Raw genomic sequence first — 144,179 nt, 5'->3', positions numbered from 1 at the left:
TGAATGTCATTCACACCTTTTCTTCTCTGATAGGGTTACCATATTTACCCTAAGAAAGAAGAGGACATAAAATATCACCTCCGCCACCCCCGTCACACCCCACCCTACCCCCTGTCACTTTGACCCCCTCCCAAGAAAGCCAGATTCCCTCTCTCTCCCTCCATGTATATCCCCTCCCCAATTTTCCAGCCTCCCTCCACTCATATGACTCCATTCACTACCCCTCCCCTCCTGAACCTTATTATTGTGCCCTGGGGGTCTAGTGGCCTCTTCGGGGCAAGAAAGAGCCCCGAGTTCAAGCAGTGACCTTGCAAGGCTTCTGCGGAAGTCTCGAAAGGCCACCGCTTGAACTCTCGGCAGCCATTTTGAAGCGGTGCCGGGAGCAAGACAGGTCAGCAGCTGCAATGGGCAGAAAAGATGAGGCAACTTTCCTGCCCCAAAGAGGCCACTACACCACCAGGGCAGAATAATAAGAAAAAGGAGGGGAGGATAGGACGCCCTGAGTTCCGCCTGCCCGTCTGCCCACCAGCCTGCTCGTTCGTCCGCAAACCTGGACAAATGGGCAGGCTGGCAAAAAACCAGACATATAGAGAGGCATAATCGAACGGTGCCGGCCATCTCCATGGCCAGCCATCTCCGGGGCCGGCTCCGCAATTGGGCGGAACCAACCGTATTTTCATAAAAGATGGCCAGCCAAATGTCAGAGATGGCCGGGTCTGAGATGGCCGGCATCGGTTTTTGCCCATAATGGAAACCGAAGCTGGCCATCTCAAACCCAGCCAAATCCAAGGCATTTGGTCGTGGGAGGGGCCAGGATTCGTAGTGCACTGGTCCCCCTCACATGCCAGGACACCAACCGGACACCCTAGGGGGCACTTCTAAAAAAAAAATTTAAATAGCTCCCAGGTGCATAGCTCCCTTACCTTGGGTGCTGAGCCCTCCAACCCCCCCCCCCCAAAAAAACCCACTACCCACAGCTATACACCACTATCATAGCCGTAAGGGGTGAAGGGGGGCACTTACATGTGGGTACAGTGGGTTTTGGGGGGGTTTGGAGGGCTTAACATTTACCACCACAAGTGTAACAGGTAGGGGGGGGATGGGCCTGGGTCCGCCTTCCTGAAGTGCACTGCACCCACTAAAACTGCTCCAGGGACCTATATACTGCTGTGATGGACCTGAGTATGATATTTGAGGCTGGCACAAAATATTTTTAAAGTTGTTTTTTTTTAGGGTGGGAGGGGGTTAGTGACCACTGAGGGAGTCAAGGGAGGTGATCCCCGATTCCCTCCGGTGGTCATCTGGTCAGTTCAGGCACTTTTTTGGGACTTAGACCTGGAAATAAAGGGACCAAGTGAAGCCGGCGAAATGCTCATCAAGGCTGCCTTTCTTTTTTCCATTACCTGGCAAAGTCGGCCATCTCAACACACGCCCTCATCCCGCCCCTGTCCTGCCACCATGCTGACACGCCCCCTTGAACTTTCACCGGCCCTGTGACAGAACGCAGTTGAAGCCGGCCAAAATCGGCTTTCGATTATACCAATTTGGCCGATTTCAGGAGATCGCCGGCCATCTTCCGATTTGTGTCGGAAGATGGCCGGCCATCTCTTTCGAAAATAAGCTGGATGGTAACCTTATTCTCTGATGTTCCAGGCCAGTTGCTGTTCTAATTCCTTTTGTGGTTTGTTTGGTTTTTTTTTCATTCATTTACACACTCCTGGAGAGAAATAGTTGCTCAGACAGCCTCTGTTTGGTTCAAGTTCCCATCACTCCTCCGAGTTGTTTTTGGTACTTTGGTTATGTGTTGCTGAAATGGACCTTTTGGGAACCTTTTTATGCAGGCCTCACTTCTCCTCTGTGGCTTTGGTCATGGATCCGGGGAAGTAACTTAGATAATGTAGGTATATCACCAATGAAAGTTTTGAAAACTTTTGAATTTTTCGATAAATTTTTTTTTTACCACTAAATTAAAGTCTTTTTGAAATGGTCAAGGCTAATTTTCAACGTAGACTGATTTGGAACTCACAGAGAGAGAAACTACACTGGCTCTCATTTAAAGAACGCATCACGTTCAAAGTATGTACCCTAGTTCACAAAATCATCCATGGAGATGCCCCAGCCTGCATGTCAGACCTAATAGACCTACCACCCAGGAATGCAAAAACATCTTCTCGCACATTCCTTAATCTTCATTTTCCCAACTGTAAAGGTCTTAAATACAAATTAATGTACGCATCAACCTTTTCCTGTATGAGCACGCAATTCTGGAACGCATTGCCATGCAACCTAAAAGCGACCTATGAACAGACCAACTTCCGTAAACTACTTAAGACCCATCTCTTCGACAAGATATACCACAAAGACCAAAACATGTGAAACCCCCACATATATCCAGAAATGTTAATAATGCCTTCTGTCATATCACTATCATGTATTCCATTACCATGAAACCCCAAATCCATCTGTAACACCAAATGTCTACTCTCTTCTCATTTCCACTAATCATGATGTATTTTAAGCCACTTTGAGCCTGCAAAGAGATGGGAAAATGTGGGATACAAATGCAATAAATAAATAAATAAATAAATAAACAAGAAATCCTTCTGAGTACATAAGTACATAAGTATTGCCATACTGGGAAAGACCAAAGGTCCATCAAGCCCAGCATCCTGTTTCCAACAGTGGCCAATCTAGGTCACAAGTACTTGGCAAGATCCCAAAACAGTACAATACATTTTATTCTGCTTATCCCAGAAATAGTGGATTTTCCCCATTTAATAACGGTCTATGGACTTTTCCTTTAGGAAGCCGTCCAAAACTTTTTAAAACTCCGCTAAGCTAACCGCCTTTACCACATTCTCTGGCAACAAATTCCAGAGTTTAATTACACGTTGAGTGAAGAAACATTTTCTCCGATTCGTTTTAAATATACTACATTGTGGCTTCATCGCATGCCCCCTAGTCCTAGTATTTTTGGAAAGCGTAAACAGACGCTTCACATCTACCCGTTCAACTCCACTCATTATTTTACAGACCTCTATCATAGCTCCCCTCAGCTGCCTTTTCTCCAAGCTGAAGAGCCCTAGCCGCTTTAGCCTTTCCTCATAGGGGAGTCGTCCCATCCCCCTTATCATTTTCGTCACCCTTCTCTGCACCTTTTCTAATTCCACTATTATACCTGCATTTAAGGTTCTACTCCGGGGCTTGAAATTTGAATTCCAGCATATATTTCTTGAAGAGGGGAAATCCCATAGGTGACTCAACTGTTTGGGGAGGAGCTAAGGTGGGGTAGGTCAAGTTAAAAACATTAGGGGAGGCAACACATATGTCAGCAGGAAAAGGACAGCTGAGGTACTTTTGAACACAGTAAAACCCCTATTAGCTGCCTCCCCAGTACCTCTGTAACTGATGGTATCATGAACACTGAGTACAAAAAAATTTAAAATAATACAATATATTAAAGAGAATAACATTTACAGTATTATGTGCAGGTACTTTAACACTTGGCTCCCGGTCAGTCCAGGCTCCTCAGTACAGCATCTTCCTGTTGGCCATGTGAACACTAATGTATTCTAAAATAATTTTTATATACATTTGTTGTCTGGCCATTTAATTTTTCTTATTTTGTCGGTCCCGGTATTTGGTTTCTACCTGGCAAGATCCTCAAAAAGTACAAAACATTTTATACTGCTTATCCCAGAAAATCCACTATTTTTTCTGGGATAAGCACCATAAAATGTTTTGTACTTTTTTGGGGATCTTGCCAGGTATTTGTGACCTGGATTGGCCACTGTTGGAAACAGGATGCTGGGCTCGATGGACCTTTGGTCTGTCCCCGTATGGCAATACTTATGTACTTATGTACTTGGGATTTTGAATGGAATGTTGCTAGTCATTGGGATTCTACATGGAATCTTGTTACTCTTTAGGATTCTAGAATCTTGCTATTCTTTGGGGTTCTACATGGAATCTTGTTACTCTTTAGGATTCTAGAATCTTGCTATTCTTTGGGGTTCTACATGGAATGTTGCTACTCTTTGGGTTTCTGTCAGGTACTTGTGACCTGGATTGGCCACTGTAGGAAACAGGATGCTGGGCTTGATGGACCTTCGGTCTGTCCCAGTATGGCAATACTTATTACGTACTTATGTACTTTCTTTTGTCTTCTCTTGTGAAAGTGTGGTAGGGGATAGAATGAAAGGTGCTTGATACAACCAAAAATTTGTTTTTCTCTTTGTTCAGCTTTAACCAGAAGGTGGAGGCCAAGGTCTCCATTGTGTCTAGGCCAGTACGGATCCTGTCTATGATGTTGGTTAGGTTGCCTGAGAAGGATATATACATTGTCACGTCAACTGATTACATATGTGAGTTCAATGCTAACTCTTTTAGTTTGCTACCAAGTGGTGCCATCAGGATATTGAATAATATTGGGGACAGTGAAGATCCTTGTGGTATCCCACAGCCTGGGGTCCAAGAGGGCAAGATCTTATGTACTGATTTGTCTAGATTTCAGGAAACCGACAATCTGAGTAAAAGGCCTCCAAGGCCAGTATTGTCCAGTAGGTAGAGGAGTGTATCGTGGTCAACTATGTGAAAGCACTTGATATATCAAACTGGAGTATCAGTACTTTCTTTCCTTTGCAAGATCTACTGTAATTCCATCATGGTTTCTCTCCATCTCCCCAAGTCATTCCTCATTCATTTTCCTTGAGTTTCTCCCCCTTAGTCCCCATTGAGTGTTACAGCTTTCCTGTCAGCTGGGCTGAGGTTCTGGCCATCTCCTTGCCTCTGAGGTGGCTAGATGTGGACTATTTGCAGAAGGCAACAATTCTCTTCCAAGCAATTGAACTGTAAGTTGAATTTTGTTTATTATGAGTACTACAGTAAAGAAGATTTGCTTAAGAGCTGAGAGTCTACTGGTAAAGCTTTTTCTTGGGGATGATTTAGCTGGCAATTAAGCTACACTGTACTTTGCCTAGGACAGCACAGAAACTGAAATTCCATTGACCTCTAGTGGGGGCTGGGCTCCCAAGCCTCTTATATGGGATGCCTATGGAAAACCTTGTGGGTGATACCCCAGTAGGAAAAGACCAAAGGGGCTACTGCCTATGCCCCGTCACAGCAATGGAGCTGCCATCAAGTCAAATGGGTCCTCTGAAATAGTTCGATACCAGTAGACAGCTTCCTTTTCCAGCTCTCTCGGTAAAGAACTACAGCATACTGGAAGTCACAGTTGTGACTTTTCCAGTTCTTGTTGTCACCCTTTAGAGAATACTAAGGTGCCAGCTGCCAAACCATTAAGAGCTCTTCCACAGAACAACATTTACATGGAAATTAAACTTATATTAGTACCGAGTCTGTACTATTAGTTAGTGTAGGGTATACTGTGGAAATGTAGACTTTTGTGACAATGATTTCTTGGGTGTTATCTAGTATCTATAGTCCCTAAGCCAGGGATTCTGGGTTCAAGTCCCATCAGGGGTGCTCGTTACTTACCATATCTGGGTTTAAAAAAGGTTTGGACAAGTTCCATAGTCTGCTATTGAGACAGACATGAAGAAGCCACTGGACTGTTGCTACTGTTTGGGTTTCTGCCAGCTACTTCTGATCTGGACTGGCCACTGTTGGAAACAGGATACTGGACTAGATGGTCTGACCCAGATGTTACCAATTCAGGTGCTTTAGGTGCAGTGCTGAGGAATATCCTTCTGACTGTACAGCAAAGGATAACTCTTTGAAGGGACAAGAGAAACCAGAAGCTATACTCCAAGGAAACATAGCACCTCAGGTGGGACTTGAACCCACAATCCCTGGCTCCGGAGACCAGTGCCTTATCCATTAGGCCACTGAGGCTGTTTTATCATGCTGAGTTGCACTAACCATTAGGCTACTTCTCCAATCAATGAAAAAAATTAGAAAACTTTTCACATTTTCAATAACTCTTCTTGCCACTGAATTGCAGTGTTTAGGAAATGGTCAAGGCTAGTTTAGAACTTAGATTGATTTGCAACTCAAAGACTTCTGCAGATAACAAGAAACCTTTCTGAATATTATGCCTGCATTTCTGCACCGTTCTACTCCAGCGCTTGAGATTGGAAATCCAGCATATACTTTTTGAAGAGCGGAAACTGTGGCCCATCGCACATTAGGGCATTAGAAACACTGATCTCCCAGCAGAAGGAGGTCACAGGGGCTACTGCCTTTGCCATGGTAAGAGTAAAGGAGCTGTAATGTTAAATAGGTCCTCTGAAATAGTTCTGTACCACCAGACTTCTTCCTTTTCCAGCTCTCCTGGGGAACTGAGGAATTGAGTTCGATTCCCACTTCAGGCACAGGCAGCTCCTTGTGACTCTGGGCAAGTCACTTAACCCTCCATTGCCCCATGTAAGCCGCATTGAGCCTGCCATGAGTGGGAAAGCACAGGGTACAAATTTAACAAAAATAAAATAGATACTATTGGAGATTCTACATGGAATGTTGCTACTCTTTGAGATTCTGCATGGAATGTTGCTATTCCACTAGCAACATTCCATGTAGAAGGCTGCGCAGGCTTCTGTTTCTGTGAGTCTGACGTCAGACTCACAGAAGCAGAAGCCTGCGCGGCCACATTGGTGATCTGCAAGGGCCGACTTCTACATGGAATGTTGCTAGTGGAATAGCAACATTCCATGTAGAATCTCAAATAGTAGCAACAGTGGAGGAGTGGCCTAGTGGTTAGAGTGGTGGACTTTGGTCCTGGGGAACTGAGTTTGATTCCCACTTCAGGCACAGGCAGCTCCTTGTGACTCTGGGCAAGTCACTTAACCCTCTGTTGCACCATGTAAGCTGCATTGAGCCTGCCATGAGTGGGAAAGTGCAAATGTAACAAAAAAAAGAACCATTACCAGAAGCCACGGTTGTGACTTTTCCAGTTCTGTTGGTCACCCTTTAGAAAATGCATAGGAGTCAGCTGCCTAGACCATTAAGAGCCTGTCACAGAAGAACATTTACATGGAGATTATAGTGTGGAGGTGGAGACTTTTTGGCAATGATATCTGGGGTCTATATTCCCTGTTTCAATTTCTCCTTTTCTCACCACCTGTTAGTAAAGCTATGTTCCATGTATGTAAGCACCTTAACGCAATAACATTTGTAATTCTGTTACCCGGAAACGGCAATCGCCATTACGGCAAATGTAAACCACATTGAGCCTGCAAATTGGTGGGAAAATGTGGGATACAAATGCTACAAATAAAATAAATAAATAAATAATTTCCAATTCAGGTGTTTTAGCATGCAGTGCTGAGGATTATTCTGACTGTACAGCAGAAGGATAGCTCTGAAGGGGCAAGAGAAACCTAAAGCTATACTCCAAGGAAACATAGCACCTCAGGTGGGACTTGAACCCACAATCCCTGGCTCCGGAGACCAGTGCCTTATCCATTAGGCCACTGAGGCTGAGTTAGCATTCTGAGTTGTCCTGAGTAGCAGGTAAAGGTATCATCTCAGATCCCGAGCGCTTTCTTCTGCTTTTGCTTTTACATCACAGACACTTTGGCCCCCTCCCACTAGAGAAGGTTTTAGGTGAAGGGTGTCTGGAAATCAGTTCTTCAGAAGTGGTAAGATAGGCTTGAGAGATGTCAATAATGCAATTTGACTGTATTATATAAGAGCAATGTCTTCAATGAGAGGGACGTGAATGCATGGAATGGTCTCAGGAGTTGGCAGAGACCAAGAATGATGATGGAATTCAAGAAACCATGGAATATCCCCAGAGGAAGACAGCAGGAAGCCAGAAATCAAACAAGATCTAGGACAATGCACAAGGGTGAAAATGATTCAGATTATGGCCTTATCTGCTCTCTGGTTCATGTGCACAATAATAGACAAAAAAGACAGAGCAAATGAGGATTCTATATGAAGATTAGAAAACCCATGACTTCCTCCTGGGAAATGTTAAACTTCTGTCATCCTGTTTACTACATGCAATTAAATGTTCACTTTGATGGCGGGTGAGGATACCAAGGCCCCTCTTAGTCTACTGTTCATTCTACCACTTCCAATATCTGATATTTATTTATTTATTTATTTGTAGCATTTATACCCCGCTCTTTCCCGCTCGATAGCAGGTTCAGTGCGGCTTACAATGTATGGGTTACAAAGTATCACAGAGATAACACAGTTGAATAGAGTAGTACAAGAGGAAGAGGATGTGGGGGGAGGATTGAGGTATGGGTAATGTTAGTGGTGTGGATTAGGTTCGAAAATTAAGTCGGGTCATTTGGATAGGCTTGTTTGAAGAGGTAAGTTTTCAACAGCTTTCGGAAGGGTAGGTGTTCGTTGGTTGTTCGGCTAGATCTTGGTATGGCATTCCATAGTTGGCTGCCTATAACGGAAAAGTTGGAAGCGTAGTAGGTTTTGTATTTGACACCTTTGAAATTAGGAAGGTGAAGATTGAGATATGTTCGAGAAGATTTGGACCCGTTCCTGGCTGGAAGGTCGATCAGATTGGTCATGTAACTTGGAGATTCTCCATGAAGGATCTTGTGGATCAGTGTGTGGACTTTGAAGTTTATTCGTTCTTTGATAGGGAGCCAATGGAGTCTTTCACGGAGTGGTGTTGCGCTTTCGAATCGTGATTTACCAAAAATGAGTCTGGCTGCCGTGTTTTGGGCGGTTTGGAGTTTTTTCAGGATTTGGGCTTTGCAGCCAATGAAGATACTGTTGCAGTAGTAAGCGTGGGTGAGTACTGTGGATTGTACCAGATTACGGAAAGTTTTTAGGGGGAGGAATAGTTTCACTCTTTTCAGTACCCACATCATGTTGAACATCGATATCCATATTTGAACAATGTTAGAAACTGTCTGTAGATGCAGATTAGTTAAATTTTCTTTTTGATGATGGACTCAGTTGATGAGTTTCTTCCACCTTCTCTTTACTGATGTTCTTGTTTTCCAAAGTATTCCTTTCTGTATTTTCTCTTGCCCGTGATTTGCAAACCTGTTCCTCATAGCTACAACCCTATTACAACTGAAGTACTTGCTTAAGTAACCCTACCCTTTGCCCTCTGCATCATTTTATGATAAGCTACCCATGAATTCTTCTCTGTTTAACCATGTTGCTCAGGTATTCCAATTCAGGTTCTTTACCATTACGTCTGCAAGGATGCTCTCCATGAGATCCTCCTGTAGTATGAGGTTGTGTTTCAGAAAAGATATCTTTTGCACAGGTCCATACTTGAACCCACAATTCAAGGCTCATAAGGCCAGTGCCTTACCCATAAGCAGCTCAGGGTCACAAAGAGGCCCACGTTTAAGGATCTCAGCATGGGCAAAGCATCTCCACTAGGATCCCTTTAGGCTCTGCTCATTCTGCTTCTCCTTAGTTCTTTCAGGCATGGTGCTTAGTACTGAAGCTCCAGAATACTGTCCACCTCTTTCTGAGAAATGTTTCCTATTATACTGGAGGCTGTGCAGCATATCATTGAATTAGTTCCTCCCCTTCTCTATACATCACCTACAAAATACTTACTTTCGTTCTTGCAACAGGATTATCCTGGAATCGGTTCCGAAAATATAGTAAGATAGACTTAGTAGATGTGAATAGAGGAGATAAGACTTTTGTCATCTGTCAGAATGCTTTTAATGGTTAGTATGATAGAAATTGCAGTTGGATGCAGTACCAGACAGAGGACAAAAGACTGAGGGACTGAAGATCCTACTTATGAGTTACAGTGCCCGGAGAACCTTCTGGTTGAAAGTCAAATTAAGCTACAGTTTGTAAATTGCATTCCTTTTTGCTAAAGTGCAACAAGAAGCATTGTATGATCTTTTCAACTAGCTGCTAAAAAATATATCAAAGCTCTGTAACGAACCATTTCAGGGCCGGCCTGATACCAAACTCAAGGCATTGGTCAATAAAGAAACTAATCACACTATTTGCACTAAACCCTCGATATTAGCCTCACACCTCTAAGGACGGTATTTCACTATTTAAATTGGAATAATTTGAAACCAATGAAGCCTCATAAACCCAGGGTACCATATATTTGGACAACCCCTTAGTGGGTTCTCATCATCGGCTCTAGCCTCCTCCAAAAACCACTACAGAACAAATCAACTCCCATCAGAGAAGAAAGTTCAGCAGCAAAAAAAACAGAGGGAGCTATCTGCTATTACTCAATCCTCGAGGCATAAAGTTATTATCTCTAACTTTCAAAAACTGGAAGAAATAATCCAAAATATAAAAGACGTCAGGGTACTTAACTTCTCCACCTGGATGGTAACGACTTCTATCCCACGTCAGCCCCTTAACTCTGCTCGAACCACATGTCAGATGTATTTTCTCATTTCTCAACAAAGCAATCCTTCTGTTTCGCTACTTCATCAGGAGAAATAAAGATTAACAAAATCTTTTTCTTCCAGAACCAAAGATCCATGGCTTCAAAATGGCTCCCATCTAAGTAGGGAAAGGGAAATGGGACTTGATATACCGCCTTTCTGAGGTTTTTTGCAACTACATTAAAAGCCGGGATCCTCAGAAGCTTAGCTGAGATTGGGAGGCGGGGCTGGTGTTTGGGTGGTGGGGCTAGTTCTGGGCAAGACTTCTACGATCTGTGTCCTGAAAATGGCAGATACAAATCAAGGTAAGGTATACACAAGAAGTAGCACATATGAGTTGATCTTGTTGGGCAGACTAGATGGACCATGCAGGTCTTTTTCTGCCATCATCTACTATGTTACATTCAAAGCAGTTTACATATATTCATGTACTTATTTTGTACCAGGGGCAATGGAGGGTTAATTGACTTGCCCAGAGTCACAAGGATCTGCAGTGGGGATTGAACTCAGCTCCGTAGGATCAAAGTCCACTGCACTAACCACTAGGCTAACCACTAGGCTATTCCTCCATGCTACCTTCAACCACTCCCCAAATCACTTAACATCACTTCAAGTTAGACTGCCCCACTCAATACACCTGTTTGTTCTTTAATATTCCCCCAATACTTCAATAAAGAACATGTCCTTTGAAAGAAAGAAAGAGGAAGAAAGCTGTTTTGAATGAGGCCCTCATATTATAAGCACCTCCTACCTTGCCTTCTCCAAAGCTTTTCTGTTCTCTAGTAGCAGAAAACTGAAATGAAAGGCTCCTTTTTTTCACTATTAGAGAGGTTTGCCTTCTGCTGATTTTAACAACTTACATTACATTACTCCAGCAAAACAGACAAGGTCTTAATGCCAGTTGTTTCCTGAATCTGAATGAAGAGTTAGGCCTACTGCTGCTGGTGGATGGTACTGTTCACGCTTTCCAAAAATACTCGGACTAGGGGGCATGCGATGAAGCTACAATGTAGTAAATTTAAAACGAATTGGAGAAAATGTTTCTTCACTCAACGTGTAATTAAACTCTGGAATTCGTTGCCAGAAAATGTGGTAAAGGTGGTTAGCTTAGCGGAGTTTAAAAAAGGTTTGGACGGCTTCCTAAAGGAAAAGTACATAGACCGTTATTAAATGGACGGGAAAAATCCACTATTTCTTGGATAAGCAGTATAAAATGTTTTGTACTTTTTTGGGATCTTGCCGGGTATTTGTGATCTGGATTGGCTACTGTTGGAAACAGGATGCTGGGCTTGATGGACCTTTGGTCTTTCCCAGTATGGCAATACTTATGTATTTATGTACTTATGTTGAAGAACAACATGATAGGTAGGGGGTGGGTTCAGTTACAGCCAATGTGGCTTTTTGAATCTAGTATTTGCTGATTAGTAATGAAAAAGAAAACGTAAAAGTAGCCATACTGGGTCAGACCAATGGTCCATCTTGTCCAGTATCCTGTTTTCCAAACAGTGGACAACCCATGTCACAAGTACCTGGCAGAAACCCAATTAGCATCAACTTTCCATTCTACAAATCCCAGGGCAAGCAGTTGCTTCCCATGTCTGTCTCAATAGCAGACTATGGACTTTTCCTCCAGGAATTTTCCAAACCTTTTTTAAACCCAGATATGCTAACCACTGTTACTACATCCTCTGGCAAAGAGTTCCAGAGCTTAACTACTCATTGAGTGAAAAAATATTTCCTCCTATTTGTTTTAAAAGTATTTCCATGTAACTTCCTTGAGTGTCTCCTGTCAGCATTCGTTGTCCAGTTATGGTCCTGGGTCCAGTCCGTAGAGGCAGTGGGTTCCCAACAATACACAATCCACACGGGTTTGGATATATATAGAAAGTACATTGTATTTACATATATAGGCTCACAGCACTTAGTACAGATAAATATTGCAATGCTTCTATCTGTGTGTGTGTTTAGATAGGAATCAATGAGAGAAAAGTAAGGATAGGGGTGTTCACAGGAAAAAAGAGAGAGAGCCTTGGGCTAGGGCTGAAGGAGAAAGGGGGGGGGGGGAGCAGAGCCAGGTGCTCTGGGGCTAAAGATGGGGGTGTGCAGAGAAAGAAAAGAAAAGCACAGAGCCATGTGCTCTGGTGGCTAAAGATGGGGGTATGTAGAGAAAGGGGAAGAAGAGAGCAGAGCCATGTGCTCTGACTTTTATATACCTAACAGGACCAGAGAGGGATCAAATAACTTATTTCCTTCCCAGCCTTTATCAGCTATTTCCTTTGCAAACTCCAGTTTAATTTCCTGATGTAAGGAAGGTGAGCATTTTCACAGGTTTTAATCTTTGAAGTCCCTAGTTTTGGAGCCTATCTGTCTGGCTTTCATTGTTCTCAGAGAGCCCTGGTTCCAGATGCCCAGAGAGGACAAAGGTATGTTAAGTAGGGATACTTGAGAAACAAAGGGCTAGCAGGCAGCTGGGCAACATTTGGTCCATCTGCCATCCTCAGGGATTCCTGAGGGAGGGGGTGGTTATCAGAAGCTGGTTTCATATTAATCTAAGTATGTCCAGCAATCCTGACATCTCAGCGATCCTGACAGCGGTTAGCTTAGCGGAGTTTAAGAAAGGTCTGGTTGGCTTCCTAAAGGAAAGGTCCATAGACTATTATTAACTTGACTTGGGGGAAATCCACTGCTTATTTCTGGGATAACAAATCAAAACGGAAGTAGAGCTGCAATACAGAGAAATGACTGCTGCTGTAGGCATCTGTCGGTGCAGGAGAAATCTCTTTTTTTCTTTCTTTCTACAGGAGGAGTCTCATATATCTTAAACAGCTGATCATACTTCACCTTATGGTGAATCTAAACGCTGTATGGCGGGAAGACAGCGCTGAGTAGGTGTAACGGTTTGGTGCCATTAATTCCCCTTGACAAAGCGTCCTTGCGAAACAGGCACCTGTCGGGGATACGGAGGCACGCCGACCTACACAGATAAGTAAAGCGCAGCCATTGATATAACTAAGATTTGCTTGCTTCAGTAGGCATCAGATTATTAAGCATTAGAAAGGTGGGGGAAGGAGAGTCGATGATTAAGAACACGTACAGCGTTTAGATTCACTGTAAGGTGAAGTATGATCAGCTGTTTAAGATATATGAGACTCCTCCTGTAAGCTCTTTGAGCAGGGACTGTCTTTCTTCTATGTTTGTGCAGCGCTGCGTACGCCTTGTAGCGCTATAGAAGTGATAAGTAGTAGTAGTAGTCTCTTGTAACCAGAGCTAATATTGTGATGTCATAATGCCTCAGGCCACCAATAAGAGCCAACCTCATCAGTGATGTCACAATGGCTTGATTGTCCTATACTTGGCTCACTTTTATTACATAGCTCTTTGAGCAGGGACTGTCTTTCTTCTATGTTTGTGCAGCACTGCGTACGCCTTGTAGCGCTATAGAAATGCTAAATAGTAGTAGTAGAAGGGTCGCTGGACAATGGTGGATGGAGGGCAGGGGGAGAGAAGGGTCGCTGGACATGAGCCCCTACGTCTTGCCCCATCCTTGGCCACCTTTAAATCTAGACTGAAAGCCCACCTCTTTAACATTGCTTTTGACTCGTAACCACTTGTAACCACTCGCCTCCACCTACCCTCCTCTCCTCCTTCCTGCACACATTAATTGATTTGATTTGCTTACTTTATTTTTTGTCTATTAGATTGTAAGCTCTTTGAGCAGGGACTGTCTTTCTTCTATGTTGGTGCAGCGCTGCATACGCCTTGTAGCGCTATAGAAATGCTAAATAGTAGTAGTAGTAGTCTCTTGTAACCAGAGCTAATATTGTGATGTCATAATGCCTCAGGCCACCAATAAGAGCCAACCTCATCAGTGATGTCACAATGGCTTGATTGTCCTATACTTGGCTCACTTTTATTACATAGCTCTTTGAGCAGGGACTGTCTTTCTTCTATGTTTGTGCAGCGCTGCGTACGCCTTGTAGCGCTATAGAAATGCTAAATAGTAGTAGTAGTAGTAGTAGAAAGAAAGGAAAAAAAAAGAGATTTCTCCTGCACCGACAGATGCCTATAGCAGCAGTCAGTTCTCTGTATTGCAGCTCTACTTCCGATTTGATTTGTTATTATAGACATTAATAGTAGAGACCAGCTGGTTGTTTTTGACAGTATTTCTGGGATAAGCAGTATAAAATGTATTGAACTTTTTCAGGATCTTACCAAGTATTTGTGACCTGGATTGGCCACTGTTGGACACAGGATGTTGGCCTTGATGGACCTTTGGTCTGTCCCAGTGTGTGGCAATACTTATGTACTTAAGGACAGGCAGTGCAATTTTTCTAGCAAAAAAGGTGCTGGTACTCAAATGCCAGGCCACCCTTCAGGGGTGGGGTGATCACTGAGGGACTCACTCCACAATAGCCAGGCCCCAGAATATATGACAAGGCAGAATTGGTGTGTTGAGCCTGAGCTCTTTCATTAAAACTTGTGGTCCATGGGTCAATTTTAGCAGACACTGGAAAAGGTGCCGGTACTCAGTACCCCCAAGCAGTGGCGTAGCCAGGGGTGGGCTTGGGTGGGCCCAGGCCCACTCACTTTGGCTTCAGGCCCACCCAGTAGCAGCATACCTATGATGTGGCTGGCAGGGATCCCCAAGCGCCACCAGTCAAACTCCCAACAATTGTCTCTCATGCATACCTTGTAAATAGCAGATCTTCACCTGCACCGGCCCCACAGCCTTCCCTCTGATGTATTTCTGCCTAGGTGGAAACAGGTAGTTGCATCAGAGGGAAGGGTGTGGGGCCAACATGAGCAGTGTGTATTAGTTGCTGCTTGCTGCTGGTGAAAATCTGCTATTTAAAAGGTATACTGGAGAGGGATGTTTGAGAGACCATATGGCATGCAGGCGAGAGAAAGAGAGACCAAATCACCTGTGGGACGGGGCGAGGTTCTTCTGCCCACCCAAAATTGGGTGTCTGGCTACACCCCTGCCCCCGAGTACCCCCTCAAAAAAAGCCCTGTGACAGGATCAGGCACTAGAAATCCCAAACTGCTTTGGGATGTAAGTTTGAAACCAGGACTGGCCAGGAAGGCTCCAACCTGGAAGTGGATAACGTGGCATCTCTGAAACAGGAATGGGGGAAAGAGAGATTCAAAATTCAGGAAATTTTAGTGGCCTGACAAATTGTACTTGTGTCGTCAAAGTAATGCATTAAATCTCTGAAGCAGGCAAACACTCTTTGCAGGGGCATGGTTCCTGCTTTCTCGGACAAGAACACTATGTGGCTGTGCTCACTTTAACTTCTGAGGGTGGGGGGGGTGTGGGGGAAATCATTTATCGAATGGAAAAAGTGCTCCAGGCTTGTGAAAGAAAAGAAAATTCTTCTTGCACAGATATTGCCAAGTGCCTGCAAGGTGGCGGATAGAGCCAGAGGCTGGAGAAGAGCAGGGCATCCGCCCAGAATGATTTCATATACTACTGTGCAGTGCATTAATGCACGACACCGACACAGGGTGAAAAACAGAGAAATACTCTCGTTACACATGGTCAATGCAGTTGTGCACACATGCACCTCACATGGATTATGTTAAGTGCCCTGGGTGCATGAGAAACACAGAGAGCTCTTTGTATCCAGTTTATCAGTATTTCTAGCACTGCCCCTGATTAAATGAGAGTAAGTAGAAGAAGTATCAAAATACACATGTAAAAGCTTAAAATAATCAGAAAGTCTCCAACAAAGCAAATCCTCCTTCCCTCTCAGGGTATTCAATTCCCAAGCTGGCTTAACAACAAGAGAAGGGGCCTTGGGTTCCAATTTCACAACCAAAATCCTAAATCAAGGATGTGTAATCTGGATGCTCGGCTCCGTTCCTGGCTCTGGTTTCAGCTCCAACGTGGACGAGGCAGGAGAGAAGGAAAATGGGCTTATCATTTTCTTTTGCCTATATGCAGACAGTGTCAGAGCTCCAGATCATGTGTCATAGCCAGTAGGGAAAAGGAGGCGATGCTGCCCCTGTAGAAGACTCTGGTGAGACCTCATTTAGAATATCGTGTATAATTCTGAGACCCACACCTTCAAAAAGATAAATAGGATGGAGTCGGTCCAGAGGGCGGCTACTAAAATGGTCAGTGGCCTTCATCATAAATCATATGGGGACAGTACTACTACTACTACTACTACTTATCATTTCTATAGTGCTACTAGGCGTACGCAGCGCTGTACACTTGAACATGGAGAAACAGTCCCCGCTCCACAGAGTTTATAATCGAATTAGGACAGAGAAACAGGACAAATAAGGGATAAGTACAAAGGGTAGCAAGATTCCAGAATCCCAAAGAGTAGCAAGATTCCGGAATCCCAAAGACTACTACTACTACTTATCATTTCTATAGTGCTACTAGACGTACACAGCGCTGTACACTTGAACATGAAGAGACAGTCCCTGCTCGACAGAGCTTACAATCTAATTAGGACAGACAAGCAGGACAAATAAGGGATAAGGACAAAGGGTAGCAAGATTCCGGAATCCCAAAGAGTAGCAAGATTCCGGAATCCCAAAGACTACTGCTACTACTACTACTTATCATTTCTATAGTGCTACTAGACGTACACAGTGCTGTACACTTGAACATGAAGAGACAGTCCCTGCTCGACAGAGCTTACAATCTAATTAGGACAGACAGACAGGACAAATAAGGGATAAGGGAATTACTAAGGTGGGAATGATAAAATAAGGGTTCTGAACAAGTGAACAAGGGTTAGGAGTTAAAAGCAGCATCAAAAAGGTGGGCTTTTAGCCTAGATTTGAAGACGGTCAGAGATGGAGCTTGATGTACTGGCTTAGGGAGTCTATTCCAGGCATATGGTGCAGCAAAATAAAAGGAACGGAGTCTGGAGTTAGCAGTGGAGGAGAAGGGTGCAGATAAGAGAGCTTTACCCAGTGAACGGAGTTCCCAGGGAGGAATGTAGGGAGAGTTGAGAGTGAAGAGGTACTGAGGAGCTGCAGAGTGAATGTACTTATAGGTCAATAAGAGGAGTTTGAACAGACTTAAAGATCTCAATATGTATACTTTGGAAGAAAGGCGGGAAAGGGGAGATAAGATACAGACATTTAAATACCTCCATGGCATAAAAGTACAGGAGGTGAGTCTCTTTTAATTGGAAGGAAGCTCTGGAACGAGGTGGCATAGGATGAAGGTGAAAGGGGACAGACTCGGAAGTAACCTGAGGAAATAATTCTTGACAGAAAGGGTGGTGAATTCATGGAATGGCCTCCTGGTGGTGGTGATGAAGATGAAAAGCAGCCGATCAGGAATGAAGTCGCAATGTTTATTTATTTATTTGCTGCATTTGTATCCCACATTTTCCCACCTTTTTTGCAGGCTCAATGTGGCTTACAATGTTCCTTCATGGCATTTGCCATTACGGAGTGAACAAGGTACAATAGATTACATAGAGAGCATGGGTGACATAATCGATATGTGGATAACATAGTGGATCGTCTTACAGAGTGAAAGAAGCAATTGGTGCTATCTAAGGACATTGATGACCTGGTAAATTAAGCAGATAGAAATAATAGAACGTCGTTTCATAGTAAGATGCACTTGGTATAGTACATGTAGTATAGATGAACTAGGAGGGAAATGGGACTTGATATACCGCCTTTCTGCGGTTTTTGCAACTACATTCAAAGTGGTTTACATAGTGGAGGAGTGGCCTAGTGGTTAAGGTGGTGAACTTTAGTCCTGAGGAACTGAGTTCAATTCCCACTTCAGGCACAGGCAGCTCCTTGTGACTCTGGGCAAGTCACTTAACCCTCCATTGCCCCATGTAAGCCACATTGAGCCTGCCATGAGTGGGAAAGTGTGGGGTACAAGTGTAACAAAAATATTCAGGTACTCATTTTGTGCCAGGGTTAAGTGACTTGCCCAGAGTCACAAGAAGCTGCCTGTGCCTGAAGTGGGAATTGAACTCAGTTCCCCAGGATCAAAGTCTGCTGCACTAACCACTAGGCTACTCCTCCATTCATTCCACCAATAAGAGCCAACCTCATCAGTGATGTCACATTGGCTTGATTGCCTGATACTTGGCTCACTTCTGATATTGTGATGTCATAAGGGAAAGGGAAATGGGACTTGATATACCACCTTTCTGAGGTTTTTTGCAACTACATTCAAAGTGGTTTACATATATACAGGTATTATTTGTACCTGAGGCACTGGAGGGTTAAAGTGACTTGCCCAGAGTTACAAGGAGCTGGAGTGGGAATTGAACCCAGTTCCCCAGGATCAAAGTCCACTGCACTAACCACTAGGCTACTCCTCCACAGTAAGCATAGGGAAAAACATTCTGGCTTTTACGTAATTGGTGATGAATTACAATTCCTATTTTTGGGTCATTGTGGTATGCCTTGTTGAAGAGATAGGTCTTCAGTGATTTACGAAAGTTGTTTAGATTGTAAATTTTTTTTCTGGTCCCTTGGCAGTGCATTCCACATGTTGCCGTCAGGGCTTAGTCACTGTCAACTTGCTAGTAAGCAAAAGGAGATGTCACCACTGACCAAATGAAAGGGGCTGTGATAAGAAAGCACAGCTCTCAGCCCAGTCTGTGGCGCAGAGAGACAGCACGCTGGGATCCGGGGGTCTGCGGTGCTGATGACGAGACAGCATGCACACTGAAAAAAGTGGAGTGACTTACTGGTTAGTGCAGCAGATTGCAGACCTGGGGAACCGGGCTGTATTCCTGCTGCTGCCTGACGGTCAGCAGTGGGTTGGGATCCTGGGGAACCAGGTTCAATTCCCTCTGCAGCTCTGTGTGACCCTGGCCAAGTCACTTAACCCCTCCATTGCTCCAGGTACAATATATAACTTAGATTGTGAGCCCATTAGGGACAGTGCAAAGTACCTATAATAGAAACTCTAAACCACATGTAGGGGCATAATCGAAGGGGGCCGGCCATCTATATGGGTGGCCATCTCTAAGGCCGGCCCTGTAAAGCGGCATACCCAACCGTATTATCGAAACAAGATGGCTGGCCATCTTTCGTTTCGATAATACGGTCGGGGACGCCCAAATCCCAACATTTGGGCTGGCCTTAGAGATGGCCGGCGTTAGAGATCACCGCCATTGGTTTCCCCGCTGATAATGGAAACTAATGGTGGCCATCTCAAACCCAGCCAAGTCCAAGCCATTTGGTTGTGGGAGGAGCCAGCATTTATAGTGCAGTGGTCAGCCTGACATGCCAGGACACCAACCGGGCACCCAAGGGGGCACTGCAGTGGACTGCACAAATTGCTCCCAGGTGCATAGCTCCCTTACCTTGTGTCCTGAGCCCCCCCAAACCCACTCCCCACAATTGTACAACACTACCATAGCCCTTATGGGTGAAGGGGGGCACCTACTTGTGGGTACGGTGGGTTTTGGAGGGCTCACATTTATTACCACAAGTTTAACAGGTGGGGGGGATGGGCCTGGGTCTGCCTGCCTGAAGTCCACTGCAGTACCCACTAAAAACTGCTCCAGGGACCTGCATAGTGCTGTGATGGAGCTGGGTATGACATTTGAGGCTGGCATAGAGGCTGTTTATAATTTTTTTTTGGGTGGGAGGGGGTTGGCGACCACTGGGGGAGTAAGGGGAGGTGATCCCCAATTCCATCTGGTGGTCATCTGTTCAGTTGGGGCACTTTTTTGAGGCTTGGTCCTAAAAATAAATGGACCAAGTAAAGTCGGCCAAATGCTCGTCAGAGCCGGCCTTCTTTGTTCCATTATCGGCCGAAGCCGGCCATCTCGTAACCAAGCCCCCATCCCGCCTTCGGTACACTGCTGACACGGCCCCTTGAACTTTCGCCGGCTCCGCGACGGAAAGCAGTTGAAACCGGCCAAAATCGGCTTTCGATTATACCGATTTGGCTGGATTTATGAGATGGCCGGCCATCTCCTGATTTGTGTCGGAAGATGGCCGGCGATCTCCTTCGAAAATAAGCAGGATAGTGTCCTCAGGGATCACGTGCAGCATATCAAGTGCTGAAAATAAAAAATGCACCCTTGTCATTCCTGTGCAGCTGTGGACAGACAAAGCAGAAATTCTATGTGCTGGGTGGTCTGCAATGATCAGCTCCTTACAGCAAGTAACCTTTTCAATCCCTGTGGTGCATCCCAGCTGTCAGAACTGCAGAGCAGCAAATCACTCAGGGTTTCAGGATATTTCCAGTGAAAATGCTTGAAACGCAGGTGCTGCCTCCAATTAGCAGAGAGATTCACTGACTCACAAGGGGGGGGGGCGGATGCAGAAAGATATGCGTTTTACCGCTATATGTAAAAAGGGTTTTCTGCGCTGAAATTTATTCTGGCAATAGACGTCAGTGCACAGCATACAAGAATAATAAAGAGCCTGTGAATTACCCCCACAGCAATACAGAGCTGGGTGCAGATGTCCATCGCAGGGGCACAGTGCCAGAAACCTACTGCCAGGTCTGAGGCAGCATAGACAGTCCATGTAGTCTGTATTGGTCCCAATCTCCTTCCTTCTGCCGACCCGGACCCCCTGAGCTTATTTTTATTTTTTTAAATATCACTAGTGCACCCCCAAGAACTCCCCCAGGGCCTCCATTCACTCCTGCCTCTGGCGCCTCCATCTTAAAAAATGGAGGCACCTAACCCCACACAGTTCACCCTGGGATGCACCAGGCAGGGTCAGTCTTCTATATAAGAGATTTTTTCCCTATATTTGGTAGTCGCCACCTATCGGGAAAGGGGCGGGTGCACTAAACACCAGGGGCATTTTTGTTTGGAGTAAATTGGGGGATTGGGGGCTTGGATTTGGTAGGAGGGGTAGGGCATGCACTAGACATTAGGGACCTGCTTATTTTAATTAAGTCAGGAGGAAAGGGGGAGGTTGAGGTGGGTTAATGCAGACCGCCGGAGACTTTTTAAAAATGTCACCCTTCTTGCAGTCCTTGAGGCAATCACCACCTGAGCACTGACAGGAAGGATAACATTTAGCAATGAGCTGCAGATTACTGCTAATTGCATACTGCACATGCCAGTATTTCTGAATCTCTAATTTTCTCGTGGAAGCCGCGCACTGAGCTGGTTCTACCATGTGGCTTTCTGCAATGGCACCATTGTGACTGGATAGGGTATTGCTGCTTTTAATTCTTAACCCCTTTTCACTTGTTCAGTTTCCATGTCTATTTTATCATTCCCACCTTAAGTAATTCCCTTATCCCTTATTTGACCTGTTTGTCTGTTCTAATTAGATTGTAAGCTCTGTCAAGCAGGGACTGTCTCTTACACGTTCAGTGTACAGATCTGCGTACGTCTAATATCGCTATAAAAATGAGAAGTAGTAGTAGTGTTTAGGATTCTGGAATCTTGCTGCTCTTTGGGATTCTGCACAGGATCTTGCTACTCTTTGGGATTCCGGAATCTTGCTACTCTTTGGGATTCCAGAATCTTGCTGCTCTTTGTCCTTATCCCTTATTTGTCCTGTTTGTCTGTCCTGATTAGATTGTAAGCTCTGTTGAGCAGAGACTGTCTCTTACATGTTCAGTGTACAGCGCTGCGTACGTCTAGTAACGCTATAGAAATGAAAAGGAGTAGTAGTACTGCATATTTTTCTCGTGCATATTCATTAAGGATATCCTCAAAACCAGACTGGTTTGCAGCTCTTCTGAATTGCAATTAGACACCTCTGGTGTAAAACATCAGCAGAAGCCTGACTAGTGCAGTCAGACACAAAGCTGAGCAGAAGGTGTGCACACAAACACGCATTGATCTTTTTTCAGTTACTTTTTCTGTGTATACTTAGAGAGAACTCAGAAACATTCAGGTGTCAGCAAATGTTTTTAAGCATTTTCTAAAGTCTTTAAGCATTTTCTAAATATAAAATGTGAGTGAGAAAATCTAATAACCTCATTAAGAGTATTCTAGAAGAGTATTCTAAGTTGAAGCCGCCTTATTAGTGTCACGCAGGGGCGTATCTGAACTGCGGCGGTAGGGGGGGCCAGGGCCAGAGAGGGGGGGCACATTATAGCCCCCCCCCCCCCCGCCGCCGCCGCCGCCGCCATTGCCGATCCCCCTCCCCCCAGCCGCTGCCATTGCCAACCCTCCCCCTCCGTTGCTCGCCTACCTTCGCTGGCGGGGGACCCCAACCCCCGCCAGCCGAGGTCCGCGTCCTCCTGCCGCTGCCGGCTGCCTTTGGTCCTTTCATTCTTCCATTGAAGCTGGCGCCGACGAAAAAGTTTCTTTTGAATCTGACGTCGCTGCACGTTGCACGTTGTACGTGCAGGACGTCAGACTCAGAAACAATTTCTGAGTCTGACGTCCTGCACGTACAACGTGCAGCGACGTCAGACTCAAAAGAAACTTTCGTCGGCGCCAGCTTCAATGGAAGAATTAAAGGACCAAAGGCAGCCGGCAGCGGCAGGAGGATGCGGACCTCGGCTGGCGGGGGTTGGGGTCCCCCGCCAGCGAAGGTAGGCGAGCAACGGAGGGGGAGGGTTGGCAGCGGTAGGGGGGTCCAGGGCGAAATCTGCGGGGGCCCAGGCCCCTGAGGCCCCACGCAGATACGCCCCTGGTGTCACGGATACAGGGATGGTGAGCCCTTGGACTGCAGCCAGGCTGCAGCAGACAAGTCCTCTGAGAAGGTACAAAGCAGTGGCGAACCAGACACTGAATCCAGACAAGACACAAGACATAGCAATAGACAGTGCACACTCAAGGCAGAGAAGAAACAGAGCCTGGCTAAAGCAAAAACCAGGAACAGAGCTCGACAAAAGCAGGAACCAATAACAAATGAAGGACACTGATACGGGCCGCAAGGCCGAACTGGAACCCACGTGTAACAGAGTCCAAGCATATGGGCCGCAAGGCCGAACTAGAACCCACACGTACCAGAAGGAAGGGAAAAGAAACAGAACAGAATTCCCTGAGAAGATACTACCCAAGCAGTGCACACATACTGCACAAAACAAAGCCACAAAAGACCCTACACATAAGCACAAAGAGACTGAAGGGGAAACCACACAGGAATACAGTTCAGGGCTGTGCTTAGAACCACAGCCCTGACAAATAGTCCTAACTCAAACAGGAATCACACAGACAGGTAGCTCAGGGCTGCGCTAGTAGTCCCAGCAAACCAGAAGAGCAGACCACTCGCACCAGACAGAGAGACAGCTCAAGGCTGAGCTAGTAGACACAGCTAAACAGAAGAACCACCCACTCACACTCAAATAGAAACCAAACAGAGAGGACGCTCAGGGCTATGCTAGTAGCCACAGCTAAATGGAAGAACAACCCACTCATGCCACACAGAAAGGCCGCTCAGGGCTGCTCTAGTAGTCACATCTAAACAGAAGAGCCACCCACTCACACTCAAACAGAAACCTCACAGAGAGGATTCAATCAGAAAGCATACAGAGATGTAACTCAAGACAGGGCCACACGGGCATTCTAAGGTAAAGGGAAAACGCACCAAAGGAACTCAAGGGAAGGCCACAGCATCAAATAAGAGAAGGGAAAAAAACAGGCAAAATGAGAAAAGCTGCAATTACATGCACAAGTCAGACAAGGAGCAGAGCTTGCAAGAGCCAGGAAGCAAACACAGCAGACAAAGAGTTAAAGCAGGCTAAAGAGAAAATCTGCTTCTAATACACAAGTCAGCAAAGGAGTAGGGCTCATAAGAACCAGGTAACAAACACAGCACATAAAGTGTAAAAGCAGATTAAAAGGGAAAGCTGCTTCTAACTACAAAAGTCAGGAAAGGGGCAGAGCTCACAAAAGCCAAAGAACAAACACTGAACACAAAGAGTTAAAGCAGGCTACAGGAAAGACTAAACAAACAAAGAAGAAATGTGCTTACCACAGACTAGCCAGCACCCACATCCGGGAAGGGAAAGGCAAGACAGACAGAGAGTAAGCAGACACAGCTGCACAGCAGTGAAGTAATCAGGGACAAGGCTGGCTTCTACAGACTCTCAGAACAAACAGACAAGAACTACACATACACAGAAACAGTACAGGCAGAGCTTGAAAACAAAGCTAACGGAAAAGTAGTCCATTCAGGTACAAATAAGACCCACACAGACAGGGAAACAGAACAGAGCTTTGCTGGAGAGCATAGTTAACATGAAAATAATCCATTCAGGTTCAAACCAGGAGCACACACACAGGGAAACACAACAGGGCTTTGCTTGAGAGCAAGGCTAACAGAAAAGTAATCCATTCAGGTTCAAACCAGTGTCATGTCCCCTACCTCAACACAAGCGGCATCCTCGGGCTACGCAGGGTCCCGTCGACACGCACACTTGACTGGCACATCCCTGAGCCATGTGTGTGTAGTCCTTGATCGCTTTGCTTCCATGCACCTGGCTCTGCTCTCTCTCTCTCTGCCTGGCTTCCAGGCTCCTTGATTGCTTTGCTTCCACCCACCTGGGTCTGCTCTTCCTCTGCCTGGCTTCCCTTGCTTCTCTCCTATTGGTCTTCCAGTTCCTCCTTCCCCTGCTCTTGTCCTATGGCTGTGCCCCTTCTCCCTGCTGATGTCAGACGCCAGCACTTTATCAGCTGAGCTCTCCATAGACTCCTTGCTTCAGCTTCTACTTTGGTAGGTGTTACTTGCTCAGTAGTGTACCTCTCCTCTACTTTGTCCTTTGTTGCTGACTCTGCCTGTACCTGGATTACTCTCGTGTCTGCTGCCTGCCTACTGACTCTGCCTGTACCTGGATTACTCTTGTGTCTGCTGCCTGCCTACTGATTTTGCCTGTACCTGGATTACTCTCGTGTCTGCTGCCTGCCTACTGACTCTGCCTGTACCTGGATTACTCTTGTGTCTGCTGCCTGCCTACTGATTTTGCCTGTACCTGGATTACTCTCGTGTCTGCTGCCTGCCTACTGACTCTGCCTGTATCTGGATTACTCTTGTGTCTGCTGCCTGCCTCCTGACCTTGCCTGTACCTGGGTTACTCTCATGTCTGCTGCCTGCCTCCTGACTCTGCCTGTACCTGGATTACTCTCTTGACCTGCTGCCTGTCTGACACAGCCTGTACCTGGATCACTCTCTTGCCTGCTGCCTGTCTGGCCATCACGTTCATCAGCCCGCTTCCTGCTCCATCTTGTAAGCCCTGCAGGCCGCCCGCACCTAGGGGCTCAACCTCTGGGGAACAGCGGTCAGTCAGATGAAACACGGAGTTGTCCGGCCGCCAAGCAGAACCTGGTCTGAGTACCGGGCTTGGCAGCGCTCTACTTGGTACAAGAACTTACAGGTCTGACAACCAGAAGCACACACACACAGCTCAAGACTGTGCCCCCAGGATCACAGGCAGGCACATCTTTTTAAGCAATCTGCAGTCACCCATGTCACATTGTGCTCTTTTATGATGCCTGAGTTTTCTCTTTTCTCTTGGTCTATATACTGGGGATTGTATATTAATTTTTATTGATATTTGTATTTTACTCAGTTTATATACTGAGTATTTTACTTCAGTTTTATTCTATTTTACTTTGACTTTTACGTCTTATGTATTTTATACTGTGTTCCAGTTGCAACCTGCATTGATTGTTGGGAAATAGTGAACTATACGTTTTAAAAATAAATAAAAATAGAGACTCAGTACAAGAGAGCAATGGAAACTCAGGAGTTTTGACTCTGGCCAGTAGTTAACTCAATAGCCTATATTGTTCTCTCACAGTGAAATTACTTTCAAAACTTCAGATTCTCCAAAATCGATCCTTCATTTGAAGAAATTTGATGCGGCCACTCTTTCTTCGATATGTCTGCACTGGTTGTCTTTAGAAACATAGAAACATGAGGGCAGATAACGGCCGTATGGTCCATCCAGTCTGCCCATCCTCCGTAACCACTAACTCCTCCTTTTCCTAAGGGATCCTGCATGCCCATCCCACGCTTTCTTAAATTCAGACACAGTCCTTGTCTCCATGACCTCCACCCAGGGGTGCACTGGTAAATTGTTAACAGGGGGCTCTCTCTCGCCAGCAAAGTAAAAGAGAATTCAGGAGGGGCCCAAACCCACATTTTGGGATCCATTTGTTAAAGTAGCCATGGAGAACCGGCTCCCAAAATTCTTAAAAACTTAACAAACGGCTCTCGAGAGCCTGTGATAGCCTGCTCCAGCACACCACTGCCTCCACCGGGAGGCCATACCACGCATCCACCACCCTTTCCTTGAAAGAGTATTTCCTCAAATTGGTCCTCTTAACTTTATCCTATGCCCTCTCATTCCAGAGGTTTCCTTCACTTGAAAAAGGTTCATCTTCTGTACATTAACGCCGCTGAGGTATTTAAATGTCTCTATCATTTACAGGCCCGTATTAAACTCTTTGATAGCTCCAGCCCTGAGCAGGGCCGCCGAGAGGTGGGGACAAAATTTCCCGGGCCTCCAAGGGGGGCCCGGCGCCGCAGTCCCCTCCACCCGCCCCCTTCTGTCCACCACCGGGCTGGGCCCCCCTGAATTCAAATCATAGCGCCTCACCTCAACCTCGCTCCGTGTGAAAGAAGCGCAGCAGCGGCAGTCTGCAGAGCACTTCCCTTCAGGCCTTCCCTACCTGTGTCCCGCCCTCGTCTGATGTAACTTGCGTGAGGGCGGGACACAGGGAGGGAAGGCCCGAATGGAGGCAATCTGCAGACTGCCGCTGCTACGCTTCTTTCACACGGAGCAAGGTCGAGGTGAGGCGCTATGATTTGAATTCAGGGGGGTCCGGCCTGGTGGTGGACGGAGGGGGGGGGGCAGTGAATACGATGACCTTGGAGGGGGGGGGGGGGCGGCGGCAGTCTCTCGGCGGCCCTGGCCCTGAGTACATGTATTGGTTATTTTTTTTTTTCATTTCTTTCTAATGTCACATTTTGTAAGACCAGAGATCCTTATTCTCTATATTTCCCATCCTTTTCAGGAGTTCACCTAAAGAAAATTTTGGACAGATCAATTTGCTACCAGGCAGTTCAGTTTAGACATAATTTGCTTAAGGATTTGAGAAGCTTAAGTTCCTAGAATTTATTTCGGAAGAACTTCAAAAAACACAGGGCCTCTTTCATCAAGCCGCACTAGCAACTCCTGGTGCAGGAATGCTGACAAAGCCCGTTCACGTTGAATTTACAGGGGCGTTGCCAGACAGCAGATTTTGGGTGGGCCTAGGCAAGAAGTGGGTGGGCACCAAATGTTTTCTCCCCCCCCCCCCCCCCACATGAAAAAAATATCTCAGCTGGTGGGAAAATGCTTCTCTCCAGTCTCCACCTTGGTAGTCTGCAGCAGGCATGCGCTGAAAACTGAGCATGCGAAGGTGCCAGTATTGCGGACAGCAGCATTTCCATTACCATGTGCTACTGTTGGATGGGCCTGAGCCCTAAGTGGGTGGGCCCCGGCCCACCCAGGCCCATCTGTGGCTACGCCACTGCTTTGAAAGGGCTCCGTCAACATTGCCACGCAGTAACGGCTAGAGCGGCTTGATAAAAGAGGTCCATATTTGTGGGCTTTGTTGTTGGGGTAATGGAATGGGATCTCGTGGGCTTGTTTTTGTTATGCTGTTCTTTTCCTTGGATTTCTTTTTTTTCAACGAGGTTTATAAAACATGGAAAAGAAAATAAGATGATACCTTTTTTATTGGACATAACTTAATACATTTCTTGATTAGCTTTCGAAGGTTGCCCTTCTTCGTCAGATCGGAAATAAGCAAATGTGCTAGCTGACAGTGTATATAAGTGAAGACATTCAAGCATTACTATGACAGTCTGACAGGGTGGGAGGTTGGGGGTGGGTAGGAGGTATGCATGGGGACATCAAAGCCTATCATTGATATTCTAACAGGATGGGTGTGGATAGGTGAGGGGTGGGGTGATCAACAGAAACACACAGCTTTATGGTTTATAATGGGCTAGGAACCCCAGATCCTTGTTAAGTCCTTTGTGTTGGGTGTTAAAATATTCAATCATTCTGACTTCAAAGGTCTTACGTTCTTGTATGGTTTTAAAGTTACCTTTCAGGATTCTCACTGTGAAGTCACTGGTACAGTGTCCTGGTCCTGTAAAATGCTGACCAACAGGCGTGGGAGCCCTACTGGCACCAGTATTGTTCATGTGATGCATACCTCCTACCCACCCCCATCCTCCCACCCTGTCAGACTGTCATAGTAATGCTTGAATGTTTTCACTTATATACACTGTCAGCTAGCACATTTGCTTATTTCCCATCTGACGAAGAAGGGCAACCTTCGAAAGCTAATCAAGAAATGTATTAAGTTATGTCCAATAAAAAAGGTATCATCTTATTTTCTTTTCCATGTTTTATTTTGTTTGATTTCTATAGATTCTACATGGAATGTTGCTATTCCACTAGCAACATTCCATGTAGAAGTCGGCCCTTGTAGATCACCAATGTGGCCGCGCAGGCTTCTGCTTCTGTGAGTCTGACGTCCTGCACGTACGTGCAGGACATCAGACTCACAGAAACAGAAGCCTGCACAGCCTTCTACATGGAATGTTGCTAGTGGAATAGCAACATTCCATGTAGAATCTCCAATAGTAGCAACATTCCACGTAGAATCTCCAATAGTAGCAACATTCCATGTAGAATCTCCAATGGTATCTATTTTACTGTCATAGTAATGCTTGAATGTTTTCACTTATATACACTGTCAGCTAGCACATTTGCTTATTTCCGATCTGACGAAGAAGGGCAACCTTCGAAAGCTAATCAAGAAATGTATTAAGTTATGTCCAATAAAAAAGGTATCATCTTATTTTCTTTTCCATGTTTTATTTTGTTTGATTTCTCTTGATAACCTTTTTTTTCAACCAATTGTACCTCATTTTCTTATGCAAGTGTGTTCTTGTGATTGTATCTTTAATTTCATAAATTAAAAAAAAAAAAGAGGCCCATATTTCTTTAGGAAGTTCCTATTACGATTTCTTTTATTTCTCCTCTCTGTTTTTTGTTATCCGTTTTGAACCAAATTTGGGAGTTGGTGGAATACAAAAGCCATGTTACATTTCATCGTTGCCCTCTCTGTTATTACTTTTTTATACTTTCTGTGTCTCCAGTCTGGGTGAAATGGTAAAGGTTCTCCTAACTAAGGCACATGGGGAAGAAATGTCCTGAGTATTCCGTGTGCTTGAGGAGCTCAGGACCTGAGGCAATGCCTAGGGCTCTGCATTCGTCATGACATTAATAACCCGTAGAACTTCCCCCTTACAAATGTGAGAGTAAAAGAAAGGGTCCAGTGTCATTTTAATTCGGAATCCCTGTGACGGTCAGTCACCGCGTGAAACTTTTCACAGCACGGCTGTGGATGGGTTTTTTTCCCCCCCCCCAGGGATTTTTGTTAAGATACCTCTGCACAGATAAACTTTCTGGAGATTCTGAGATGACCCCTGGAGACCGGGATCGAGTCCTGCCATTCTCCCATTTACCGCAGGATAAGAAATCGCTGGGCGCTGGCCCATACAGGGCTCCCCAAATCTGTCTTGGTGACCCCCAAAGAATATGCAAAGAGAGATCATTTGTGAAGTAAAGGGAAGGAACCAGAATGAGAAGGGAGCAGTTAGAGTTCGTGTACGAAAAATGGATTTACGCTGTTTTAAGAAGATTGGCGTGGGAATGGCGCATACAGTTGTAGGTGTCTGAATGCTGCCTGCCATGAAGGATCATACAGACTATTTGATTGGATGAAAGGTTAAAAATCAGTTCAAAGAGTTATTGCACTTAAACCGTGTAAAGAAGTATATGGTTAAATGAATAATAGTGACAAAGTTCAATAAGACATTGGTCAGAACATCCAATAATCATCGTTTTAATTAATATGTGACATCATTGTATAAATAGCGTAATCACGCTGTTAGAAGTGATATCGGAGGAATGTGCACATTTCACCTGGATAAAGTGTGAAGTGAGAAAAGTAGTGAGTTAAGTTGGGATGAACGAGGTTTTAGGGGTCCTTTTACTAAGGTACGATGAAAAATGGCCTGCGCTGGTGTAGACGCGTGTAATTCTCACGCATAAACCGGGCGGTAATCGTCAGCACGCATACAATGCCGATTACTGCCCGGTTATTTATTTATTTATTTGCAGCATTTGTACCTCACATTTCCCTACACACAAGCTGGCTCAATGTGGCTTACGAGTCAATAAGAAAGAGGGTCAGATAAGGGAGGGGTACACGTGTAAAATAAGGTACAAAATAATAAGGAATGAAATGGTCCTTTCAGGCAGTATAATGTAGAGTCTATTGAGTAGTATCAGTAGGGTAGGCCTTACAAAACGGATAGGTCTTTAAAGAGCGCCTAAAGTCTTGATGACCATGTAGCGTTTTCACACAGTTCGGTAATGCGTTCCACATCTGCGTTCCTAAGTAGGAGAAATTAGACGCGTAGGTGGTTTTGTATTTAAGACCAATGCAACCGGGATAATGAAGATTCATAGAATTACGAGATGATCTGTTCCTGTTCCTCGCCGGAAGATCAAGTACATCAATCATATAATCTGGGGCTTCACCATAGATTATTTTGTGGACCAAAGCTTGAAGGTAATACGGTCCATAATTGGGAGCCAGTGTAGTATCCGAGGAAGAGATGCAACGCTACACCACGCACCAGAAACTTTTCCAGCGCATGTAGAGGATGCGCGTAAAAAAAATGAAATTACCACCCGGGCCACGCAGTAGGTCAAAATTGACACACATAGGACTTGCGTACGCGCCTACGTGGTTAGTAAAAGGTCCCCTTAGATAGGTGAGTGATGGAATGAATGCGAATATTTTACAGAAATGTTTAATTGTAATAAAGAAGTTATTTGGAGTTACTTGGAGTTTATTCTCAATGACTTTGCATACGCTGGATCTCATATATTCTTTGAGGGTCTCCTGCACCAGGAGAGGTTTGGGAAGCTCTGATTTACAACAGGAATGGTCAATACATAGTAACATAGTAGATGACGGCAGAAAAAGACCTGCACGGTCCATCCAGTCTGCCCAAGAAGATAAATCCATATGTGCTACTTTTTTATTTGTACTGTCCTCTTCAGTGCACAGACCATATAAGTCTGGCCAGCCCTATCCCCGCCTCCCAACTACCGGCTCTGGCACAGACCGTATAAGTCTGTCCAGCACTATCCCCGCCTCCCAACTACCAGTCCCGCCTCCCACCACCAGCTCTGGCACAGACCCTATAAGTCTGCCCAGCACTATCCCCGCCTCCCAACTACCAGTCCCGCCTCCCACCACCAGCTCTGGCATAGACCCTATAAGTCTGCCCAGCACTATCCCTGCCTCCCACCACTGGCTCTGGCACAGACCCTATAAGTCTGCCCAGCATTATCCTCGCCTCCCAACTACCAGTCCCGCCTCCCACCACCAGCTCTGGCACAGACCCTATGTCTGCCCAGCACTATCCCTGCCTCCCAACCACCAGCTCTGGCACAGACCCTATAAGTCTGCCCAGCACTATCCCTGCCTCCCACCACCGGCTCTGGCACAGACCGTATAAGTCTGCCCAGCACTAGTCCTGCCTCCCAACCACCAGCCCCGGCACAGACCGTATAAGTCTGCCCAGCACTAGCCCCGCCTCCCAACCACCAGACGATCGTCCTCGCTCCTTCTTGAATCAAAGAGTAGAGCGACGTGGACCCCCCTCAATCCCCAAATCACTCCTGGAATAATTGAAGGTCTGAGCTCCATTCTGGGTACAAAGATCAGATTTTCAGGACTGCAGTTTAATAGAGATGCATGAACCATAGCATTTTCCTGATGAAGAAAGGGCCACCAACATTTCCAAAGAGAGTGAGTGAGTCTGTTTTTTTTTTTCTTTTAATCTCGGAAACAAAAATGATCTAACAGCCGTTTCCAAAAAGAGCAAAATCTCTTTCCCCCCCTCCCCCACCCTCATTTTTCTAACAACTTTGGAAAACTGACAAAAGATAACTCAATATACCAAGCCATCAATTCATAGCCAACTCCGGGTTAATAAATAAGGAGAAAAACCTTGAAAACAGTAGCTTGAATTGTGAAGTGAATCTTTACAGAGGAAAACGTGGAAATACGGTATATACATAACACTCACAGTGGCCCCACCCCCTCTGCAAGGTCCTTATGATGGACTGCGCCACTCAGCTTTTACCAGCCAATCACAATCAAAGACTAGATGACCACACCCCAGCTTCTCCTTAATAGAATGTTTGTGTACAGTTGGGCTCTGTTCCCACTGCACATAATAAGGGAACCTAACCCTCCCCACCAAACAACCCCCCGTCAGAACTTGTTAAACACGACACAAAAGTGCAAACAGAAATGAACGGGAAAACGGTCTGAGCCCACATAAGAGGATAACTGTTGACGACAACGCCTCTCATTGTGTAAGAGCTCTGGTAGGACCATGGCAGCCCTCTTATATAATAAGAGCCATCCTGGGGCAACGTCCATCCACAGGAGCCGTGCAGAGAAGGTGCCTTCACTTTTCAATTAGTAAACAGATACACTGACTCACAAGGTGACTGGATAGGTTTGGGTCCGTCCTTGTTTTTTTTTTTTTTTTCTTTAATATTTTGTTGGAATAAAATATTCCACAATAACCTTTTGTATGTTACCACCCCTCCCCCCACCCTCCCTCCCCCGGTTTCTTGGTACTTTTCAGTGCCAGCGTACAAACATGCTTCCCTAGTGTCATTCGGACTCTTGGCGTCTACTGTACAAGTGCACACAAGTATTAATTCTACCCTGTATCTTCCACCAGGCATTTGAGGATTGGATTGCACACGTCATCTTAACTGGGATGAGGAGAAGGCCGGCACCGACACACCTCACAGGCAGGAGTGGCACAAAAGGGGCGTTTCCTTAATACTGTTCCAGCTCCCCTCAAGGACCTCTGCACAGGAGTCAAACCTGGTTTCCTGCAGCCCAGGATCATGGAAAACCAGCAGACGGCGAAACTCAACCTCAGTGTTTGCAGAGACCCACCTCTATCCTCTGCCCCCATCGCCTCATTTTCATGGAGAAACCCAACTTTATCATCTCCCTCTACCTCCCCATTTTTTTTTTAGAGAGGCCCTGCTCTATCATCTCTCTCTCTCCCCCATCCCCTTTTGTATGGAAAAGCCCAGCTCTATCATCTCCCCCAATCAACCACTCTATATGTCCAGCTCTCTCTGCTCTCCCACCGCTTCCTCCCCGTCATGTAACACATCCAGGACATTTTTTTTTGTCTTTTGTTAGTCCAACACTCCCCATCTGGGGCACCACATAGGGAAAAAAATTTAAAAAAAAGACAATGAACAGAATTAGCATTTACGATGGGGGTTGCTTGGCATCCAGTCTCTGAAAGAAAGAAACAAAAAAATGACCCACAGTGTAAACTGTTTGTGCTACTTCTTACATGAGTTTCACCGAAAACAAACAAAAAATTAAAAATAAAAAAAAAATGCAAAAAGCCTTAAAAAGTATAACACTGAAAATATGGCATTAAAATGGATAAAAGCTATCTCTTGTAAAAAAAATATATAATAATAAAAATAACAAGAAAAAAGTATATTAGCCAATAAAATTTTCTAACTCTTCCTTTAAAAGTGCATTCTGGGTAAAGAAAGAGCGGCCTTGGAAGGGGTTCCTACTCTAGCATATCACTTTTTTTTCTTCTCCCTTAAGAGCTCAAACAGGTCCGTAAAACCTTCAACGCGAAGAACAATTGTCAGTGTAGCAGCAAACCAACAACAGGTTTCAGTTTTCTGAGGGACGACAACAGCCAACGTACAATACCGTCACCTCGACCTCAAAATACACATCACTTTGCCCAGTCCCTAAATTTCAAATGATAAACAGGGGAATGTGCATATTGGTCCATAATGGTTATAAAAAAGGGAAGATCCAATAGCAAAAGAAAAAAACTGTCAAGAGAAAAGATGGCAGAGCTTTTCAGGGTGGGGGGTTGGGGGGAGGAGGAGGAGGAGAAGGGATGCCGAGAAGGCCAGGAGTCCTGTTGAAATCAATGGTTTCTCTGAAGCCAAAATTTGAAGAGGATGGGTGTTCTTCAGCCTAAGGCTGTCCACTGGAATCAGAAGCCCGGTTGATTGCACCGAATTTTCCGCCGCAGGCAGGGACTGGACCGGCAGGTGTAGCTTGGTGACGTGACGCAGCTTGTCCTGCTCCTCTTCCTCCATGTGAGGTACCGTGTTATTCAGGCATTCCTGTGAGAGAGAACATAGTCACCAGTCAGAAGGGAGTCATTTCTGGATGTTCCTGTGGTTTGGGCAGGGGCAGTGGACCACCTTGTGCTTGGACGCATCAAACAATCAAGCGCTATCCCAGCTCCACCCACCCATCTCCTCAGTTGCTAATGCTATACATGACAAAACATTACCAAGGTCCATAAAAGCAACGCACGATTTGGTAGCCTTCCGGAAACTATTAAAGACTAACCTGTTCAAAGAGACTCATCGTTTGGACCCTTCTCAATGAACTATCATCACAACTTTACCAGAGCAAGTTAACATTCGATATTGTCATCCATGTACTCCGTGTAACACCAATTGTTTCTTTTATGCTGGAATGGCGAATGCCATAACAGAATATTGTAAGCCACATTGAGCCTGCAAATAGGTGGGAAAATGTGGGATACAAATACAACGAATAATAAATAATAATAATAACATTGAATTCTTTTTATTGGATTACTTTAATTCTCATTGATATTACTGAATGTTATACTTTATCCTTGTTCTCAAATATCTGAAATGAATTGTATATCTACTCATTTCTAATTTCTACTACATTTTCTGTACCTTAAACCAGTGGCGTAGCCAAGGGTGGGCCTGGGTGGGCCCAGGCCCGCCCACTTTGGACTCAGGCCCACCCAGTGGTAGCACATTTATGAAGTGTCTGGCAGGGTTCCCCATGCCCCACCAGCCGAAAATTCCCAACAACTGTCCTTCCTGCATACCAGCCTTCCCTCTAATGTATTCCCGCCTATTTGGAAACAGGAAGTTACATCAGAGGGAAGGCTGTGGGGCCAACATGAGCGGTGTGTATTATTATCTGCTCGCTTCCAGTGAAAATCTGCTATTTAAAAGGTATAGGGGGAGGGGGATGTTTGAGAGACCATATGGTATGCAGGCGAGAAAGGGAGAGACCAAATCACTTGTGGGGCAGGGCAGAGTTCTTCTGCCCACCCATCTTGGGCCCAGGCCCACCCAAAATTGGGTGTCTGGCTACGCCTCTGCCTTAAACACAATAATATTCTGTATTTCTCATTCCGATAATGGCGATCGCCATTGCGGCATAATGTAAGCCACATTGAGCCTGCAAAGAGGTGGAAAAATGTGGGATACAAATGCAGCAAATGAATAAATAAATAACCATTGAAAGGCCCTGGTGGCCCAGCCCATTCAGCTGCCCATGGTTTTGGAATGTGACAAACAAAACAAAAAGTCCCTGATGCAGAAGCTTTAAGGAAAATGGCCTACTTCTCCTTATTAGCAAAAGCCGAGGGAAGTGGGAATGTGAACCAGGATTCCCAAAGACCGGACCACAGCAGTAGTAAAAACGAAGCAAAGTTTATTAAACAATAAAATGGCTCGACACTACGTTGTTATTTGCAATTATATTGACTTTAAATGTCCGTTTTCTTTGTTCTGTGTTTATCCTATCTTTTTTGAATGCTCAATATTGAATCTTCAAGGCTGTAAAAGTATTTTATATATTTCGTGCTACTGATTATTGATTATTTGCTACATGAAGTCTGTAACTTTATGTACATGGCACTGTCACACAACGTTTGATAACTGAAGGGCATAATCGAACGGCGCCAGCCATAAAGCGGTGCCCCGACCATATTATCGAAAAAAGATAACCGGCTATCTTTCGTTTCGATAATACGGTCGGAGCTGACCAAATCTCAGCATTTGGGCTGGCTTTAGAGGTGGCCGGCATTGGTTTCCGGCGGTAATGGAAACTAATGCCAGCGATCTCAAACCCGGCCAAATGCAAGGTATTTGGTCGTGGGAGGAGCCAGCATTGGTAGTGCACTGGTCCCCCTGACATGCCAGGACACCAACTGGGCACCCTAGGGGGCACTGCAGTGGACTTCAACAATTGATCCCAGGTGCATAGCTCCCTTACCTTGGGTGCTGAGCCCCCCAAATTCCCCCCCCCAAAACCCACTCTCCACAACTCTACACCACTACCATAGCCCTAAGGGGTGAAGGGGGGCACCTACATGTGGGTACAGTGGGTTTTGGGGGGGGGGGGGTTGGAGGGCTCCCATTTACCACCACAAGTGTAACAGGTAGGAGGGGGATGGGCCTGGGTCCACCTGCCTGAAGTGCACTGCACCCAAAAAACTGCTCCAGGTACCTGCATACTGCTGTCATGGAGCTGGGTATGACATTTGAGGCTGGCATAGAGGCTGGCAAAAAAATGTTTTTTAATTTTTTCTTTTTGGGTGGGAGGGGGTTGGTGACCACTGGGGGAGTACAGGGATGTGATCCCCGATTCCCTCCGGTGGACATCTGCTCAATTGGGGCACTTTTTTGAGGCTTGGTCCTAAAAATAAATGGACTGTGAAGCCGGTCAAATGCTCATCAGAGCCGGTCTTCTTTTTTCCATTATCGGCTGAAACCGGTCATCTCATAACCATGCCTCCGTCCCGCCTTCCATACCCTTCTGAAACACCCCTTTTAACTTTGGCTGGCTCTGTGACGCAAAGCAGTTGGAGCTGGCCAAAATCGGCTTTCCATTATACCAATTTGGCCGGGTTCAGGAGATGGCCGGCCATCTCCCGATTTGTGTCGGAAGATAGCTGGTGATCTCCTTCGCAAATAAGCAGGATTGTTATCTTATACTAGTAAAAAAGGCCCATTTCTTAACGCAATGAAACGGGCGCTAGCAATGTAACGAGTTCCTGCCATTAATGTTTCCACGGTTGTATTCTGAATATAATTGTTGTTTACATGTGTAAGATTTCTTTATATACAATATTTTTTGTGTAAACTGTGTTACAATGTGGTAAAAGTTTTCCTTGTTCAGGTCCTTCAATCAGTTTAACAATCATATCAGAAGAGCTCCTTACTCGTGAGAATGCAACATACAGTTGCCCATGTGAGAGACTGAGAGTGACAGTGTGTTTTACAGACAGTGTAAGAGAGAGAGATACACAGAGTGATTGTGTGTGTGTGTGTGTGACAAAGTGATTGTTTGTCTTCCCTTCCGTTCTGTGCACTTGCCTCCACTGAGAGATGCACAGAGTGATTGAGTGTGTGTGTGTGTGTGTGTGATGTGTGTGAGTGAGTGAGTGAGTGAGTGACAAAGTGATTAAATGTTTGTCTTCCCTTCCGTTCTGTGCACTTGCCTCCACTGATGTTCATACCTCCCTGTATATGATTGTTTGTTAGAGATTCAATCCACTCCACTTCCCTCCTCCAAGTTCCGTTCTGTCTGATTGGTTCTTCGTTGACAGTGAGAGCCAATGAAACGCTGAACTACAGACTTACGAACCCTACACTGCCACAGTGCCACGGAGTCAGCTTCAGAATGTTGGAGGTGCTTTTTATTATATAGGATTCTCCAACGGTAACATCAGTGTTCTTGTATATGGTTTTTCATGTTCATCCTTGATACATAATTTTAGTTACTATTTACAGCTCAATAGTATACCATTTATTATATTAAACTGGTCGTCCGTTACACTTTAATAATAAATAAATTTTGTTCTGCCACAGTCCTGACTAACCATAGGTCGTTTCACATACAACCTAGATACATCTGATTTCCCAATCATGCAATAGGTACTCTTCACGCAGATTATGGAATTGGTAAGTCGTTTTTTTCCAGCCTATACAACATATTGTTTCATAGATTTCCTCATACTGACAGTTATAATCCTTATCATTTCAACTTTCACCCGTTTTGTCGATATTTCAAGTAAAAAAACATAGAACATAGTAGATGACGGCAGAAAAAGACCTGCACGGTCCATCCAGTCTGCCCAACAAGATAAACTCATATGTGCCATTTTTTGTGTATACCTTACCTTGGTTTGTACCTGTCTTTTTCAGGGCACAGACCGTATATGTCTGCCCAGCACTATCCCCGCCTCCCAACCACCGGCTCTGGCACAGACCATATAAGTCTGCCCAGCACTATCCCCGCCCCCCAACCACCCGCCCCGCCTCCCACCACCGGCTCTGGCACAGACCGTATAAGTCTGCCCAGCACTATCCCTGCCTCCCAACCACCAGCCCCGCCTCCCACCACCGGCTCTGGCACAGACCGTATAAGTCTGCCCAGCACTATCCCCGCCTCCCAACCACCAGCCCCGCCTCCCACCACCGGCTCTGGCACAGACCGTAAAAGTCTGCCCAGCACTATCCCCGCCTCCCAACCACCCGCCCCGCCTCCCACCACCGGCTCTGGCACAGACCATATAAGTCTGCCCAGCACTATCCCCGCCTCTCAACCACCAGCCCCGCCTCCCACCACCGGCTCTGGCACAGACTAAGTCTGCCCAGCACTATCCCCGCCTCCTAACCACCCGTCCCGCCTCGCACCACCGGCTCTGGCACAGACCGTATAAGTCTGCCCAGCACTATCCCCACCTCCCAACCACCGGCTAAGTAATTACATTAAATTATCTAGTACAAAAGGTTTTTATTTATTCCATATTAGACACCTCTATGCTGGTTGTTTACTTGCCTCTACACGTCACTCACTCACACACTCTATTCACATTGCTTTTCCGTATCCCCCACACTCCGTTTTAGCTTCAGTGTATGCAGTGCTTTGCGGGGGGGGGGGGGGGGGGGGGGTTTACTGCTTTAGATGTTCACTGGTTCCGTCATGTCCCCTCCGATGTTTTTAGTTTTATACATATGGGATGCATATATTTTGTACAAAATTATCTACGTATTTGTTTATTTCCAATATGTTCATGTTTTCTGCTTTCGCTGTATTTTCTGTTTTAAATTTCATTTCTCTATATATTGTTTTCAATCCATAGACTTCTGATTTAGGCCTTTTGGCCGAAACACAACGTAGTGTCGAGTCATTTTATTGTTTAATAAACTTTGCTTCGTTTTCACTACTGCTGTGGTCCGGTCTTTGGGAATCCTGGTTCACATTCCCACTTCCCTCTGCTTTTGAGTTGCTCTGTGGGACTTCTTGAGTTCTCCACGCTCGTGGATTCTTTTTTTCGTTCTACTTCTCCTTACTACCAAAGTTCCTTGCAATCTCCTTCTCCTGGTGCCTGCTAGTGCAGGAACAGGGCACTTGGGGAACTGGGTTTCATTCCCACTGCAGCTCTCGCTTAACCCTCCCTTGCTCCAAGTACAGAACGTAGACTGTGAGCCCCCTAGGGGTTGTATCATGGAAAAGCAGTATATCATTTTCACCCACCTCCCCTCCTACCCTGGGGTGGTGGTGCTTCAATATCATGTCTTCATGACGTCAGACTCACAGAAGCAGAAGCCTGCGCGGCCACATTGGTGATCTGCAAGGGCCGACTTCTAGTGGAATAGCAACATTCCATGTAGAATCTCAAATAGTAGCAACAGTGGAGGAGTGGCCTAGTGGTTAGGGTGGTGGACTCTGGTCCTGGGGAACTGAGTTTGATTCCCACTTCAGGCACAGGCAGCTCCCTGTGACTCTGGGCAAGTCACTTAACCCTCCATTGCCCCATGTAAGTCGCATTGAGCCTGCCATGAGTGGGAAAGCACAGGGTACAAATGTAACAAAAATAAAATAGATACTATTGGAGATTCTACATGGAATGTTGCTATTCCACTAGCAACATAACATTCCATGTAGAAGGCTGTGCAGGCTTCTTGTTTCTGAGTCTGACGTCCTGCACGTACGTGCAGCAGGACATCAGACTCACAGAAGCAGAAGCCTGCACGGCCACATTGGTGATCTGCAAGGGCCGACTTCTACACTACCATAGCCCTTAAAGGATAACAGGGGGCACCTATATAACATAGTAAATGACGGCAGATAAAGACCTGTACGGTCCATCCAGTCTGCCCAACAAGATAAACACTTTATATGTTTACCCCAGTTTGATTTGTCCTTGCCATTCTCAGGGCACAGACAGTAGAAGTCTGCCCAGCACTGTTCTTGTACTAAAAGTTCTGAAGATTCTGTAATCCTAAAGAGTTACAAGATTCTGGTGGGTACAGTGGGTTTCGGGTAGGTTTTGGAGGGCTCCCATTTACCTGAAGTCCACTGCACCCACTAAAAACTGCTCCAGGGACCTGCATACTGCTGTCATGGAGCTGGGTATGACATTTGAGGCTGGGAGGGGGTTGGTCATCTGGTCAGTTGGGGCCTTCGGTACACTGCTGACACTCCCCCTTGAACTTTGGCTGGCCCTGCGATGGAAAGCAGTTGAAGCCATCCAAATTCAGCTTTCAATTATACTGATTTGGCCGGCCTTGCGAGAAGGGTGCCCATCTGGCATAGTGGTTAGGGTGGTGGACTTTGGTCCTAGGGGAACTGAGGAACTGAGTTGGATTCCCACTTCAGGCACAGGCAGCTCCTTGTGACTCTGGGCAAGTCACTTAACCCTCCATTGCCCCATGTAAGCCGCATTGAGCCTGCCATGAGTGGGAAAGCGCAGGGTACAAATGTAACAAAAATAAAATAGATACTATTGGAGGTTCTACATGGAATGTTGCTACTATTGGAGATTCTACATGGAATGTTGCTATTCCACTAGCAACATTCCATGTAGAAGACTGCGCAGGCTTCTGTTTCTGTGAGTCTGATGTCCTGCACGTACATGCAGGACGTCAGACTCACAGAAGCAGAAGGCTGCGCGGCCACATTGGTGATCTGCAAGGGCCGACTTCTACATGGAATGTTGCTAGTGGAATAGCAATATTCCATGTAGAATCTCAAATAGTAGCAACAGTGGAGGAGTGGCCTAGTGGTTAGGGTGGTGGACTTTGGTCCTGGGGAACTGAGGAACTGAGTTCGATTCCCGGCACAGGCAGCTCCTTGTGACTCTGGGCAAGTCACTTAATCCTCCATTGCCCCATGTAAGCCGCATTGAGCCTGCCATGAGTGGGAAAGTGCAGGGTACAAATGTAACAAAAATAAAATAGATACTATTGGAGATTCTACATGGAATGTTGCTACTATTGGACATTCTACATGGAATGTTGCTACTATTGGAGATTCTACAGGGAATGTTGCTATTCCACTAGCAACATAACATTCCATGTAGAAGGCTGCGCAGGCTTCTGTTTCTGTGAGTCTGATGTCCTGCACGTATGTGCAGGACGTCAGACTCACAGAAGCAGAAGCCTGCGCGGCCACATTGGTGATCTGCAAGGGCCGACTTTACATGGAATGTTGCTAGTGGAATAGCAACATTCCATGTAGAATCTCAAATAGTAGCAACAGTGGAGGAGTGGCCTAGTGGTTAGGGTGGTGGACTTTGGTCCTGGGGAACTGAGGAACTGAGTTCGATTCCGATTCCCACTTCAGGCACAGGCAGCTCCTTGTGACCCTGGGCAAGTCACTTAACCCTCCATTGCCCCATGTAAGCCGCATTGAGTCTGCCATGAGTGGGAAGGCGTGGGGTACAAATGTAACAACAACAAAAAAAAAAGATGGCCACCCTTCTACTACTACTACTTATCATTTCTATAGCACTACAAGGCATACGCAACACCATACACAAAAAAGACAGTCCCTGCTCAAAGCGCTTACAATCTAGATAGTAATATAGTAAATGACGGCAGATAAAGACCTGAACGGTCCATCCAGTCTGCCCAACAAGATAAACTCATTTTACATGGTATGTGATCCTTTATATGTATACCGACAGTAAAAAAACATTTCTTCCTCCCCGCAGGTCTCACCGACAGGATCCTACAGCTGGCAGCGATTCACAGTGAGAGGCCAAGGGGAAACCCCAGACCTAGTGACACCTCAATCATGTGTGTTATAGTGACTATGGCATGACACACTGGGGGGGGGGGGGGGGAGGAATTCAGCACACGGCACCAGGAAGATCCGTGCTAAGCTGATATTCTACAAAGTGAGCTCTGTACAGAGCAGAAAACCCTATATCTACTATAATAATTTGCACCTCCAGCGTTCTGAAGCTGACTGCCAGGAAGTTGAAGCCCGGTTCGTAATGTCTGAAGCCTTACTACTACTACTTAACATTTCTAGAGCGCTACTAGGGTTACGTAGCGCTGTACAGTTTAACAAAAAAGGACAGTCCCTGCTCAAAAGAGCTTACAATCTAAAGGACGAAATGTCAAGTGTCAAGTGGGGGCAGTCTAGATTTCCTGAATAGAGGTATGGTGGTTAGGTGCCGAAAGCGACATTGAAGAGGTGGGCTTTGAGCAAGGCTTTGAAGATGGGCAGGGAGGGGGCCTGGCGTATGGGCTCAGGGAGTTTATTCCAGGCATGGGGTGAGGCGAGGCGGAGCCTGGAGTTGGCGGTGGTGGAGAAGGGTACTGAGAGGAGGGATTTGTCTTGAGAGCGGAGGTTATGGGTAGGAACGTAAGGGGAGATGAGGGTAGAGAGGTAAGGAGGGGCTGCAGATCGAGTGCATTTGTGGGTTAATAGGAGAAGCTTGAACTGTATGCGGTACCTGATCGGAAGCCAGTGAAGTGACTTAAGGAGAGGGGTGATATGAGCGTATCGGTCCAGGCGGAAGATAAGACGTGCAGCAGAGTTCTGAACGGACTGAAGGGGGGATAGATGGCAAAGTGGGAGGCCTTCCGGTGATGTCACCGTGTTGCCTGGGAAACCGCGACGCGTCTCAAGCACGGGCAGGCTCCTGAATAGAGAGCAGGGCCACTTTCAACACCTTATCCAGCAAGGGAGCGAGCGATGACCTCCCACCCGCGCACGCTGGGACCAGCCTGTGTGGGTTCAACAGAGAGGGATTGGGACAGGACGAAGGGATCTGTCAGCCCGGGGAGGCGAGCGAGAGAAGTGCGGTAGTGTGCTGCAGACGCAATCATTTGACCCCCCCCCCCTCCATAGCGGCTTCAGTCCTCTCATCTCCCGAAAGTTGAGCAGGAGAATCTCTGGAGAGGCAGCGGGGGAGGAATCACCCGAAACCAGCAGCTGAGGTAGAGCCCGATGAACTGACAGGATACAGTGCTGTTACCAGAGGCCCCGACCTGGTTCGAGCCCGCCCCCCGCGGGCATGTGTCGGCTCTGTACCTGGTATTGCCGGCGTCAGGTGCTCAGTCTGATCCGGGGGGTACAGTTGCAGGCGCGTGCGCGCTTGGTGGTGGAACTCGGAGGAGAGGGAGGGAGGCAGGTAGGGGGGGCGTGGAACTCGGAGGGAGGCAGGTAGGGACCAAGGAACTCGGAGGGGAGGGGGCCTGGAACTCGGAGGACAGAGGGAGGGAGGGAGGGGGCCCTGGAACCTTGCTAGCACCCGTTTCCTTTCTGTTGGAAACGGGCCTCTTTTACTAGTATTCTATAAATACCAGATTAGTTGCGGCAGATTTCATGAGTGGAGGAGTGGCCTAGTGGTTAGGGGTGGTGGACTTTGGTCCTGGGGAACTGAGTTGGATTCCCACTTCAGGCACAGGCAGCTCCTTGTGACTCTGGGCAAGTCACTTAACCCTCCATTGCCCCATGTAAGCCGCATTGAGCCTGCCATGAGTGGGAAAGTGCGGGGTACAAATGTAACAAAAAATGACTGACTTTAAGCACCAGCATTCACGCCTGCCCAAACCTGGTGTACATGCTGACGCCCAGTTTACAGTAGATGGGCGCACCATTCCCTGTAGCTGTGTGGGAGTCCTCCACCTACAGTCCTGCCAGTAGGAGGCACTGTTTCACTATCACGTTTTCAAGAGTGAGCTCTGCAGGCAGGGATGGACTGACCATTTGGGCACCCGGGCAATGCCCAGAGATTCTAGGGGGCCCAGAGGCTCTGGCCGGATGCCCAGCACACCACTGGCCTCAGCAGGGGTGGGGAGGGGGGGTGCACTATACAATATAGAAGTGGATGTTATAGATTAGCGCCTTGGACAAATGTGCTTAATTTCAAATTGTTGTCAATTACCTGGAATGCAAAGATGCTACAGGTGGCTCATTAGGAGCCAACTTTATGCTGTGCTATTCCTGGAACCTTCAGGAGACCTGGGGGGGGGGGGAGGGGGAGGTCTCTCCTAATTGCACCCTTCTCCTCCATCGCTAACTCCAGACTCCGTTCCTTTTATCTTGACGCACCTTATGCATGGAATAGACTTCCTGAGCCATTACGTCAAGCTCCATCTCTGGCCACCTTCAAATCCGGGCTAAAGGCCTACCTGTTTGATGCTACTTTTAATTCCTCACTTGTCACCTGCTCGTAACCTTATCTTCTCTTCCTCTCTTCAATAGTCCCTTTTCCCTATGTGTCCTATCTGTCTGTCCTACCCTTATCCCTTATTTGTCCTGTCTGTCTGTCCTGATTTAGATTGTAAGCTCTTTTGAGCAGGGACTGTCTTTTCTTCATGTTAAATTGTGAAGCGCTGCGTACGACTGGTAGCGCTATAGAAATGATTTGTAGTAGTAGTAGTAGGTGGGGGAGGGGAGTTTGTTTGTTGGGTAATTAGAAAAAGTGCAGGAAGTTCGGGCAGTATCTTTCTGGGTTGTAATGTTGTTCTTATTCAACTATGGGGCCTTTTTACTAACCCACGTGGGCGCCTAGACACGCCCAATGTGCGCCATTTTGGAACTACAGCCCGGCTACTGCGTGGCCCAGGTGGTAATTTCATTTTTTTACATACGCCTACTAGACGTGCTGGAAAATTTCTGGTGTGCGGCACTCACCGGGCGGTAATTGGCATTGTACGCGCGCTGACGATTACTGCCCGGTTAATGCGTGAGACCTTACCGCTAAGTGAATGGGTGGCAGTAAGGTTTCAGGCCCTAAATGGGCACACGACAATTTTAATTTTGCCACACGTCCATTGTCGGCCAGAAAAAAAGGCCTTTTTTGGAGGTGCGCTGAAAAATGGACCTGCGCACACCCAATACACGCACCTACACCACCGCAGGCCACTTTTCGGCGCACTTTAGAGAAAAGGACCCCTTACGTGCGCCCACTGCACGTGCCGGAAAATTTCTGGCGTGCTGCACTAACCAGGCGGTAATCGGCATTGTACACGCGCTGAGAATTACCACACAGTTAACGCGTGAGACCTTACTGCTAAGTGAACGGGTGGCAGTAAGGTCCCAGGCCCCAATTGGACAAACGTTAATTTCCATTTTGCCGCACATCCATTTTCGGCCAAAAAAAGGCCTCTTTTGCAGGTGCGCTGAAAAATGGACCTGCGCATGCCCAATACACGCGCCTACACCACCGCAAGCCACTTTTCGGCGCACCTTAGTAAAAGGACTCCTTTGTTTCTTTGCTTTGCATTGTGTTTTGGAGTCATGGCCATTTTGTTGCCTGTTTATGAATATCCTGTACCTCAATAAAGTTATTATAGCTACGTCATGCAAGGTTCCACGTTAGGAGTTATGGACCAAGAAAGGGATCTGGGTGTCGTCGTCGATAATACGCTGAAACCTTCTGCTCAGTGTGCTGCTGCGACTAGGAAAGCGAATAGAATGTTGGGTATTATTAGGAAAGGTATGGAAAACAGGTGTGAGGATGTTATAATGCCGTTGTATCGCTCCATGGTGCGACCGCACCTTGAGTATTGTGTTCAATTCTGGTTGCCGCATCTCAAGAAAGATATAGTAGAATTGGAAAAGGTGCAGCGAAGGGCAACTAAAATGATAGCGGGGATGGGAAGACTTCCCTATGAAGAAAGATTAAGGAGGCTAGGGCTATACAGCTTGGAGAAGAGACGGCTGAGGGGAGACATGATAGAGGTATATAAAATAATGAGTGGAGTGGAACAGGTGGATGTGAAGCGTCTGTTCACGCTTTCCAAAAATACTAGGACTAGGGGGCATGCGATGAAACTACAGTGTAGTAAATTTAAAACAAATCGGAGAAAATATTTCTTCACCCAACGCATAATTAAACTCTGGAATTCGTTGCCGGAGAACGTGGTGAAGGCGGTTAGCTTGGCAGAGTTTAAAAGGGGGTTAGACGGTTTCCTAAAGGACAAGTCCATAAACCCTACTAAATGGACTTGGGAAAAATCCACAATTCCAGGAATAACATGTATAGAGTGTTTGTACATTTGGGAAGCTCGCCAGGTGCCCTTGGCCTGGATTGGCCGCTGTCGTGGACAGGATGCTGGGCTCGATGGACCCTTGGTCTTTTCTGTGTGGCATTCCTTATGTACTTATGTCCTCTACTTGGCTCACTTTTATTACATAGAGCAGTGATTTAACCTATTGTGATGTCATAGTGGCTCATTCCACCAATAAGAGCCAACCTCATTAGTGATGTCACAATGGCTTGATTGTATAGAATGTTTGTACGTTTGGGAAGCTTGCCAGGTGCCCTTGGCCTGGATTGGCCGCTGTCGTGGACAGGATGCTGGGCTCGATGGACCCTTGGTCTTTTCCCAGTGTGGCATTACTTATGTACTTATGTCCTCTACTTGGCTCACTTTTATTACATAGAGCAGTGATTTAACCTATTGTGATGTCATAGTGGCTCATTCCACCAATAAGAGCCAACCTCATTAGTGATGTCACAATGGCTTGATTGTATAGAATGTTTGTACGTTTGGGAAGCTTGCCAGGTGCCCTTGGCCTGGATTGGCCGCTGTCGTGGACAGGATGCTGGGCTCGATGGACCCTTGGTCTTTTCCCAGTGTGGCATTACTTATGTACTTATTGACCTCTCACTACTAGTGCCCCCTGGCACACAAATTTGGGTGACGTACATAGCATCCAGGGGACTGTGTACTACTACTACTACTATTTGACATTTCTATAGCGCTACTAGGGTTACGCAGCGCTGTACAATATAACATAGAAGGACAGTCCCTGCTCGAAGAGCTTACAATCTAATGGACAAATGTACAGACATCAAGTAGTGGCAGTCAAATTGGAGCAGTCTAAGGTTAGGTGTAAACACAGTAGTACCCGAATGCACTCATGAGCCACCTCTAATGAACAAGAAGAGGCATCTACTGCTCCCCCTGAACACCTCAAAGACCACCACTACTGCCACTTACCATTTCTATACAGCTACCAGACTGGCAAACAGCCGGACGGATCACATCCTTCCTTTCTCTGCTCTATGACTGGCAGGAGCCAGCAGGGTACCCGGGTTGGGAGCACAGGAGAATTTCTTTTGCAGGTTCAGGGAATAATAAGCGATGGCAGACTGATGCATGAGCTGTAATTCACTGAAGGCTGACCCGCTGACCACATTAATCATGAGCCTGCTGTTCCAGCCCTTAATGAGCGATGGCAGAAACACTTTAATTGTCTAATTTATCAAAAAGCTTTCCTCCTCTTCCATGCCCAGGGGAGAATCTCAGAGAAATCAGCAGTGAAGAACCAGCCCATAAGTGTCTGCTCTGCCTAACCACCTGCTGTAAAGCAGACACTTATTTTTTTTGGGTGGGGGGGGGTCAGTCTTTTAACTAGATCTGGTGAAAATATCGCAGTCTAAAGCCAGGGCCGCCGGGGGGGGGGGGGGGGCAAAATTCCCCGAGCCCGGCTTCGAAAGGGGGGTCCGAACTTGGGCCCAGCGCCGGCAAGCTTCTTCTTGCCTGCTTCCAGGTCATACATAAGTATTGCCACACTGGGACAGACCAAAGGTCCATCGAGCCCAGCATCCTGTTTCCAACAGTGGCCAATCCAGGTCACAAATACCTGGCAGAAACCCAAACAATAGCAACATTCCATGTAGAACCCCAAAGAGTAGCAAGATTCTAGAATTCTAAAGAATAAGAAGATTCCATGCAGAATTTCAAAGTGTATAGCAACATTCCATTTAGAACTCTAAAGAGTAGCAAGATTCCATTCAGAATCCTAAGTACATAAGTGTTGCCATACTGGGACAGACCAAAGGTCCATCAAGCCCAGCATCCTGTTTCCAACAGTGGCCAATCCAGGTCACAAGTACCTGGCAGAAACCCAAAGAGTAGCAACATTCCATGTAGGACCCCAAAGAATCGCAAGATTCTAGAATCCTAAAGAGTAACAAGATTCCGTGTAGAACCCCCAAAGAACAGCAAGATTCTAGAAAGGCGGTATATCAAGTCCCATTCCCCTTTCCCTTCCTGCTGGTGGGGCCTGGGATCCCTCCCAGCCAAGGTATTTCAATCCTGTTGCAGCAGTGGCAGCGATCGGAAGGGGGCGGACCCAGTTCAGTCTCTTGGCAGCAAGAAGAGGAGGAAGTGAATGCTGCACAACAGGTCACTTCCTCCTTCTGCGCCAGCTTAGACCCGATTGTTTATGTGAACCATGTGGGTCTAAGTCAGCGCAGGAGGAGGAAGAGACCTGCTTTGCAGCCAGTCACTTCCTCCTTGCCATAGCCAGTGGGGGAGGGGAAGGAGGAGGTATATCCCTCTCTCACACCCACTCGTGGTCTGGTGGCCAAGCTCCCCCTCCCCCTCCCATGTTTACTGCTAAAGGCATCTTTCTCCCCTCACGCACAGCTGCCAGCGCTGGTCCTGAAGCCAGAAAAGGTAGTACTCCATGTTGCTGGGGTGAGGGGAGAGACCTGTGTAGCTGGGGAGGTGGGGGTGACCTGTTTGGCTGGGGAGGTTGCTGTGTACCCTGTTTGACCTGTGGGGGGGGGGGGGGAGTGCTGCGAAAAATTACTTGGACACCAAGGGCACTGTGAACCAGGGGCGTAGCTACATGGGGCCATGGGGGCCTGGGCCCCCATAGATTTGGCCCAGGACCCCCCTGCCGACGACCCTCTCGACCCCCCCTCCCGCCGCCAACCCACCATCACCGTCTGCTACATTTCCTGGTGGGGGACCCCAACCCCCGCCAGCCGAGGTCCTTTTCTTCCTTCGTTCTGCTTCTGAGTCTGACGTCCTGCACTTACAATGTTGGGTTCCCCCGCCAGCAAATCTAGGCAATGGCGACGGCGGGGGAGGGTTGGCAGTGGGAGGGGGGTTGAGAGGGTCGTCGGCAGGGGGGAGGGTCAAAGTTGTTGTTGGTGGTGGTGGCAGCAGTGCGGGTCGGCAATGGCGGGTGGGGGTCGGTGGCGCGGGGGGGGGGGCTAAAATATGCCCCCTCACCTCGGGCTCTGGACCCCCCTCCCACCAAAGTCTGGCTACGCCCCTGCCGTGAACCAAAAAAGTTTGGGAACCACTGCTCTAGTGTAATTTTAGTGGTGTGATAGCAGCAGGGCCGCCGAGAGGTGGGGCAGGGGGGACAAAATTCCCCGGGCCTCCAAGGGGGGCCCGGTGCCGCAGTCCCCTCCACCCGCCCCCCTCTGTCCACCACCGGGCCAGGCCTCCCTGAATTCAAATCATAGCGCCTCACCTCGATCTCGCTCCGTGTGAAAGAAGTGCAGCAGCGGCAGTCTGCAGATCGCCTCCCTTCGGGTCTTCCCTCCCGGTGACCCGTCGGACGAAGGCAGGACACAGGGAGGGAAGGCCCGAAGGGAGGCGATTTGCAGACTGCCACTGCTGCGCTTCTTTCACACGGAGCGAGGTCGAGGTGAGGCGCTATGATTTGAATTCAGGCGGGCCCAGCCCAGTGGTGGATGGAGGGGGGCGGGTGGAGTGGGGGCGGCAATGACGATGACCTCGGGGGGGGGGGGGGCTTGCCCTGGGCCCGGCCCAGTCTCTCGGCGGCCCTGGTTAGAAGTTAGCAGCAAACAGCGACAAATGCAGCTGTCAGTAGGCGTTAGTGGACACGAGATTTGAGAAGAGGGTGTGAGGGTTTCATTGATCAGTTAAAGGGATGAGGGAATCAAAAAAGGTTAAGAACCTCTGCTCTTAAAGTTTCTCCCGATCTCCAGCCTACTGCAAAGTATTTGGGGATTACTGACTCAGGTTTGCACTCACAGGGGGGGGGGGGGGGGGGGGGGGGGGAGACCTGAATTCTATTCCAATTTAATAACTTCAGATACTGCTATCTGCAAAATTATTAAGCCGTTAACAACAAACATTAAATAATTCAATACAAGTGAATTAAATAACACAATCCAAGCATTAAATCATTATATTTAAATAAGGGGGAGGTAGGAACTAAAGTTCATTAAGGGAATAAAGGACAATATCTGCCTCTGAATGAGTTTTAAACAGTAAAATCGTGCAACTATTATACTCCACAAAATCCTGTGGATCAGGTAAATGTGAATTGAATGTTTATTCTCTCAAAAAGTACAAAGACCAGGGGACACTGCACGACATTACATGGAAATACTTTAAAAATAAATAGGAACAATTTTTTTCACTCAATGAATAGTTAAGGTCTGAAACGTTGCCAGAGGATGTAACCTGAGTAACATAGTAAATGACGGCAGATAAAGACCTGTACGGTCCATCCAGTCTGCCCAACAAGATAAACTCATTTACATGGTATGTGATACTTTATACCTGAGTTTGATTTGTCCTTGCTATTCTCAGGGCACAAACTGTAGATGTCTGCCCAGCACTGTTCTTATACTAAGTTCTGAAGCGAACGTCGAAGCCACTAAAATTCACACTCCAGTCCGTCCATATCTGTTCAGTCACGATCAGGGCGTAGACCGTAGAAGTCTGCCCAGCTCCTGTTTTGTTTCTAATTACCGGCATTGCCACTCAATCTCCACTACGATTCCACTGAACCATTCCTTCTAAACAGGATTCCTTTGTGTTTATCCCACGCATATTTGAATTCCATTACCGTTTTCATCTCCACCACCTCCCGCGGGAGGGCATTCCACATATCCACCATCCTCTCCGTGAAAAAATACTTCCTGACATTGTATATTAACGAGATCCTTGAATCAAATAGATTGAAAATTCTGCAGGAAACAAAACACGTCTTGGAATCACTGTGGATTGAAATTCCATGTGTAAAGGGGAAAAGGAAAGTGATAGGAGTGTACTACCATCCGCCTGGCCAGGATGAACAGATGGATGCAGAAATGTTAAAGGAAATTAGGGATGCAAACAAACTGGGTGATTTCAATTACCCCGATATTGAGTTGGTAAATGTAACATCGGGGCACGCCAGGGAGGTAAAATTCCTCGATGAAATCAAGGACAGCTTTATGGAGCAGCCGGTATAGGAGCTGACGAGAGGAGGAAAAATTCCAGACACAGGCCCAGATGCATCAACCAAACGTTAAAAAATAAGAAACGTAAAAGTGCTTAATGATTTTTAAAAAACGAGGAATGCACTACAAAAACACTCCGGAAATGTTCGGATCGGTATTGCAAAGTAGGATGTATCACAGAATCGTTAAACCCGTTAATCAGCGCCTAAAGCAAGCGCAGAGCAGCCAAGCGTTATGCTGGCTGCTCCGCGCATGCCACAAAGGCCCAGCTGTCAAAACAAAAAAAAAAAAACACCAACAGGTATGTTTCGGGAGGGGGCAAAGGCGCTCGTCATGAGCGTCCTGTATGGATGCCTTGCCCCCCCCCCGGGGCTCTCCGCTTCCCCCCCCCCCCACGAAAAATCTCCAATTTTAGCAGCCCCGGGCTGGCCCTCTGCTTTTCCTGTGTATTCTCCCACACTAGCTCCGCCTCCTGCCATGCTCCGGTCCCATGCCCCACCCCCGCCGCCCCCCTTTGGTCGTGGATGCGCCAACGACCCCCCCCCCTTTGCCTTACCGGCCCGTGCAGCACCTCTCACCTCTGCTGCACGGGCAAGAACAGCTGATCGGTGATTCAGAAGGCCTCCTCAGACGTCCCTTCTTTCTTCCTGGGCCTGCCCTCCTCTGACGAGCGCCCTTGCCCCCTCCCGATCCTTTTTTGGTGCTGAGGGAGAGGGGAGCAGCGGCGACCTGGGGCGTCAATAAAGGACGCCCCTGACGCGTTTTCGCCCCCCCCCCCCCCCCAGTTATTTTTTTTTATGGATTTTGTAAACTTCTAGCAGACAGACAGCCCTAACGAGAAGTACAGACTCTGGTTAGATTTCACGGTGTTCTCCTGCGTTAAACGAATCGGAAAAGGTTAGTGCATGTCATTTCAATGGGATTTGTAGAAGAATTGCTCATCTGCATTCAGTTTTCGTTAGCTGCTACTGTCGTTGGAAAATAGGCTTTAGTGCATAGTAACATAGTAGATGACGGCAGAAAAAGACCTGCACGGTCCATCTAGTCTGCCCACGATAAACTCATATGTGTATACCTTACCTTGATTTGTACCTGTCTTTTTCAGGGCACAGACCGTATAAGTCTGTCCAGCAGTATTTCCCGCCTCCCAACCACCAGTCCCGGATAGGAAATTCTTCCTTAAGGGCTCATTTAACGATGAAAAACGTTTAGTGCATCTGGGCCCTAGTACTTAGTGGAGCACATGATCTGGTGCGGGAGGTAATGGTGCTGGGGCCGCTCGATAACAGTGATCATAATATGATCGGATTTGATATTAGCTTTGAAGTAAGTATACGTAGGAAATCAAATACGTTAGCGTTTAATTTAAAAAAGGAGACTATGATAAAATGAGAAGAACGGTGAAAAAAAAACTTAGAGGAGCGACTGCGAGGTAATCAAAATTTTACATCAGGCCTGGATGCTGGATAGGGCCCTGTGGTTTTTATCTGCTGTTATTTTCTCTGCTTCTATGAAAAAAAAAAAAAAACCTAATACCAGCTCAAATCTGATGCTATTTTACCTGCCTGGGAGCATCAGACCACTACACACAGCCCGATGCTCCCCGGCACTATTTTAAAGGAGCTGGAGCAGCACAAATAGAGAGCTCCTGGGGTCCCCTCCCCACTCCCCCCTCTGCCTATGCAAAGACTCCCCTGTGAAGATACTTCTATTCCCCCCCCCCCCCACACACACACACATAGATGTTCATTTTCAAAGCAGATGGACGTGGAGGAGTGGCCTAGTGGTTAGGGTGGTGGGCTTTGGTCCTGGGGAACTGAGGAACTGAGTTTGATTCCCACTAAAGGCACAGGCAGCTCCTTGTGACTCTGGGCAAGTCACTTAACCCTCCATTGCCCCATGTAAGCTGCATTGAGCCTGCCATGAGTGGGAAAGCGGGGGGTACAAGTGTTAAAAAAAAAAAACGGACAAAAAAAAGTCCATCTACCGAAAACGTCCATATGCTCATTTTCAAAAAGCAAAAATCAGGACGTATTTCACTGTAGTTCGTCCAAATAGGAAGGGGGCATGTTTTAAGTAGGCCTGGGCCAGTCCTAAAATTCGGACGCCTTTCAGCAATAATGGCACCGGAAGACACACCCAAGCAGTGGCGTAGCTACGGGTGGGCCTGCTCAGACCCACCCAGCTGAAGCGCCACACTGCTCTCTTCCCCCTTCTCCTCTGCGGCGTCCCAGCATCTGCACTCTGATCTCTGAACCCCTTCCCTCCCCGGTGTAGGTACAGACGTCCTCTACGCATGCAGAGATTCGTTCTTGCTGCTTGCGCCGGCCCCGCAGGCTTCCATCTGCCAGGTTCCACGAGACAGCAAACAAGCAAGGATGTTTGCGAGGGCAGGACACGGCAGATGGAAGCCTGCGGGGCAGGCGCAAGCCGCGAGAATGAATCGCTGCACGCGCAGAGGACGCCTATAGCAACATCGGGGAGGGACAGAGTTCAGAGACAGGAGCGCAGATGCCAGGACGCAGCAGAGGAGAGGGAGAAGTTGTAGGGTAGGTGAAAAAAAAACCCCTTATGTTCTTAAAAAATATCTCCGGGAAGATATTTGTGGTGTGTGGTTGGGGGGGGGGGGGGGGAGGGGAGGGGAGGGGGGCACATGCACATGGAAGGACCCATCCAATTTACTTCTGGGCCCACCCAAAATACTGAGTCTGGCTACACCTCTGCATCCAAGTCAAAAAGGACTAGACCTGTTTCAATGACGTGCAAGTTACAAAATGATGCTTTGAATGACCAGCTCACCACTGGAGGGATTAAGTCATGACCCTCCATAATCTTCCAGTTGATGCTTCCCCCTCCCACCCTCCTGAAACTGAAAGGGGATACCAACAGAGCAACAAGCAAATCCTGGGAGTAGCCTACTGGTCAGTGCAGTGGACTGTACACCAGTGGCATAGGGGAGACATGATAGAGGTATATAAAATAATGAGTGGAGTGGAACAGGTGGATGTGAAGCGTCTGTTCACGCTTTCCAAAAATACTAGGACTAGGGGGCATGCGATGAAACTACAGTATAGTAAATTTAAAACAAATTGGAGAAAAAGTTTCTTCACCCAACGCGTAATTAAACTCTGGAATTCGTAGCCGGAGAACGTGATGAAGGCGGTTAGCTTAGCAGAGTTTAAAAAGGGGTTAGACGGTTTCCTAAAGGACAAGTCCATAAACCGCTACTAAATGGACTTGGGAAAAATCCACAATTCCAGGAATAACATGTATAGAATGTTTGTACGTTTGGGAAGCTCGCCAGGCGCCCTTGGCCTGGATTGGCCGCTACCCTAGTAGCACTTTAGAAATGTTAAGTAGTAGTAGTAGTAGATGCCAAGACACCAAGGAACGGCATTTGGTGAAGCAAGAAATTAAGCAATAGAAGCCTTTACCCTGACAGATGAGCAGTGAAGATAAATATGGAACACGGTCTATTTATGCCAGGTGTGGCTGATGGATTCTTTAACAAGATCTGATAGCAGTGCTTCCCTTTTTCCTCCTACCAAAGAAACGTGTCCTTAAAAAACAGGCTACAAATACCTTTCGTTGATGCTAGAAAGGTTTTCTGTGCTAATATTCTCCACTTCATTGTCAGTAAAACAGCACTGTACTTTTCCCCCCTTGTCGGTGGTGTTAGGAACACGAGCTTCCAGGTTTTGTCTTCTGTCTGTACCCAATACTTGAGTAACATGCACTTGCCCTTGATGCTTGGCCGGTAGGAGAGGTCGGAAGATACAAATTGGACAAAAGCCAGAGATGTGGTCATGGGGTGGTAGGGTGAGGAAGAATCAGGACTGAAGCCTTACATTTTTTTTTTTTTACAAGTATGGCACTAATTCGTAGAAGCAGGAAAATGGAAAGAAAAATGTGTAAAGCAACCATAGGTAGGTGGCACAGTTTCTGTAGGGGAAGGCCCAACCTGAATGAGGCCTGGTAATAGCCATCCATCAGTGTGTATTGTCATCAGCTGTGAAAGCAGATAAATGCACCATCAATCACATCACATCTGCTTGGCCAAAGACAATCTACTGGATGGCTGCGCTAAGGAAATCGTTCCTTGCTTCTGTCTGTTACAGAGGGAGCTTGCTGTCTCTTGACTGAAAGCATTGCCAGGGTGCGTACAGCCATCTTTTCAACTGCAGACCTAGTTCCGACCTGCCACCTTCTCTCACCTCCACACGTAATATGGAAATCCAGTTCGTTAAAGTACATATCAATCAAAATGGCAAGCTTCCATCATCACAGAACCTTCAGCAGCCATGTTAGAAATTAACTGCTGAGCAGAACAGCAGAGCAAAACCATCTCTCTTGTCATTTCTCCTCATTTTCTGGGGGTGTTTTCTCTGTGAGTTTCCAGTCCGGTGGTTCCCAAGCTGTGGACTGCAGCCCCAAATGTAGTCATATAATCCTCATTTAGGGTCATGACCATGACTGCAAAAACCAAACTGGAAAGCCATGTCAATGTCCCAGTGGGTCGGGTGATCGCCCCCCCCCCCCCCCCGAGTGGGTGGTGAGTGGCCACCGCTGAGTTCAGCTGTCTTGCTGGAACCAGTTGCCACTTGTCTCCTGATTTACTCAGCTGAGGGTCCTGTTACACCAGGAAGGCCAATGAAATGCTCTAGCCCTCAATTTACAAACCTTTCGCATTTGATACATGTATAAACTGGCACTTAAACGTTTACATAAGAATAGCCACACTGTGTCAGACCAATGGTCCACCTAGCCCAGTATCCTGTTTTCCAAACTGTGGCCAAGCCAGGTCACAAGTACCTGGCAGAAACCCAAATCGTGGCAACACTCCATACTACAAAGCCCAGGGCAAGCAGTTGCTTCCCATGTCTGTCTCAAGAGCAGAGTATGGACTTTTCCTCCAGGAATTTGTCCAAACCTTTTTAAAACCCAGATACATGTAAATCCCCATTTTACGCATATCAAATGCATGCAAATGACAAGGGGACGTGGCAAGTTCATGGATGTTTATTTCCCATTTCAGAAGGGGACAAAAGATCTGGGTCCTAGAAGTTCAACGTTGGGGAGTTAAATCTGCTACTAAGCACGTTTAGAATTTGGTAAATAGCTGTTATTGTGCAGCACTCCATGGAGGGATAAGGGGGAAGTGGGTTAACCTTAATCCCTCTGTGGTTTTTGTAGCGCCTCCGTCCTCCTGCAAATGCCAAAATGGCAAGGCAAACCAGTCACTGTGACAGCAGCAGGATAATATCCGGTTATGTTTCTAAGGTCGCAAAGACAACTGGTTATCCTGGCTTTGAACCCATCAATATTATATACATTTATTTTTCTACAACAGATGTTTAAACTGCATGCACCCAGCACATTTAACGTCCACTTCTCCTGTGCTAAGTTCAGAACAGGGTTTAGGTCAGAAGATTCCTGGTGAAAGTTGAGACGCACCTACTTCTAGGAATGGTCTAAAATGACACTGTAGGTCTCAGCCTGCCTGGGCTGGACCAGAGGCGGAGACTTCAGCAGTGTCAGTTGATGCTTATGTAGTCGGCCCAGACCAGAAGCACATAGTAACATAGTAGATGACGGCAGAAAAAGACCTGCACTGTCCATCCAGTCTGCCCAACAAGACAAACATATGTGTAAACCTTACCTTGATTTGTACCTGCCTTATTCAGGGCACAGACCGTACAAGTCTGCCCAGCAGTACTTCCCGCCTCCCAACCACCAGTCCCGCCTCCCATCACCGGCTCTGGCACAGACCGTATAAGTCTGCCCTCCACTATCCTCACCTCCCAACCACCAACCCCTCTTCCCCCCACCTGCTCCGCCACCCAATTTCGGCTAAGCTTCTGAGGATCCATTCCTACTGCACAGGATTCCTTTATGCACATCCCACGCATGTTTGAATTCCGTTACCGTTTTCATCTCAGGAAAAAAGGTCGTTTTGGAGGTTATGGGGATTTTATTTTCCCTGCTAAATTGGGTTGCAGCCTCAAAAAGTTTGAAAAACACTGTTCTAAGCTTACAGCACATCTGGGGCTTTGAATTATACTTTCTTTATCTTTGTGTTGTACAGGACATGTTTTACATGTGTAACAGTGTTCTGCCCCCCCCCCCCCCCCCACTTTATTTATAAGCATATTATGTTCTTACTAGTAAAAAAGGCCCGTTTCGTAAACAAATGAAACGGGCGCTAGCAAGGCTATAGAGAGAGAGTGTGTATATGTATGTGTGTCTGTGTGTGTGTGTGACACAGAGAAAGTGTGTGTGTGTGTCTCTGTGTGAAAGAGTGTGTGCACAGGTAGGGTGAAAATGAAGAGACAGCAGTGAAATTTTACATAGGACAGCTGAACCATTTCAGGTGTGTTTGTGTGTCTGTGTGAGAGAGTGTGTATATGTGTGTGGGTGCGTGTGTGTGAGAGAGATAGAGACAGTGTAAGTGTGTGTGTGTGCGTGTGTGTGAAAGTGAGTGTGAAAGGGTAGGGTCAAAATGAAGAGACAGCATTATAATTGTACATAGCACAGCACAAACATTTGAGGCAGTTCTTGCCTTATCTTCCCTGCCGCCCCCTCCATACCCAACGATTCGTGCCTTGTCTTCCATCCCCTCTGTGTCCCATGTGTGTGTGTGTGTGAGAGAGAGAGAGAGAGAGAGAGAGAGAGAGAGAGAGAGAGAGGTGCTAGCAGTCCCTGTGATAGTGGCAGGTCAGTTGCTCATTATACCCAGTTAAGAGTGAGAGTGTGTGTATGTGCTGGGTTTTTTTCCTTCCCTCCTATGGCCACCGTGTCCGTTGTTTGTGTGGAGATCAGAGATCTATATGGTCCTTTTAGCGTTGCTGTTGATGTCGCGTAGCAACTGTGTGCTGCTGGTTTTCATTGTTCTGCGATGTGTCTTATGTCACGTTCCGTCGCTTAGTAACGGTTTCGCGATGCGATTGGTTGAGTGTCAGTGGTCCGCCCTCGACGTCATGACGTCTGATGCGGGGGGCGGGGCCAACACTCATGGGCGAATTCCTGGTTTCACCACCGTGCATTTAGAATGTTGGGACTTGTGGAGGCTTCAGAACGTTGGAGGTGCATTTTATATAGAGATATAGAGAAGATATTTATAATCCAGTTGAATTGCGCACTACCAGTTTGGCATACTTCCTGTAAATTGCAGTTCTACTTTCATTGGTTCCCCTGGGCACATGATCTCTGTTCCACCTTCCCATTGGCTCAGACCCTGGCTTTATGCCTGTGAGTTAGCAGCAGCACACAGACATGCTCTCCAGTGTTGCCAGGTGGGCGGTTTTACCGCCCAATTGGGCGGTTTTCCGCGACCCGCCGCAGGAAATTTTTGCACGCGGCGGGTTGCGGTTTTTGGGGCTTCTTTTGTGTCTTTTGGGCAGTTTTTTAGGCGTTTTTTTTCGGCCGCGGGGGGCGGGGTTAGTGACGTTGTGGGCGGGGTTATTGACGTTCTGGGCGGGGCCAATGATGGGGAGGCGGGGCCGATGACGGCGGGGGTGGGGGTGATGACGCGGGGGTGGGGGTGTCAGGGGCGGGGTTTGAGTTTGGGCGGGTTTTGGGCTCCTTTGGGTGGGGAAAAAATTTTCCACCTGGCAACCCTGATGCTCTCCTGGAGTGCAAAGGGCGAGAGAGAGAAGCAGTCTTATCTTGTGCCTTAATACAATCTGTCTGCTTTCAACCCTCTTTAAAACCCACTGAGGCTGCATTGTCTTTTCACCAGCAAGCTTCAGTAGCTGGCCTCCCATCTGCTCCTGTCTGAAGGTGCTGGATTAAAGAATAGACCCTTTCTGCATAAGCACTGTTCCACTCCAGTAACATCTCAATTGTATAAGTGTTTCTCCTTTGGTTAATTTAAAGAACAATTGTAAATTTAGTCTTGAGTCTCTTCATGGTGGTGTTAAGACACTGGTTTAACTCCTTGCTTAGGCGTTGTTATTATTATTATTACATTTGTATCCCACATTATCCCACCTTTTTGCAGGCTCAATGTGGCTTACAATTCATCGTGGATACTGGAAATAGAAAAGAATGTACATTTGGTTTTACAGCGAGATTTGGGTACATGATGGTGAAATACATAATATTGGAAATAGAAAAGAGTATACATTTGTTTTAGCAGAAGTTTTGGTTACATGATGGTGAAATACATGATAGTGTTAAAGCCATAGACATTAGGTACATGATAGTGTGAAAGCAGAAGACATTAAAGAACATTCCTGGATATCTTAAAGAAAGTAGAGTTATGCGTGTTGTTCTTTATGATATATTTTGTCGAAGAGATAAGTTTTCAGGAGTTTGCGGAAATTGGTCATTTTGTAGACCGATTTCAGGTTCCGTGGCAGTGAGTTCCAGAGCTGTGTGCTTGTATAGGAAAAGGTTGATGCATGCATTGATTTTACACATGGGAGGATAAAGATTGAGGAATGTGCGGGAGGATTTTTTTGCGTTTCTGGGTGGTAGTTCTATTAGGTCTGACATGTAGGCTGGGGCGTCACCATGAACCAAGGTACAGAGTTTGAACGTGATGCGTTCTTTGAGTGGGAGCCAGTGTAGTTTTTCGCGAAGGGGTGTTGCGCTTTCGTATTTTGGTTTGCCGAATATAAGTCTGGCTGCCGAGTTCTGGGCTGTTTGGAGTTTTTTGAGTATTTGCTTTTAATAGTATTTGCACTCAGTCTGCAGCCCCTCATTACCTCTCTACCCTCATTTCCCCTTACGTTCCCGCCCGTAACCTCCGCTCACAGGACAAATCCCTCCTCTCAGTACCCTTCTCCACCACCGCCAACTCCAGGCTCCGCTCATTCTGCCTCGCCTCACCCTATGCTTGGAATCAACTTCCTGAACCCTTACGCCAAGCCCCCTCCCTACCCATCTTCAAATCCTTTCTCAAAGCCCACCTCTTCAATGTTGCTTTCGGCACCTAACCTTTATATCTTTCAGGAAATCTAGACTGCCCCTATTTGACTGACTGTACATTTGTCCTTTAGATTGTAAGCTCCTTGAGCAGGGACTGTCCTTCTATGTTAAATTGTACAGCGCTGCGTAACCCTAGTAGCGCTTTAGAAATGTCAAGTAGTAGTAGTAAGAAGACATGTCCTCTTTTTGGACATCTCCAGGTATGTCCTACAGGATTTTTAATTTTTAGGGAAATGTCCTCTTTTTCTTTTATGTGCCTATGACCAACACAACTACCCACATAACGAGAGAAATCATCTCTGGCTTATTAGTCTAGACACACGGGGGTGCTAAAGAGAGAAAACGGCATGGCTGATCCACTCTCTGCTCTCCTGCTGGTTGAATCTGTCAAAGGAATTTTGTTCGTGTAGCATGATTTTAAGCATATATCATACAAAGACTTTCACACATATCTCAGAAGCCAGCCAAAGGGATATGCGCGCTTATGATAAGTACACCTAGGCTCAGACTCAGTCAAACTCAAAACCAGAAGTTCTTGAAACGTAGAATGTCTACTGCTATAATGTAACCAATTCCTAATCCACACCAGAACTTTGCCTCCTATCCCATGACTCTTTAATTTTCTCAGAAGCCTCTCATGAGGAACTTTCTTAAAATCAAGATACACTACATCAACTGGCTTACCTTTATCCACGTTTATTCATGCCTTCAAAGAAATGAAGCAAATTGGTGAGGATAGACTTCCCTTGGCTGAATTCACGCTGACTCTGTTCTATTAAACCATGTTTGTCTAGCTGTTCAGTGATTTTATTCTTTATAATAGTTCCAACGATTTTGCCTGGCACTTACATCAGGTTTACCGGTCTGTAATTTCCTGGATCACCCCAGGAAACCTTTTTAAAAATCAACGTTACATTGGCCACCCTTCAATCTTCAGGAACTACTGATGATTTTAACGGCAGGTTACAGATCACTAACAGCACATCAGCAATTTCATGTTTGAGATCTTTCAGTACCCTAGGGTGCATGCCATCTGGTCCAGGTGATCTACTACTCTTTAATTTGTCGATTTGGCTCAGTACTTCTTCCAGCTTCACCAAGATTTCTTTCAGTTCCTCTGCATCGTCACCCATGAAAACCATTTCTGGTATAGGTAGGTCTCTCACAGGGTACGGGGCACTTCTGCTGGTATAATTATAGGGGTTGATATGCAAAGCTATTTAACCAGGCAGAAGAGGCTCCTGCCCAGTTAAATCGCCTGTGCAGGGCTGGCTGCAGATAGTCAGCAGCACTTAACTGGATGGTGCCGCTGAAGATCCCCAGCTATTTTGTGGGTGGTCCAGGGGTGGAGTCAGCACTTATGTGATTAACCGCATATGGTAACTGGATAAATCAGTCCACATAAATCACTGCCCTATCCGTGTTTGGCTTCACTTATCTGGTTAGAGGCTGACTATTGGTCTTAACCAGATAAGTGCCATTATCTGCACATACCTGGATGTTCACAGCAGTGAATATCGGAGCAGAAAGCCGGTGGTGGCTGAAAAAAAAAGTCACTCATTGCTGGAGCACAGTGGCCTAGTCATGGGTGGGCCCAGGCCCACCCACTTTGGACTCAGGCCCACCCATAATTCTAGCGCCCTTGTTATGGCTGGGTAGAGATCCCCAAGTCCCACCTACTATGGCAACAACATCTCTATTTCCTACTTGGTCCAGCTGGCAGCACTGTGTATGTGCTGCTGTCGTGGTGGCCGCCCCCTGCTGCACACGCTTAGTATGTTTGAGGGGGCAGGGCAGCGGCAGTGCATGCACAGTCCAGCCGGCTACAGCAACAAGGAGAGGGAGCTGTTCTTGCCGCCGGAGGATCTTTGCAGCTGGTGGGGCTTGAGGATCCCCATCAGCTCAGGTATTTAGTATTTTTTTTGCACTGGGGGGGGGGGGGGGAGAGGGATGTAGAGGCTACATGTGCCCACCCAGTTTACCCAGTGACCCATCCAAAATTTGAGGTCTGGCTACGACTCTGCTGGAGCAATGGAACATCTTTTGATTGCATGGCCAACAAATCAATATCCAGCCCCACCCCAAGCTTTCCTTGCTGATGTTGTGTTGAGCAAAATAGTGGTGGGGCCCACCCCATTCCATTGCCATGTAGTGACATAGCCGCCGATAGGGGGGGGGGGGGGGCGGGGGGACAGATTTCCCCGGGCCTGGACCTCCAAGGGGGGCCCGGCAACGCAGTCCCACCCGCCCTCCGTCGACAACCGTCTGCCACCGGGCCGGGCCCCCTGCATTGAAATCATAGCGCCTCTCACCTCCGTGTGAAAACGCTGCAGGCAGCAGGTCACCTCCCTTCAGGCCTCCTTCCCTCCCTGTGCCCCGCCCTCGTCTGACGTAACTTCCGTGAGGGCGGGACACAAGGAGGGAAGGAGGGCCGAAGGGAGGCGATCTGCTGCCCTGTTGCCTGCAGCGCTTTCACACGGAGGTGAGAGGCGCTGTGATTTCAATGCAGGGGGCCCGGCCCGGTGGTGGACGGAGGGGGCGGATGGAGGAGGGGGGAGCGGTGCCGAACTCGTGGGGTGGAGGGGGGGCGGCGGGGGCAGGGCCCCGGGGGCGGCCTTGCCCCGGGCCCAGCCCAGTCTCTCAGCCGCCCTGTGTAGTGACCTAAGCTTCATGAAGGCAATTTATTTTGAAATATTTTTAGAAGTAACAACCATTTTTAGTATTTTGAGCAAGGAACGAAAAAGTCTGGTGCTACTAGGCTTGTGCTGTCATCTGGATCAGAAGTAAATGATTGCATGGGTGGTGATGAGGGCTGTGGCGAGAGGGGCAGAGCTCGGAGCACACCAGACCAGCAATGTAGTATAGATTTACTGAATCACTCAGGTTTGTGACACCGCCACAAAAAAAAAATCTGTCCTTTTCTATATGATGGTGCAGGATTTTTCAGACCCCCACCACCTGCCCTGAGGAAGGCTCATCCGACAGCTGCAGTGTGGCCTGGCCATTTGGTAAAGCTGAGTTGTGATAGATGGGTACAGACCTGCCAATTTTGTGCAGTAAAATAAAACGAATTATAAAATCAAATCAAACTTGCATTGGAGATAGTGAAGCCCAAGAGGTCAGAGAGCTAAATGTCCCTCTGGGCACAGAGCAGTAAACGGTCCTTTTACTAAAAAGCATTGACCCCTGGATTCTATCAATGGAACCCAAAATTACAGGCAATCCTGAGATCCGTGCACAAATAAATTAGTTAGGGGATTTTTTTTTTTTAACAAAGGCGTACCAACATTTTTAGTAGAGCTAATGACTGGCATGTGCTAAATATTGGCGCCTCTCACGTTTAGCGCGTACTAGTCATTAGCGCGCACTAAAAACGCTGGCGTGCCTTTGTAAAAGACCCCCCCCCGCTTAATGAATTGTTATAAACCAATTGACTGTTAAACAATTAATTACTGACGTTAATTTGCTCTAATTTAGATTTGCGCATGATTCTGTAAAGAGTTGCGCCCAAATCCTCTCAAGCACAGCCCATAAGGGGGTGTGGCTAAGGGAGGGGCACGGACAGGTCTGGGGCATTCCAGGTTTAACACCAGGTTTCAGCCGGCGCAATTTGTATCGCCGGAATACATGCTAAAGACTATTGTCTAAAGAGCATTTTCAAAGACATAGGATTGGTCTACCAGACTGTCTATCAACTCTTAATTATTCCATAATCCCCTGTACGACTGCTCTGCTCTATTAATGATCACCATCTTGTTCTTCCGAATCCAAAACAAGCCCTGTTAGAATCAACCTGTCATTGCGATTTTTTATTTCAAGGCGCCTTTTTGCTGGAACTCTCTTCCGCTTATTATTCGTTCAGAATTGTAATTGAAAAAGTTTAAGAAAGCCCTGAAAACCTGATCATTTAAACAGGCGTTTAATTTAGAAGATTAAAGGGGGTTGGGAGTATCTCGCACCATCTCCACTGTTTGTTCCTCTTCCCTGCTGAATCCCAGTTTTTTCTTCTCTTGCTGGATTATCCCCGTGCCTTGACCCTCTCTCTTGTTTGCTGGTTAGTTTGTCCCTATTCACACATTGTAGTTGCTTTTAATCTCTCTTAACCCCCCCCTGTTTACTAAGTCGTGTTAGCAGTTGTCGCGCGTCAATGCCGACCCAACCCATTCAAAGTGAACAGCTGTGTCGCCATTGCTAGTGCGGCTTACGGGCCTTTTAACTAAGGCACGTCAGGGGCGTAGCCAGATCTCGGTGGGAGGGGGGGGCCAGAGCCCGAGGTGGGGGGGCACTGTTTAGCCACCTCCCCCCCGCCACCGCCGCCGCATCAGGTACCTTGTTTGCTGGCAGGGGTTCACAATCCCCACCAGCCAAAGAGTCTTCTTCAGCGCCGGTCGACTCCGGCGCCTTTGTGGTGTGATCATCTGTTTCCGACGCCTTACGTCCTGCACCGTGCATGTAGCCCCGTGCAGGACGTAAGGCGTCGGAAACAGATGATCACACCATGAAGGCGCCGGAGTCGACCGGCGCTGAAGGAGACTCTTCGGCTGGCGGGGATTGGGGACCCCCACCAGCAAACAAGGTACCTGATTTAGCGGCGGGGGGGGGGGGGGGGTCAAATGTAAAGGGGGCCAGGGTGTAATCTGTGGGGGCCCATGCCCCCATGGCCCCACGTAGCTACGCCCCTGAAGCACGTATTTATTTCGATTTTGCTCACAACATAGGCATCTATGCGCATCCAACGCACGTCAATTTGGAACCACCGCCCAGGAGCCCCAAGCGGTAATTTCATTTTTTTTACACATGTCCGACACTCGCAGTACAAAATATTTTTTTTAATTTTCTACCGCATGACACTAACCGGGTGGTAATCAGCGCTGATGATTACTGCCCGGTTAACATGTGAGACCTTACTGCTAAGTAAATGGGTGGCGGTAAGGTCGCCGACCCAAAATGGACGCTCGCCAATTTTTATTTTGCCGCACATCCATTTTCAGCCAAAATAAAAGGCCTTTTTTTCCCAGGCGTGTTCATGCGTCCAATACATGCGCCTACAACAGCGCAGGCCCTTTTTCAGCGCACCTTAGCCTCTAACTTCTCATTCCTCTGTGGCTCCTCTCCCGTGGCCTTTTCATTTAAGCTATCCTAGAATCATGCCTGGGAGAGGAAGGGGAGGGACGTGAACCCATACACTGCAGGCTGGACATCAGTGGTGCCCAAGAAAATGGGCAAAAGTGGAATTTTGCAAATCATACATATTTTTGGAGGGCAGGAAGAAGACTGGGTCTAGGAGTCAGTCCCAGACGCTTTCCCTGAAAAGCTGAAAGTCAAAGAAAAAGAAGGATCATCAATCCCCACGAAGAGGACGTAATGAGCAAACACAGCGAGGCGACGGAAACGCTGTATGAAAACCAACCGTCTTTATTTGTTGATTCTAGGGCACTGCGGAGCTTTGTGGAGCAAAACTAATTATTCATTGCCTTACATATTTGACTAGGAGTGGAGGTGTGGCTAGAGCACCAGTCTTGCAATCCAAAGGTGGCCAGTTCAAATCCCACTGCTGCTCCTTGTGATCTTGAAAGAAGCTATGTGTAGTCACAGTAAGCAGGAGAGGGGAGGGATGGATCACAGCATGGGGTGGGGTGGAGAGGGGGTTCACCAGTGGTGTGCTAGAGCAGGCTTGCAAGAGCCGGTTGTTAAGTTTTTAAGAATTTTGGGAGCCGGTTGTTAAAGTAGGGCCCTCCATGGCTATTTTAACAACTGGCTCCCAAAATGTGGGCTTGGGCCCCCTGCTGAATTCTCTTTTACTTTGCTGGTGGGGATGCTGAGCCCTGCCAGCCAAGTAAATAGACTGCTGCTGCTCCCCACTCCTTGTTTCCAGCTCTCAGCAGCAGGCTAGGACTTCTCCAGCATGTGTGAGAAGTTTCAGCATGCTGCTCAGAGCAAGACGTTGGGAGTGGTGGCGGTCCATTTATTGGCTGCCAGCAAAGGTATGCCTAGCGTGCCCCCACAAAGGGAGGGCCACCCCTGGCCCTTCCAACTGCAGAGCTGGCTACGTCTGGAGAAAGAGCCTGTTGTTAAAAATTTACCAGCACACCCCTGGGGTTCACTATTTCATTCCCTGCCATTTTGTTTTATTCCCTGTGTATTCTGTTGCTTCCCCACATTTTGCTGTTCACAAAGGCACTTATAAATAAATCTCACCTTCTCACCTAAAATGCCTCTTGGGCGCAGATTGCTCCTGGTGGAAGATGGCCCTTCTGTCGTGGTCTTCAGTGACCTCCTGTTCTGGCAAAGCTAGTCCCCATTGGGTGGCTATGTTATGTAATATGCAGGCAAGCTGCAGAGATATCACAGACCTTTTCAGGGAGGGAGGTCATCACCTGTCCTATCCAGCCAGCAAAACCTGCTTTTGAGTAGGCCAAAGGTGTGCATATCCTTTGCTTGGCATCATTGTAGCACTCCTCCTGGGGTATCTGAGGATGGCACACAGGCGTTTAGCAGCCACCTTCTCTGGGGATACTTCTTATCCCAAGTCCAGTCCCAGAGTTCCCCTTGCCAGTCAGGTTTTCAGGGTATCCACAATGAATATGCATGGACTTGATTTGCATACACTGCCTCCATTTTATACAAATCTCTTCCGTGCATATTCATGGTGGATATCCTGAGAACTTGACTGGCAAGAGGTACTCCAGGCAGTATAAACCACAACACAAATCAACGTCACTGAACACAACAGCAGATAATCATCAAAAACCCGCACAGTGAAGAATGACCAGTCCAAGGGGGAAAAGATCTCATACACCATCATGTAATTCACCACCATGTAACACAAACCCTCTGTAAACCTAATGTATATTCACATCTATTTCCAGTACCCATGATGTATTGTAAGCCACATTGAGCCTGCAAAAAGGTGGGATAATGTGGGATACAAATGCAATAAATAAATAAATAAAAATACACCTGTGGCCATCTAGAAGACTTTCTTATGCACACTGTGCAAAAAGTAATCATCGACCAAAACCCCCCAAAAACATATTTTTCAGTGTTTTTTTCTTTTAGCACTATAAAATTATACGAGTGGGCCAGAAGTGGGGCAGTGGGAAGTCTACCCTCTAGTGAAACGGGACCGTTGGGCCTGCACACATGTCAAATTTAGAAGCTGGGGTGTAACCACTCTTCACATGAACTGGGCAGCACTTCTAAGTGGAAGAGTGGCCTAGTGGTCTTGGCCAAGTCACTTAACCCTCCACTGCCTCAGGTACAAACTTAGATTGTAAGCCCTCCTGGGACAGAGAAATATCCAGAGTACCTGAATGTAACTCACCTTGAGCTACTACTGAAAAAGGTGTCAGCAAAATCTAAATAAATAAAGAGTCTAGAATTCTCAAGAATAACAAGATTCCATGCAGAATTTCAAAGTGTAGCAAACATTCCATGTAGAACCCCAAAGAGTAACAAGATTCTTTGGGTGGAGGAGTGGCCTAGTGGTTTGCGCACCAGTCTTGCAATCCACAGGTGGCCAGTTCAAATCCCACCGCTGCTCCTTGTGATCTTGGGCAAGTCACTTAGCCCTCCTGGGACAGAGAACTATCCAGAGTACCTGTATGTAACTCACCTTGAGCTACGACTGAAAAAGGTGTGAGCAAAAATCTAAATAAATACTGAAGGATTGTTTACATTATCAGGTTTTGCAGCCATACATGTGGTCAGATCCCTGATGCAGGCAACTGTTTTGCCGAAACACGGCCGTGTTGGGTCCATAACATGCTGGAATAAAGACTGTTGATTTCATACAGTGTTTCTATCGTCTCACTGTATTTGTTCATTTCCCCTTAAAAGCAGAGCTGGGACGCTCTCTACACAATAGGGGTGTATGAATCGGGAGTTTTATTCTATTTTCTTTTGGAGGGATCCTTTATTTTTTTTTGGGGGGGGGGGGGTCTGGGTCCCGTAAATAGCGGGTTGGCGATCAGCCCAGATTTTCAATGCTGGACCGTTTCTGGTGACCTGGATTGACTATCCGGGTGTTTTTTTGGCTGGTTTAAATTTAACTGGCCAAGCCAACGTTCAGCACTGGCTGGTTAAGTTTAACACATATTCTATGGGGATTCAATAAATTAACCAGAAGTACAATCCTGCATACACAATCCACTACCCGTGCTCCTCACTTCTTTTAAACACTTTATTATGAATAACAATTTTGACAATGAATATACTTTCACATCACTATACAGACACCTGAACTCACTCATACCAGCCTTTCACTGCGTCATTCAACCCAGTCTCTCTACATCTAAAGTACATTATATACAGCTACATGCCGAATCACCGCTGTGAATCCAGGAGTGCATCCAGGAGGTTTTTGAAGCAGTTGGGACGCTCTGCAGGGAGTCCCATGCTGGACTCATTATTCCTAAGGTGTTTAGAGTTGTTCCTCCTGAGGAAGGATTATCCGAAATCCGGTTCTCACATCGAGGAGCTTGGAGCGAATGAGGAAGTGAAATGAGTTGAAAGGTTGAGTGACATATGCAGCCACCGGAAGCCCTTGCCAAGCTGCGCTGCAACATCAAACCTGGATTTGTGAGGTTATGGTGTTGGCTACGGAGTTTTAGTAGCTGAAGATGCACTGCTAAGTGATATTACTTCTGGTTGGAAGAGAGAGAAAAACTGTCTACATGGGACTGTGGTACATGTAAAAGATACAAAGACGCAACAGAATGAACATTGGTTCAGGGTGGATGCACTCCTGGATTCACAGCGGTGATTCGGCATGTAGCTGTATATTATGTACTTTAGATGTAGAGAGACTGGGTTGAATGACGCAGTGAAAGGCTGGTATGAGTGAGTTCGGGTGTCTGTATAGTGATGTGAAAGTATATTCATTGTCAAAATTGTTATTCATAATAAAGTGTTTAAAAGAAGTGAGGAGTACGGGTAGTGGATTGGTTAAGTTTAAACCAGCCAAAGACATTCCTGCTAATTTGGCCATCAAACTAACCGGCAATATTCAGCGGGCGATAACCAGCTATCTCCTGCTGAATATTGCTGGATAGGCGGTTAAGTGGCATTTAACCGGCCAGGAGCCGTTCCGAGCTGGTTAAATGGGTTTTAAATATCGGAGGGTAAGAAAATAGAACGAAACAACACAAACCAATGTTGTCAGTGAGTCTCGATATCTGTCAAAATGACACAAAACTAGCCAGCTGCATTGGGTTTTCTATTTGGTTTTTAAACAAGACGCACACCCTTCAGTCACCACCGCTCGCTGTGGGAGGCAGGAGGCAGAGCTACGTGGACCTTCTGGTCGACCCAGTTTGGCAGTTCTGATCTCCGCACGAACATTAACTCGTTATTGCCTGACCGGGGCACAGAAACTTTTTTTGTTAATGGAAACTGGGTAATGGACTCTTTCCCGATACAGCTTGCTCTGGACTCCTCTGATCAGGGAGCAGGAAGCGGATCCGCCAATCAGGCGAAGGCCAGATGGAAAGCCGTCAAAACCAAAGGCATATGCAGCAGATTCTATCATTGGTCACGCGTCTAGTCTTCAAACATGAAAATCCTTAGACCTTTTTCTTTCGCCTACAGATACATGATCAGATTTGAACTCAGCTTGGTGTGTTTTCTAATGCTGTACTATTGTTTTTTGTGTTTGCTGTATCTTTAAACTCTAATAAAATATTAAAAAAAAAAAAAAAAACCCAAAGGCATATCTGTAATGTGATTTTCAGAACGTTACTACAGCGACAACACAGGTGGCTCGGAGGTAGATCGCCTTGCTCTTGTACACATCTTTACCAAAGTAAAAGGTGGGGCTGGTGAGAATGGAGTCAGTTTTAACAGACTTCCAGTTAAGACGAAATTAAAAATCATGCACGAGTCATATCAGAAGTCTGCTTGGACCATTCTAAAATATTTGAGGTAATATTATGCTCGCTAAGGGGTCCCTCTTACAAAGGCGCGTTGAAAAATGGCTTGCGGTAGTGTAGGTGCGGGTTTTGGGTGCGCGCCGATCCATTTTTCAGCGCGCCTGTAAAAAACGGCCGGTTTTTTTTTTTGCCAAAAATGGACGTGCTGCAAAATCAAAATTGCCGTGCGCCCATTTTGGGTCCGAGACCTTACCGCCAGCCACTGACCTAGCGGTAAAGAATCCAGACAGTAATGACCTATGAGCGTCGAATGCCAATTGGCACGCGTCCGTTACGCGCGTCCAAAAATTTAAAAAAAAATTTTTTCGAACGCGCGGTACAAATGAAATCACCGCAAAAGCCACACAGTAGTCGAACAGCAACTCCATTTTGGCGCCTTGTAGACACTTACACAGCTTAGTAAAAGGACCCCTTACCGGTGCTGTATTTTACAGCTACATCTGTCTTTAAGTTCTGCTTTACACCATGTTGTGCACGGACAATCTGTGACTCTAATGTTTCACACTTACAGCATGCACAGAAACCACCAGGCTCAGAGGAAGGTAATCAGACCTAGAAAAGCAGGGAAGGCAGTAGTGTAACATACAAACCTTTACTTATTCTGATTTCGAATTCGGAGACACCTCCTTTTCAGTGGCGGCTCCAGATCCTCTGGTCCCGTGCTGAGAATTGTCGTTGGAACTATGCACGGCGTTAGCGCAGTCTTTTCTGCTGCTTTTGGCACAGGCTGGATCACGCAGCCCGTTTTGGGTAACATCCGCAAAGCGTATGCATGGTCCTCGTCTGCCGGATGGTTAAGGTTTGGGTCTTGCTTGTCCCCACCAAGCAGGGGTTCTTCCCCAGTGATCTTCTTGGTGGCCTCTATGTCGAGGTGGCAGTTCGGGGAACAGTTGTTCTCTTTCACGGATTCCGACTCACTCACAGCTGGTTCCTCTTGCAACTGGGGCTTCTTCTGCTCCTGAGGTGGCTCAGAGTTCTTTGAACCCTCTGTGCTTTTCGTGCCATTCACAATGGGGTTGCAAACTGCCACACTGGTCTCAAGTCCTGGCGTGCTAGAGGGGAGTGAAACAGGCCCAGCACAGTAGGCCGGGTCACTGCAAGGCAAAGTTTTTGATTCAGCCGGACTGGGATTGTCCCTGACGTTGCTGCAGTTTCGTTTATCTGTGCTACAAAAAGCCAAATTTACAACACTGTTAGGTTCCCGTTCGACTTTAATCTGAGCGTGCAAAGCCCTATGGATGACGTTGTGCAACCGGGACCGGTGGGCAACTGTGAGGTCTATGACTCCATCCTGTGCAGTGTGTAGCACGCTGGCAAATCCACACTTACTGTTCACTGGACTACTTGGTCTGAGAGTCAAATCAACAACTTCCACTTTCCTGTGTTCCTGTACCGTTGACGCTTGGTTCAAAGACTGTCCTGAGCAGCTGGATGGAGACTCTGAAGGCTTAGAAGACCCTTTCTTGGTATCCCGGGGGGACAAAGAGTTGCTGGTTGGCTTAGCCCCATTTGGGTCACTGGAGGTGCTTGGAATGATGTTCTCCCCGTTGCTGGAGAACCCATTGGGTGGCTTAGAGTCAATGACGTGAGGGATGGGAATTGGAATAGGGATGGGTACGGGTAGTGGGACAATAACGGGGTATGGCACTAAAAGGGTTGGGGGTGGCACCAACGGAGCAAGTGACGGTAATCCAAAGTTCACCATCTGTGGCATATGCACAGGGCCGTTTGGCATCATGCCCACTGGAGGGAAGGGAAGACCAGGTAAAGGAGCACCAGGAGGGTGAGGTGGTAGGAGCCCAGCAGGATTCCCAGGCAGAGTTGGTGTGGTTGGTGGGTGGATGTGAGGTGATAACATTGACCTATGCATTGGACTGGAGGCAGGACCCATACCTCTGGGGCCACCAGGTGGGGGGCCAATCCCTGGAATCAATGGGTTGGGCAAAGGGCTGTTAGGATTGGAACCATGTGGGCCCCGAATGAACGGCGGTCGGATCTGCTGCATAATCTGCTGTTCCATGAATATGGGAAGGGGAACTGGGCCGCGATTGGTCATCACCATGGGAGGACTGCGAGAGGGGACGCCCATTGGAGGCACAAGGCTGGGAGGCGGTGGAATAGACCCTGGTAGAACATTTGGGCTCTCGCTGATAGGGATGGATTTGGGGATTGGCGTGGGGATTTTAGTAGCAGAGCAGTTGGTAGGGTCCGATGGAGTGGCAGATGACGAAAGTCCAGGACCTTGGCTTTGGCCGGCTGCGGGCACCGGGGAAGGGATCTTTCTCCGAGCATCTGCCAGCGGTAAGCTCCAAGAATCCGGCGTCAGCAGCTGCACCCCTGCGGCTTCCGCTTTGCTCTCCATTAGAGGATGAACTGCATTGCATAGGCCGACCGGAAGATTGGCCTGCGTCTCTTTGTAGAAAATGTCCATTTTGTACTGGTTGAGACATTTTGCACTGCAGAACTGAAGCCTTCGTTCCCCGTCCCCAAAATCCAGGTATTCTTTAGTGTGTCTTATGTGCTTACACCAGTCACATACCTAGAACACAGCAACAAAACCAAAAAAGGTAAGACATACGATCTTCCTTCAGCATTAAAAACCCCATCCACTTAATCTGCTGCAACCAACCTTCCCCTTTACTTGTTCACAAAGCTGTCATTTTCAGATCCTAATTGAGGGTTAAAAGAAAACAGAAATGCTTTGGAAAAGCCTATTAGATCATGGCTAGAAACATTGAGAACGCAAGGAAGCAAAATGGAAACACTACACAGGAAAGCGAGCTATATACACCTTTAAGTGTTTTTCGGTTCACGACACCCCTCCCCAGTGGCGTAGCTAGGTGGGGCCAGGGGGGCCTGGGCCCCCGTAGATTTGGCCCTGGACCCCCCTGCCGATGACCCGCCCGACCCCCCCTCCCGCCGCCAACCCGCCGTCACCTGCCTTTGCTGGCGGGGGACCCCAACCCCTGCCAGCCGAGGTCCTCTTCTTCTCACAAAAGGCTTCCTTCTGTTTCTGACGTCAGACTCACAGAACGAAGCCTTGCAGATCAGCTGATCTACTACTACTATAAATCATTTCTATAGCGCTACCAGTCGTACGCAGCGCTTGATCTGCAAGGCTTCGTTCTGTGAGTCTGACGTCAGAAACAGAAGGAAGCCTTATGTGAGAAGAAGAGGACCTCGGCTGGCAGGGGTTGGGGTCCCCCGCCAGGAAAGGTAGGCGACGGCGGGTTGACGGCGGCAGGGGGGGGGGTCGGTGGCAACGCCAGGGGGGGCTAAAATGTGCCCCCTCACCTCGGGCTCTGGACCCCCCTCCCGCCGAAGTCTAGCTACGCCCTTGCCCCTCCCCCCAGCCACATGGGTCTCCGCTGACAACCCCCCCATGGGTCTCCACACTCCCCCACCAGATAGGTCTCCACACGCCCCCCTTTCCCTTTAGCCCCCTCCTCTCACACCAGCACACCTTTCCCAAATCCAGCATCGCTTCTATCTTCCTTCCTGCAGGTCCAGAATCGCTGCCGCTTCCTTCTCCTTCCCCCGCCGCTGCCGCAGTGCTTGCAGCTTACATTTTCGGGCCGTCCGCGATTCACAAAGGCACTCCGGGGCCTTCCCAGTCTGCCGTGTCCGGCCCTCTCTGATGCAACTTCCTGTTGCGAGGGCCCGATGTGGCAAAGGGAAGTCCCCACAGTGCCTGTGTGAAACGCAGACGCCTGAAAATGTAAGCTGAAAGCACTGCAGCGGTGGCGGGGGAAGGAGAAGGACGTGGCAGATGCCGGACCTGCATGGGGGGGGGGGGGGGAAGTAGGGAGCGATGCGCCGCGGCACCCCTGAGAGTTTCCTGTGGCGCACAGTTTGGGAACCATTGGTGTAAACTGTTCCAGCTATTATTCTCTCTCCGGTCGATATTCAGCCCGGCTAAATCCCACGAGTCCGGATACTTAATGCCGGGCTGTTTCCAGTGGCCAGCACTGAATACCCATTTTTTTTTTGGCCAGTTTAAACTTAACCAGCCAAATCAATATTCAGCACTGGCTGGTTAAGTTTCAGCTATTTGGCTGGCCTGATTTGGCCGCCAAACTTAGCCACCGGCGATGGACTGAATATTCGCGGCTAGCCAGTTATATCACAAGACATAGCCGGTTAGCCGCTATGCGCTGAGCGCTAAAATTCAGCGGAGATAACCAGCTATCTCACGCTGAATATTACTGCTTAGCCAGCTAACTGCTATTTAACCGGCTAGGCGCTGTTACTGGCCGGTGAAATAGCGCTATCGGCCGGTCTGTATACTCTGTTGGCCCAATTTTCTGAAACGCTGACTGCTGCTATCCGTATCAATGCTGTATTTTCAGTGGCACTATCCGGATAGAACCATGGCGGAGCGTGGTCATTCCATCTCTCTCTATGAATGGTCAGTGACAGTGGCGGCCCTACTGTTAGGTCAACTGAGGCGGGGGCCTCAGGCGCCACTCTCCAGAAGCACCACTCTCCCCTTCCCTTCCCAACTTTCTTTCCTGCGTTTATGTTTTTCTTTTCCAAAAGGCGGCAGGGATTCCCATATGTTGCCCTGCCGCCGGCACCGGCCTCTTCTCCCTACTGCGACCCACCTATTCACGTAACTTCCTGTTTCCTCAGAGGCGGGACGCAGTAGAGCGAAGAGGCCGGTGCTGGCGGCACCATGGCAGGGCAGCCTATGGGAATCGCTGCCGCCTTTTGGAAAAGAAAAAAATAAGGTAAACGCGGGGAAAAGGGTTAAGGAGGGAAGGGGGAGATGCCAGACCGGGCGGGGGCAACATCTCATTCCTGCCCCTGGTCGGTAATATTCAGACACTATCCCTCAAATTCTCTAAACAGCTCCTAAGCTACAGAATAGAGTATGTTATCCGTGTAACATAATTAGTTAACATAGAGGGGCATAATCGAACGGGGGCGCCCATCTCTGACGGCCCCGTAAAGCGGCGTACCCGTCCGTATTATCGAAACAAGATGGACGGCCATCTTTCATTTCGATAATACGGTCAGGGCCGGCCAAATCTCAACATTTGGGCCGCCCTTAGAGATGGCTGACATTGGTTTTCGCCAATAACGGAAACTAATGGCAGCCATCTCAAACCCGGCCAAATCCAAGCCATTTGGTCATGGAAGGAGCCAGAATTTGTAGTGCACTGGTCCCCCTCTCATGCCAGGACACCAACCGGGCACCCTAGGGGGCACTGCAGTGGACTTCACAAATTGCTCCCAGGTGCATAGCTCCCTTACCTTGTGTGCTGAGCCCCCCAAAACCCACTCCCCACAACTGTACACCACTACCATAGCCCTTAAAGGGTAACGGGGGGTACCTGCATGTGGGTACAGTGGGTTTCGGGTGGGTTTTGGAGGGCTCCCATTTACCACCACAAGAGTAACAGGTAGGGGGGGATGGGGATGGGGATGGGCCTGGGTCCGCCTGCCTGAAGTGCACTGCACCCACTAAAAACTGCTCCAGGGACCTGAATAGTGCTGTGATGGAGCTGGGTATGACATTTGAGGCTGGCATAGAAGCTGGCAAAAAAAAGGTTTTTTTATTTTTATTTTTTGGGTGGGGGGGGGGGGGTTGGTGACCACTGGGGGAGTAAGGGGAGGACATCCCCGATTCCCCCCTCCAGTGGTCATCTGGTCAGTTCGGGCACCTTTTCAAGGCTTGGTCATGAACAAAAAGGGACCAAGTCGGCCAAATGCTCGTCAGGGCCGCCCTTCTTTTTTCCATTATCGGCCGAGGATGGCCATCTGATAACCACACCCCCGTCCCGCTTCACTACACTGCCGACACGCCTCCTTGAACTTTGGCCGTCCTGCAACGGAAAGCAGTTGAAGCCGGCCAAAATCGGCTTTCGATTATACCGATTTGGTCGGCCTTATGAGAAGGCCAGCCATCTCCCGATTTGTGTCGGAAGATGGCCGCCCTTCTCCTTCGAAAATAAGCGGGATAGTAACATAGTAGATGATGGCAGAGAAAGACCTGTACAGTCCATCCAGTCTGCCCAACAAGATAAACTCATATGTGCTATGTTATTTGTATACCTGACCTTGATTTGTATCTGCCATTTTCAGGGCACAGACCACAGAAGTCTGCCCAGCACTAGCTCCGCCTCCCAACCACTAGCCCCGCCTCCCACCACCGGTGCTGCCATCCAATCTCCGCTAAGCTTCTGAGGATCCATTCTTTCTGAACAGGATTGCTTTATGTTTATCCCACGCATTTTTGAATTCTGTGTTAATTGGGGCTTAATTGGATATCAGTACCAATGATTGGCGTTAACAAGAACTAATGGCACTAATTAGCAATTGCGCTAGTAATGGATTTTCACACCCTATTCTGAGTGCCTAAGTTGTGTATTGCAAAGGGGATGCTAACGTAGGCATGAGCATGTCAGGGGCGTTGCGGTTATTCCTTTCTAGAATAGATGCATTTAGACGCCCAACTCAGGCACCAGAATTTACACGAGTCACAGATAAGGCGTAAGTGTTTGCGCCTAAAGGTTGGCGTGTAAATGCGGTCTTACGCTAGTATTCTAGAACAGTTTTGGCGCGCAACTCTGCCGTTAAAGAATATCTGCGTAGCGTCCAGGTTTTTGTATAGAATTCACCCCTAGATTCTAGGTGGTTTACAAAAATAACATTCATGAAATTATCATAAGTACATAAGTATTGCCATACTAGGAAAGACCAAAGGTCCATCGAGCCCAGCATCCTGTTTCCAATCCAGGTAACAAATACCCGGCAAGATCCCAAAACAAAACATTTTATACTGCTTATCCCAGAAATAGTGGATTTTCCCCAAGTCCATTTAATAACGGTCTATGGATTTCCTTTAGGAAGCCTTCCAAACCCTTTTAAAACTCCGTTAAGCTAATCTCTATCACGCAAAAACTAAAATAACAGATTCCAAACTTTAATTAAAAATAAATCATCCAGAAAAAGCCCGAGTGAAGAAACAGGCCATGAGTAACTTCCTGAGCTGTAAATACTTCTCCCCCTTTCTTAATTCCACAGCTAAGTTGTTCCACAGTTGAGATCCTCCAATATAAATGGTTTTGCACCTGATATGCTCCATTCCAGGGCTGCTGTTTCCTCTTCAAATCCATCTAGGAGCCCTTTACTACATACGCCCAATGCACGCCAATTCAGAACTACTGCCTGGCTACCACGTGGCCCGGGCCGCAATTTCATTTTTTTTATGCGCGCCCACTACGTGCACCAGAAAATTTCCAGCGTGCAGTGCTAACCGGGCGGTTATCGGCATTGCATGCGCGCTGACGATTACCGTCTGGTTAACGTGTGAGACCTTACTTCTAAGGTCTCAGGCCCAAAATGGGACATGCGCCAACTTTAATTTTGTCGCACGTCCATTTTCGGCCAAAAAAACAAAAGGCCTTTTTTGCAGGTGTGCTGAAAAATGAACCTGCGTGCATCCAACACACGTGTCTACACTAGCGCAGGACACTTTTCAGCACACCTTAGTGAAAGGACTCCATGAATAACCACTCCAGTGGCATAGGAAGGGGGGGCGGTGGGGCGGTCCGCCTCGGGTGCACGCCGCTGGGGGGGGGGGGGGGGGGGTCGGCTCCGCTGGTTCCCTGCTCTCTCTGCCCCGGAACAGGTTACTTCCTGTTCCGGGGCGGAGAGAGTAGGGAACCAGCAGAGCCGACGCAGCTCCCAGCGACGTGCCGAGGGGGGGGTGTGCCATGCTGCACCCGGGGGGGGGGGGGGGGGGGGGTGCGCAGCGGCGACCCGCCCCGCGTGTCAGCCACCCTTGCTATGGCACTGAACCACTCAAACTATAGATGCCCTTTCTCCACATTGCACAACACTATCGTAACTCCAGCAAAACGTAATTCGTAAGTCCCTTTGAACCGAAACTTATTTTTGGATAACAGTGGGATACAAGAAGGCATAAATAAAAATGAAAACTAAATTTGGGGGGCCCAGGGCAGAAATTAAAGAGGGAGCTCCAAATCCCCTCTCTTCCCAGCCTCCTCCTCCGATTTCCCCACTCACCATTACTAACACACATAAAACAACTTTGAATTACTTCTTCACACACAAAACAGACAGACCTTCAACAAATACACCTGTCTCTAACATATTGATTTTTCCCTTTCAGCTATTTCCTCCTGGGGTTTTTTTTCCTGCCTGTCCACTCAAATTCACTCTCTCTCACACCCTTCTGCTTTTTCATTTTCAGCTACCTATCAATTTTCCATCTCCTCTCAGTCTCCAGCTCTCCCATTTCCCATCTCACTCCTTTCCCCGCCTCCTATCTCCTTCTATCTACTCCCCATTACCACATTTCTACCTGAGTACTCCCTATTCTCCTCTCACTCATCTTCTTGCCAACCCCCTTTTGACTTCTCCCACATGGTTCCACCATTTCCAGAATCTCCTTTCCCTCTCTCCACCCTTGTAGCCCACCCCAGTCTCTTTGCCTGATATCTCCCTGTCCCTTTCCCTCCACCCCTTAGCATCTTCCTGTCCCATTTCTCTTCCCTCCTGCCCCTCCTCCATGGGTCCATCTCTCCTCCTCTCTCTCTCCACCCCCATGGTCCAACATTACTCCCTCTTCTCTGTTCTTCTTTCTCCCCCCCCCTCTTTGATACAGCATATCTTTCTCCCTCCTTCCCATTGTTCAGCATCTCTTCCTCCCTTTCACCCCCCCAGACACAACATTTCTCCTTCTCTCTTCCCTTCTTTCTCTTTCAGCCTGCCCTCCCATCCAGCATCTCTCCCTCCCTCCCCACCACTCCCAGGTCCATCATCTCTCCCTTTCTCTTCCCAACTACTCTGCCCTCCTATTCCCTATCTCTCCCTCCCTCCCCACCATCTCTCCCTTTCTCTTCTCAACTTCCCTCCCTCTCCACCACCCCTGGGTGCACCGTCTCTCCCTCCCCACCACCTCCATCATCTCTCCCTTTCTCTTCTCAACTGTCCTGCCATCCAGTATCTCTGTCCCCTTCCCTCCACACCAACCTCCCCCTCTAGTCCAACTTTTCTCCCTTTCTCTTCCCTCCCTCCATCCTATTGTCTACCATTTCTCTCTCTCACTCTCTGTTTCTGGGCCCATTATTTCTTCCCTCCACCCTTGGTCTGGCATTTCTCCCTCTCTTTGACACCCCTCCACCACCCCCCGTCCAGCTTCTTCCTCACCTTCCTGGCAACTGCATTCTTCTTCAAGAGGGTTGCCAGCGCAGCAGCGAGGACACACTGTCTTTGCCCTCTTCGGTGCTCTCCCTCTGCAGCGGACCGCAGAGGTTGAGTGGACTGCGGCAAAGGGACAACTCTATAAACCAAATTCAATGCTTTAAACTGTATTCTCCATTACGCCGGCAGCCAATGTAAATCATGCAATACCAGAGAAATGTGATCAAATCTAGAACACCCCCCCCCCCCAAAAAAAAAAAAAAAGTTGTGTTGACGCATTCTGCGCCATCTGCACAGGTTTAATCGAGTACAAAGACAAGCTTAAAAATAGCAAATTACAAAAATAAGGGTATCACAAGAGATTGTACCACTGTCCTAAAATTTGTCTTCGACAAAAACACCCCTACAACCTACACACCATTCTCAGCGCCTAAAGCCTAAAGCTGGAATAAAGCCAGCTAAGCAACTGTTCTAAAACCGCAATTACATGCATAAGGGCCCGATTCTACACATGGCGCCTAAAATTAATGCGAAGTTAAATATCGCACGTAAATTTACACACAGTATTCAGAATACGTTTAGGCGTAGTTTGATGCAAATAAATCTACGTGCGTCCATTTACGCCAATGAAAAGCTGGCGGACAGAGGATGTGCCTGAAGGAGGGGGTGCTCTGCCCTGGGTGGCAGCCACAGTAGTTTACGCCACTGATAACCGGTGCTTGCTTATCTTTGGCACACCCCTGACCCGCACATCTTGCATTTGTGCGCTCTAGATTTTGTGTGCGCTGTTTATAGAATACTAAGGACAGTTACGCACATAACTGCTAATTAGAGCCAATTAGTTTCAATAAACACCAATAATAGCCATTAATTATTAAGTCCAATTAGCATCTAATTAAACAATTAAATTATGCACAGAAATTTGCATTCAAGCTTTCATTTGCTTTCCCAAGTTTATAGAATCAGGGGGCGTCTGGATAGCTATAAGGTTTTTAATTTAGGAAGGTGTCATGAAGAACTTAGCAACCCGCCTGGGGCTACCCTACAGCCACTTAGAAGGTCTATCCCCATCACAGCTCAAGTCCATCTGCACCTGCCGCTTGTTCTTTACACTAGCACCCTCCTCCCACCGACTGGATCCCAACCGCCTCTGTGTAAGTCTCCCGTTCTCAAATTACCCCCAGTGATTTCTAGGTTACTGGGGCTACACTCCCAGTGGTCCCACAGTTCCTGGAAAATACTCACAGACCAAACACACAAACCACCAGGATTCTCAGTCCAGACAAGCAGAGGCAATAAATTAAAAATAAAAATGTTTTTAAACTAAAAATAATAATGTTTATTTTCATGAAAAATTAGAACAATGAACAGAAAAGGAGCAATCAGCAAAACAATAACAGGTAACTGAAATATGGATCAATTATAACACTATCTAAACATTTGTATACTATCTAAATAGTACCTGGGGAGATCAGGATATAAAGCTGCTCACAGGTTATCAAATATAACTGTTCACAGGGCCTTAGCAAAGAGATCTTTCTCTCTCTTCTCCCTGGCTAAGACTGGGGCAAAGGCCAGTACATTCTAGATGAATTGAGCTCCTGGGCCAATCAGAGCCCAGAAAAACAAGTTTTAAAAGTAGCTGGCCACATCACTGCAGGTTACCTCTTATCTGTGTTAACTAAAGAAGGAACAGTCAGTTCTCTGTAACAGCTTTAAACATAAACATGCAACACCTGCTGGCCAAACTAGAGAAATACACTTCAAGAAATAATACAATTTACAGGCTTAAAACCCATTGTTGTGTCACAGACGGCAAAAAGGGAGTAGTATCACAGCTCTCCATACAGCTGGCACCTGTTATCACACTGCGCTGAATTCATGTGGACAATTTAAATGCTAAAGCTCACATGCATAGGCGCCGACCCCGTGGGTGCTCGAGCACCCCCAATATTTGACCCGCCAGAAGTTCCCTTCCCAGCCAGCCTGACCTGCCCAGTGCCCGCCCTCTTCTCCCTCAACAGTCCTCTGCCCTCACCTCCCTGTGTGCCGCCCAGAATTTAAAACTCATCTTACCTCAAGGTCCCGGTGGCAGCAGTGAAAGGCGAGCAGGCTCAGTGCTTCAGCCTTCCCTTCTCTCTCAGTTCTGGTTTCACCCTTGTGGAAACACGAAATGAGGGGGGGACCAGAGCTGAGAGAGAAGGGAAGGCTGAAGCGCAGAGCCTGCTTGCCTTTCACTGCTGCCGCCGGAACCCTGAGGTAAGATGAGTTTTAAATTCTGGGCAGCACGCAGGAAGGCAAGGGTGGAGGACTGTTGTGGGAGAAGAGGTCGAGCTGGGGTCTGACTGGCACTTGGAGGAGAGGGGGGGCCTGGAACTCGGAGGAGAGGGAGGAGAGCCTGGAACTTAGAGGAGAGGGAGGGGGGCCTGGAACACGGAGGAGAGGGAGGGAGGCCTGGAATCTGGAGGAGAGGGGGCCTGGAACATGGAGGAGAGGGAGGGAGGCCTGGAACCTGGAGGAGAGGGGGGCCTGGAACACGGAGGAGAGGGAGGGAGGCCTGGAACCTGGAGGAGAGGGAGGAGGGAGAGGGAGGGAGGGGGGAGGGGGAATGCACCACCTGTAAAAAAAAAAAAAAATTTCAGCACCCCCCAATCATTTTGAAAAGTTGGCTCCTATGCTCACATGTAAACACTGACCACACGGCTGTGTATTTTTCTTTTTTACCGTAACTATAAAAAATGTATTACTTTGGCAAGCCAATGAAGTTACATGCAGCTGAGATATCTGTATGAATGAATATGTGCACTTAACTTTATATGGATAAGATATCTGCATAAAATCAGACCTGCTGTTTCTGTGTCAAACCCGCATGCGACCTGGGGACTGACTGAATATCACTGCTGTCTGGATTATTTACAGCCCGGCCCCCAGCCCATTTTATTCACCTATCCACCAGAGGGACACAGAGAAGTCCTTTGGTATACTGACTTGTTTGGTGCTTTATTGTAACTAGTAAACAGGAACTTGTTGCATCAGAAAAATGTCACTCAAAATCAAAAAGCAGAGGAATACGTTTTGTTTCCTGTGTTAGGGTTACCTTGGGCTGATCTGATCTGAGAAATACCATTTTAAGAACATTTTTATCTTGGGTGGAAATTTATAACTAAGAATAAAAAAGGAAGCAAAGAACTTCAGAACGACTCCCGTGAGCATTTTATTTAAAAATAAAATTCCAAACACTGGAAAAACATTGGCTAAATCCAATCCCAACACCACCCATGAGCCATGAGCAGGATTATCTTTATTGAGGGAGGGTGAGGCCAACTGGAGCTTTGAGAGTCCCCGGGTGGCCATGGTAGACCTGCTGTCCACATGCAGGGCTTCATTTCCAGGAGAACAGCCAGTGTGACAACTGAGAGGAGATAAAGCAGTGGGGAGAGCAGAGACACCGACTCGAAGAAGGCAGCAGCCAATGGCCAGATTCTACAGACCAGGCTCATCCTATAAACCAGGTGAGGAACTGGCTCAGGACACCAAAATCCCAGTCCGGTCTACCTTCAAACTCTTAGAAGGACAGATGCCAGACTAGGATTCTGTTGCCCTTTATTACCAGCCCCTGAGAAAGTGCCTCACCTGGTCCAGTAGGAGGGGGAATTTGAGAGACTGGGGAGATACTGGATCACTGGCGGAGGAGGGGGGAGAGCTGAGGGAGGGATACCAGATTTGGCGGGGGGGGGGGGGGGGGGGGGGAGACACCAAAGCAAAAGTTGGTTCAGGGCGCCATAGTCCCTTGATTCGGCCTAAGTCAGATTGTGGGAAACAATCAAAAGTGGGATAGAGGAGAGGTAGGGGGTAGATGCTGAGAGAGAGAGAGGGAAGGGACGAAAAGCAAATGCTAGGCAGAAAGAAAAGGGGGAAGAAGAGGGCAGGTTCTGGGGGCAAGGAGGAGAGAAAGGGCAGAGGTAGACACTGGAAGACAAGGAGAAGCAGGGTGTGGATCCTGAGGGTGGGGGGGGGGGGGGGGGAGGGGTAGATGCTGGGGGAGGGAGGAAAGGAGTAGATGCAGATGCTGGGGGGGGGGGGGAATGGGAGGAAGGGACAGGGGAAGATACTGGAGAGAGGGATGAGAGGAGAAGCAAAGTCCAGATGCTGAGGAAGGGAGGACAGGAGAAACAGAGTGCAGGTGCTGGAGGGAAGGGGCAGAGTTCCCAGTCTCTACCATTCGAAAAACACTAGTATAGCCGGGGACCAGAGAAGCCGTGATCAGAGGTGGAGCAGGGGCAGCAGTGAGGCAAGAATCTAGCAGCGTCTGAAAAGATAAATAGTCATTTCTGTTGCTCCTTTCATTTACAAATCAAAACAACACTCAGATTTTTCCAGACTGATACTCCAAAACCACCATCTGAAAAATCTCACTCTCAATCCCATTGAATCTCAACTTTTGGTCTGGTGCATAAGACCATCCTTGGCATTTAACATCTCACCCCCCTCTCCCACTGCATACCCTCATCCTCTGCTCCAAATATTTTCACCTCACCTCCCCCATACCCTGCCCCCCCAGCATCCTTCCCACCTGTCTGACCTCCACTCCCTGCCCTGCAACATCACCCCTTCTCTCTCTCCCACTCCCCTGCCTCTCTCCGTGGTCTCCAAAATCTCCTCCCTCTCCTCCTCTACCTTGCAGCCCTCCCTCACCAGCAGGGTGTACAACTTAGCCCTACCTGAACCCCCCCCCCCCCCTCTCTCTCCTCTATCTCTCCTCCCTCTCCCTTGACCAGGATTTATCCTCCACCCCTTCCTCTTTCCCCAATCACTGGGTCCAGGTATGCTGATTCAGGACTTCAGGCCCAATGCCTTGATTTTCAGGCCAAAACAGATCCCTCCCCACCCCACCCTACCCCCTGAAATTCAGGACAGGGCATTAGAGCCCCTTCCTGTTACTTAGGAAACCCAAGGAACAGGTTAGGCCACATGGGACATATTAGTGTGCTAGGGCTCAAGGGTGTCATGCAAACATTTTGGGGCCGATATTCAGCGTGCGGGAGGCAGCCCGGTTAACTCCTGCGGTCTGCGGTGCTGCCAGATATTCAACGCCAGGCCGTTACCGGTGACTGGCATGGAATATTCGATTTACTTTTGGCCGGTTTAAACTTAACCGGCCAAATCAATATTCAGCACCAGCCAGTTAAGTTTAAACCAACCAAAGGTAGGCCTGAACCAGCCTGCCAAACATAGGCAGCGATGTGCTGAATATTAGCGTATAGCCGGTTATATCACGTGATATAACTGGTTAGCTGCTAACAGGGGCGTAGCTAGGTGGGGCCACGGGGGCATGGGCCCCCACAGATTTAGCCCTGGCCCCCTCTACTTTTGACCCCCCCCAATGCCGACTCTCCCCCGCCACTTTCGATCCCCCCTCCCGCCGCCGCCAGCCCTCCCCCACCGCCGCCAGGTACCTTTTCTGGCGGGGGTCCCCAACCCCCGCCAGCCGAAGTCTTCTTCAGCGCCGGTCTCCGGCGCCTTCGCTGATCTGTTTCTGTCAAGTCCTTACGTCCTGCGTGCACGTCCTGTATGTAGGCCCCGTGCAGGACGTGCACGCAGGACCCCCGCCAGCAATGGTACCTGGCGGCGATGGCGATGGGGGAGGGTCAGCGGCAGAAGGGGGGGTCGAAAATGGCGTGGGGGGGGGGGGGAGTCGGCGGCTGGGGGAGGCGGGCTAAACTGGGCTCTGGACCCCCCCTCCCACCAAGGTCTGGCTACGCCCCTGGCTGCTAAGGGGAAGATTCTAAATATGGCTCCTAAAAAATTGGCTCAGAAATCAGTGTCAACAAAGCGTATTCTATAAGCATCGCCAAGAGTTAGGTGCGGTATATAGAATATGCTTAGTTGGCATCCTAGTGCCTAAAACTATGTTCATCCATTTACACCAACGAAAATGTGGCGTAAATCCCTGTGCCTAGATTTAGGCCCACTGGGCCATATGCCATAACTATGTGAGTACACTTTGGAATGCCCAAGACACACCCATTTCACCACCCATAACCACACCCCTTCTTGCCTGTGCAGGTTAGAAGTTAAGCGCACTGAAATATAGAATGCAATTAGCGAGTTCTGCGCGTAAATTGTAATTAGTGCCAATTAGTGCTCATTAATGCTCGTTAGAGCTTGTTAAGCCAATTAAGTTAAGCTAATTGTCAGGGCCACCGAGGGGGAGGGGCAAGATTCCCCCAGGCCCGGCCTCCAAGGGGGGCCTGGCGCCAGGGTCTGTCTCTTTCCTGCTCCTGACAGGACCCAGGTGATCGCGTCCCAACAGGAGCAGAAGAGAGAAAACTCCAGGGCTGGGTCCCCTCCCCCCAGAGGCTGGGGAGAAGTAGACATAGGACTTCGGGGCCTCTGGTTTGGCTGGCGGGGGTCCCCAAACCCCCAGCAGAAGCCCTCTTCCAGGGCAGGCAATGCAGTAGGGAACAGCGCTGGAGGAAGTCTTCTGCTGGTGGGGCTTGGGGACCCCCACCAGCCAAGGTATGTGGAGTTGCAGAGGGGGGCAGGGAGGGGGGGCAAAATGTCCCGTCCCCCCACTTTGTGCTCCGGCCCCTCCCCCCAATTTTTGTAGTCTGGCTATGTGGTGGTCCAGGGGGGCAGCAGCAACGTGTGGGGGGGGGGGGGGGGGAGCCCAGCAGCAGCGGCGGGCCGGCGGCCCTGCCCCGGGTCCAGGTCAGTCTCTCGGATTTCAGCATAGATCTCTGGTGCTGTATATAGAATCCACGGGAGGGCTGACCAGGTATATTCAGATGAAGATAACCGACTATCTCCCGCTGAATATTCACAGATAGCAAGTTACGTGCTATTTAGACAGCTTTGTGTCAATAGGAACCAAAGTTCACCCTGCTCCTGCCAAGCTTCGAACTCCAATACATCAGAGAAATTACTGTGATTCCGTGAACACATTAATTTTGCAACTGCACCAGCTCTGGCAGATGGCGAGGACGGAATCTACAATTCAAATAGGATTCTTGTTTGCACAAATGCTTCAACTTCGTGTGGCATTTGAAACAGGAATTAAGAGGAGGAATCTTGCCACAGCTATAAACAGATAAACAGATGTCAGGTTTGGATTTTTTTTTTTTCATTTGCTATTTCAGTGCTTTTAAGTTATCCATCTGGGTAACGAAACAGGAGGGGAAAAAAATGTTTTCCAAAAAGTTCCTCAGTAATATTGGAAAGTGTCGTCATCTGGGAATGGCCGAAGATCTTAGGCCAGGGATGACGGCAACCAAGTAGCCAGCACAGCAGAGATAAAGGACGCAGACCCAATTCTAGTAAGCCTCCTCATTCTAATTTCAGTGAAATCAATGATTTCTTGTCACACAATCTGTTTCTTCTGCTAGTATCACCTGATTCGATGCAACAGCTCCAGCCTGTATGGTGCAAGGCGATTCCCAGGCTCTCGTTTAGATTTGCAGCCCAGAGGACAGGGGTAAGCACGTTATATATTTACCATCCATCGCCTAAAGCTTCAGGTAGCTGCAAGCTGAAAGTTTTACCTTTGCCCAACAAACTCTAAAAATTGCAGACCGTCCCACTTAGCCATCTCTCTCCATTCCAATCTGTTCAAAATTCTGCTGCACGACTAATATTCTGCCAGTGTCGTTATGCTCATATTAGTCCTCTCCTCAAGTCACTTCACTGGCTTCCTATCCGTTTCCACATACAGTTCAAACTCCTCTTATTGACTTACAAGTGCATTCACTCTGCAGCTCCTCAGTACCTCTCCACTCTCATCTCTCCCTACATTCCTCCCCGGGAACTCTGTTCACTGGGTAAATCTCTCTTATCTGCACCCTTCTCCTTCACTGCTACCTCCAGACTCCGTTCCTTTTATCTTGCTGCACCATACGCCTGGAATAGACTTCCTGAGCCGGTACGTCAAGCTCCATCTCTGGCCATCTTCAAATCTAAGCTAAAAGCCCACCTTTTTGATGCAGCTTTTAACTCCTAACCCTTATTCTAACCCTTATTTTATCATCCTCACTTTAATATTCCCTTCTCTCTTGTTTGTCCTGTTTGTCTGTCCTAATTAGATTGTAAGCTCTGTTAAGCAAGGACTGTCTCTTCATGTTCAAATGTACAGAGCTACGTACGTCTAGTAGCACTATAGAAATGATAAGTAGTAGTAGTAGTAGACCGTGACCAGATATCACTTGAGCCCCAGGCCTAGAAAAGTTGATGGCGTTGAAAAAAAAAACCCAGTACCTTATTTTTGCGCCAACATCCCAAAACACAAAAATATTTCAAAGCCAGAAGACCAAAAATATTCTGATTTCTGAAAATTCAGAATACAACCTATGAGCAGAAACTTTGCTTCCTTTCCAAATCTAGAACATAAGAGTAGCCATACTGGGTGAGACCAATGGTCCATCTAGCCAAGTATCCTGTTTTACAAACAGTGGCCAAGCCAGGTCACAAGTACCTGGCAGAAACCCAAATCACGGCAACACTCCAGAACTCCAAAGAGTAACAAGATTCCGGAATCATAACAAATAGCAAGATTCCATGAAGACTCTCAAAGAATAGCAAGATTCTGGAATCCTAAAGAGTGACAAGATTCCATGCAGAATCTCAAAGAGTAGCAACATTCCATGTAGAACCCCCAAAGAATAGCAAGATTCTGGAATCCTAAACAGTGACAAGATTCCATGTAGAATCTCAAAGAGTAGCAACATTCCATACTACAAATCACCAGGGCAAGAAGTGGCTTCCACATGTCTGTCTCAATAGCAGTCTATGGACTGTTCCTCCAGGAATTTGTCCAAACCTTTTTTAAACCCAGATACGCTAATCGTTGCTACCACATCCTCCGACAAAGAGTTCCAGAACTTAACTATTTGTTTAGTAAAAAAACTATTTCCTCCTGTTTGTTTTAAAAGTATCTCCATGTAACTTCCTTGTCTTTGTACTTTTGGAACAAATAAACAAAAATCGATTTACTTCTACTCGGTGATGGTGGGACAAGGGAGGGGCATGGAGTGAGGCAGGTGTTGGTGGTTTTTTCTCTGTTAAAAAAGTTGGCAACCCTATGGGGTAACACCTCTGTCCTGGGCATACAGTTCCTTATTTTAGAAGAATCCCAATGTCTAAATAGCAGCATTTAAACATCTGGAGAGGCCCAAACGTTTAAACACCATTACAGAACATGTCGAAAAGCCACATGAGTTCAAAAGAGGAGGGACATGGGGAGAGGAAGTGGTCTGGGCAGGATGACAACACAAATGTACATTCCCTATTTCACATAGAGAACCCAGGTCTGCAGTGGGAAACCCAGATGTCGGAATTTAGACCTGCCCTGAGACATGACTAAGTGGTTCAATAGCCTAGTGGCCCTGGGCAGAAAAATTGCGGTCAGCCTGCTATAACACCATTGCTCTCTAAGTGTTGGGGAGGATGCACATTTCCCAAAGCTGGCATATTACAGTTAATAAATTAAGAAGAAAATACTTCTTTTCTATCTTTGTTATCTGGGCAATGCTTTGGTCCTAGTGTCTCTTCCAATTTTTTCAGGTTTTTTTTTTACTTTCTCAAGGGTCTCTCTCTATGTCCACCATTCATCTTTTCTGTGTCCCTATCCATCCTGTCCAGCATCTTCCTTCTGTGTTCCTGTCTTTATCGCTGTCCCTATCCTCCACCCGAATTCAACATCTCTCCTCTGTGTCCCTATCCCTCCCCTTGTGTCCAGCATTGCCCCTCTGGGTCCCTGTCCCTATGCTTCTTCCAAAGCCAGCCTCTCTTCTATGTCCCTGCTTCTGTTCTCTCTCTTCCCTTCCTCCTGCACCCCCCACCCTCTGTGGTTAGCATCCCTCTCTAGATCTCTCCGTTGGTCCAGCATCTCTACCCCTGGTCCAGTCTTTTCCCTCCCTCCACCCTGTCAAACACCTGCCCTCTCTCTTCTCGGTCCCTTTTCGTCCAGGTCTCTCTCTCTCTTCCATCTGTTCTCCACCCTGGTAAATTAAGTGTGTGGATTTCTCCCAGGGGATTACAAGAACCGGTTTATAGAATTCTCCAGTGGCACAGGGGGTGGGTGGGAGGAACAGCATGAGCGGGAGGGTGGAGAAACCAGCCCAAAGGGAGGTATTAGGAGTTAAGTGACAAGAGATGTCATATGTGGGGTGGAGTTTGAATGTTATAAAAGTTGTAGTGTTAAAGCGCACCTGGTCTTTGGTTGCCTTCACCCCCACCAAGACCCGTGAGGAGAGGTGGGTATCCTGATCAGGCCCAATAACCTAAAGCTGAACCAAAGAGTAGTTTCTGCTAACAAGAGTGGTAACGGAAGAAGTAACTAACTTGTTACTCTCACTCACACACACAAGGATTGACTCGGGCTGCACATACTGCAGCAGGACATATTTATCTACGCCTACCCTAGCTCAGGGGCGTATCTGCGTGGAGCCACAGGGGCCTGGGCCCCCGCAGATTTTGCCCTGGACCCCCCTACCACCGTTAACCCTCCCCGCCTACCGCCGTCACCTACCCCCGCCGAGGTCCACTTCCTCCTGCCGGTTTTTAAAAATATTACTTCAGCTGGCGGGGGACCCCAACCCCCGCCAGCCCAGCCGAGGTCTTATTTAAGTTCTTCATCCTCGTGCTGTGAAAGCTGCATCCCTTCCAGTTTCGGACGCAGTCTGACGTCGCAGCACGTTGTGCCAATTATAATGTTCAAGTACATATTGTGTTGTCATTGCAAATAGTATACCATGCCATACTTTGTATCGTTCAAATATTTTTACTGCTCTAATTGCCTCTGCTCATGTTTGATCTATTCTTACTGTACACCGCCTTGAGTGAATTCCTTCAAAAAGGCGGTAAATAAATCCTACATAAGTACGTAAGTATTGTCATACTGGGACAGACCAAAGGTCCATCAAGCCCAGCATCCTGTTTCCAACAGTGGCCGGTAACAGAATTCAAACACGCGTGGGATAAACATAAAGGAATCCTATTCAGAAGGAATGGATCCTAAGGAGCTTAGCCGAGATTGGGTGGCAGAGCCGGTGGCGGGAGGTGGGGATAGTGCTGGGCAGACTTATACGGTCTGTGCCCTGAAGAGGACAGGTACAAATCAAAGTAGGGTATACACAAAAAGTAGCACATATGAGTTTGTCTTGTTGGGCAGACTTGATGGACCATGCAGGTCTTTTTCTGCCGTCATTTACTATGTTACTATGTAATCCAGGTCACAAATACCTGGCAAGATCCCAAAAATGTACAAAACATTTTATACTGCTTATCCCAGAAACAGTGGATTTTCCCCAAGCCCATTTAATAACGGTCTATGGACTTTTCCTTTAGGAAGCTGTCCAAACCTTTTTTAAACTCCGCTAAGCTAACCGCCTTTGCCACATTCTCCGGCAATGTCCTAGTATTTTTGGAAAGCGTGAACAGACGCTTCACATCTACCCGTTCCACTCCACTCACTATTTTATAGACCTCTATCATATCTCCCCTCAGCCGCCTTTTCTCCAAGCTGAAGAGCCCTAGCCGCTTTAGCCTTTCCTCATAGGAAAGTCATCCCATCCTAATAAATAAACTGTGAGGAGAGCTCTGGTGGGTAGAAAGGGTTAACCCACTGGCAGCAGAGCAGGGAGAAGCCTGTTCAGTGCCAAGGAAGAAGTGCAAGAGGGACAGGGAGATCTGATCCCGAGTTGGTCTGGCAGCTGGATATAAGCCCAGTGGGACAGGTTGCCGCAGAAGGAGTGGAAGCCACAGCCTTGGATTCTTCTGCCAGAAAGAATTTCTTTATTTGTTATTTGTTTCATTTGTATCTCACATTTTCCCACCTATTTGTAGGCTCAATGTGGCTTACATAGTACCGGAGAGTCCTTTGCAGACTCCAGTGAGAACAAATACAAAGTGGTGTAGTGGTAAGACAAAGTTCATGTGGCACAGCCACACTAGGGAATCGTAGAACGGAAGAGTTGTGTTATGTCCATTGCGTGCTTTAGTTTGGTCGTGTTGCTGAGGTTGGGCATTTAGGTCGGGTCGTTAGCCTTCTTAAACAGGTTAGTTTTTGGTGATTTGCAGAAGTTTAGGTGGTCGTACGTCGTTTTCAGGGCTTTTGGTAATGCGTTCCACAGCTGTGTGCTTATATAGGAAAAACTAGATGCGTAAGTTGATATGTATTTAAGTCCTTTGCAGCTTGGGTAGTGCAGATTTAGATGAGTCCGTGTTGATTCGGATGTATTTCTATGGGTGTTGGAGGACTGGGTGGCTCTGTAAATATGTAAATACTCTAGGATTTTTTCAAGAGATTATCAATTCAGTTTTTAGAACCGTTACCACTAGTCTTAGGGGCCCTTTTACTAAAGCCGCGTAAGTGCCTACGTTGCGCCAATTTGAATCTACCGCCTGGCTACTGCGTGGCCTGGGTGGTAATTTCAATTTTTTTTACACGCGCCCACTATGCACTGGAACATTTCCTGCGCATGGTGCCAACCAGGCAGTAATCGGAATTGTACACGCGCTGACGATTATCGCTCAGTTAACGTGCGAGACCTTACCACTAAGTCAATGGGTTGCAGTAAGGACTCAGGCCCAAAACGGACGCGTGACCATTTTCATTTTGCCACATGTCCATTTTCGGCCAAAAAAAAAAAAAAAGATCTTTTTTGCAGGTGCACTGGAAAACGAAACTGCGCGCATCCGATACACGCGTCTACACCAGCGCAGGCCACTTATCGGTGCACCTTAGTAAAAGGACACCTTGGAATGTTATGAAAATCTCTACCAATAACATAAGTGGAGTGGAACAGGTGGATTTGAAGCGTCTGTTCACGCTTTCCAAAAATACTAGGGTTATTGGCGAAAATTATAGCAAATAGATTGGGTTGCTTGCTGCCTCGACTGTTACATGATAGTCAGATATGGATGCCTTATATTCAGATTCTAAGTCCCAGGGGTCGGAGTTTACTTATTAATGCATATTGATTTTCTCTGTTTTGTAATAAGCTGTTTTACATAGAGTACAAAGTTCAATACATAATCTGTAATCTGCTAAACAGTTCTGGATTATTGGTACTGTTGTACTTCCTTGAATTTATACGAAGTTTTTGGAATTTGAGTGGTACAGGGGTGGGATGGAGGGGATGGGAAGGGGAGGGGAGAGATGGGGGGGTATGGGTAGTTTATAAGCTGTATAGTTCATGAATAGTTTTTTATTGTTTGTAAATTGGCATTATTGTGTATGCTTACTTTGAGTTATCAATAAAATTTACTTTAAAAGTAAAAAAAAAAAAAAAAAAAAATACTAGGACTAGGGGGCATGCGATGAAACTACAGTGTAGTAAATTTAAAACAAATCGGAGAAAAGTTTTCTTCACCCAACGCGTAACTAAACTCTGGAATTCGTTGCCGGAGAACGTGGTGAAGGCGGTTAGCTTGGCAGAGTTTAAAAAGGGGTTAGACGGATTCCTAAAGGACAAGTCCATAAACCACTACTAAATGGACTTGGGAAAAATCCACAATTCCAGGAATAACAGGTATAGAATGTTTGTACGTTTGGTGCCCTTGGCCTGGATTGGCCGCTGTCGGGGACAGGATGCTGGGCTCGATGGACCCTTGGTCTTTTCCCAGTGTGGCATTACTTATGTACTTATGTCCTCTACTTGGCTCACTTTTATTACATAGAGCAGTGATTTAACCTATTGTGATGTCATAGTGGCTCATTCCACCAATAAGAGCCAACCTCATTAGTGATGTCACAATGGCTTGATTGTATAGAATGTTTGTACGTTTGGGAAGCTTGCCAGGTGCCCTTGGCCTGGATTGGCCGCTGTCGTGGACAGGATGCTGGGCTCGATGGACCCTTGGTCTTTTCCCAGTGTGGCATTACTTATGTTAAGAAAATTCTGAAGTTTGAATATCTGCCTGTTGCAGCTTTATTTATTTATTTATTTATTTTATTTATTTGTTACTTATATCCCACATTTTCCCACTCATGCAGGCGCAATGTGGCTTACAGAGAATTAAATAAGAGTACAAACTTAAAAGCTTAGGCAAGCATAAAAGAAGCAAATAGGAGGGGAGAAACTAACAGCGTGAACTAGGCAGGGTAAGGGACAAGGGATGCATCAATCAACATGGTAAGAGGAATGTCTTTAACAACTTCTTAAAAAGGGCATGGTCCACTTGAGGTGACGAGGTAACGTGTTCCAGTGTTTGGGACTCCAATAACGGAAGGACGAGGCGAAGATTTTCTTGTACTTGACACCCTTACAATTCGGAAAATGGAGGTGGAGATAGGACCGAGCAGCAGGGTTGGCATTTCTAGGCGGAAGGTCGATCAAGGGGAGCATGTAATCCGGGGCAGCCCTATAGATGATTTTGTGTGTAAGGGAGCAGATCTTAAAAGCAATGCGCTCCTGTACAGGCAGCCAATGAAGTTTAAAGCGCAGGGGTTCAGCGTGTGCAAAACGCCTTTCTCTAAGGATGAGCCTCGCCGCAGTGTTCTGAGCCGTTTGGAACGTTTTCAATAAGGAGGCCTGGCAACCCACATAAATACCACTACAGTAATCCAGATGGGATAGGACAAGCCAGTGGACAAGGGTACGAAACAAGTCTCTTGGAAGGAGGTATCTGATGCGCCGAAGCCTCCACACGGCCTGGAACATTGTTTTGGAGACCAAGTGTACATGATCAACCAGCTGGAGATGTGAGTCCAGATGCACTCCTAAAAGTCGCAGGCTGTTGGCAATCGGGAGGGCAGAGCCCAGAACTGGAAGCATTGTGTCAGATACATGAGCGTGCGTGGACGAGAGGATGAGACAATGAGTTTTTTTTCCCTGTTTAGCCTGAAGCGGAACACCCTGGCCCAATGTTCTAAAGTGGAGAAACAGGCATCTATGAGGTTGGCAACTTCTGATACTGTGGAGTGAAAAGGGATGTAGACTGTAATATCGTCCACATAGATGAAAGGGTTTCCGGAAAGCGGTTGAATTTTCTACAAATCCTGGAGTGGGGAGTCTCTTTGGAGTGCAAGTGAAGTCGACTTTGCTCATGAACTATTACAGGAACGATAAAGAGACTGGCTTAAAACCCTACAGCCTGCCGGGATCAAGCCCGGCCCCCGGCCTGCACCCAGCTCCATAAACAAGAACTATTGTTCCTGGCGCTGCTTTTGGGTACCTGACCTGAAGAGCTAGCTGGTGCCCAGAACTTGAATATAACTTGCCTTGAACTGCCACCGAAAGGCATCAGCTAAATCCAAAAAAGAAAAAGGTGTGTGTGCTTCAGGCAGAAGGAACATGTTTTTTCACCAGATGTCTCATGCTGAGTTGTGTTTTAAAAAAAATAAAATAAAAAAAGGTGTGGAGACTGTAGTCTTCTGAGAGTTTGGTGATGAGGCAGAACAGATCGCAAGTTTGAAACTTGTGAATATTTAACCCTCTCTCCGTGAGCCACCATGTGTGCAACGTATGCTCTGTGTGTGTAGGGGGGGGGGGGGGGGGGTTCTGTCGCAGAGAAATTCCTGCAGCACGGTTTGCAAAACTCAGCTATCGTACACTGTATTAGGAAGGCTGCTAGAAATATGAAGTGATAATTTTTTTTTTTTACATTTGTACCCCATGCTTTCCCACTCATGGCAGGCTCAATGCGGCTTACATATTATATACAGGTACTTATTTGTACCTGGGGCAATGGAGGGTTTAGTGACTTGCCCAGAGTTAAAAGGAGCTGCAGTAGGAATCGAACCTAGTCCCCCAGGACCAAAGTCCACCACCCTAACCACTAGGCCACTCGTCCTCCACTGTTGCTACTATTTGAGATTCTACATGGAATGTTGCTATTCCACTAGCAACATTCCATGTAGAAGTCGGCCCTTGCAGATCACCAATGTGGCCATGCAGGCTTCTGCTTCTGTGAGTCTGACGTCCTGCAGAAACAGAAACAGAAGCCTGCGCAGCCTTCTCCATGGAATGTTGCTAGTGGAATAGCAACATTCCATGTAGAATCTCCAATAGTATCTATTTTATTTTTGTTACATTTGTACCCTGCGCTTTCCCCACTCATGGCAGGCTCAATGCGGCTTACATGGGGCAATGGAGGGTTAAGTGACTTGCCCAGAGTCACAAGGAGCTGCCTGTATCTGAAGTGGGAATCAAACTCAGTTCCTCAGGACCAAAGTCCACCACCCTAACCACTAGGCCACTCCTCCTAGCACAAGTGTCTGAGTATCCACATTGCTGGAATTTACACGCTTTCCTGCCTCCTAAAACTAGATGATAAATAAACCATGAGGCTTATTTTCAAAAGAGAAAAACGCCCAAATTCCGACCTAAATCGGGAGATGGACGTCTTTCTCTTGTGGGTGCCCAAATCGGTATAATCGAAAGCCGATTTTGGGCGTTTCCAACTGCACTCCGTCGCGGGAACGCATAAAGTTGACGGGGGCGTGTCGGAGGCGTGGTGAAGGCGGGACTGTTTGTGCAGCGCTGCGTATGCCTTGTAGCGCTATAGAAATGCTAAATAGTAGTAGTAGGGACTGAGGCGTGGTTATCGGCTGAGCAGAGATGTGCGTGCTCGGCCGATAATAGAAAAAAGAAAGGCGTTTTCAGAGAGAATTTAGGTCACTTTTGTTGGACCCGTTTTTTTCACGAACAGGTCCCAAAAAAGTGCCCTAAATGACCAGATGACCACCGGAGGGAACCGGGGATGACCTCCCCTGACTCCCCCAGTGGTCACTAACCCCCTCCCACCAAAAAAAAACGAATGTTAAACACTTTTTTTCCAACTTGTAAGCCAGCCTCAAATGTCATCCCCAGCTCCATGACAGCAGTATGCAGGTCCCCGAAGTAATTTTAGTTTAGTTAGTGCTGTGCGGGACCCATGCAGAGAGGAAAAATCGGAAGAAAAAAAAAAAAAAACAAGCAAGTGCAGTCAGGGACGTCTAAATTACCAGGATAGTAAAAGGGTGATTTGAACCAGCAACCTTCTGATTACAAGCTCAGTGCTCTAGCCAGTTAACCACATTATTCAGGTGCTTAGATGTCCTTCCCTTTCCATTAAGTCCCTCCAAGTTTCTGTCAGCCAATCACCGCTGTTTAGCTGACACAGATGTCAGCTAAATGAGCTGTGATTGGCTGACAGAAACTTGGAGGGACTTAATGGAAAGGGAAAGACGTCTAATCAGTGGTGCACTGGCTAAAGCACTGAGCTTGTAATCAAAAGGTTGCTGGTTCAATTCCCCCTTTTACTGTCTTTTAATTTGGACGTCCCTGACTGCACTTGCTTGCTTGTTTTTTTTTTTCTTCCGATTTTTCCTCTCTGCATGGGTCCCGCGCAGCACCAACTAAACTAAAATTGCTCTGGGGACCTGCATACTACTGTCATGGAGCTAGGTATGATATTTGAGGCTGGCATAGAGGCATCTCAGGGGGACCAGTGCACTACGAATGCTGGCCCCTCCCACGACCAAATGCCTTGGATTTGGTCGTTTTTGAGCTGGGACGCTTCGGTTTCGATTATCGCTAAAAAAACAAAAACGCCCAGCTCAAAAAACGCCCTAATCCAATGTATTTTCGAAAAGAAAGATGGACGTCCATTTTTTTTCGAAAATACAGTTCGGCCCGCCCCTTCACGGACCCATTCTCGGAGATGGACGTTTTTACAAATGGGCGTTCGCGTTCGATTATGCCCCTCCATATGTCTTTCCCTGTCTTCCCTCCTCAGTGTTCAGTTTTAGCCTGAAACCCCTTTTTTCTTTTGTCTGTGTAACATGACTAAACTGATTGTGAAAAATTACAAGAGGACCTTACGAGACTGGGAGACTGGGCGGCTAAATGGCAGATGATGTTTAATGTGAGCAAGTGCAAGGTGATGCATGTGGGAAAAAAGAACCCGAATTATAGCTACGTCATGCAAGGTTCCACGTTAGGAGTTATGGACCAAGAAAGGGATCTGGGTGTCGTCGTCGATAACACACTGAAACCTTCTGCTCAGTGTGCTGCTGCGGCTAAGAAAGCGAATAGAATGTTGGGTATTATTAGGAAAGGTATGGAAAACAGTTGTGAGGATGTTATAATGCCGTTGTATCGCTCCATGGTGCGACCGCACCTTGAGTATTGTGTTCAATTCTGGTCGCCGCATCTCAAGAAACATATAGTAGAATTGGAAAAGGTGCAGCGAAGGGCGACTAAAATGATAGCGGGGATGGGACGACTTCCCTATGAAGAAAGACTAAGGAGGCTAGGGCTATACAGCTTGGAGAAGAGACGGCTGAGGGGAGACATGATAGAGGTATATAAAATAATGAGTGGAGTGGAACAGGTGGATGTGAAGCGTCTGTTCACGCTTTGCAAAAATACTAGGACTAGGGGGCATGCGATGAAACTACAGTGTAGTAAATTTAAAACAAATCGGAGAAAAGTTTTCTTCACCCAACGTGTAATTAAACTCTGGAATTCGTTGCCGGAGAAAGTGGTGAAGGCGGTTAGCTTAGCAGAGTTTAAAAAGGGGTTGGACGGATTCCTAAAGGACAAGTCCATAAACCGCTACTAAACGGACTTGGAAAAATCCAAAATTCCAGGAATAACATGTATAGAATGTTTGTACGTTTGGGAAGCTTGCCAGTTGCCCTTGGCCTGGATTGGCCGCTGTCGTGGACAGGATGCTGGGCTCGATGGACCCTTGGTCTTTTCCCAGTATGGCATTACTTATGTACTTATGTACTTATGTAAGCTCTGCGGGGCAGGGACTGTCTCTGATGTGTATCTGTGTAGCCTGTGTTTATGTGGCCGTGCTCTGATGATTAGCGATACAACGATTTTGCAAAAAAACCTTGCTCAGAAACTCAGTGGATATCTTTCATTTTCTGATAATCCACGGACGCCCAGGAGGAAAAGGCTCAGGTCAGCCCGCATCTGACACCATATCGATCAGAGACCCTCTGCCGCTGTGTGCTTTCATGCCAGCTAAAATGAATAACAGATTCAGGATGAATGCAAATGGTTCTGTTCCAGCCAGGTAACAGAAAAAATATATATCTTATAATAACCGTCCGGTGGATTTTTACAGACCCCTGACACATTTCGACTAACCTGACTGCTAATTAGTGGTTTTGGTGCTTGGTTGGATGGGGTGGGTGGGCTATTATTATGGTGATTATTATTATTATTATTTCTGGCCCATTGAGAAGATTCTAACATTAAATGCTCTAAAACGCCCCCCCCCCCCAATATACACACACACAATCCATCAAACAGTGAAGATGATCAGATGAGAATATCTTGTCGGCTACGAGCTAATGAATCCTCTCTATCTAAAGTACATGTTCACTGCCTACAGTGGATAAATGTCTATGTTTGATATTTGGCTTTGTAGACTCCTGAAGAAGGCGCTATGTCGCCGAAACACGGCTGTGTCGAGTCGACCTGTTATAATAAACATTATACCTTTTTCAAATATACGTCTCCCTTATTGATTGGAAAGAGCCTATCACCCCTCACCCTTCTCTTTTTTCTTCCTGTATTGTTTCGTGGGGATTAAGTGCACCTCCACACTCTGTGTGGCTTCATTTTTTATATTAAGATTTGACAGCATCTAAATTAGAGAACCAGGGACTGAGAGACAGTCTCCCTCCGGTACTGAATCGCTGGCTAGTTCTGGCTGTCCATCGTGAAGACTCAGCATCAACGGCAGTGACAGCTTGGCAAGAAAGCAGAATTAATTCACTGTCAATTACTTCACTTCCAGGCGTTGAATATGGATTTATCACTGGAGGGCAGACTGCACTGCCGGCCACCCCGTAGCATTTATCGCAACCTGCAGTTTCCCTCGCTGTCTCTGGGGTCCTTTCTAATTTCGTCTTTGCAGAAACACCTATCCTCCCCTCGTTGAAGCTCATTGGATAAGATGGACACGCTGAGGTTAGGATCATTTTTCCTTTTGTCTTTATGGGGCTAACAAAATACTTTGTACTAGGAGACATCACTGCATGCTGGTTTCTGGGGCTGAGCAAGGTTATATTCCCTGTCCCTGCCTAAAAATTACATCAACCCCATCACTTTGTGTCACGCAACAGATCTGGCTAGTGTCACTTCTCTATCCAGTTGGTGAGATGCCTCTGGATTTCCTCACATCAAGTGGGGGAGGCTCATGTTCCAGGGCTGGAGTGCCTCACTAATTGGGAGGGAGATCTGCAGTGTGGCAATGGATTGCAAAGTTTGGGATGTGTTCTTTCGTCAGACGCTGTCATCAGTTAAGAGGAGTCTAATGAAAGCGAAGAAGATCAGATATTTATATAGTACTTCAATAGATTAAGGGTCCCCAAACTGCAGCCTGTGAAGCATGATTTTCCAACTCACCATACCTTCCCTGTCCACAGCCGAATCCAAACCTAGAGATTTTTATGTGTTCTTTATAATCAGAAGTGGTTGAACACAGGGGGAGGGGAATGAGGAAGGGAGAGAAGGAGAGGGAAGTGAGAGGAAAAGGGAGAAAAGGACAAAAATGTGAAAGGGCAACGATATACAAACACCCCACCCTGTTATCTACCCATTTTCCCACTCCCGCAGAGGGCGAAGCAGGGGACAGGATTCCCAGGGATGTGACGGGGTTGCTGACCTATTGGAATCTGGATGATTTTAAAATGTACAGCCCGCGTAATCTACCACTCTGAGTGGTTTACAAACTACACTCATAATAAAATTATTTACACACAAACAACTCAACATACACATCTAATATAATAATTCGCACCTCCAACGTTCTGAAGTTGACTCCGTTGAAGTGAAGCCGTGTAGTGTTCATAGGGTTCGTAATCGCACTCCCGATCACTGCCCCACTCTTGAGGGAACTCTGTATAGTTGCCAGGGAAAGAAACGCAACATCAGAAGGAGAAGGTACCAACCACAGGCAATCGTAATCGCTGTCAGTGCCCTGCTCTCCGAGGGCAGGGAAGGCTGCATGGTAATGTGACGTCAGAAGGAGAAGAGACCAACCACAGGCAATCGCAGTCGCTCTCAGTGCCCCGCCCTCGGAGGGAAAGGAAGGCTGCACAGTAATGCCTCGACCAGAGAACAGAGGACCACGGTGGCGGGAAGCACACAAACCGCCTGACAGGACTCTCACTTTCAAGAAAGTTGAACTCCGAGGTACGGACATCTAAGGAGGAAGCAACTGCAGAGAATGGAAGGGGAGAAAAACGCTCCACGAAAAACACACTGAACTCCAAGGTACAGACATCAAAAGAGGAGGCAAGTGGACACAATGGAAGGGGAGAACAATGTTTAATCACTCTCCTCGCTCTCTCTTTCTCTCTCTGACAGACCCACCCCCCCCCCCCCCCCCCACCATTGGATCTGTCTCTCACCACCAGAGTACATTTCTCCTAACACTTCCCTTAAAAACATGAATGGCAGAAGGTCATTACCTTGCTAGCGCCCGTTTCATTTCAATGAGAAACGGGCTTTTCTTTTACTAGTAAATACTAAAAACCAACATCTTTACTAACTATACAAAAATTATTTCTTCTTAGAAGATAACAGGAACAACAAAACCCGGAAAAAAGTCTCATATGGAGTGCTCTTTCTTAACTCCAGTGGTAAGGAATTCCACGAAACTCCAAAAAGACCAGCTCTGTGGATCTGCAATTTAGCCTGCTGAAATAGATGATGGTACATAAGTACATAAGTATTGCCACACTGGGACAGACCAAAGGTCCATCAAGCCCAGCATCCTGTTTCCAACGGTGGCCAATCCAGGTCACAAGTACCTGGCAGAAACCCGAGTAGCAACATTCCATGCAGGACCCCAAAGAATAGCAAGATTCTAGAATCCTAAAGAGTAACAAGATTCCATGTAGAATCCTAAAGAGTAACAAGATTCCATGTAGAGCTCCAAAGAATAGCAACATTCCATTCAGAATCCCAAGTACATAAGTATTGCCACACTGGGACAGACCAAAGGTCCATCAAGCCCAGCATTCTGTTTCCAACGGTGGTCAATCCAGGTGACAAGTATCTAGCAACATCCCAAAAACGTTCAATACATTTTATGCTGCTTATCCCAGAAATAAGCAGTGGAGTTTCCCATTTTAATAATGGTCTATGGACTTTTCCTTTAGGAAACCATTAAACCTTGCTAAGCTAACTGCTTTTACCACATTCTCTGGCAATGAATTCAGGAGTTTAATTACACGTTGAGTGAAAAAAAATTTTCTCACATTCGTTTTAAATTTACTACTTACTAGCTTCATTGCATGCCCCCTAGTCCTAGTATTTTTGGAAAGAGTAAACAAGCAATTCACATCTACCCATTCCACTCCACTCTTTATTTTATAGACCTCTATCATATCTCCCCTCAGCCGTCTTTTCTCCAAGCTGAAGAGCCCCAGCCGCTTTAGCCTTTCCTCATAGGGACGTCATCCCATCATTTCTGACTCCCTTCTCTGTACCTTTTCTAATTCCACTATATCTCTTTTATGATGCAGTGACCAAAGCTGCACACAGTATTCAAGGTGCGGTCGCAACATGGAGTGATACAAAGGTATTCCAATATCCTCCTATTTATTTTCCATTCCTTTCCTAATAATACCTAACATTCTATTTGCTTTCTTAGCCACTGCTGCACACTGAGCAGAGGGTTTCAAAGTATCATCAATAACGACACCTAGATCCCTTTCTTGGTCGGTGACTCCTAACGTGGAACCTTGCATGACGTAGATATAATTTGGGTTCCTCTTTCCCACATGCATCACTTTGCAGTTGCTCACATTAAACATCATCTGCCATTTAGGAGCCCAGTCTCCCAGTCTCGTAAGGTCCTCTTGTTTTCACAATCCTCTTGTGATTTAGCAACATTGAATAACTTTGTGTCGTCAACAAATTTAATTACCTCTCTAGTTACTCCCATCTCTAGGTCATTTATAAATATGTTAAAAAGCAGCGGCCCCAGCATAGACCCCTGGGGAACCCCACTATCTACCATTCTCCATTGAGAATACTGACCATTTAACCCTACTGTCTGTATTCTGTCTTTTAACCAGTTTTTAATCCACAATAGGACACTACCTCCTATCCCATGACTCTCCAGTTTCCTCTGGAGTCATTCATAGATACTTTGACAAATGCCTTTTGAAAATCCAGATACACAATATCAACCACCTCGCCTTTATCCACATGTTTGTTCACCCCTTCAAAGAAATGTAATAGATTGGTGAGGCAAGATTTCCCTTCACTAAATCCATGTTGACTTTGTCTCATTAATCCATGCTTTTGAATATGCTCTGTAATTTTATTCTTTATAATAGTCTCTATCATTTTGCCCGGAACCAACGTCAGATTTACCGGTGTATAATTTACTGTATCATCTCTGGACTACCCACTATGGCCGATTAAGCTCAAGTTAAGGATTCTCTCCAGCTGGAAGATTTTATGCAAGATCAGAAAATACTCAGCACACCCAGGATCTTATACAAATACATCTGACAAATATTCACGTCACCTATTCCTAAAAATCCATCCTCCCTCCAGGACCAGGGTCTCCTACCTCTAATAAGTGACCCTCGAGCAACAGCTCTTCTCAACTCTGATAAGACTATTTGAGTCAAACTTTTTAAAAATTAGCTTTTAGAAACTATAACAAAACATAATTAACAATACAGCCAGTGGTGTGCTGGAGCAGGCTCTCAGGGGCTCGCGAGAGCCGTTTGTTAAGTTTTTAAGAATTTTGGGAGCCGGTTGTTAAAGTAGGGCCCTCCATGGCTACTTTAACAACTGACTCCCAAAATGTGGGCTTGGGCCCCCTCCTGAATTCTCTTTTACTTTGCTGGCAGTGAGGCTGGCCCCCACCAGCCAAGTAAATAGACTGCTGCTGCTCCCTGCTCCTTGTTTCTGACTCTGAGTGTCAGGCTGGGACTTTTCATGCAAGCGCAAGAAGGTTCCATCATGCTGCTCGGAGCCAGAAACAAGCAGCAGAGAATGGTGGCAGTCCATTTATTGGCTGGTGGGGCTCGACAAAGGTATGCCTAGCATGCCCGCACAAGGGAGGGGAGAGAGAGGCATGTATTCCCCCCCCCAAAAAAAAAGAATTTCAGGGCCGGCTATGCCCGGAGAGAGAGCCCGTTGTTAAAAATTTACCAGCACACCCCTGAATACATGTCACCTTTGTTCTGGTAAGAAATTATTTGTGTGATTTCCAGGAACGAAGAACGAGTCCTGGTTTTATCCCACACCAGGTAGGAAAAGGTGATGACATCCTGATGAAAGCCAGAAGTAGAAAAAAACTAAGGATAAGGGGTCATGGATTTGATAGATCACCTTTCTTTGGTACAACCAAAGCAGGCTCAAAATCTGAGAAAAGAAAGATGTGCTTAAAATTAATGGTTGTACCTTCAGAATCCTTAAAATATCCAAGCACTGGATGCTTTTTGCAGTTAAAGGAAATAGTTTTCTTAAGGAGGGACAAATGGAAAATCAAATGAAACTTGTACAGTACGTAAATCAGAAACAGAAAATGTAATCCTAGAAGCTGAGTGTTGACTCAATGGAAGAAGCAGAGGCCCAGATCCTTGAAAGAAGGAAGATTGTAACCTGAGAACGAAGCGAAAAAAAGAGCCTGGCGGATTGCAGACCTGCATGTTCTCAGGTGAGAGGAGAAGGTTTCCGATTTCCTGTGGCCTGTTCCTCTCCAAACACCTGGAGCACAAGGCAGGGTCTGTCTCTCATAACTGACCTGAAAGAACTTCTGAATTTCCTCTGGTTCCCCCCCCCCCCCCCCTTGCACAACTAAACATGACATCAGGCAGCAGCTGTGGTCACTCCGACCACATCTGTACTGCTTCTGGAATGCAAACATGAACCAGCTCCAGAGGTACCGCTGAAATCTGAAGCCGTTTTACTGTGCCAAAGGTTTTAAAGTCAGAAAAACCAAGTCAACTTAATAAAATATAGCTCTCTCTCTCTGTAGATGACTTTGTGCGTGTGTTCTCTATTTATATATATACAGCTATCTCTTAAATTTTCACAGCTCCCTGTTCCGGTTCTCAGTTCTTTGCAGCTGCATCTGTTCATTCAGTTCCACAGACACTGAGGCTGGACTCCAGTCTTCATCTGCTTCATCTCTAATCCCTCTTCTGCTTGTTCTCTCACCAGTGCCTTACCTCCTTTTCTCTTCTCCCATTCTGCCTTCATGTTATAGTAACATAGTAGATGACGGCAGAAAAAGACCTGCACGGTCCATCCAGTCTGCCCAACAAGATAAACTCATATGCGCTACTTTATATGTACACCTGACCTTGATTTGTATCTGCCATTTTCAGGGCACAGACCACAGAAGTCTGCCCAGCACTAGCCCCACCTCCCAACCACCGGTGCAGGCACCCAATCTCCGCTAAGCTTCTGAGGATCCATTTCTTCTGAACAGGATTCCTTTATGTTTATCCCACGCTTTTTTGAATTCCGTTACCGTTTTCATCTCCACCACCTCTCATGGGAGGGCATTCCAGGTATCCACCACTTTCTCCGTGAAAAAATACTTCCTGACATTTTTCTTGAGTCTGCCCCCCTTCAATCTCATTTCATGTCCTCTAGTTCTACCGCCTTCCCGTCTCCGGACCAGGTTCGTTTGCGGATTAATTAATTAATTTATTTATTGCATTTGTATCCCACATTTTCCCACCTATTTGCAGGCTCAATGTGGCTTACAGAGTTCTGTTGTGGTTTTGTCATTCCAGGATATTAGATATGATTAGTGATGTAAAAGTATTAGATAGGGAAAGAAGAAAAGGATTAGGTGGATAGGTAAAGAAATTAGACCTGTCGTAGCTGGGCTAGTTGGCGAGGTGATGGTTATGGGTTCTCTTTGTAAGCTTTGTTGAAGAGGTGTGTCTTCAGAGATTTTCAAAAGTTGGTTATTTCTTCAATGGTTTTCAAGGTAGTAGGTAATGCATTCCACAGTTGCGTACTCATATAAGAGAAGGTAGTTGCATGCATCTGCTTGTATTTTAGTCCTTTGCAGCTGGGGAAGTGTAGATTCAGGAATTTGCGCGATGATCTTTTGGCATTTCTGGGAGGCAGGTCCACGAGGTTTAGCATATAGGTTGGGGCGCCTGCGTGGATGATTTTGTAAACAATCGTGCAGATCTTGAACATTTGATTTTGTGAACAATCGTGTTTGCGGATTAATACCTTTCAAATATTTGAACGTCTGTATCATATCACCCCCGTTTCTCCTTTCCTCCAGGGTATACATGTTTAGTTCAGCAAGTCTCTCCTCGGACGTCTTGTAACGCAAATCCCATACCATTCTCGTAGCTTTTCTTTGCACCGCTTCAATTTTTACTATATATCCTTAGCAAGATACGGCCTCCAAAACTGAACACAATACTCTAGGTGGGGCCTCACCAACGACTTGTACAGGGGCATCAACACCTCCTTTCTTCTGCTGGTCACACCTCTGTCTATACATATTTAAGGTGCGCTAAACATTAGCGACACGCCTCTTCTACTAAGGTGAGCTAGCGTTTTTAGCGCTCGCTAATATTTAGGGCGCGCTAAACATTAGCGACGGGCCTCCTACTAAGGTGCGCTAGCGTTTTTAGCGCTCGCTAATATTTATAATGCGCTAAACATTAGCGATGGGCCTCTTCTACTAAGGCGAGCTAGTGTTTTTAGCGCTCGCAAATATTTAGGGCACGCTAAACATTAGCGACGTCCATATGAACATACTAAAAATGCTAGTGCGCCTTAGTAAAAGACCCCTTAAGTGTAAGGGTGCCTGTGCACCACCCACGTGTACACCCCATTGCATTCTTCTGTGCACTCTTACAAAATAGCAGATAGCACACTTATACAGGTATGTGCCAATTCCCTCGACACCTGTAATCAAGGGTACCTAGTTATGCAACTGCCCTTCACATGTTCCCCCTGGATTCTATATATGGTGCCAATCCAAGATGTCTAACGAGCCAATTACTGCCAACGGCTGGGTGCTAATTGATAGTAATTGGCGCCAATTTGAATTTGCGTGCACTTCTCACTATGCGCTATTCTATAACTATGTGCGCCCAAATCCCATAGCGTACAACCCAGAAGGGGGCCATGGCCACGGGAGTTGCACAGGCGGGTCAGGGGTATTCCAAAATTGGCGCTCAGTGCTCTTCTACAAGGACATTTTACCTCTGCTTCACAGTGAAGTTGGACTTTGAGCGGATTCTACTCTAGGTGCTCATCTCTGAGTGCCGCTGATTTTTGAGCGCCATTTATAGAATGCCCCCCATTATGGGTTGGATGGTCATCTAGGGGAACAGGGATTAATTCCCACAAACCCATCTATTCATCACATATCCAGGAGACAATGACAACGACCTAGACTACGTCTCCCGCCTCATTTTCCCCTGTTTCTATCCCCTTTTGCCTCATCGACCCCTCCCCCAATGCTCACCTACCCTTACTCACACCTCTCCTACTCCCTTCACTCTTGCCCATTCCCCTCCGCCTCATCTGCCCTCCAATTGCTCACTTACCCTTGCTCATACTTCTCCTACTCCCCCTCATCCCTGCATTTCTACATTCCTACTTCTTTTATTACTCCGATAATACTCACCTTATTTCTCTCCACCAATACTTTGTAATCCCATTTACTATGTAAGCCGCATTGAACCTGCTTTGAGTGGGAAAGCGCGGGGTACAAATGTAATAAATAAATAAAACATTCATGCAGGTACCCCCTAAGCTATCCAAAAGGCTTGTGGTTCCACTAGTGACGTCCATTATCTGACTTCCTGAAGCCCAAGATCCCAATGCCAGTGTGGCTTCCTTCAGGTCCATTTTTAATACTGTACTGGTTAGTGAAGCAAGCGACTAAACTCCACAGTCTGGTCACCTGACCTGTGCCCCACCATGCTGGTCATGCTTCTACCATATGTTTGAGAAGAAGGGTTGCTGTCACTGCTCTGAGGAGAGACAGATGTCCCCTCTCTGAGGCATGTACTGCGTCTACTATTCTGTCTAAGCTGAGTGGGAGCCCTCCACCTACAGTCCTGCCAGTGGGGGGGTGCATTTTCAATAGTAAGGGACAGACGAGCTTTGCAGGACTCCAGGAAACTTGCCTTTTCCTAGCCATAATGAAGTGCTGCCCCCTACTGGCAGCAATGCAGTTGGAGGACTCCCGCTCAGCGTATTTATTTATTTTTTTGTTACATTTGTACCCTGTGCTTTCCCACTCATGGCAGACTCAATGCAGCTTACATGGGGCAATGGAGGGTTAAGTGACTTGCCCAGAGTCACAAGGAGCTGCCTGTGCCTGAAGTGGGAATCAAACTCAGTTCCTCAGGACCAAAGTCCACCACCCTAACCACTAGGCCACTCCTGCACTAGCAAGAACAGTGACTCCGTCCCCTCCTCTTTGTTACTCATTTTATAGAGTAAGACTACACCTGCTCTCTTCCAGTCCTCTGGTACGTTTCTTGTCTCCAAACAGAGTTCTCTGGTCCCACTGCTTCATCTGCTTTTAGCTATGAACTGGTATACGATTAGGGCTTCTGATTTTAGATTTTAGGAGATAAGTACTGACGAAACAGCCCTGGTGCATGTAAAGTAGAACAGGTTGGATAAGAGCCAGAAACATGCTGCTTCCCCCCCCTCCCCCCCCCCCCCCCCCCCCCCCCCCCCCCCCCGGGGCTCTCTCAGCCTGCTCTTTGCCTGCCTTGAATCCTCCACTCTAGTGTTTTCCCCCGCTGATGACTCCTCAGCTGCAAAAACGGAAAAGGATCCTTCACAATGCCACCTGCACTCTGAAAATGCTGATAAACACTGATTTCTTTTTATTTTCTGTATGCTCTAACAAGCCCTAATTAGCTTGAAAATAAACACCTACCTTTACAATTTATAAATGCCTAAGAATAGAAGCCTTCTATATATCTAACCCTCGGTGCTGACCTCATGACGTTATTGTAATCTGCTGACGTTTTGCTCTCTTGCAAGTTGCTGAAGTTAATTGAGAATGCTGTGGCTCACATCATTACTGGATCTTTAAATAAGAAGCTTTAGCTTTTCCATTCTTTTCTCATAGACAGTATATCAGATCAATATGTAATCTGAAACTGGTGTGTTGTTACACACGAACCTCGTCTTTTAGCTCATGGGACATAGGTTCTTCAGTTTCTCAGTTATCATTTTTTTTTTTACAGCTGTATCTCAAAGAAAACTGTTGTCTCCGCACCTATCCATACCTCATCCCAAATCCCAACTTTACTTTAGGACAGAAAATTCAGACAGAAGGGTGGAACAACCTTCCTGAGCCCCTACGTCAAGCCCCCTCCCTGCCCATCTTCAAGTCTCTGCTTAAAGCCCACCTCTTCAATGCTGCCTTCGGCACCTAACTCTTACCTTCAGGATATCCGGACTGCCCCAAATTGACAGCCCCCATCGTATCGTCTACTCACTTGTCCTTTAGATTGTAAGCTCTTTGAGCAGGGCCTGTCCTTTTATGTTAAATTGTACAGCGCTGCGTAACCCTAGTAGCGCTTTAGAAATGTTAAGTAGTAGTAGTAGTAATGTCTTACTTTTCTGTTTATATTCTTCTGCCAAGCTTCCGTGCTATTTCCTTTCCTTGAAACGACCAATTCTACGACTGTCATCCAAGCTCCTTTGCTATTAAACTTCTTGGTTGTGATTTCTTTCTTATTTTTGCTTCAGATCCAGCCCAAGCAAAGGCTTTAATAACAGACCCTTTCACACTACGGGCAACTAAGCAGTATTATCAGTGCTTCAGAATTAGCTAGATTGCAGAAGGAAATTAATTATAGTCACTGGCCATAAATCCACATCTATTCCATATACTCAAGGCTTTCTTGATTTAAAACTTCCTTTTTTTTGCTCTAGAAAGAATCTAGAGCAAAAAGGACTTCTGCAGGTCTGGGCAACTTTTACCCCAAAAACAGGGGGCGGAGGGGGGGGGGGTTGAAAAAAGCAGATAATTATGCTAGAGGAGCGGAGCAAGGCTGACGAGCGTCCTCTCAGCCCGCTGGCATCACGTGACCCTCCCCCCCCGGATCTATCTATTTATTTATTTGGATTTATTTATTGCCTTTTTGAAAGAATTCACTCAAGGCGGTGTAAAGTAAGAATAAATCAAACAAGAACAATAGACAATTGCAGCAGTAAAAATGTGTCGTCGTTGATGATACGCTGAAACCTTCTGCTCAGTGTGCTGCTGCGGCTAGGAAAGCGAATAGAATGTTGGGTGTTATTAGGAAGGGTATGGAGTCCAGGTGTGCGGATGTTATAATGCCGTTGTATCGCTCCATGGTGCGACCGCACCTGGAGTATTGTGTTCAGTACTGGTCTCCGTATCTCAAAAAAGATATAGTAGAATTGGAAAAGGTACAGCGAAGGGCGACGAAAATGATAGTGGGGATGGGACGACTTTCCTATGAAGAGAGGCTGAGAAGGCTAGGGCTTTTTAGCTTGGAGAAGAGACGGCTGAGGGGAGATATGATAGAAGTGTATAAAATAATGAGTGGAATGGATCGGGTGGATGTGAAGCGACTGTTCACGCTATCCAAAAATACTAGGACTAGAGGGCATGAGTTGAAGCTACAGTGTGGTAAATTTAAAACGAATCGGAGAAAAGTTTTCTTCACCCAACGTGTAATTAGACTCTGGAATTCGTTGCCGGAGAACGTGGTACGGGCGGTTAGCTTGACGGAGTTTAAAAAGGGGTTAGATAGATTCCTAAAGGACAAGTCCATAGACCGCTATTAAATGGACTTGGAAAAATTCCGCATTTTTAGGTATAACTTGTCTGGAATGTTTTTACGTTTGGGGAGCGTGCCAGGTGCCCTTGACCTGGATTGGCCACTGTCGGTGACAGGATGCTGGGCTAGATGGACCTTTGGTCTTTCCCAGTATGGCACTACTTATGTACTTATGTACTAATACCAAGTATGACATAATATACTACTTATAATGTCAACAGAATGAGGGGCATAATCGAACGGGGACGACCATCTCTAAGGATGTCCCGGCGAAGGGGCGGGGAAACCCGTATTATCGAAACAAGATGGGCGTCCATCTTTCGTTTCGATAATACAGTCGGGGATGCCCAAATCTCAACATTTAGGTCGACCTTAGAGATGGTCAACCTAAATGTTGAGATGGTCGACCTTAGAGATGGTCATCCCCGGTTTTCGGCGATAATGGAAACCGAGGACGCCCATCTGAAAAACGGCCAAATCCAAGGCATTTGGTCGTGGGAGGAGCCAGCATTCGTAGTACACTGGTCCCCCTCACATGCCAGGACACCAATCGGGCACCCTAGGGGGCACTGCAGTGGACTTTACAAATTGCTCCCAGGTGCATAGCTCCCTTACCTTCAGTGCTGAGACCCCCAACCCCCCCCCAAAAAAAACCCCACTCCCCACAACTGTACACCACTACCATAGCCCTAAGGGGTGAAGGGGGGCGCCTACATGTGGGTACAGTGGGTTTTGGGTGGGTTTTGAAGGGCTCACGTTTACCACCACAAGTGTAACAGGTAGGGGGGGGAAGGGTCTGGGTCCACCTGCCTGAAGTGCACTGCACCCACTAAAACTGCTCCAGGGACCTGCATACTGCTGTCATGGAGCTAGGTATGACATTTGAGGCTGGCATAGAGGCTGGCAAAAAAAAGTTTTTAAGTTTTTTTTTTAGGGTGGGAGGGGGTTAGTGACCACTGGGGGAGTAAGGGGAGGTCATCCCCGATTCCCTCCAAGTGGTCATCTGGTCAGTTTGGGCACCTTTTTGAGGCTTGGTCGTGAAATAAAATGGACCAAGTAAAGTCGACCAAATGCTCGTTAGGGAAGCCCTTCTTTTTTCCACTATCGGCCGGGGACGCCCATCTGTTAATCACGTCCCAGTCCCGCCTTCGCTACACCTCCGACACGCACCCATGAACTTTGGTCGTCACCGCGATGGACTGCAGTTGAGGATGCCCAAAATTGGCTTTCGATTATGCCGACTTGGGCGACCCTGAGAGAAGGACGCCCATCTCCCGATTTGTGTCGGAAGATGGGCACCCTTCTCTTTCCAAAATGCCCCTGAATATGTAATAGAACATTTTAATTGACAGTGTAGGGTACAAACGAAGATGGAACATATAGATAGGTTTAAGAGTAAGAAGCGTTAGAGATTAAGGTGACTTATTCAAAGAAAGGTGCACATGAAGTCAGAGGATCACATATTATCTTGGGGGCCCTCTTACTAAGCCACGTAGGCATATACGCACATCCTACAGGTCTCAGTTTTGAACTACTGCCTGGCTACCGCGTGGCCTGGGCAGTAATTTCATTTTCTACGTGCCCCGGAACATTTCTGGCTCGAGGCGCTAACCGGGCGGTAAATGGCAGCGTACGCACGCTGACAATTAGCGCCTGGTTAATATGTGAGACTTTACCGCTAGGTCAATGGGTGGCAGTAAGGTCTCCTGCCCAAAATGGATGCGCGCCAATTTTGCTGCACGTCCATTTTCGGCTAAAAGAAAAAGGGCTTTTTGCAGGTGCGCTGAAAAATGGACCTGCGCGCGTCCAATACACACGTCTACGCCAGCGCAGGCCACTTTTTGGCGCACCTTAGTAAAAGGGCCCCTCAGCTAGGGTAGGAGTGGATAAACATGTCCTGCTGCAGTATGTACAGCCGTGTCACTCCTTGTATGTGAGTGAGACTAACAAGTTAGTTACTTCTTCCATTAAAGGCCTGGTTGAAGAGCCAAGCTTTCACCTGCTAGTTTTGTGTTGTTTGAACCAGTGGCGTAGCCAAGGATGGGCCTGGATGGGCCCAGGCCCACCCACTTTGGGTTCAGGCCCACCCAGTAGCAGCATACCTATGATGTGGCTGGCAGGGGTCCCCAAGCCCCACCAGCCGAAAACTCCCAACAACTGTCCCTCATGCATTACAGCCTTCCTTTGATGTATTCCCGCCTATGCGGAAACAGGAAGTTGCATCAGAGGGAAGACTGTGGGGCCAACATGAACAGTGTGTATTAGTTGCTGCTCGCTGCCGGTGAACATCTGCTATTTAAAAGGTAAACGGGAGAAGGGGGATGTTTGAGAGACCATATGGCATGCAGGCGAGAGAGGAAGAGACCAAATCACTTGTGGGACAGAGCGGAGTTCTTCTGCCCACCCATCTTGGGACAGGCCCACCCAACTGTGGGTGTCTGGCTACGCCCCTGGTTTGAATTGTTCTTGCTGTACACCACCTTGAGTGAATTCCTTCAAAAAGGCAGTAGATAAATCCTAATAAATAAATAAAAATCCAATGACAGAGCTTGCTCAATATTGGGGGTGCTCAGCACCCACAGAGCTGGCTCCTATGAGATCAAGGGAGTAAAACATGAGGGAAGAGGGGGAAAAAGCACAGAAATTGGAAATAGGACGAGAGAGCTGAGAGAATATCATATGCATTACAGACAGGATACCTGGTAGGAAGAGACAATAGCAAAGGGATTAGGCAGAAAGTGACGAGCATAGGGATTACAGAGACAAGAACGAGAGGGCAGAGAGAATAAAGAGACCAGGCAGGAAAAGAAAACAGCACAGGTATTAGAGACTGAAGAATAAGGGAGAAGGACAGCAGCATAGGGATTACAAACAATACGAGAGAGAGAGAGAGTGAATATCACGGGGATAAGAGATACAAGGACATGATGGTTGAGAAAATAACAGAGACCACAGAACAGGGAGTAGCAAACAGAAGACGAAGAGTCAAGAGAAAAGAACGCAGGGATTACAGATAGAAGAAACCGAGAGAACAGGAGGTCAGAGATTAGAACCCAGGGATTAGAACAAAGAATAAGAGGGTAGAGAGAAGATCAGAGCAGGAGCGAAGAGAATAGGACAAGATCAGAGACAAGAACAAAAGAAGAGCAATAACAATAGGGAGAGTAGGCGATAGAGTGATGGAGTGGAGGAGTGGCCTAGTGGTTAGTGCAGTGGAACATGGAACGTTGCTACTATTTGAGACTCTACATGGAATGTTGCTAATGGAGGAGTGGCCTAGTGGTTAGAGCACCAGTCTTGCAATCCAAAGGTGGCCGGTTCAAATCCCACAGCTGCTCCTTGTGATCTTGGGCAAGTCACTTAACCCTCCATTGTGAGCCCTCCTGGGACAGAGGAATATCCAGAGTGCCTGAATGTAACTCACCTTGAGCTACTACTGAAAAAGGCGTGAGCAAAATCTAAATAAATAAAGATTGGAGATTCTACATGGAATGTTGGTACTATTTGAGATTCTACATGGAATGTTGCTGAGTGGAGGAGTGGCCTAGTGGTTAGAGCACCAGTCTTGCAATCCAGAGGTGGCCGGTTCAAATCCCACCGCTGCTCCTTGTGATCTTGGGCAAGTCACTTAACCCTCCATTGTGAGCCCTCCTGGGACAGAGGAATATCCAGAGTGCCTGAATGTAACTCACCTTGAGCTACTACTGAAAAAGGCGTGAGCAAAATCTAAATAAATAAAGATTGGAGATTCTACATGGAATGTTGGTACTATTTGAGATTCTACATGGAATGTTGCTGAGTGGAGGAGTGGCCTAGTGGTTAGAGCACCAGTCTTGCAATCCAGAGGTGGCAGGTTCAAATCCCACTGCTGCTCCTTGTGATCTTGGGCAAAGTCACTCAACCCTCCATTTCCTCAGGTACAAACTTAGATTGTGAGCCCTCCTGGGACAGAGGAATATCCAGAGTACCTGAATGTAACCTCCATTACCCCAGTTGCAAAGGATTTAAATATAAATCAATATATGCATCTAGCTTTGTAATATGGAATGCACTTCCAAATACCATAAAAACAATGCACAACTTGATTGCCTTCCGGAAACTACTAAAGACCAACCTGTTCAAAAAGACTTATCATAATGATCCTTCATAAATGACCTGACTTCAAAACTCTACCAGAACAAGATAATATCAAACTCTTTATACTGTTTACGTCAATTACTTTGTCACTAAATGATCTTTCTTACACCTGTTACCCTGTTTCCCCGAAAATAAGACCTAGTAGAGATTTTGCTGAATTGCTAAATATAAGGCCTCCCCCGAAAGTAAGACCTAGCAAAGTTTTTGTTTGGCCCCGATGGGACATGGACACAGAAACCTTAATTTTTTTCGCTGCAACCCAAAGACGAAATAACATTAAAGAAATGCAAGAAACAAGACTGAGGTGGAAAATCTATCGTCCAGCGGACTCCTACCATCCTCCTTCACGCTTTTGTGAAGATCAACTACCGGTAAGTGAGCCCGGAAAGAAAAGAAACGTCCCCCTTGCAGAAATAATAAAAGAAAAGAAACTGAGTAACCGAGCCCTTTCGGCGCTGCTCCATCGCCCAAGGGCTAAGTCAGACTAGAAGGATGGAAAGTGTTGCGAATGTACAGGAGGAGCGCATAAAGCGCCATCAACGGGGAACAGAGCTACCGTAGAATTTTTTTTAAACGTTTGTAATACGGTAGGGATGATCCTGCGCCCTAAGCCCTCTCACAACCTCCTGAGACCCCCAGCCAGAGCAGCCCGGCCCCACATTCCACTACCTTCCCTAGTGCATACCCCTCCTCCATTCCCAGCCCGGCCAGGGCGGCTGTGCTCCGCTCGAGTCCTGCGGTCACTGTGGGCAGATAGGCGAGCCACGGCCTACCCCTGCAGGATACCGCCCCCCCCCCCACTTCAATACTGTTCCCGACTGCCACAGTCCCCCTACTACTCCCGATTAAGACATCCCCTGAAAAAAAGACCTAGCGCATCTTTGGGAGCAAAAATTAATATAAGACACTTGTCTTATTTTCGTGGAAACACGGTATGTACTGTTTATACACTTACTTTAATTTATCTTATTACTGTTTGTACCCTAAACCTTATAATACCTTGTATTTCTCATTCCGTAAATGGCGATCACCACTACGCTCTTTATGTAAGCCACATTGAGCCTGCAAAGAGGTGGGAAAATGTGGGATACAAATGCACTAAATAAATAAATAAATAAACTCACCTTGAGCTACCACTGAAAAATGTGTGAACAAAATCTAAATAAATAGAGAGATGAAAGGCACTGTTGACAGAAGAGAAAGAAACCAATGGCTGAACCTGAATCGCTAGCAAGTTGCACAGGATCAAGTGCACATCTGCAGACACTCATTGACTTTGAGAATTTCGAGTACAGATAGCCAAGGGCATGGTCCTGTTAGAGGCAGATTTATCAATACGGATACTGGTTGCAAGCGCCCTCCCTCTCTCTCATTGACTAGATGTAACTGAGAAAGTCAATGGTAATTGTTCTCATCTTCATTTAGCAAACCAGGAGAAATGGGAGTCATTTGCGGATCTGAGAGCAGGTCATTACAGGTGTACTATATTAATGTATTCACGAGCCCCCTGAGTCAAGTCACGCTGAGCTAGCCAATAACTTTCTTAATGTGTAATTACACACCTTTGGCCTATAATTGACTAATTGAAAAGAGATCCCGTACAGCTGGAAGACCAAGGCTTCTGCTGCTCTTTAGGAGCACGATTTTCAAAGCTATGTATGTGAGTAAGGAACATTTTACCCTTGTTAATCGGGAGTCCGAAGATCTCGCCCACCACCAACACGAACGCATCCATGCATTCTTCCGCAGCGTCCCCCAAAAGCGAGGCTTGCAGGTTTGGGTGTGGATTGCAGGCGCGGGTGTAACGTAATTGGGTGAAATTGGATTAATGGACCTTGACAAGCACTCATGGGCCCTAATACCTACTTTAGACATAAGACATAAGTGTTGCACAAAACGTCCAAAATCTGAACAGGAAAGGTCATTTTCGAAAAAAGGAAAATGTCTATCTTTTTTTTTCCAAAAGTACCGTTTTGAACAAGGTTTTGTGCTTTGTTCGTTTGTATTTTAGTTGTTTTGTTTTTTTTTACCATTTTTAGAACAAAAATGTCCAAGTGAAAAACAGAGAAAATCAAACCATTGGGATGTAGGAGGGACCAACATTTTTAGTAGCCTGGTCCCTCAGACATCCCCAGCAGAGCAATGAGGCACCTCAGGAGGCACTGCAGTGGACTTCAAATAAATGCTCCCAGATACACATCTCACCATTGCTCCCTTATCTTGTCTGCTGAGCCCCCTCCTCAAAAAAAAAAAACCCACTTCCCCCAACTGTACACCACTACAATAGCCCTTATGCATGAAGGGGGCATCTATATGTGGGTACAGTGGGTTTCTGGTGAGTTTCGGAGGGCTCACAGTTTCCACCACATGTGTAACAGGTAGGGAGCGGTACGGGCCTGGGTCCACCTGTCTGCAGTGTCCATTATATTACATTAGTCTTATATTCCACAATATTTTCTAAGGTTATCGCTATCACCGATCCTCTTCAACCTAATGATGACCCCACTAGCCAAGTCCTTATCCAACCAAGGCATTAACCCTTTCATCTATGCAGACGATGTAACAATATTCATTCCTTACAAATCTAAACTGACAGAAATCACCAACGAAAAGCAAGACCAGCTTGAACATCATGGACTCTTGGGCAAATGCATTTCAACTAAAACTAAACAAAGAAAAAACACACTGTCTCATCCTCTCATCCCTACACAGCGCGTATAACCCCACAATTATCAACACCCCAGATTACACCCTCCCTATCTCAGACAGCCTGAAAATCCTCAGCATTACAATGGACTGCAACTTAACACTAGAGAGCCAAGTGACATCCACAACAAAGAAAATGTTCCACTCAATGTGGAAACTCAAACGCATGAAACAATTCTTCCCGAGGGGAACATTTCGCAACCTTATACAACCAATGGTACTAAGCCATGTAGACTACTGCAACAGAATTTATGCGGGATGCAAAGAAAAACCTTAAAGAAACTTCAGACCGCTCAAACATGGCAGCTAGGCTTATCTTCGGAAAAACGTGATTTGAAAGCGCAAAACCCCTCCGTGAAAAACTACACTGGCTCCCAATCAAAGAACGCATTGCTTTCAAAATCTGCACTCTGGTTCACAAAATTATCTACGGTGAAGCTCCGGGATACATCACAGACTTGATCGACCTACCAACTAGAAACACATCCGAATCAACACGAACGTACCTAAAGCTGCACTACCCAAGCTGCAAAGGACTCAAATACAAATCAACTTACGCCTCCAGTTTTTCCTACATAAGCACACAACTATGGCATTACCAAAAGCCGTGAAAACTACGAACGACCACCTAAACTTCCGGAAAACACTAAAAACTAACCTGTTGAAAAAGGCATACCCTACCGATCCAACATAAATGCCTGATCTCTGCAACACAACAAAACTATAGAACGTAATGGACATAACACAACTCTTCCATTGTACGATTCCCTAATGTGGCTTTGCCACATGAACTTTACCTTACCACAACATCACTTTGTATTTGTTCACACCGGAGCCTGCAAAGGCCTCTCCGGTACTATGTAAGCCACATTGAGCCTACAAATAGGTGGGGAAATGTGGGATATAAATGTAACAAATAAATAAATAAATGAGCAGATCACAAAGTAACAGAAAAAAGAAAAAACAGCCCATTTAGCTGGGAGAATACAAGAAATTACATAACAGGTTGGATCACAATTAACTTACATTTTGCTCAAATAATATTGTTTTAAGGGGCCTTTCCCAAAGTGGAAGAAGCCCCGCACGGGCTTACCGCTTGCCAGGGGTGTAGCCAGACCTCAGCAGGAGGGGGGGGGGGGGGGCCAGAGCGCGAGTTGGGGGGGGCACTGTTTATCCGCCTCCCCCCGCCGCCAACCCCCTCCCACCACTTTGGACCTCCCCCCCTGCCGCCACCACCGCCGCCGCAACCCCCCTCCCCGCCGCTGCATCAGGTACCTTGTTTACTGGCGGGGGTCCCCAATCCCTGCCACCCGAAGAGTCTTCTTCAGCGCCGGTCGACTCCGGCGCCTTCGTTGTGTGATCATCTGTTTCTGGCACCTTACGTCCTGCACGGGGCTACATGCAGGACGCCAGAAACAGATGATCACACAACGAAGGCGCCGGAGTCGACCGGCGCTGAAGAAGACTCTTCGGCTGGCGGGGATTGGGGACCCCCGCCAGCAAACAAGGTACTTGATGATGTGGCGGGGCAAGGCGGGTCAAATGTAGAGGGGGCCAGGGCGTAACCTTTGGGGGCCCATGCCCCCGTGACCCCACATAGCTACGCCCCTGCCACTCACTAAAAGAGACGTACTGCCAGGCTACTGCAGCAGCCCAGCGGTAGTTCCCACCCCCAGCGCACACCTTTTCCGGCGCTATTTTTGTAGCGCCGACGTGTATCCGGCAGTAATCACTGTCCGGTTACTGCCGGGGTAACGCAGGAGGCCTTACCACCACCTCAAGGGGTGGCGGTAAGTGCTCCCAACCGAAATGGGTGCGCAACAAATGCTTCACTTGCCGCACATCCGTTTTTTTTTTTAAACATGCCTTATACCCACTGCGGTAAAAGGGATCCTCGGCGCGTTTAAACACACGCCAATACCAGTGCAGGCCCCCTTTTGCCGCAGCTTCATAAAATGACCCCTACGTTGCTTACAAAATGTCAAATAATTATATATCAAACGAACAGTTACTGGAAGAGAATTCCACAATGAAGGAGACTGGTAAAGAATTGAGACAGAAAGCTGTCTGAAATATTTGACCAGCTTGACTGGTGGAAACTAACATAGTAAGATAACATAGTAAATGATGGCAGAAAAAGACCTTAAGGTCCATCCAGTCTGCCCAACAAGATAAACTCATTTACATGGTATGTGATACTTTATACCTGAGTTTGATTTGTCCATGCCATTCTCAGGGCACAGACCGTAGAAGTCTGCCCAGTACTGTTCTTGTACTAAAAGTTCCAAAGATTCTGGAATCCTAAAGAGTTACAAGATTCCGGAATCCCAACTAGTAGCAACATTCAGAGTAACATAGTAAATGATGGCAGAAAAAGACCTTACGGTCCATCCAGTCTGCCCAACAAGATAAACTCATTTACATGGTATGTGATCCTTTATACCTGAGTTTGATTTGTCCTTGCCATTCTCAGGGCACAGACCATAGAAGTCTGCCCAGCACTCTTCTTGTACTAAGTTCTGAAGCTAACGTCGAAACCCCTTAAAATTTACCCTCCAGCCCATCCGATATCTATTCAGTCACGATCAGGGCACAGACCGTAGACGTCTGCCCAGCACTGTTCCTGTACTAAGAGTTCTGAAGATTCTGGAATCCTAAAGAGTTACAAAATTCCGGAATCCCAATTACCAGCAACATTCCATCTAGAACCCCAAAGAGTAACATAGTAAATGACGGCAGATAAAGACCTGAACGGTCCATCCAGTCTGCCCAACAAGATAAACTCATTTTACATGGTATGTGATACTTTATATGTATACCCAAGTTTGATCTGTCCTTGCCATTCTCAGAGTAAGGAAAGCCGCAAGAGCGGAAGACCTAGGTCCACTACGTATAAGAATACACATGAGAAGGAATAGTATGACCAGCAAGGCCTTTTCAAGAAACACCAGGAGATGAACTATGTAGTGAGCAAACTTTAGTCTTCTAATACCCAACACGGCACCGTGTTTTGGTTAAGTGCCTGCCTCGGGGGTCTATAATCAATAAAAAATATATATAATCAATAAAAACATAATATAACTTAAATACATCTATATAGGAAATAATAAAAACATAATGTAACTGACAAGATTCATATACATATAATAAAATGGATTGGCTCGTTAATTAAGTTATAGAAAAATCTAAACCACCACAAAGAGCAAACAAGGATATACAAAAACAGAGTTAACATCTAAATATACTAAATATCCATTGATCTCTGATGTATATATTGATTTAAATAGAGGAAAAGCCTCAAAATCTAGAGAAGCACTCTACCGTTGATAACATCAACATACAGGAGGTCCTCTAAATCTTTAAGTATGGCTGACAAGCTCAAATACCTCAAAAAACCCGTGTGAAAATTCACTAATTGGTTACTTATCTTTTCTTTTATGAGGCGAATGAACTCGGACTGAGAAACCGCCTTATCTTTTCAGTCATAACACCACGGACCCTGACGCAGTATTTCGAAACTTGGGCCGAAGTTGGGCCGTGGCTGGTGTTCCTCATAAAAGAAAAGATAAGTAACCAATTAGTGAATTTTCACACGGTTTTTTTGAGGTATTTGAGCTTGTCAGCCATACTTAAAGAGGTTTTTGCCTATGATGATTTAGAGGACCTCCTGTATGTTGACGTTATCAACGGTAGAGTGTTTCTCTAGATTTTGAGGCTTTTCCTCTATTTAAATCAATATATACATCAGAGATCAATGGATCGTTAATTAAGTTACACATACATATCAGCTACGTGTAACTCTAGGCACTGTATATAGAATCCGGGGGATTGTTTGTTGTTCACTTAAATCCAGGGATTGTTGCTTATTGCAGTTTCCTGCTCTCAAAAATGTGAAGTATAAATCTATTCATGATTCAGGCTTTGTTTACGATTTGGTGCAATGTTGGAACTCACTTCCTTTGGAGTTGAGACTGACCTCGTCCTATCTGCAAAGCTTATTTATTTTCCATACAACTGAGTGAATTTGTTTAACGAAATGATCTGTGATATGTTAATTTAGTGCTGGTTGATTATGCCCTGACACTGTGATTTTCCTAGTGTTGGCCTAGCTTTTTCATATATCGTAATCCGCATCGATCCAGTTGTGGCTTATAGTGGAACAGAAATGTTAGTCTAATCTCTCTATTTAGTCCAGAAAGAGGGAGGATGGAAAACCATCAGAAAAAATCAAGAGCTTATTAATGAAAATCAATATAAGGAAAGTAAGAACAAATAATTCTTAATTACTGCAATGTGCCGTTCTGTCTCAAACTCCTCTTATTGACCTATAAGTGCATTCACTCTGCAGCTCCTCAGTACCTCTCCACTCTCATCTCTCCCTACATTCCTCCCCGGGAACTCCATTCACTGGGTAAATCTCTCTTATCTGCACCCTTCTCGTTCACTGGGTAAATCTCTCTTATGTGCACCCTTCTCCTCCACTGCTAACTCCAGACTCCGTTCCTTTTATTTTGCGGCACCATATGCCTGGAATAGACTTCCTGAGCTGGTACGTCAAGCTCCATCTCTGGCCGTCTTCAAATCTAAGCTAAAAGCCCACCTTTTTGATGCTGCTTTTAACTCCTAACCCTTATTCATAGTAACATAATAGATGACGGCAGAAAAAGATCTGAACGGTCCATCCAGTCTGCCCAACAAGATAAACTCATATGTGCTACTTTATGTGTATACCTGACCTTGATTTGTATCTGCCATTTCAGGGCACAGACCGTAGAAGTCTGCCCAGCACTAGCCCAGCCTCCTAACCACTAGTCCCACCTCCCATCTAATCTGCTAAGCTTCTGAGGATCCATTTCTTCTGAACAGGATTCCTTTATGTTTATCCCACGCATTTTTGAATTCCGTTACCTTTTTCATCTCCACCACCTCCCGCGGGAAGGCATTCCAAGTATCCACCACTCTCCGTGAAAAAATACTTCCTGACATCTTTTTTGAGTCTGCTCCCCTTCAATCTCATTTCAAGTCCTCTAGTTCTACCGCCTTCCCATCTATGGAAAAGGTTCGTTTGCGGATTAATACCTTTCAAATATTTGAATGTCTGTATCATATCACCCCTGTTTCTCCTTTCCTCCAGGGTATACATGTTCAGGTCAGCAAGTCTCTCCTCATACGTCTTGGAACGCAAATCCCATACCATTCTCGTAGCTTTTCTTTGCACTGCTTCAATTCTTTTTACATCTTTAGCAAGATACGGCCTCCAAAACTGAATACAATACTCCAGGTGGGGCCTCACCAACGACTTATACAGGGGCATTAAAACCTCTTTTCTTCTGCTGGTCACACCTCTCTCTATACAGCCTAACAACCTTCTAGCTATGGCCACCGCCTTGTCACACTGTTTCGTCGCCTTCAGATCCTCAGATACTATCACCCCAAGATCCCTCTCCCCGTCCGTACATATCAGACTCTCACTGCCTAACACATACGTCTCCCGTGGATTTCTACTCCCTAAGTGCATCACTTTGCATTTCTTCGCATTGAATTTTAATTGCCAAACCTTAGATCTTTCTTCTAGCTTTTGCAAATCCTTTTTCATGTTTTCCACTCCCTCCCGGGTGTCCACTCTGTTACAAATCTTAGTATCATCCGCAAAAAGGCAAACTTTACCTTCTAACCCTTCGGCAATGTCACTCACTAGATTTTTAAGGCACACTAATGAACCAAGGGAGATGCGTAGTAAGCTCCACTAATTGTTAGCTTGCGGTAGGCGTTAGCACAAATCCACTCTAACAGCTACCACGTGCTAAAACCTGCCAGCATGGTAAAATTCAAGAGGTGGCGTTAAGTGCTGCTGTGGTCTTCCAATAGCATGGCCACAGCCCTTGTCAAAAAGAACCCCAATAACGCCCCCATCAACAGTACCTCCCTCGATAGTATCCCTCCTCAAGAGCTCCCCCCAACCACCTCTCCATATTTATTTATTGCATTTGTATCCCACATTTCCCACCTATTTGCAGGCTCAATGTGGCTTACAGAGTTTTGTTATGTCATAGTCATTACAAGATGTCAGATATAATTGGTAGTATACAAAGGTTAAGTCGGGTTAAGTAAAGGAAAAGATAAGGAAGGTTTTAGGAAGGATAGTATAGAGGTGGGCTGTCAAAGCTGGTGGATTCGTAGGTATTATGTGGGTTATGGGTTCTCTTTGTATGCCTTGTTGAAGAGATGTGTTTTCAGAGATTTTCAAAAGTTCGTTATTTCGGCAGTAGTTTTCAAGGTATTTGGTAATGCATTCCATAGCTGCGTGCTCATGTAAGAGAAGGTGATGGAGTGTATCAGCTTGTATTTTAGACCGTTACAGCTGGGGAAGTGTAGGTTAAGAAATTTGCGGGATGATCTTTTGGCATTTCTGGGAGGAAGGTCCACGAGGTTTAGCATGTAGATTGGTGCGTCTGCGTGAATGATTTTGTGTACCATCGTGCAGATCTTGAACGCAATGCGTTCCTTGAGTGGGAGCCAGTGAAGTTTCTCTCTTATGGGTTTTGCCCCTGTGACTCCTCTAGGGGACTCACTAGGGGTCTTCCTAGTCTAGTGGATGGGGCAGGAGCAGCCCCTGCCCCATATGCATCCTGGGTTCAAAATGGTGGCTTTTACGCCTAGTGAGAGTCTCACAATACTACCACAAAGGGTCAATTTACCATACAAGGGCACTTCTCAAAAAGCATAACTTGGACCCCTCTGATCCAGCAAATTATTAAATTATTGCCCAGTCTCTAACTCACTATTCATGTCCAAGACTGTGGAGAAGGTTGGTTTTCCTCCTTTAGCTTACATCATTCTTGGATAAGATTAGTGCAATTCATCCTCATCAATCGGATTACTCATCTTACATTTGATACAATTATTTCAGTCTTCCTTATTCCATTTAAGGCATATCTGTGCGATTAAATCCTGCTTAGTTGGGGGGGGGGGGGCAGATCTGTGTATGTTGGTACATGCTCTGATTGCTAATCAATTAGATTACTGCAATGCCGTGTTGGTCGGACTTAGTGAATCCACCATAAGATGACTCTAGACGATTCAAAACACAACCATTAGGTTATTGCATAACACTGGCAAATATGGTCACGTACTGCTTTGTACATAAGTACAAAAGCACCACCATACTAGGAAAAGACCAAGGGTTGATCAAGCCCAGCATCCTGTCTCCAACAGTGGCCAATCCAGGCTTCAAGAACCCGGCAACCCCCCCCCCCCCCCCACCAAAAAAAAAAAACCAAACTTAATTCTTAATAATGTTCAATGGACTTTTCCCTCAGAATCTGTCCAACCCCCCTTTAAATTCCGTAAGGCCAGCTGCTGTCACTACATTCTCCGGCAACGAGTTCCAGAGTCCGACTACACGCTGAGTAAAGAAAAACTTTCTCCTCTTTGTTTTAAATCTACCGTATTCTAGCTTCATCTTCTGTCCCCTGGTTTTGTTGTTGTTTGAAAGTGTAAACGAACGCTTCACATTTGTCCGCTCTACTCCGCTCATTATCTTGTAGACTTCTATCATATCACATTAGCCTCCAGTCTTTTCTAGGAGTCCATCTAAGATTCTTCTCCTGCAGCACAGGCCTTGCCATAATGGTTCGACACAATATTTAGCTTGGCTGCTGACCTCTCAAACATCTGTTCGTCTGGTTAGATCATCATCATCTTTATCTTTTTGTACTGAGAATGCCTTCCATTGTTGACGTCCAGTTGGATACAACCGTAGGCACTGCATTTGCCTAGCTTGCCCTTTATTTATAGAAAGTTACCACTTGATGTTAGCGGTGAAGCTGATGGAAAAAAAAGTAAAGTTGCTCTGGAAATTCCAGCAGGTTTTTGCAACGGTAAAGATAGGCGGTGGATATGGGGTCAGAATGGTTGGCGTTGTGAACGTCTCTCCTTTATGTGCTGTCCTCCTGTTTTTTTTTTCCATGCTCGTAAGTTAACTTTGTACTAGCTTCCTTTCGGGAGTGCTCTTTTCTGAAGTGGTTCATGTTTTACTTCAGTCTGTGTATATTTTAAATGTCTTTTTATATGTGACCGTTTCTGGGGAAACATGACTGGTCTAATGGGTCAGTTACCACCATTATGTCTTTGAATAATAGGAAGTGTACCAAACTCATTAAACTTTAAACCTTATTACACTTTAGAAAACAGGCCCCCAAATGTGCCAATGAATGGACATCCCTTGGCCCTGCAGGAGCTAGAAGATCCCAGGAGCATAATGTAACTAGGGCATGTAACTATCCTGGAGGAGTAGCCTCATGGTTAGTGCAGTGGCCTGAGAACCAACAGAGCTGGTGCAGTAGGGTTACCATATGTCTGGATTTACCCGGACATGTCCTCTTTTTGAGGACATGTCCGGGCAACTGGGCAGGTTTTGCCAATTTGCCCGTTTGTCCGGATTTCTGGACAAACGGGCAGGCTGGAGGGCGGGCTGTCAGCCTGTCCGTTTGTCCAGAAATCCGGACAAATGGGCAGATTGCTAGCCTCCCTTCCCCTTACTTACTACTGCCCTGGTGGTCTAGTGACCTCTTCCGCCTTCGGGGCAGGAAAGAGCCCCCTCTTTCCTGCCCGGAGCGCTGCCCTGCATGCATCCTTCCTTTTCGTGATCTTGGCGCCAATTCAAAATGGCCACCGAGAGTTGACGTGACCTCACGAGACTTCAACTCTCGGCAGCCATTTTGAATTGGCGCCGAGATCACGAACAGGAAGGATGCATGCAGGGCAGCGTTCCGGGCAGGAAAGAGGGGGCTCTTTCCTGCCCTGAAGAGGTCACTAGACCACCAGGGCAGTAGTAAAGGGGAAGGGGGTAGTGGGGAGGGGGAGTGATGAGGTGTGTGACAGGGGGGAGGGGAAAATGTGACAGGGGCGGAGCAAGGGCGTCGAAGGGGCGGGGCGTGAAAGGGGCAAAGTGGGGCATGAAATGGGGCGGGGCATGTGTCCTCCTTTTGGGGGGACAAAATATGGTAACCCTATAGTGCACCAACTTGCGACTCTGGGCAAATCACTTAACCCTTCACCACCCCAGGTACAAAACAAGTTTCTGTATATAATATGTAAACTGCTTTGACTGTAACCACAGAAAGACAGAATATCAGATCCCATCTCCTTTCCCTTTCCCTAAACAGTCGCCGGCTGAATTTGGTAAATGGAACTTGCTCTGAGAAAAGAGATGTTATCAGTGGTATACCACAGGGGTCGGTCCTCAGGCCGGCTCTCTTTAACATCTTTGTGAGTGACATTGCGGAAGTGTTGTCTGGTAAGGTTTGTCTCTTTGCGGATGATACCAAACTCTAATAGGGTGGACACCCTGGAGGGTGTGGATAGCGTGAGGAAGGATCTAGCAAAGCTTGAAGAATGGTCCGATAATTGGCAACTAAGATTTAATGCTAAGAAATGCAGGGTCATGCACTTGGGTTATAAGAATCCAGGGGAATGGTACAATATGGGGGGGGGGGGTGAAGTGCTTCTGTGTACGAAAGAAGAGCAGGGCTTGGGGGTGATTGTGTCTGATGCAGTGGCGTTCCTAGGGTGGCTGACACCTGGGGCGGATCGCTGATGCGTCCCCCCTCCCCCCCCAGCGAAAGGACACCTCCCCCGGCGAAAAGACGGACACCCCCCCCCCCCGGGTGCATCTTTACCTGCTGGGGGGTGCCGCGCGCCTGTTGGCTTCGCTTGTTCCCTGCTCCCTCTGCCCCGGAATGAGTTACTGCCTGTTCCGGGGCAGAGGGAGTAGGGAACGAGCGCTGCCGACAGACGCGTGGCACCCCCCCAGCAGCGTGCACCCGGGGCGGACCGCCCCCACCCCCTTGGTACGCCACTGGTCTGATGACCTTAGGGTCTCCAAACAGGTAGAAAAAGAGACAAGTCAAAGCCAGAAGGATACTTGGATGCATAAAGAGAGGGATGACCAGCAGGAAAAAAAGAAGTGAGAGTTCCCTTGTATAAGTCTCCGGTGAGGCCCCATTTAGAGTACCGTGTGCAATTTTGGAGAAAACACGTACGGAAAGATATAAACAGGATGGAGTCGGTCCAGAGGGCGGCTACCAAATTGCTAAGTGGTCTCAGTCACAAAACATATAGGGAGAGGCTTAGGGACCTCAACATGTACACGCTAGAAGAGAGACGGGAGAGAGGGGATATGATAGAGACGTTTAAATACCTCAGTGGCGTTAATGTACAGGAGGTGAGCCTTTTTCAAATGAAGGAAACTCTGGAATGAGGGGGCACACGATAAGAGGAAATAGGCTTAGGAGGATTCTAAGGGTGGTGGATGCGTAGAATGGCCTCCTGGTGGAGGTCGTGGGGACAGGGACCGTGTCAGAGTTTAAGAAAGTGTGGGACAGGAATGTGGGATCCCTTAGGGAAGAAAGAGTTAGTAGTTACTGAGGATGGATAGACTTGATCGGCCTTTTGGCCCTTATCTGCTGTCATGTTTCTATGTTTCTATAAGCGATGCCATACTGGGATGGACCAAAGTATCCTGTTTCCAACGGTGGTCAATCCAGGTCACAAGTACCTGACAAGATCCCAGAACAGTAAAACAGATTTTATGCTGCTTATTCTAGGATTTTCCCAAGTCCATCTTAATAATGACTTATGGACTTTCTCTTTTAGGAATGTATCCAAACCTTTTTTAAACCCTGCTAAGCTAACTGCTTTTACCACATTTTTGGCAATGAGTTTAATATTTTCTCTAGTTCATTTTAAATTTACTACCTAGTAGCTTCATAATTACACCAGTCAGCCACTCTCTGGGTACCGGCACTGAATATCTAGGTCTTTAGCAGCACCTGGAAATCATCCAGGTGTGGCCAATATTCAGTGCCGTTCTCAGAAAAAGAACTAGGAACTAGGACATTCGGTCCAACATGCCAGTTTAGTTATCTGGGTGTCTGTACTGAATACTGGCTGTGCCTGGATAATTTCCAGGTCTGCCCCAATTTAGCCCCCGGACCACCCCAGCACTAACTAGATAATACTATGGCGATCTGCCCAGATATTCAGTGGCACTATCCAGGTATGGCCCGGTCAGTAACACTTTGTCCTGCTGAATATCAACCCTGTTCTAGATGTCTGGGAATACCTTTTGGATATATTTTTGTAAAAACACTTGCTAAGCCTTGAAAACTTCTCAAAATATCAAAACTATGGAATACTGTGCACCGTACAGATCAACCTGCCACTTGTCATTTCATGGCACACTAGATTCATGATCATAATCATCAGTTTACTCTTCTGCATCTAGACAGAGTAACGTCCATCTACCTGCCCCCTCCTCTCATTCCTCAGCCCATGTCCTCTGCATCTATGTTAATAACCATCTCCTGCCCTCTCTCTCTCTCCTGTGCACATGCACCAAGCTGTGAATGCCTTATGGGGGATACCACAAGTGTGATGGTTGAAATGAACGAAGTGGGAAATAGACCACAAACTCCAGAAACGAGGGAAGCAAACTCAATACTTCAAGAAAGGTTTACTGAGGTCAAGATCAATAAATCTTCGTGAAGTATTGAGTTAGTTTCCCTTGTTTCTGGATTCCGTGGTCTATTTCCAACTTCATTCACTTCTGCTACACACCAGGGGATCTTTGAGTTCTCCACCCAGGTGGATTTCTTCTGGACAAGTGTGATGGTTTCCATGGCAGGTCCTAAGTGGAGGGAGGTTGCCACTGCCTTGGTCATCCCAGGGCAATACAGGGTTGACTGGCTTGCCCAAGGTTACAGATGGCGACTGTGGGATTTGAATGTTCGTTGTCCAGATCCCCAGCCTGCTGCTCTAACCGTTAGGCTACTTCTCCACACCCACATTATCATTTTGCCTAATTATTCCTCAATCTGTATCCCGTACACCCATAGGGGGGAAGTTGTCAACGTGGGCTCCCGATCAGACATATTATTTTACTGTTAACCCCAGTTATTAGTAACTAGATCTCATTGTATATAATGGGACCTGTGCTAAAACAGCATGAATCAGCGGTAAAATAACACGTCAACAGTAGCCCACATCGATAACTTCCCCCTTAATATGAAAAGTTTCAGTCTCTGGGAACCACAGCTGATATTGTGATGTCATAATGCCTCATTCCACCAAGAAGAGCCAACCTCATCAGTGATGTCACAATGGCTTGATTGCCCTATACTTGACTCACTTTTATTGCATATAGTAGTGATTTCCATTTCTAGAAATATTTCTTTATTCTTTAATTAAGGAGGAAAGTGATTACAACCACAAAGAGGCAGTATATCAAATGCCATCCCCTTTCCCTTATAGAAACAGAGAAAACATGTAGGCAGATAAAGACCATATGGCCATCTACTCTCCCTATCACTCCCTTAGAGATCCTATGTACTTGTCCCAAGCTCTCTTGAATTCATATTTTGTTTTCCTCTCCACCACTTCCACTAGGAGGCCGTCCCACATAATCACCACCCTTTCTGTGAAGAAAGGTTACTTCTGATTCTATCCCCTTTCACCTTCATCCTATGCCCCCTCGATCCAGAGCTTCTTTTCAACTGAAAGAGAGAGAACTTATCAACATGGGCCTCCATTAAAATGTGTAATTTTACTGTTAAAACCAGTTATTAGTAACTAGGTCTCATTGTATAAAATGGGATTTGTGTTAAAATAACACTTCTTAAATGTAGCCCATGATGATAACTTCCCCCCGTAGTGTGAAGAGATTCAGTCTGGTAACCAGAGCTGATATTGTGATGTCATAATGCCTCATTCCACCAATAAGAGTCAACCTCATCTGTGATGTCACAATGGCTTGACTGTCCCACACTTAGGCTCATTTTTATTACACATAGCAGTGAATTCCATTTCTAGAGACATTCTTTATTCTTTAATTAATGGGGGAAGTTATCAGTGTGGGCTACCATTGTTTTATTTTACTGTTAACCTCAGTTATTAGTAACTAGATCTCACAGACGGGAATAATCGAACGTCGCCGGCCAAATAATTAGCCGACGATCTATTGTGGCGGCGGCGCTACAGCTGGCCGGAACCGTATTATCAAAAAAGATGGCCGGCCATTTTTTTTTTTTTTCGATAATACGGTTTAGCCCGGCCAAATGGCTTGGTTTTCGCCGAGTTTGAGATGGCCGGGTTTGTTTTTCAGCGATAATGGAAAAAAATACCAGCGATCTCCAACCTGGCGAAATCCAAGGCATTTGGTCGTGGAAGGAGCCAGCATTTGTAGCGCACTGGTCCCCCTGACATGCCAGGACACCAACTGGGCACCCTAGACATGTGGGTACAGTGGGTTTTGGAGGGCTCCATTACCAGCACAAGTGTTATAGGTAGGGGGGCGATGGGTCTGGGTCCGCCTGCCTTAAGTGCACTGCGGACAGGACTTGTTGCTGCTGTATAAGCTTGCCACACCAGTTGACACCTGAAGACTAATCTCTTTGAAAAGTCCTTTATTTGAATGAGCACATTTACTCACAGTTAACTGCAGAGCAGAGGTTGTGCCCCACTGGCAAAGAGTCTCCCTGGTACTGAGATTAGCACTAGGTCAGAGCTGGCAGAATGGTGTACAATGCCCTCTTTCAGCCACATTCAAGGTTATAACTAAGTTCTCTAACGTGGCTAACACATGAAAGGGATCTAAAACTGGCTTACAAAAATGGCCACTACCTCATGGACTACCGGAAACAAAACTGGACACACTCTGAACCAGTTAGCAGGGGGAAAAGCACCATGGGAGTAGAGCCCACTACCCTACACCCACCACAATGCATTGCTGATGTGACTCTGCAGTGCACCTAACAGAAAAGGTGTCACACTCACCCAAGAGCCACATCACAACCAGGGAAAGGCTGTCGGAGGATAGAACACATTCTGCTGTCATGGAGGTGGGTACAGCATTTGAGGCTGGCATACAGGCTGGCAAAAAAGGTTTTTAATTTTATTTTTTTAGTGTGGGAGGGGGTTGGTGACCACTGGGGGAGTATGGGGAGGTCATCCCCCATTCCCTCCGGTGGTCATCTGGTCAATTGGGGCACCTTTTTGAGGCTTGGTCGTGAAAATAAAAGGACCAAGTAAACCCGACAAAATACTGCTTATCGCCGGGTTTTGTTTTTCCATTATCTGCGAAAGCCGACCATCTGGTAGCCACGCCCACGCCCGCCCATGTCCCGCCTTCGCTTAGCCGGCGACACGCCCCTTTGAACTTTCGCTGGCGAGGCGACGGGAAAGCGGTGATGCTGTCAAAAAAGCAGCTTTCGATTATACCGATTTCGCCGCTTTTCCGAGATCGCCGGCCATCTCCCGATTTATGTCAGGAAACGGCCGGCGATCACTTTCGATTATAAGCTGGACTGTATAAAAGAAGACCTGTGTTAAAATAGCATAGTGGTAAAATAGCACATCTTAACGGTAGCCCACATTGATAACACCCCCCCCCCCCTTAGTGTGAAGAGTTTCAGCCTCTGGTAACCAGGGCTGATATTGTGATGTCATAATGCCTCATTCCACCAATGCCTAAGCACCAATGTCATCAGTGATGTCACAAGGGCTTGATTGTCCTATTCCTGGCTCACTTTTACTACATCTAGCAGTGATTACTAGAGACATTTCTTTTTTTCTTTAATTAAGAGGGAAAGTTATCAATGTGGGCTACTGTTAAGATGTGTTATTTTACTGTTAATCCCAATTATTAGTGACTAGGTCTCATTGCCTCCACTCGCCTCCACCTACCCTCCTCTCCTCCTTCCTGTACACATTAATTGATTTGATCTGCTTACTTTATTTTTTGTCTATTAGATTGTAAGCTCTTTGAGCAGGGACTTTCTTTCTTCTATGTTTGTGCAGCGCTGCGTACGCCTTCTAGCGCTATAGAAATGCTAAATAGTAGTAGTAGTAGTAGTAATTGCATAAAATGGGACTTGTGCTAAAATAGCACACGTTAGTGGTAAAGTAACACATCTTAACAGTAGCCCACATTGATACTGCCCCTCCCCCCACTTAGTGTGAAGAGTTTCAGCCTCTGGTAACCAGAGCTGATATTGTGATGTCATAATGCCTCATTCCACCAATGCCTAAGCACCAATGTCATCAGTGATGTCACAAGGGCTTGATTGGCTCACTTTTACTACATCTAGCAGTGATTACTAGAGACATTTCTTTTTTTCTTTAATTAAGAGGGAAAGTTATCAATGTGGGCTACGGTTAAGATGTGTTATTTTACTGTTAATCCCAATTATTAGTGACTAGGTCTCATTGCCTCCACTCGCCTCCACCTACCCTCCTCTCTTCCTTCCTGTACACATTAATTGATTTGCTTACTTTATTTTTTGTCTATTAGATTGTAAGCTCTTTGAGCAGGGACTGTCTTTCTTCTATGTTTGTGCAGCGCTGCGTATGCCTTGTAGAGCTATAGAAATGCTAAATAGTAGTAGTAGTAATTGCATAAAATGGGACTTGTGCTAAAATAGCACATGTTAGTGGTAAAATAACACATCTTAACAGTAGCCCACATTGATACTGCCCTTCCCCCCACTTAGTGTGAAGAGTTTCAGCCTCTGGTAACCAGGGCTGATATTGTGATGTCATAATGCCTCATTCCACCAATGCCTAAGCACCAATGTCATCAGTGATGTCACAAGGGCTTGATTGTCCTATTCCTGGCTCACTTTTACTACATCTAGCAGTGATTACTAGAGACATTTCTTTTTTTCTTTAATTAAGAGGGAAAGTTATCAATGTGGGCTACTGTTAAGATGTGTTATTTTACTGTTAATCCCAATTATTAGTGACTAGGTCTCATTGCCTCCACTCGCCTCCACCTACCCTCCTCTCTTCCTTCCTGTACACATTAATTGATTTGATTTGCTTACTTTATTTTTTTGTCTATTAGATTGTAAGCTCTTTGAGCAGGGACTGTCTTTCTTCTATGTTTGTGCAGCGCTGCGTACGCCTTGTAGCGCTATAGAAATGCTAAATAGTAGTAGTAGTAGTAGTAATTGCATAAAATGGGACTTGTGCTAAAATAGCACACGTTAGTGGTAAAGTAACACATCTTAACAGTAGCCCACATTGATACTGCCCCTCCCCCCACTTAGTGTGAAGAGTTTCAGTCTTTTAGTAACCAGAGCTGATATTGTGATGTCATAATGCATACCACCAATGCTTAAGAGCCAACCTCATCAATGATGTCATAATGGTTTGATTGCCCTATACTTGGCTCACTTTCGTTACATATAGCAGTGATTTCCACCGCTAGAGACATTTCTTTATTCTTTAATTAAGGAGAGAAGTGATTTTAACCACAGAAAGACGGTATATCAAATCCCATCCCCCTTTTCCTTATCAATGTGGGCCACCATTATGATGTCTTATTTTACTGTTAAACCTAGTTATTAGTAACTAGGTCTCACTGGCTAAAATAGCACGTTAGTGGTAAAATAACCCATTTTAATGGTATCCCACATCGATAACGTCCCCCTTAGTCTGAATAGTTTCTGTTTCTGGTAAACAGAGCTGATATTATGATGTCATAATGCCTCATTCCACCAGTGCCTAGGAACCAACCTCATCAGTGATGTCACAATGACTTTACTGCTGTATAATTGGCTCAATTTTATTACAAATAGCATTGATTTTGATTTCTAAAGATATTTCTTTTTTCTTTAACCAAGGGTGGAAGTTATCAATGTGGGCTACCATTAAGACATGTTATTTTACAGTTATCTCCAGTTCTTAGTAACTAGGTCTCATTGCATAACATAGCATGAGTTAAAGTTAACACATCTTAACGGTAGCCCACATTGATAACTTCCCCTCGGTGTGAAGAGTTTCAGTCTCTGGGAACCAGAGCTGATATTGTGATGTCATAATGCCTCATACCACCAAGAAGAGCCAACCTCATCAGTGATGTCACAATGGCTCGATTGCCCTATATTTGGGTCACTTAATTATTACATATAGCTGTGATTTCGATTTCTAGAGCGATTTCTTTTTTCTTTAATTCAGGGGGATATTTACAAACAAGAGCTACCTTTAAGATGTGTTATTTTACTGTTAATCCCAGGGGGCTCATTTTCAAAGCACTTAGACTTACAAGAACTTTGTAAGTCTAAGTGCTTTGAAAATACTCCTCCACGTCTCCACTGCTTAAACGAGACTTATGCTAAAATAGCACAAGTTAGTGATAAAATAACACCTTAACAGCAGTCCACATTAATACCTCCTCCCCCCTTAGTGTGAAGAGTCTCTGGTAACCAGGGCTGATACTGTGATGTCATAATGCCTCATTCTACCAATGCCTAAGAGCCAACGTCATCAGTGATGTCACAATGGCTTGATTGTCCTATTCCTGGCTCACTTTTATTACATACTAGCCGTTAAGCCCGTTAAAACGGGCGAGGTTTGTGTTTTGCAAAATGTAATAATTCTCACCTCCATCCATCCATGTCCAGCAAACCTCCTCTCTCCCCTGCCCTCCCCTCCCCCGATCCATGTCCAGCAACTCTGCTCTCTCCCCTGCCCTCCCCCCATGTCCAGCTACCCTCCTTGCCGCCGCTCCCCCCCCCCTCCGTGCCAGGCCCCCTGCACTGACATGAGAGTGCCTCTCACCTCCGTGTGAAAGCGCTGCAGGCAGCGGATCGCTCTGCTGCTGCATGCAGCGCTTCCACACGGAGGTGAGAGGCGCTGTCATGTCAGTGCAGGGGGCCTGATACGGAGAGGGGCGGGAGCGGCGGCGACGTCGAGGATGGGGGGGGGGGTGGAGGTTGGTGCGCCGGAGATGTTCCTTCGTTTCCAGGCTCTAACGGCAGCATCCGTTTCCCTCTCTGTTCCGCCCTCTGACGTCATCACATCTTGACGCGAGGGCGGGACAGAGAGGGACATCTCTACTGCGCATTTGCGGGTGAGTCGGTCACTTGTCATTTATATGTTTGATAGAAGTGATTTTGATTTCTAGAAACATTTTTTTCTTTAATTAAAGGGGGCAGTTATCAATGTGGGCTACTGTTAAGGCAGGTTATTTTACTGTTAACTCCAGTTATTAGTAAGTAGGTCTCACTGCATAAAATGGGACCTGTGTTAAAATAGCACGAGTTTATGGTAAAATAAGGTTGATAACTTTCCCCACCCCCCATATCTTCTGATACAGCTTGTGCTAGAGGTAGAGGCAGCAGAACACCTTTCTGCTTAGAGGAGCCAAATAAACCAATCTTTAGCCCTGCCCCCCAAATCTTGAGTTGCTGATATGGTTTGACCAAAATATTAGTGGGGCTATGGCCCGACCCATTCTGCTACCTATGGTTGGTGGTACCTGCAAACAGGAGAGGGAGTGGCTAGTACATGACCCTGCTTTTACAAATATCAACTACATGATAACATGATACTCGGCAAAATTCAGACAAACCATATTTTGCTTGTGTTACCAACATTCTGAGCCCCCAAGAGTCTAAATATTTAGCAAAACGAGATCTTCTATGCCAGGCTTTTCCAAATGCAGTCCTCGAGGGCTGCAAGGAGACTAGGTTTTCAGGATGTCCCTAATGAATATGCATGAGAAAGATCTGCATACAATGAAAGTAGTAGGCATGCATATTCATTAGCGATATCCTGTAAACATGGCCATTTTGTAGCTCCCCAGGGCTGATCTTGGACAAGCCTGTTCTATGCCTACCAGTGGCGTGGCTACTGGTGCACCCATTCTTGCCTCAGGCCCATCCAGTCTAGTGGCCCCCAAATCACCTCATTGGTGGTGCCTCACGCTTCTCTCTGTCGCCCTCATGGCAGCTCTAAATTCCCCACCCCTGCCCCCATCTACCTTTGAGCTATCGCCAACAGCAACAGCATCTGCTCCACTCTCCCTCCCCAGTCTACCTCCAAGCCGTTGCCGGCAGCAATTCCAGTAATCAACCTGCACCAGCATTGCAGGATCTCCTCTACCGTGTCCCGCCCTTGATGACATAATTTCCTGTTTCTTCATTGGCAGAGAAGCGGTAGAGGGAAGCCTGCAGGACTGGCACAGGCTGCTTACTGGAACTGCTGCCAGCAACGGCTTGGAGGTAGACTGGGGAGGGAGAGTGGAGCAGATGACGGCAGGGGGAGGAGGGAAGGAAAGAGAGGAACGGATGCCGGGCGGGGGGAGGAGAAGTATGACAATAGCAGGGGCAGAGGGAAAGTTTAACCAAAAAACTATATGCAGTGGCGTTCCGACCCTAGCTGACACCTGGGGCGGATCGCCGATGCGCCCCCCCCCCCAGCAAAATGACACCTCTTCCCCCCTCCCGGCGAAATGACACCCCCTCAGGTGTACACCGCTGGGGGGGGGGGGGTGCCGCGGTGCGCGCCTGTTGCCCTGTCTCAGTCCGATTTCGCAATTCGCATGTGTTCACTGCTTCCTCTGAGTCTGCCCCGGAACAGGAAGTAACCTCAGAGGGAGCAGTGAACACATACGAATTGCAAAATCGGACTGAGACAGGGCAACAGGCGCGCGCCGCGGCACCCCCCCAGCGGCGTGCACCCGGGGCGGACCGCCCCCCCCTTGGTACGCCACTGACTATATGTATGGACAGGGGTGAGGGAGGGAAGGACCCCCCCCCTTGGGTTAACTCGGGGCCCACCCAAAATAACAGGTCTGGCTACGCTCCTGATGCCTACTAATTATAAAATACACGCAAATTCCCAAAGGAGCATAAAAACATTGTACTGTGGACCTCGGTTGTAAAAAGAGCAAAACCCGAGATCCATAATACAACTTTCTTATGTTCCTTTGGGAATTTTTGTGTATTTTGTAATATAAAAAGAATTCCCAAACAGTAGGTATTGTCTATCTTTGAATATTCTATTATGCCTACTAATAACAGCAGTGCTTTGCTCCCACGTGTCTGTGTTTTTAGCCAGCCATCATTTACTAAGCTGGGCTAAAATTCCATGATTTTTATTATTCAAGCCTACACGAGCTGCTTCTCTCGGACAAGCGGAACACACAAAGGAATTAATCGTAGGACACTGAGCTGAAGAACAGTCCTGCCCCTTAGAAGCCTCCAAATCCATTCTCCCTTCACCATAGGCGACATCTTTTTATCGGACCAACTTCAACCGTTGACTAGCTTTCGAGAGCTACGCCCTTCCTCAGGTCAGTGCTCGCAGAAGCTGATCAAAAATGCACCGAGTGAATCCCATAAAAAGGTAGTATCTACAATTATTTTGCTCAGCTTGATTTTGTGTATATCAAAGTGGATCGATGTATACACAGAAGAAACAAATCTCCGCAGGATACACAGTATGCAGCAAAACAGCGAAGATGACTCAAGAATGGGTGGACAACGTTCCGATCAGTAAAACAGTTGATTACAGATTACTCAGGACTCGACACAGCTGTGTTTCGGCCAGCTAGGCCTGCATCAGGAGTCTCATTGTATCAAATAAGGTCATCCACTTGTTGACTTGGTTGTCATGATGTAAGAGTTCACTCTTGGAGTTACTGCTTACGAAGCTTTTGCAATATTAGAGCACATGCTTCATTATCCCTTTACATCGTGACAACCAAGTCAACAAGTGGATGACCTTATTTGATATATGAGACTCCTGATGCAGGTCTAGCCGGCCGAAACGCAGCTGTGTCGAGTCCTGAGTAATCTGTAATAAACTGTTTTACTGATTGGAACGTTGTCCACTCATGCTTGAGTCATCTTCGCTGTTTTGCTGCACATCAATGTGGATCAACACAATAACCCCCTCTACTTTCTTCCGATCGACTGGAAAGTGAATAAAGAGAAATTGCTCACAAAGACATTACATTCTAACAAATTCATTGTACAGAAAACTGAAAGACGTCCCTGGCTACTGATCATCAGGGAACAACACAAATCCTAAAAAATTAACAAAAAACCCCAGTATTAAAAAAAGATATCATTTTATTGTCAGTTTCCTCCAGTGGCTTCCTAAACTGTTTATTTTCCTCATCGATACTTTGGCTCCAGAGGAGGGGGGGGGGCGGTCAATCTTTCTGGCATGACAGCTGCTGACCCTTCTATTGAAAATAGCGTTTAGTAAAAGCTGTCTAAGGCCTTTAGCAATGTGCCTGTACTGTTTATTTTCGAAAGAGAAGGGTGGCCATTTTCCGACACAAATCAGGAGATGGGCGGCCTTCTCTCAGGACCGGCCAAATCCGTATAATCGAAAGCCAATTTTGGCCAGCCTCAACTGCTTTCTGTCGCGGGGATGGCCAAAGATCAAGGGGGCATGTCGGCAGTGTACCAAAGGCGGGACGGGGGAGTGGTTAAGAGATGGCTGTCCTCGGCCGATAATGGAAAAGAGAAGGGCGGCCCTCACGAGCATTTGGCCGACTTTACTTGGTCCCATTTTGTTGACGACCAAGCCTTGAAAAGGTGCCTGAACTGATCAGATGACCACTGGAGGGAATCGGGGTGAACCCCCGTACCCCCCCCCCCCCCAGTGGTCACCAACTCCCTCCCACCCAAAAAGAAAAATTTAAAAACATTTTTTTGCCAGCCTCTATGCCAGCCTCAAATGTCATACTCAGCTCCATCACAGTACTATGCAGGTCCCTGGAGCAGTTTTTAGTGGGTACTGCAGTGCACTTCAGGCAGGCGGACCCAGGCCCATCCCCCCCACGTTACACTTGTGGTGGTAAATGGGAGCTCTCTAAAAACCCACCCGAAACCCACTGTACCCACATCTAGGTGCACCTGTTACCCTTTAAGGGCTATGGTAGTGTTGTACAGTTGTGGGTAGTGGGTTTTGGGCGGCTCAGCACCCAAGATAAGGAAGCTATGTACCTGGGAGTAAATTGTGAAGTCCACTGCAGTGCCCCCTAGGATGCCCGGTTGGTGTCCTGGCATGTGAGGGGGACCAGTGCACTACAAATGCTGGCTCCTCCCATGACCAAATGGCTTGGATTTGGCCGGGTTTGAGATGGCTGCCCTTAGTTTTCATTATAGGCGAAAACCAATGGCGGCCATCTCTAAGGGCAGCCCAAATATTGAGATTTGGCCGTCCCCGACTGTATTATCGAAACGAAAGATGGCCGCCCATCTTGTTTCGATAATATGGTAGTGTACGCTTCTTTACTTGGCTGTCCCTAGAGATGGGCGCCCTTAGAGATGGGCGCCCCTGTTCGATTATGCCCCTCTGTGTTACCCTCTGCTTACGCTGCTCTAGAGCTTGTCATGAAGGGTGTAATTTTCAAAACGCTGTAGACAGGTGCATTGGCCATGGGTATGTTTATTAATGGATTTTACGCCAGTTCTCAACGGCAAAGTAGGCACGTACCCTTCCCACTGGACACTGCCCAAAGAAAACGTATTCAATGATATCTGCAACAGCGTTTTCTCTGGGTTCTCTTTCTGACCAAAACGAGGGGAGTTTTGAGAGTACAAAGCTACCTGTGGCTGCTGCTCCCCCTCAGCTAATCCCACCCTTGGGGGACACCTCTATGAAAATACAGATAAAAATGCACCCCAGTGGAACAAGGCACATCTTTCTACCTGCATCCAGGGGTGCAATTTTCAGACAGGTAAATGGTTTTGAAAATTGCCACATAGCAGGGGCGTAGCCAGACAACAGATTTTGGGTGGGCCTAGGCAAGAATTGGGTGGGCACCAAGTGTTCTTCCCCCCCCCCCCCCCCAAAAAAAAAAAAAAAATTATCTTAGCTGGTGGAAAAACGTCTTTTTCCACCTTGGCAGCAGGCATGCACAGAAAACTGAGCATGCGCAGGTGCTGCTGTCATGGAGAGTAGCGTTTTCGTTACCATCAGTGGAAATCTTCAGCTGGCGGAGCTTGGGATTCCCACCAGTTACCACTAAACATGTGCTACTGTTGGGTGGGCCTGAGCCATAAATGGGTGGGCCCTGGCCCACCCAAGCCCACCTGTGGCTACGCCACTGCCACATAGTAATATATCCACCAGCAATAAGTTTCCCCAAGATCTTCCCTGGCGAGTAATTGGGGGGGGGGGGGGGAGAGACTGTGGTACTACAACTAGACTAGCAGGTTAGGTGTGGTCTGAGCCTTCTTCCCCACTCTGCTTCCAGAGACCTTTGAAAAGGGTCACTATATTGCAAAAAAAAAAATAAAAACCCCTAAACCAAACAAAAAAAATATACTATAAAAATCAGTGGGAGATGGAGGGAGGGAGGGAGGGAGGGAGGGAGGAAAGGGACATTCAAATCAGAGGACGGCACATAAAGGATTCAAAACAATGTGTGATCTAAGCAGTCAATTGAAAATGCAGAATTAGCATTCGAATGCTAAACAGAAATATATGTATCTATATAAATGAAATGAACTATAACTCTACAACCCTTCCCCCCACCCCCTCCCCACAATGTGCATTTCACTGTGCTAAAGCAACGATCAAAGACTTGCTTTGGAAATATTGTATCATTCTTACAAGTAGTTCGCAGTTATTCTTGAAGGTTAGCCTTGAAGTTTCCTTAGCATAGTGCTGCTGGGGGAAAGTCTCACCATGTCCATCTTCATCGCTAGCCTAAAGGGAAATATAATGGCCTAATTTAGGGACTTAACAGATAACGGAAGGAGAAAAGAATATCAAAAGAATAAATTTTTTTTTTTTTTTTAAAGCTAAAAAAAATGCATAACAACTCAGATCATCCCCAAAAGACGGGAATTCAACCCACAGACATTGTTACAACATAAATAGCTTTCTCTCTCTATATATATATCTTTCAAATAATTAAAAGCACAGCCAGTGATGTTTGCGAGGTCTTGGGACTCTGGGTTACATTGTACACTATACTTTACACCTCCCTGTGCAAAATTCAATCTGGCTTCAATTTATGTTATATTTGTTTATATAGTTTTATATAGATATTTTTTTTTCCTTTGTCTTAAACAGTCAACCACAATCCACAGTGACATACTGAGGCTGTAACGAGAACGCACTTCAAGGTTCAATTTTGTGTCCCCTCTCATCAGCGGGGCAACCTGTGGGCTGCAGCTTCTGCCACGCCTTCTTTCTTTCAACCCTATATATAAGTACATAAGTAATGCCACACTGGGGAAAGACCAAGGGTCCATCGAGCCCAGCATCCTGTCCACGACAGCGGCCAATCCAGGCCAAGGGCACCTGGCAAGCTTCCCAAACGTACAAACATTCTATACATGTTATTCCCGGAATTGTGGATGTTTCTCCAAGTCTATAACTATCTGTGTCTTTCACCAAAGCTCTCCTTTTCTCTGCCCAATCTGCACTTAGTCGGGCTAGAGGGATTCCCATTCCCTTTTACAAATTTTTAAATATACTACTATATTTAAAAATCTGAGATTGCGGTGCGGTTGCACGAACGGTGCTCCCTGAAACAAACGTAAACCCCCCCCCCCCCCAAAAAAAAAAAATTATATTAAAGATGCAAGAGATAGAATTGGTTATTTTGATCTGCACTGTTAATTAGAAAAGTTGTGATATTAGACGGAGACATTAATCGATTAGTGAGGATGCTCAGATCCAGGGGGTTTTCTATCTACTATGCGTGAGTGCCGGGGCTCAGAGCAGAGGAAGAAAGGGGTGGAAAGGAAAGGTGTCAATCGAACACACATTGCACCAGTCATTTGGGTTATCATTTGCACTCCCTTCTGCTGTCATCGCAGCTACCCCCTGGTTTCCTTCTCTCTCTCCCAGCCTGCTGAACCTCACAGCTGCATCATTTCTCCTCACATATGGTTCCCATGTAATTATGTAGATTTCATTTTAAGCTGTTTTAAAAATAAAAAATGATGAGGTTCTGGCCTCCTGCCAGCTCTTTTGCATAAGCCCCGGTGAACTAGCAAATTAAAAAAAAAAAAAAGGAAGAAAATTCAGCCCTGACCCTGGCACGCTGGTCGCCTGTCTTTTTAGATAAAAGAATTGAGAATCACCTCTTTAGGATGTCAGGAAGGGAAAAGCATACAAACACTGTGTCAGCAGTCGTTGTCTAGGGAGGTTCCCGGGTCTAGTTCACAGAGGCATTGGGTTCGTAGAGGCAGTCTGGTCCAGTTCACAGAGGCATTGAGTTCGTAGAGGCAGTCTGGTCCAGTTCACAGAGGCATTGGGTTCGTAGAGGCAGTCTGGTCCAGTTCGCAGAGGCGTGGGTTCCCAAAGAATACACAATCCACACGGGTTTGGATATATATAGAAAGTATATTGTGTTTGCATATATAGGATCACAACACTTAGTACAGGTAAATATTCCAATGTTGTATCTGTATGTGGGCTTAAAGGGGAATCAAGGAGAGACAGGTAAGAATGGAGGGGGGGGGGGGGGGGTGTTGCAGCGAAAGAAGGAAGCCTTGAGGTAGGGCTGAAGAGGTATATGTGTGCAGAGAGAAAGAGAGAGAGAGAGAGAGAGAAGGGCCTAAGAAAGCAGAGCCATGTGCTCTGGGAGAGAAAGCTTTGGGATAGAGCTGGGTAAGAAAGGGGGGGCCAGAGCCGGGGCTCTGGTGGCTGGAGATGGGGGGTGTGCATAGACTTTCTACGACTGCCTCTACGAACCCACTGCCTCTGTGAACTGGACCCGGGAACCATCCCTAGACAACGATTGCCGACACACTGCACCGAGCAAAGTCTGCCAACGCCTTCAGAAACCCACTTCTAAAGTTGCCAACGAATTCCATTTCTGCAGAACAAGCTGAGGGGTCCTTTTACTAAGCTGCGCCGAAAAATGGGCTGCGCTAGTGTAGGCGCGTGTTTTGGGGGCGCACAGATCCATTTTTCAGTGCGCCTGTAAAAAAAAAAGGCCCTTTTAAAAATTGTTTGCCGAAAATGGATGTGTGGCAAAATAAAAATTGGCGCGTGTCCATTTTGGGTCTGAGACCTTACCGCCGGCCACTGGCTTAGCGGTAAGGTCTGCCGCAGTAATCATCTACGCGCGTAGAATGACAATTACCGCCCGCTGCACGCCGGAAAATAAAAATGATTTTCCGGTGCATGTAGTGGACGCGCGTCAAAAATGAAATTACCGCAAGGGCCACGCAGTAGCCGGGCAGCAGCTCTAAATTGATGCGTGTTGTTCGCACGTAGGCACCTACGCAGCTTAGTAAACGGGCCCCGGAGTCTTCTGGTTCTTACCTGCACCGAGCGCTCCGACCAAGGGTCGTGCATGCAAAATCCAGGACTGCTGCAGCCTGTCCTGAAAACGTGGAACAGGGGGCAAACTTGGTGCGGAGAAGAATCGTTTCCTCCAGCGCAGCTATAGTAAGGGTCCCCCTGTGCTTGAATCCAGCTCCCTCCAGATGTTCGAGTAAGCAGTTCCTCCAGTCCTTAAAAGCTGTCCCCGGCACTTCTGTGGGACCTCAGGTGGGAGAGAAGGGGAAGTCCAGAGGAAGAAACAAAGTGGGAAGAAGCAGGAGAGGGACTGAGAGGTTTAAAACGTTTGCGAGGAAGAGCAGGGACTGGATGCAGAAGTCCAAGAGACAGCTTTTTTTAAATTACTCTCCTCTAAGAACTCCTCTTGGTTATATACTAGAAGCCACTAAAATAACAAAAGTTTTTGGGTGTGGATATATATATATATATAATCGCTAGACTAGAACAAAATCAAGAATCCACAATATGAAAAGGTTTAAAAAAGTGTTAACGAAAGGAAGGAAAAAGCCTCAAAGAGCTGAAAAATCATACAGATTTACAGAGCTAAATAGATCAAAAGATCTTCTCTTCATCAGCAGTAAAAAAAACTTTCTACATTAAGTGTCTTTTGCAAATCTTTATAAATGTCTCTTTTTCTTATTATAATACTAGTAAAAAAGGCCCGTTTCTGACACCGTTTCTGACACAAATGAAACGGGCGCTAGCAAGGTTTTCTTCGGCTCCCCTGCAGCCACCCATGACCAGCGACCCTCCTCTCTCCCCTGCCTCCCCTGCAGCCACCCATGTCCAGCGACCCTCCTTTCCCCCTGCCCCCTCCTGCCACCCATGTCCAGCGACCCTCCTCTCTCCCCTGCCCCCCTGCAGCCACCCATGTCCAGCGACCCTCCTCTCTCCCCTGCCCACCCTGCAGCCACCCATGTCCAGCGACCCTCCTCTCTCCCCTGCCTCCCCTGCAGCCACCCATGTCCAGCGACCCTCCTTTCCCCCTGCCCCCCCTGCAGCCACCCATGTCCAGCGACCCCCCTGCCCCCCTGCAGCCACCCATGT

The 144,179-nt window shown here is 46.8% G+C and overlaps 1 protein-coding gene and 2 non-coding genes across 3 annotated transcripts; all 3 read right to left on the bottom strand.

The window, feature by feature from the left end:
- Window positions 1-5,780: 5,780 nt before the first annotated feature.
- TRNAR-CCG lies at window positions 5,781-5,853 on the bottom strand. The gene has a single exon. It is a non-coding gene; the product is annotated as a tRNA-Arg (tRNA).
- Window positions 5,854-7,364: 1,511 nt separating this feature from the next.
- On the bottom strand, window positions 7,365-7,437 carry TRNAR-CCG. The gene has a single exon. It is a non-coding gene; the product is annotated as a tRNA-Arg (tRNA).
- A 25,496-nt stretch (window positions 7,438-32,933) lies between these two features.
- On the bottom strand, window positions 32,934-143,147 carry SOBP (sine oculis binding protein homolog). The gene is made up of 4 exons (XM_030195192.1): window positions 143,115-143,147; window positions 140,442-140,537; window positions 70,855-72,803; window positions 32,934-34,488 (listed from the first exon to the last, which is right to left on the bottom strand). Exons 1-3 carry the CDS (start codon window positions 143,145-143,147, stop codon window positions 70,857-70,859), a joined length of 2,076 nt encoding a protein of 691 aa, XP_030051052.1. The 3' UTR covers window positions 32,934-34,488; window positions 70,855-70,856.
- Between the last annotated feature and the right edge of the window lie 1,032 nt (window positions 143,148-144,179).

Source organism: Microcaecilia unicolor, chromosome 3 (assembly GCF_901765095.1).
Source record: "Microcaecilia unicolor chromosome 3, aMicUni1.1, whole genome shotgun sequence".
Taxonomy (NCBI): Eukaryota; Metazoa; Chordata; class Amphibia; order Gymnophiona; family Siphonopidae; genus Microcaecilia; species Microcaecilia unicolor.
The sequence above is the reverse complement of the archived record's forward strand: the minus strand, read 5'-3'. Positions and strand labels throughout refer to the sequence as shown.

What these genes read in the sequence shown, in the direction of transcription:
- SOBP (XM_030195192.1), bottom strand. Translation starts at nt 143,147, where the DNA reads ATGCACGACCCTTGGTCGGAGCGCTCGGTGCAG. An exon ending in GGTCGGAGCGCTCGGTGCAG is followed by an intron (nt 140,538 to 143,114) that starts GTAAGAACCAGA and finishes ATTTCCCTTTAG; the next exon opens with GCTAGCGATGAAGATGGACA. An exon ending in AGAATAACTGCGAACTACTT is followed by an intron (nt 72,804 to 140,441) that starts GTAAGAATGATA and finishes GCTGTGTTCTAG; the next exon opens with GTATGTGACTGGTGTAAGCA.